At 34.0% G+C, this 142,028-nt stretch overlaps 12 protein-coding genes and 4 long non-coding RNA genes across 22 annotated transcripts; 7 read left to right on the forward strand and 9 right to left on the reverse strand.

The window, feature by feature from the left end:
- Nucleotides 1–4,591: 4,591 nt before the first annotated feature.
- Nucleotides 4,592–9,800, reverse strand: LOC144550611 (uncharacterized). The gene is made up of 18 exons (XM_078298608.1): nt 9,533–9,800; nt 9,273–9,425; nt 8,835–8,900; nt 8,625–8,735; nt 8,437–8,526; nt 8,265–8,354; nt 8,111–8,167; nt 7,735–7,803; nt 6,844–6,921; nt 6,653–6,745; nt 6,459–6,554; nt 6,291–6,377; nt 6,109–6,204; nt 5,551–5,637; nt 5,411–5,437; nt 5,187–5,249; nt 4,995–5,063; nt 4,592–4,867 (listed from the first exon to the last, which is right to left on the reverse strand). Exons 1-18 carry the CDS (start codon nt 9,692–9,694, stop codon nt 4,862–4,864), a joined length of 1,500 nt encoding a protein of 499 aa, XP_078154734.1. The 5' UTR covers nt 9,695–9,800; the 3' UTR covers nt 4,592–4,861.
- A 3,738-nt stretch (nt 9,801–13,538) lies between these two features.
- On the forward strand, nt 13,539–15,107 carry LOC144546641 (transcription factor DIVARICATA-like). The gene is made up of 2 exons (XM_078295179.1): nt 13,539–14,103; nt 14,417–15,107. Exons 1-2 carry the CDS (start codon nt 13,673–13,675, stop codon nt 14,925–14,927), a joined length of 942 nt encoding a protein of 313 aa, XP_078151305.1. The 5' UTR covers nt 13,539–13,672; the 3' UTR covers nt 14,928–15,107.
- Nucleotides 15,108–16,012: 905 nt separating this feature from the next.
- Nucleotides 16,013–48,874, forward strand: LOC144546726 (mitochondrial phosphate carrier protein 1, mitochondrial-like). 2 transcript variants are annotated; one of them, XR_013508868.1, is made up of 7 exons: nt 16,025–16,363; nt 16,830–17,179; nt 17,613–17,656; nt 18,228–18,442; nt 19,277–19,401; nt 19,478–19,607; nt 48,669–48,874. XR_013508868.1 is itself a non-coding variant. In XM_078295276.1 (6 exons), exons 1-6 carry the CDS (start codon nt 16,208–16,210, stop codon nt 19,533–19,535), a joined length of 948 nt encoding a protein of 315 aa, XP_078151402.1. In that variant the 5' UTR covers nt 16,013–16,207; the 3' UTR covers nt 19,536–19,835. The 2 variants fall into 2 exon arrangements, 1 of the variants encoding a protein (XP_078151402.1); XM_078295276.1 differs by lacking the exon at nt 48,669–48,874 and having other exon boundaries at nt 16,013–16,363; nt 19,478–19,835.
- LOC144546650 (subtilisin-like protease SBT1.8) lies at nt 26,363–29,761 on the reverse strand. Its single transcript, XM_078295184.1, has 2 exons — nt 28,101–29,761; nt 26,363–27,350 (listed from the first exon to the last, which is right to left on the reverse strand). Exons 1-2 carry the CDS (start codon nt 29,695–29,697, stop codon nt 26,677–26,679), a joined length of 2,271 nt encoding a protein of 756 aa, XP_078151310.1. The 5' UTR covers nt 29,698–29,761; the 3' UTR covers nt 26,363–26,676.
- On the forward strand, nt 37,894–39,468 carry LOC144550612 (uncharacterized). The gene is made up of 3 exons (XR_013510517.1): nt 37,894–38,221; nt 38,611–38,694; nt 39,173–39,468. It is a non-coding gene; the product is annotated as an uncharacterized LOC144550612 (long non-coding RNA).
- Nucleotides 48,875–49,163: 289 nt separating the features above from the next.
- PMI1 (plastid movement impaired1) lies at nt 49,164–52,289 on the reverse strand. Its single transcript, XM_078295254.1, has one exon. The coding sequence runs from the start codon at nt 51,894–51,896 to the stop codon at nt 49,335–49,337; it is 2,562 nt and encodes an 853-aa protein (XP_078151380.1). The 5' UTR covers nt 51,897–52,289; the 3' UTR covers nt 49,164–49,334.
- Nucleotides 52,290–52,435: 146 nt separating this feature from the next.
- LOC144546740 (ecotropic viral integration site protein) lies at nt 52,436–55,846 on the reverse strand. The gene is made up of 3 exons (XM_078295289.1): nt 55,495–55,846; nt 54,922–55,029; nt 52,436–52,834 (listed from the first exon to the last, which is right to left on the reverse strand). Exons 1-3 carry the CDS (start codon nt 55,555–55,557, stop codon nt 52,628–52,630), a joined length of 378 nt encoding a protein of 125 aa, XP_078151415.1. The 5' UTR covers nt 55,558–55,846; the 3' UTR covers nt 52,436–52,627.
- Nucleotides 55,847–63,020: 7,174 nt separating this feature from the next.
- Nucleotides 63,021–64,794, forward strand: LOC144546716 (uncharacterized). Its single transcript, XM_078295266.1, has one exon. The coding sequence runs from the start codon at nt 63,290–63,292 to the stop codon at nt 64,250–64,252; it is 963 nt and encodes a 320-aa protein (XP_078151392.1). The 5' UTR covers nt 63,021–63,289; the 3' UTR covers nt 64,253–64,794.
- A 5,191-nt stretch (nt 64,795–69,985) lies between these two features.
- Nucleotides 69,986–76,024, reverse strand: MPS1 (multipolar spindle 1). Its single transcript, XM_078295194.1, has 11 exons — nt 75,835–76,024; nt 73,485–73,670; nt 73,335–73,392; nt 73,090–73,242; nt 72,877–72,936; nt 72,484–72,566; nt 72,335–72,392; nt 71,956–72,090; nt 71,555–71,750; nt 70,584–70,654; nt 69,986–70,411 (listed from the first exon to the last, which is right to left on the reverse strand). The coding sequence occupies exons 2-11, from the start codon at nt 73,641–73,643 to the stop codon at nt 70,227–70,229; spliced, it is 1,158 nt and encodes a 385-aa protein (XP_078151320.1). The 5' UTR covers nt 73,644–73,670; nt 75,835–76,024; the 3' UTR covers nt 69,986–70,226.
- Nucleotides 76,025–87,145: 11,121 nt separating this feature from the next.
- On the reverse strand, nt 87,146–90,431 carry QPT (quinolinate phoshoribosyltransferase). Of its 2 annotated transcripts, XM_078295300.1 has the most exons (10): nt 90,276–90,431; nt 90,052–90,200; nt 89,178–89,311; nt 89,024–89,087; nt 88,831–88,913; nt 88,622–88,705; nt 88,359–88,511; nt 87,851–88,027; nt 87,691–87,758; nt 87,146–87,599 (listed from the first exon to the last, which is right to left on the reverse strand). In XM_078295300.1, the coding sequence occupies exons 1-10, from the start codon at nt 90,377–90,379 to the stop codon at nt 87,503–87,505; spliced, it is 1,113 nt and encodes a 370-aa protein (XP_078151426.1). In that variant the 5' UTR covers nt 90,380–90,431; the 3' UTR covers nt 87,146–87,502. The 2 variants fall into 2 exon arrangements, with proteins under 2 accessions (XP_078151426.1, XP_078151433.1); XM_078295307.1 differs by lacking the exon at nt 90,276–90,431 and having other exon boundaries at nt 87,330–87,599; nt 89,178–89,324; nt 90,052–90,199.
- Nucleotides 90,432–93,496: 3,065 nt separating this feature from the next.
- On the forward strand, nt 93,497–98,206 carry LOC144546760 (nudix hydrolase 23, chloroplastic-like). 2 transcript variants are annotated; one of them, XM_078295313.1, is made up of 7 exons: nt 93,497–93,843; nt 94,061–94,192; nt 94,721–94,797; nt 95,723–95,858; nt 97,237–97,377; nt 97,666–97,724; nt 97,924–98,206. In XM_078295313.1, exons 1-7 carry the CDS (start codon nt 93,634–93,636, stop codon nt 97,982–97,984), a joined length of 816 nt encoding a protein of 271 aa, XP_078151439.1. In that variant the 5' UTR covers nt 93,497–93,633; the 3' UTR covers nt 97,985–98,206. The 2 variants fall into 2 exon arrangements, with proteins under 2 accessions (XP_078151439.1, XP_078151443.1); XM_078295317.1 differs by lacking the exon at nt 97,237–97,377.
- A 3,456-nt stretch (nt 98,207–101,662) lies between these two features.
- Nucleotides 101,663–113,558, forward strand: LOC144546771 (separase-like). 2 transcript variants are annotated; one of them, XM_078295322.1, is made up of 27 exons: nt 101,670–102,450; nt 102,841–103,015; nt 103,341–103,448; nt 103,613–103,747; nt 103,837–104,228; nt 104,706–104,820; nt 105,766–105,894; nt 106,076–106,378; nt 106,461–106,583; nt 106,691–106,912; nt 107,120–107,230; nt 107,403–107,549; nt 107,680–108,051; nt 108,141–108,230; nt 108,327–108,530; nt 108,623–108,746; nt 108,928–109,608; nt 109,876–110,119; nt 110,226–110,328; nt 110,421–110,600; nt 110,688–110,731; nt 111,124–111,323; nt 111,414–111,624; nt 111,724–112,117; nt 112,239–112,493; nt 112,618–112,705; nt 112,915–113,558. In XM_078295322.1, exons 1-27 carry the CDS (start codon nt 101,756–101,758, stop codon nt 113,382–113,384), a joined length of 6,315 nt encoding a protein of 2,104 aa, XP_078151448.1. In that variant the 5' UTR covers nt 101,670–101,755; the 3' UTR covers nt 113,385–113,558. The 2 variants fall into 2 exon arrangements, with proteins under 2 accessions (XP_078151453.1, XP_078151448.1); XM_078295327.1 differs by lacking the exons at nt 112,618–112,705; nt 112,915–113,558 and having other exon boundaries at nt 101,663–102,450; nt 111,724–112,133; nt 112,239–112,473.
- A 1,986-nt stretch (nt 113,559–115,544) lies between these two features.
- LOC144546784 (UTP--glucose-1-phosphate uridylyltransferase) lies at nt 115,545–119,954 on the reverse strand. 3 transcript variants are annotated; one of them, XM_078295355.1, is made up of 22 exons: nt 119,762–119,954; nt 119,587–119,634; nt 119,404–119,495; nt 119,043–119,133; nt 118,628–118,688; nt 118,468–118,545; nt 118,332–118,382; nt 118,090–118,163; nt 117,688–117,760; nt 117,543–117,600; nt 117,404–117,450; nt 117,255–117,320; nt 117,106–117,138; nt 116,955–117,007; nt 116,797–116,872; nt 116,656–116,712; nt 116,472–116,555; nt 116,291–116,389; nt 116,081–116,185; nt 115,889–115,954; nt 115,768–115,794; nt 115,545–115,729 (listed from the first exon to the last, which is right to left on the reverse strand). In XM_078295355.1, the coding sequence occupies exons 1-21, from the start codon at nt 119,830–119,832 to the stop codon at nt 115,768–115,770; spliced, it is 1,410 nt and encodes a 469-aa protein (XP_078151481.1). In that variant the 5' UTR covers nt 119,833–119,954; the 3' UTR covers nt 115,545–115,729. The 3 variants fall into 3 exon arrangements, with proteins under 3 accessions (XP_078151481.1, XP_078151465.1, XP_078151475.1); XM_078295339.1 differs by lacking the exon at nt 115,768–115,794 and having other exon boundaries at nt 115,545–115,757; XM_078295349.1 differs by having other exon boundaries at nt 115,545–115,794.
- A 9,622-nt stretch (nt 119,955–129,576) lies between these two features.
- On the reverse strand, nt 129,577–132,303 carry LOC144550614 (uncharacterized). Its single transcript, XR_013510518.1, has 6 exons — nt 131,926–132,303; nt 131,681–131,808; nt 131,474–131,527; nt 130,676–130,867; nt 130,401–130,512; nt 129,577–129,972 (listed from the first exon to the last, which is right to left on the reverse strand). It is a non-coding gene; the product is annotated as an uncharacterized LOC144550614 (long non-coding RNA).
- An 853-nt stretch (nt 132,304–133,156) lies between these two features.
- Nucleotides 133,157–135,748, forward strand: LOC144550616 (uncharacterized). The gene is made up of 3 exons (XR_013510520.1): nt 133,157–133,370; nt 133,968–134,007; nt 135,436–135,748. It is a non-coding gene; the product is annotated as an uncharacterized LOC144550616 (long non-coding RNA).
- LOC144550615 (uncharacterized) lies at nt 134,335–135,990 on the reverse strand. Its single transcript, XR_013510519.1, has 2 exons — nt 135,777–135,990; nt 134,335–134,718 (listed from the first exon to the last, which is right to left on the reverse strand). It is a non-coding gene; the product is annotated as an uncharacterized LOC144550615 (long non-coding RNA).
- Nucleotides 135,991–142,028: the final 6,038 nt, after the last annotated feature.

The following is a 142,028-nucleotide window of genomic DNA, read 5'->3' on the forward strand; positions in this document are numbered from 1 at the left end:
GAGCGCCATAGCTTTTATGATCCGAAATCGCTATCACACGCTATTTAGAACCTTGCACATGACCCTTAGAGGAATCCATTTTTGCCAAATCCTTATAGAACAAAAGAAATGCAATGCATAAGGAATCAATGTGAAAGAAAGTTAAAAATAAAAGATATATTGACCATACAATATAGCATTAGTTAGTCCTGATCGAAAAAGAAAAACAATCAGGTTAGAATAAATTTAGGTTTTCCTACTACATGAAGCATAAGTCTGACCATTATCCTAAAATCTCTTTAGTTATGCACTAAAAAACTAAAAAAGGTGTATAATTTTAGAAGAGTAAGATTAATTGAGGAGGGAGGGAAGGAATGGGAGGTTAATCAAGTCAATATTAAACATCCTGTTTTAATTTTGTTATGTTTTAAATTACAACAATAATTAAATAAAAGCAAAACACGCTTTTGGCTAGAGAGCAGAGGAGGTAGGGGAGAGAAGGGACGGGAAAAAAAATTATAATTTATTTTATTTGATAGTATATTTAAAAGAAGAGCAAGGTTAATCGAGATTAATTATTGTTTTAAAAAAAATGTAGAATATGGAAGTAAAATCAAGACAATTAATAAATCTAAGTCATTTAAACTGATCTTCTTAATGAAAACTTGGTTTTGATATAATACTTTAAAAAATTTGAATTCACTTCACATCAAATCAAACCGTTAAAATATGAAAAAAAAATTGTGTACATTTTAATGCACTATTTTCTTACGAACTCTCTCTCTCTCTATATATATAGATAAAGAGAAAGAGAGTTGGACTACATTGCTTTGGAAAGCAAAGTCTTATCTCAATTTTCAAAGTTGAAACCAGTGTTCTAAATAGCGTGCTATAGCGTTTTTCGACCCTAAACGCTAAGCTATGGCATAATAACGCGCTATTTGAGCTACGGACGCTATAGCGGTAATAGCGGTCAGCTATAGTGCATAGCGTGTAGCCCAAATAGTGCCCGCTATGCAACATTTGCTGTTTTTTTTCAATTTATATGAGCTTTAAATAAAAGCTCAGATTGAATTTTCATCGTAATTTTTTTTTTGTAATTGACGTACTAGGCTTTATATTAAACTATTAAATATTTAATGAGAGATCCATCAAACGAAATCAAAATAAGGAAGCTACAACGTGCTATGCAACATGAGTTGTTTTTTTTTTCTTTTCAATTTATATGGGTTTTTGTCACACCCCGAGACAACCCGCCACGTATTTATACGTAAGACGTGTGCACATCACATACATTATCAATAATATCTCATGCAACTTGTCTTATATCAAACAAAGTCTTTTAACACCACCATTAGATCAAACACATAACATACATTTAACATGAGTTCAAGACAAACATGGTAAACAAACCGATAATTGACATGTCAGTCAATATATCCACTTTCAAAGAGAGAATTAAATTTTAACTAAACAAAAAAAAAATGAAAAGATACTTGAGTCATCTGCTCATTTACTTCATGATCTGCATCCCTTCTATTCGTGCTCCTCATCGGCTTCATCATTTCCTGGAATCCACATAAAAGTGGAACGGGTGAGAGATCGAACAGTCTCTCAGTACGGGATTCAGTTCCAGTCCCGGAGTTTGTCAAATTCACTTATTAACACAAACAAGATATTAAAATTATATCCTCACGTGATATCTTACTAATGCATATTTAAAACACACACACACAAACACACAAGCACACAAGCACACACACACTTCTTTAGTTATCTTTCATGTTTTTAACTGCCTCACCAGGGGGACTCAAACCCCACTAGATCTTGGCTGTGCCACTAGACGGGGACTCGAACCACCGCTAGATCTTCTTTGCCTCACCAGGGGGACTCGAACCACCCCAGCTATTGGCGTCTCACTAGGGGGACTCGAACCACCACTAGTTCAACTGTCTCACTCAACGGGGACTCGAACCACCGCAAGATATTGGCCCGTGATGGGAAGTCCAACCAACGTCACGTTAACGAGGGGTACAGTCGAATACTAGACCCAATGTATACATTCCAACATGCGTTCAACGCATATTGGCCCCTTTCCTTTAACTTATTCATTACATTCCATATTTGTTTCATTAATCACGCTCAAGTCATACTCAACACAACACATCCACTAAGTCTGTTGATCAATCGAATAATCCTATCCTAGTATTCTCTAAACAAAGTCAAAGGGATCGTTCGATTCAACATAAATAATTCCATAAGTAAATAAATTCAAACAAAATGGTAAGTAACAATTTGACAATGTCCAGGAAACCCGTACCTGTTGTCGTGGGGTAGTTCACTCTTGCCTCTACATTACTTCTTACTTCATAATTCAGATCTAGAAAAGGTAACACTGTGTCTAAATTAATATTTATATATGTTTCTATTTGACTGTTGTTAATTAAAGTAGACTCCGTTTAGATTCTTTCTATATATTTATTTAATAAGAAAGTTTATATTTATATAATTAATTCTCGGATTTTTGGTGAAAAATCAATTTAATTGAAATTACTTAATAGTATCAAGCATTAATCGATTAAAAACTTATACCCTCCAACTTTACGTTTGAAACAAACTAATTAATTACGGTGATTCAATATCTGAAAATAATATGTGTTACATGATAACAGATAACAAGGAACAATTGAAACATATTTAAAAGATATCTTTTTCTTGCCGATTCCGAAACAAATAAAATACACAGAGAAACTATGAACATATAAAATATTTTACTATATTTGTTCCTCAAATTGATTTATGAAATTCCATAAGTTTCTAATAATTGAAACCATTCTTAAATTTCACAGTTTATATGATCTAGAGATTTTATAAAATAAATATATAGAAGGAATCTTATTAAATAAATAATTTTCAGAAATTATAAAACTTTCGGAAATCTTTATCAAATAAATTAATATAATCTAGATATTATATCAAATAATAAATATACGAAATCTTATCAAATAGGTAAATATAAGAGACTATTTAATCTACTTACTAAATATTAATTGAAATATAAGATTGGAATACCTTATTTTCTTGATTTAGATTTCCTATGAAAATTACGAAGGAAAGATAAATAAAAATGTAGAAATTTGACCTTTGTTTTTACTCTTCTGTGAAGAAAACGGAGAGAGAGATGATATCCAATTAGAGATTGGGTTTAATTAAACTCAAATATATGGGGTACGATTATGGGATACAAACAGTGAGGGGTTTTGATTTATAATTAATGAGTGGGGGTTATCAAGGGGTGCGTACATGGGAGCGATTCATTTTTCCAAAAATGAAGGGAACATGATTTAAAAACAGAGGGACACAGGATTTAATTTAGAATAATTGCTATTTTACTCATAGTTGTTAAATCAAGTGGTTATATTGGACTTCTTTTGTTTACAATTTCTATGGTCCATTATACGGACAACTAATTTCATGATATAAATCGAGCATATGAGTTTTCTATTCATAATATTTTAATTTGATTAATTTGTTCAAATTAATCTATTTAAATGTACAAAAGAAAAATAAAATAAAATGGAAGAATAAATATATATCAATTGTTAGCATCGTATCTTCACTTAGTATTTTCAATTACGCGGCGTTACATAATTTATGTATCATTTTTTTTATGAGATTTTCAATTAGATCATACGTACCTAAAATTACATAATGTTACAGTTTTAAATAAAGGCTTAGATTGAATATATTAAGATATTTCTTGAAGTAACAAAATGATGCTTACTATACAGTAGTTTGAATATTTTGAATATATTAAGATAGTTAATTATGTCATGATGTCTAGGTTATTTTGAAATTTAAATAGAAAAAAGATATATTATGTCATGATGCTGAATTTATTTTGAATAAAAAAAGATTGATAGTTTATGATATTAGTATTATTATGGATATTTTGAGTCGTAATTTGGACTTTGTATTGGTTCAATATGAATATTATAATTTTTTAATCAATTTGATATTATTCATTGTTCTATGAGACTTAGATAATGTTGATATTTAGTACAAATGTATGATATAATTTTTATGAAAATGAGAAAACACTATGTAGCATAGCTTTCGCTATAGTTTTTTTTGTAAACTTTCCGCTATGACGCGATAAATGCTATTTAGAACCTTGGTTGAAACAATCAATCCGAACCTTGCAACATAATTTTCATATTAAAATGTACTTGGCGCTCAAATTTTACATTTTTTTTACTTTTGACTAACTTTAGAATTTTTGAAAAATAAAACAGAAATATTTCCTAAAAATATAAAATTTAATCTCTAAGAACATTTCAAATTACATCAAATTTAATACATATTCTATATTTTAAAAATTGTCTACTTGCCCCCCAAGGCCATTTTGTTAATTACTTCATATAAATAATTAAATGGAGTTAATATATCTTGCCCATAAACACCCCCTTGCCTTATCCAAAGACAATGAATTAAGTTCCTCGTACCTGAATTTTGTATGATCATATGTTTGTAATAATTAAGGGTAAATTAATGACAGCTAATGCCCTCTTATGTTTGTGCGATCATAGGTCATCTAATTCCTCAAGCCAGATCAATTAAATGTTCATCCTAAATTTAACATCATCTGCTGCAAAGTTGACCTTCAAATGAAACAGAAAATAATAACACAGTAACAAACAAGCAAGCCAGCAAGCAATAATGCCAAGAGACTACATGCATGCACAACCATTTCAACAAATTGAATCACCTGACCACTATATGCACGCAACAACTATGATCCGTACCAAACACACCAAACAATAAGCAAAGTAACTTGCAATTTCAACTCTACTTCTCGATCCATGCATCCACCATCCTTCAATCAGACCTGAGAAAAAAATGAAATAGTCAACAGAGTAACTTGCAACCTCTACAATAAAAAGCTGGCTGGTACTGAGGGTAGTTTTTTTTTATTATTATTATAAATAAAACAAAATAAAATGATAAGAACTTACCAAGTTATAATCTACCGTGTAAACTCGGTCATAAAAAGGATGCTCATGAATAATACGGCGCGCCGTCATCTGTTTGACATGATCAAGAGATAAAGAAAGGATGCTTTTCAGTACCATAATAATAACAACCAACCCCAAAGATGTGAAGACACGCTACACTGTCTACATAAAATGGAGGAATATAGAGAATACCGATCCATTCAGCCTTGGAAGCATATACACAATTGGCCAAGATGGCTCGGGCTCGTCCACACTCTGTCATCACAGGCAGACACAAATTTGCAATGAAGAAGAAAATTTCAAAGAAACAAAATTAATCAAAGTAGAGACATTGTAGAGAAAGCAATCACTTCCAGTTTTTTTTTTTTTTTTTTTTTTTAAAATGATGCTGGTTGATATAAAAAATAAGCATGTACCTCATAAAAAATGCTCTTCATGTACAGCTGCAAATAAGGATAATATAGATATCTAAATTCAAGCAGAAGAGGCCAACACATGAAAACAAACGACAAAGTATTTAATTATATGTGAATGTAAAGGGAAATAAGATACTTACAAGAGTTCCTTCTATCACAAGGTGATCTGCAATATCTGGAAAATAATTCTTTTTCATCACAACAATTATATCCTTGAAACCCTCCTCCTACAAATTGGTATTTTTGTTTTCTTCATCTTTAGCAACCCAAGAATCAAGATCAAAGATACAGTAATAAAATTAAAAACAAACTAACAAATGAATAAACTCAAATAGTTCCATCAATGGCCAAGCTTTCTTCACTAGGGTATCACAATGATGACTAGCTAAAAATTGAACATACTAACAATAAGAGGTCCAAATGCCCTCATAACCACATCGTTATTTATCTTTTAATATTTTTTATAATAAAAGTCCTAAAAGGTAAAATAATTAGATCTGATATATATATATCACCTTCATTTCAGCTCAGTTCTAATGGGAATTAAGATGATTGTAAACATGTACTGATGCAAAAAATTACAACATGTCCATACTCTCGAGTGACATCCATTCAGATGAAAGCGAAATGCCACATTAATGGTTGTTATCCATTTGTATGCATGAAGAAGTGAAAATAATAGTAGCAGAAACAAGTACCGTAGCACTGTCGAATGCTTTGTCCAAGGGGAAGTTCAAGATGCAGGGGAACTTGGTGCAAAACTCAATCAGCATTTTGTCGATTTTAACAGTTTCCTTCAAATCATAATCAGTCAAATATTACAGATAAGCAGCATAAGAGAGTAGAACCCAGAGAGAGAGAAAGAGAGAGAGAGAGAGACCTCTTTTCTGTGCTTCTCATATAGTAATTCTAAGAATGTGTTCCATTGCATATGCTGCTTCATCCACCATTGAGATTTTATACATGCCTGCTTAACAAAATAAAATTTTTGTACTATCGGGCTAAGATAAACAAAAATATACACAGATTAATTGATATCCATCTATACCTCCAAAGAGAGCCGAAGAAGTGCAGTATCCAACTCCTTAAATTTTTCTGTAACAATCTCCTCATCACAAATCAAGTCCTCAACAACACTATCAGGCTGCAAAACATTAGCAGACATACCATATACACACATCACTCTCCGGACAACAGTCACTATAATGAGGGTTCCCATGAATTGACAAGAGCAATACCTACCTTGATTAATTTATCATTCCACCAACACATATACTGTAGATGATAGTCAAAATCCGCCTGCAACTCAATTTGTTTGCGACAATTCACGTACTCCTGCCATGCACAATACATTTTGCATTATTAATAAATAATCAAAGAACTGTACCTAAAAATAAGCAAATACTGTTAAAAATTATGGCACAGGTTAGTACCTCATCTCTCAAACCTGTACTCTCAGACAGATCTTTGAGCACCTTCTTCTCCAGTGGAGAGAAATTAGCTCCCCAATCCTGTAGGGACCAAATGGTAACTTGAGAGAATTAGCATTTAAATTGTGTGTGTGTGTGTATATAGAGAGAGAGAGGAGGGATCCAATTACACCTCTTTTGATGACACCGAATTACATTCTCCATTTACCATTAAATTTTTGTACCCATCTTAATAAATAATAAAAAAATTCAAAAAAAATGTAAATTTTGATAGGCAAGCACATTTTAACATATCCATCATATTGAACGGTTTGGATCGACTGTTTGGACTTTGAAAATATAGGGTGTAATCGGGTGTCACCAAAAAAGGATGTAAGTGTATCCCTCCTCACATATATATATATATATAGAGAGAGAGAGAGAGAGAGAGAGATAGGCTAATGTGTTTTCGGTAGCATATGGGTTGAAATACACACGGTTCAAATATGAAATTTCAAAATCCAAAAAGTCGATCTGAACCGTTCATCTTGTTCTCCATATTAATATGTGCTTGGAGACCAAATTTTACATTTTTCTGAATTTGTTACTATTTATTAAGCCACTTTGAAAATCACTAATCCAACGGTTTTACTGTTTTGTTAAGCCACCGTTGGATCAGTGATTTTCAAAGTGGCTTAATAAATAGTAAAAAAATTCCAAAAAATGTAAAATTTGGTCTTCTAGCACATTTTAATATGGAGATCACATCTAACGGTTTGGATCGATCATTTGGACTTTAAAAATTGGAAAACGACTTGGTTGCACGGGAGGCTAGGAACAATCGATTGTTTATTAGCCTACCTCTATATATATATATCAAAATGGACAGAAATATATGCAAGGAGAGAAAACAACCTCAATAAAATCACGTTGTCCACACTTTGCTTCGATGTCAACAAGTTTAAAAAACTCTTTTTGAAGACTCTGCATTCAACAAAGTACTGGCTTATATAGTATCTTCCATTTCCTTAACAGGATGCACAACAAGAATGAGACACCTTTCGCGAGGATAAAAAAGTGACTTTTTGCGACGGACTACTCTCATTCTTCAGCTTTTTCTTTTTGCGACGGTACTTTTCGCGAGGGAGTACCGTCATAAATTTGTTTTTTCTCTCGTAAAAAGTATCTACATTGTTGTAGTGATGATCCAAATTTGAATTGGCATCTTTATTGCGATTTATATAATTGAAGTACATTTCGTCCTGGATTCCTATATTACAATTGAGAGTACCTTGCGTATCAGCGGATGAAATAATTTCTCCGTGCGCCTTAGAAGTCTTCCATGTATCTGTAAACAATGGTTTTGTATTGAGAGAGCAAAGTCAATTGTTAAGAATTATAAACAAATTTATATATGGAATCTGTATCAAAGAAGAGGTACAAACTTCCACTGCTTGATCAATGTAGGCATCTTCGAGGTAGGAAAAAGGTATGGTTTCAAGGTCAATCTTTTTTCTAACTTGTGGATCACGGTACTGCACAATAAAAATAAAAATAAAAGTTAAAATCCTCTACAGAACAACAAAATAAAATTTTAAAGAAAATGCTCCTACATACCGTGATATAAGGGATATGCTCATAGAGATGTTTCACTGCTTCGTATTTTTTATTCTCTTGGAAAATGGCCCTATCAAAAATCATTTGTTCCTGCATAGAAATTAAACAACACAATTATAGAGAGGGAATGGAGGTGGAGAGAGAAAGGGAGGGAGGGAGGGAGGAGAGAGAGAGAGAGAGAGAGATACCACTATGCAACTAGATAAATAGGGTTCAGGGGGGGCATTTTCATCCACATTAAGATTTTCCAAGATCCCAGGAACATCTTCTTCTAGAGCTGTTAGTGCATATAGAGGTCTCTCCGGCTGTGTTCAAAAGATTCTTACCATCATGACAAAAGTATAATCCGATTAGGGTTAAAAAAGTTAAAAAGGAAAAAGAATCATCATATTCATGACCTGAATGAGGGGGGTGCCACGTTTGCGAAGCCATTGTCTAAATTGGAAATATTTTTTAATATTTTCCTGCATTAGACAAACATAAAATCTAAATGAGAATGGACATTATATACCTGTTCATGCCATGCAGAGCCATAATTAGTCAAAAGAGGCTTATAATTTTTTTTAAAGGAAACTGGAAATTTTACAAAAGAAAAAAAAAAGATATTAAAGTAAATGTAAGAACATGATATATATATGACCTTGAAACCAAATTCTTGTATTTGATCTATAATTCTAGATATGTCGATAATGAATATATTAATTACAATCTCAACTAAAAAAATTGGATATTGAATACAAAAAGACAGCTGCGAATTAAGTATGATTTATATAGTGGCAACCAGAACAAAGTGATTTATATAAAGAAATGAAGAAAGAAATAAATAAATAAACTACCTCTTCTTCCTGATGATCTACCTCCATTGCAGAGCTACTACAGTCACCATCATAGCTCCAAATCGAATCATCAATGAACGGGTTGAATGGGATGGGATCAAGCTCCAGCTTCCTCCTCTTATTATTAGCTTCACCTTCGCCAAAATCATTTTCCTTCATCGATCATCAGCGAGACTCAGACTCATTCTTAGATCAATCCAATCATTAATATTTTAATAAATTACTAAATGGAGATAGGAGATCGATGCAATAAAATTTACAATTTTAAACAAACTATCTTTTACCGAATCCTCAGCACTCGATCCTAACCAGGGCCAGTTGAGGGGGTTGGGGTCTTCTGGACAGTAATCATCAGACTCAGACTCCTCCTTTTCTTTTCTTTTTGAAAGAGCTTCCTCCACGAAACACGAATTCGAATTCATGGCAATCGAGTTTATCCAATTACAGATTTACAGCCTACGAAATGTTCCTGTTAGAGGATCAGACCAGAGGTACGAAGATCTTAGCTAGGGTTTCTTTTTCTTTTTTCCCTTTTTTTTGTGTTATTTCCGAAGATCTAGGGTTTCAGAAATTATTTCATAAATTGTATTCTATTTAGTGGGCTATTATGGAATAAAATCACGAAAGCAGAGTGTATCAATGGAGGAAAATTTCTCCTATCTTTGCCGTGTCATTTCATTTTTCTTTCTTACTATTTACCTTGCATCGCAATTAAACCTAAAAATGGAATAAGATATTAAGATCTATTGATAACTTTTTCCTATTTCTGGTAAGATACAAATATCACAGAAAAAGAAGAAGGAGAAGAAGAGTTGAATCAGCAAATTCTCTGTGCTGTTATGCCAAGTGCCACCCATTGATGATGCATCTCCAATTATGCTTGTAGTGCTATGTATGATGTATCTTCCACAGATACAATCATACATTTGTCCAATTTAATACCAGTCAATATATCATTATGCTTTGTTGAAAGATGGGAACGTATTCGGCATAAAATATTTTGCATCTGTAAAACATTATTTAATAAAGTAGAATGAAATATAGTAGATATATACATGCACAAGTTAGCTAGGCCATACATACAAAGATTTTACAACTAGATTAACAACTCTTTTTAGTAAAATTAGATAGACAACGGGCGGTATCTTCTCCCAATATAGTATTGGCTTTAGTAGAAAATTTTCAGAAATCGATTAAGAGATGTTTAACACTATGTCATTAAAAGATGTTTAATTGAAAATGAATGTAGGCAAGGAATCCAGGACAAATCAAAAGCTTTCCAGCTTTCCATGAGTTTGGAGCATGAGGTACAAAATGATTAGGAGAAACCACAATTGTATTTTTTTTCTTCAAAATTCATTCTTTAAAGAGTTCAATTTTAGGCATTTTAAAAGTAATTTGTGTGTATTCCACAAGAGGATGGTTCAAATGCTTCCATTTTTTGTGTCTCCATTATGCCTTCATTTTTAAAAACTTTAATAACTCAAAATTTAAATAGTCTTAAAATTCAAAATAAAACCATTGGATATGATTTACATCATTTTATCTATGCCCGTATAAAAAATTATGATATCAACTTTGTTTGGTTGTCATCTTGAACTTGTAAAAATGTATACTAATATAGATAATTTTTAGACGTTGATTTTTTAACTTATTGATTTACATAAAAACAAAATCAAAATGTGATAATTTTTATAGGCACATAGAGAAAATAGCATAGATCACATCTAATGGTTTTATTTTAATATTTAAGTTTTAAACTTTGAGTTATTTAAGTTTTTAAAAATAAAAGCATGATGTAAACACAAGAAATAAAGACATTTGAACCCTTCTCATTCTACAAACTACAAGTGTGTGCAAAAAAGAAAGAAAAATATTGCTTAGAAAGTAGACCGACACGCGTAATATCAGGTAGACCAAAGAAGCACGCACTCGTACATCGGGCGTAATTAGCCTGCACATGCGCCGGTTTATACACCTTTCTCCGATGGAAATCGGAATTCAGATTACAAATCAGCGCGAATTAAAACTGCCCGAAATGGTGGATTCGCATCCTCTGAGATACCTCATATTTTGCGTGACTTCTTAAATAATCTCGATCGTTCAAATACGTTCTGCACGAATCTCAAGTAATACTGCCCCTCCGCCACCCCCGAATAGGCACTGGACACGTCGATCACGCAAAATATGAGATATCTCAAAGATACGCACTCCGAAATGGTTAGGTCCACCCGCCCAGTTTTGGCCTAACTAAAATTTAGACTAGGGTTACTTTTTTGCTCCACTGCTCCAATATGCGCCACTTTCTTCGTTGGTTGTCTTGTCTCCATTGGATCTCCAACATATCTGAGGCGTTAATCGAATCAACCAAGCCTTTGCAAACATTGAAGAGAAGTAGTGGAAATGGAATTTGACCATTACCGAGCAGTTCCATGGTTAATTGTATGGCGACTAGCGCCTCCGGCCTCCGCTTAGTAAGGTAATGATGCATTAACGGGGCAAATTTTAGCATCTGTAGTTGTCGTTTTTGTATTTAGCACCATACATCCCATACCAGCATTACCATTATGATCTATAGAAGCGTCAATTTTGCAATATGCAACTGGCGAAGGTGCATTATGCACAGTAGCTAGAGTTTTGTGCAATTTCATCTGTACCAGTCGGATTAGTCACTTTGCTTGTGCCAGTATATGATTTGGGTTCTGAACATTCTGTCAAAAGCAATAGCATGACAGGAGAAGAGATAAACCAAGTCACTTAGGCAAAATGACAGGAGAGAAGATGTTGAGTTCGTTCATTGTTGAATCGATTCTCAAGGTGGGGCTTCGATTTTTAGAGAAAAAATGGGGTCAACTAATAAGGGTTAAAATATATCATAATCATATAGTATTTATTCTGATCCAAATTTGTATTTGTAAAAATATGAAGGCTGATACTAATATCTCCCTCTGAACAAATATGGATACACATTTATGTATCTCTAGACAAATACAAACATAAAAGTGGATTTGATGTGGATTTGTAACCGGATAGGGACAAAAACTCGAATCTCCAGATACTAATTCCTGCAGACAGTTATTGTTTATAACTCATAAACAGAAACTATTCAGTATAAGCATACAGATTCAGATGTTTTTCAATAATATTTCCATCTGAACGAATATTTCTGTCTGAACAAATATGGATACGGATCATATATCTCTAGATAAAGTCAGATCTCCAGATACTGATTCCTGCACACAGTTATTGTTTATAGCTCATAAACAGAAATTGTTCAATATTTGCATACAGATTTGGATGTTCTCTGATAAGGCCCATTAGCCTAATTTGATCCCTACAACAATGTACTATGACCTTATTCAATTAAAATAACTTATAATTTATATTAAAAAATTGATAGTTTAATCATGCATCAGAAGTGATTTACTTGCATTAGTTCTATTGCTGTTTCCTAAATCAACTTTTTAGTAAATATGTACTTTTTTTAATACCAGTCAATATATCATTATGTTTTGTTGGAAGATGGGATCATGTTGTAGAATGTTGATTCAATAGTTGAGTTAGTGGATTCCATTATTAGCATAGAGTCTATATTTAGTACATGTAATAGCATTTTCAGCATAATGCGGGGTCAGTTTATGAAAATATAGATATTGTATTTAGATTAAACTGGATTTTTAGAAAAGTTATGGGTGTTTATTTTAGGAATGATGTAGTGCTTTAAATAGTGTAGAACTCTGCGTAATTGCAAGATAGAAAGGAAATAAAGTGTTGCTTCTATTCAGAAAATTATTCTTCCCTCTTCAATCTTTTGCATACTGGCAGTGCAGTAGTGCAGTATTGCTGAGTTTATCCCAACATGTGTGCTTTCTCAGGAGGACACGAGAGATGGAGGAGGGTTAGAAAAATATTTTCCTTACTTTGTCTAATAGAGAAAAGGAAGAAAGGAGCAGTTTCCTTATTTGCTTAACGGACAAAAAATAACGTCCATCAGCATTAATGAACAAATCTTGATGAGATTAAATCGTACGGTAAATAAATGCTTTGGAAAGGAATTCGGCCCAAAGGCCTTCAAATAACAAGCTCCCAACCGTTATTTGTGTCTACATCTGATGAGATAATACCTTCCGCGTGCTGCAACATATTCCGCATTATTAATTGAAATGCCCCGTGTCATGATCTGAAAGTGTAGTGTGAAAATGTTCATGATGTGTATCTAAATTTTTTTGGATAGATAAGTTCGGTTGGTAGAAATAAGACAATTACTAGTGTATCTAAGTAGGAACTTTTATGTTCTACATAGATTCAGTTAACCTACCAAATCGACAGTTGCAACCTATATATGCTTGTTTGCGCGTAGTCTTGCCACTGCAAAGACAGTCTCTCCTCCGAGAGACAAAATGGATCCTGTGAGGAAGGAAGAGTGGTGCCTTGATGAAATAAAGAAGTTCAATGAGGCTATTCTAGATATGAATCTAGAGGGTCCTAAGTGTATGGAAGAACTCATTCAAAGGTTTCCAGAAAAGCCCATTTACCAAATAAGAGATCAATATATGCACTTCTTTGTGGAAAACCTATGCATTGAAAATGCAGGTTTTGATGCAAAACTTGATAGTTTGTACACCGTGGCTATGGAGAGCGACAATTTTAGCTTGACAGCGGGGAAAGCAAAAGAAGTGGCAGCGATGCCGCCATCAATTCGTGAAGATGTAGGTGGATCTTCAAGGAAAAGAAAGAAGATTGAGGCTGGAGGGGCAATTGGAAAGGAACCGGAAAAGGCTACTAGAAAGAAATCAAATAAAGGGCGGCCTTGGACCATAGAGGAGCATGAGTTTGTATTTTTCCCCCTGATTTAATTCTCTGAAGACTGTTGATTTTTCTAGTTAGAACCTTCTTTATAAGAAAAGAAAATATTTAATGGTGCCTACATCAAGCAAATAGTTGTTACATTATTTTTAATATTAAAAAGGTAAGCAATCATATCAACAACAGCATTTCATAAAAACTGCTGAGATGTAAGCTTTTTTTTCTACAGAAAAGTTTGATTTTCACTTAATTGTTTTTTGTACAACTTTTCACACTTTTAATAACCGTTTAATTCTTAAATTATACCATATAAGTTTCTTATTATTATTGTTTTTAAGGTTATTTCTACATGGATTGCAAAAGTTCGGGCGTGGAAAATGGCGTAAGATATGCTGGGAACTCCTTAAGACGCGAACACCGACTCAAGTGGCTAGTCATGCACAGAAGTACTTCGAAAGGCCTAAAACCGCAAGCAACAGGCGCCGATCGAGCATCCATGATATCCGTCTTGTGACTAAAAGTGTTGATGTAAACAGTAATAATGCAACTCTAAGGAGCAAGTATGAACCTTTTACAAATAGTAAGAATGCAACTCCAGAGGACAACTATGGCCAATTTGTAAACAGTAACAATGCAACTCCAAGCAACTGCTGTTGGCAATTTGGAACCAGTAATAATACAACTCCAAATAGCAACTATGGCCATTTTGCAAATAACACTCTTGCATGGGGTAGTGTTTTTGGTCCAAGCATTTGCACCGAACCTGTCATGCCTTTTGGCAGAGAACTGCAATGCTTTAATCCCCCTTTCCAATATTTTCCAGGTTCAAATTTTGAGTATGGTATTTAGTTGTGCTTGGAAATGAATATCTCTTGGTTGAGTTTATGTATTGCAAGGTTTCTTAGGACGCCTTGTTTATCTATCTATGTTTATATTTTTCTGTGTGTTTCCTTAAATAAGAGCTGTAATAAGATCGATGTGTAACAAAAGGTTACTGGACTGGATAGTAAAATAAATCTGTCTTGGTTTTGATAGTCAAGGTTTATTTAATGATGAATGATGCTATGAAACTGTTATTAGAGTAAAAGGCCCATGGGCCATGGGCCATGGTCCATAGTTTTGATGGACTTGTGCTGTGCCTCTTAGTAGGAAAGGAGATGTCCATTTTCAAACAATAATTGAGAGGGTTTCGCTTAATCTACAACAGTCTACATCTAATTAGTAACCACAGTTCTCAAAATTTGGCCAGGTGGCTCAAACTCTGTAGTACAGTACGTGTCCCAACTACAACCCTTAAATCCTTATTTTACCAAAACACCCTCAATTACATGTTTGATGTTTCTTTCTTTAGACAAAAGAGGAATGCAATTTCGAGCTTTTATAAGCTTGTATTCTTCTGAATAAAAAATAAAAAATAGTACTTTTTGTCTTTTGGAAGATACATATAGATAATAAAATTTGATGAAGCTGTTTAACAATTTAGATACACAGATGGAATATGACAAGTTGAACCTTTTTTTATTTAAAATTTAAAATAGATATTTAAGTCTTTTAAAATTCTAGGACGACAAGTTCAACTTTTGTTCCTAACTATCTTTCTTAATAAAATATATTAAGACAGTTTGGCAGCAGTATATCCGATTCACTTACTTTTACTCTCTCCATTAATTGAACCACTGCCGCTAACAAAATATAAATAAGTTTGTGTAGATATTATATCACTGATCACATGAGAATTTAAGATACAATTTTAAAATACTATAAAAATATTTTGAGCACTTATTAATGTATATATTTTTATCATGAACAGTTAATAATTTTTTGTTTATACAAAATAAAGATTCTCGATAAAAGGGCAAATTAGTAAAATGCCCCGTCGATATGGGTTTAGGGCTTAAGCCAGCGCTTACGTTTCTCTTAATTGACTCTTACAACCCCGCCCCCGCGGGTTAACGTGGTCCAATTTCTAGTCTCAGAAGTCAGAAAGAATCAAAGTAACTAAACCTTACTTGTCACACCCTATTGGCCGTGACCGTGATGCCTTGATCGATCTTTCTTCTCTCGCTCCGCATCTCTTGAGATTCCTTCCCAGAACCTTGGAGAGTTAGAGCGAGAGCGAGAAAGTAGAAATGGCGAGGGAAGAGGTTGCACGGGTGAAACAAAAATCTTATAGGAAGGTGTTTTCACCAGAGTATTATGCGCTGTGCGCCGCTGGTGGTATGTTCAGTGCTGGTACAACGCATCTCGCCATTACCCCTTTAGATGTTCTCAAGGTCAATATGCAGGTAAAGGTTTCAGTTTTTTTTTTTTTTTTAAATAAATTAGTCTTGCTGGTTATGCGAGGATTAGTAGACAACTGATTGACTGAAGATCTGATATTAAACTAAATACTTTTGTAAGCAAATGTATTAGTTTCATTTATTTCATTTATTTGTCACGGCTTTTCCCAATCATGAAATTGAGTACCTGACAAACTGATTAAATTAAGGAAAAAAGGGTGGATTGATCGAGTTCAAGTTATATTGTAACTGGTTTCACCTGATTCATTATTGAATTAGTAATGCAAACACACAAAACATTAAAGAAAATGTTTTCAGTAAAATTATCATATAAACACCTGGTAATTTTGACCTATCCTCCAAATAACAAAGAGGCAACTGATAATTGCTATGTCTATTTAAAAAAATATAATAATTACCATGAATATACATTATACTTATAATGTAACTAGCTTTCTTCTTCATTCTTTAGGTGAACCCCTTAAAATATGCCAGCATATTTTCGGGCCTAAGCACACTTGTAAGAGAGCAAGGGCCAATGTCTCTCTGGCGAGGCTGGGCCGGCAAATTTTTTGGTTACGGGTTCCAAGGCGGGTGCAGATTTGGCTTGTATGAATACTTCAAGAAACAATACTCTGATATCTTAGGTCCACAGAATAAAAGCATAGTATATTTTGTCAGTAGTGCATCGGCCCAGGTATTTGCTGATATTGCACTTTGCCCCTTTGAGTCAGTAAAAGTTCGTGTTCAAACCCAGCCGAAGTTTGCAAAAGGGTTGATTGATGGGTTTCCCCGGGTTTATGCATCAGAAGGCTTATTTGGGTTAGTAACATCATTTTATAATTAATCTTCAGGCTATTTCACTTCAGTTTAGCCCAAATTTGTCCTAATTAGCATGTGTTACCTCCATTGTGGAAAATATCAAACTCAACCCATGAGGGTAAAAAAAAAGAAAAAAAGAAAAGAAAAGTGAAAATTCTGTTAATATCAAGTATGGTTGATACAGAGCAGTTTATTTAATCATTTCTCTTTATCAAACCTTAGCAAATAATAGAAAGTTAGATATCTTATTCAAGTCAACAAGAGCTGATCTTACACCGCAGACAAAAATCAATAAGAACACTTGCAAAATTGAGAAACTCTTATTTATTTATTTTTACCTGTTTCCTTCTTTATATGATATCAGTTGAACTAAAAGTGATATGAATTCTGCCAAAGATTTAATTTATGGTAGCAATTTTTTTTTGTATTACAGATTTTACAGAGGGCTTCTACCTCTTTGGGGTCGTAATCTCCCTTGTAAGGAGTTTCTAACTCTGCTATGGTTATTTTACAATTCTGTTAGAGATAACTAGGTTGTCTGTAAAATTATTTTATCTGCAAATGCTAGACTAAATTATACAATGGTCCTTAAATATTTTGAAATTACCATTTTTGTCCCTGAAGGTATCCATTTGTAAGATGGTTAAAATACTTTCAAAAATGAATTAATTTTTGTACCATTTTTGTTGATGCTATTGGTGATGACTTCAATGGCGCCATTGTATATAAAAAAATTAATCCACAATAGAAAATCAGCATGATACTGATATGTTGATGTGATTTGCATCTACTTTTTGGTTAAATTATAGAACCAGTGTGGTATATATTGATAACTACAGGGATCAAAATGGTAAAAAGAGTAATACTTTAAGAGTCATGCTTGTAATTTACTCACGAATGCTAGGATAAATTTAGTACTATTTGATAGAATTTGGATGCAACTCAAAGCAGACACTAGAAAGAAGAAAGAGCAAAAGGAATAATGAATCCATTTATGTGGTGATTTGTTCAAGATGCATATTGAACACAGTGTATTTTGTGCGTGCAGTTTCGATGCTTATGTTTTCTACTTTCGAGCACTCAGTCGATTTTCTGTATGAGAATGTGATTCAAAAGAGAAAAGAAGACTGTTCGTGTGCCCAACAGCTAGGCGTGACATGTCTTGCCGGTTACATCTCTGGTGCCATTGGGACCATAGTTTCGAATCCAGCTGATAATCTTGTCTCGTCTCTGTACAATAACAAGGCCAAAAATGTCGTAGAGGTGAGTCAAAAGTATCTTTGTTACTGCTACTGTTAGGGGTGTTCATCGGTTCGGTTCGGTTAAAACCAAAATAAAATAGGCAAACCAAAATTTTATTCGGTTTGCAAAAATACAACCAAACCGACCGAAATAAACTTATCAACCAAATTAAAACCGAACCAAACATTTAAATCGGTTTTAAAAAATGATTTCATTAAAGGGACTGGGTTCAGTTTAGAAATTTTTAAAAACGGTTCATGAAAGAGAGGGGGTGGTTCAGTTGGTTTGGTCTAACCGGTTTTAAAAATTTCTAAACTGAACTGAACCAAACAATTAAATTGGTTTTAAAAATAAACTGAACTGATCAATTTAACCGGAAAAACCGAACCGTTTAATACAAACTCTCTCGGTTCGAATTTTGACCAATTAAACCGGACCCGATGTACACCCCTAGCTACTGTAACATAGTATCAGCAGCATAGTTCTTCATATTGTACAGGTGCTGTCTGGTACCATTCATGGTCACTGTCAGTACTAGAAGGTTCTGATTGTTTTATGCTTATCCTGATAAAGATGGATACAAACATCGTTGTGTAAACTAAATTTTTGATTGAAGATTTTGCCCTTGAATCTTATAATTGCAAAAAAAGGTGCATCAACATATCCTGAAAAAAAAAATTAAAAATATAGAAGCAAAATAGAATATTGAGTTGGAAAATTGTTCTGAGTGGAACTTTTGCAAAACTACCAAGATCCTCTTAGGACTCAAAAGAAAAAGTTTTAACTGACAGAAGTTATGGTAAATCTTACATGTATATTAAATTTAAATGGCATGAAATCATTGTTATATTTCAGGCTGTGAAGATGATTGGCTTTCCGGGTTTGTTTACGAGAAGTCTTCCTATCCGAATAACTCTGGTGGGGCCTGTTATTACGATGCAATGGTTTTTCTACGACTCCATTAAATTGCTAACTGGATTGTAAGTATCCCTGTATCTTCTACCAGTGGTACACTAATGAATGTGCAATTGACTTGAGATTAATTTATTGTTTCAGGCCACCTAGTGGGGGCATGCCTATTGATGAGGAAATTGAGTTGAATAGCTCGGTCTGACGCATACTAACTACATTTTGTTGTACACGAAAAGGCAACTTTTTTTTAGCCAGATTATGGTCGCTTTACGTGTAAATTATATTTTAGCATTGTTTTCACCTTCATCAAGGTGACTTCTAAGGTTTTTCCTCTTTTCCGATGGATTATTATGCCATATCTTGGTTTTGTTATGTATAATTTTATTTATTTTTTCTTTTTCTTTTTCTTTTTTTGCTAAATGTCACTTATCTAGTCTTATGATTCTGTAATTTTTATTCTATCAAAGTGATATATTTATCTTTTTGTACAAGTATTGAACTTATCTGTCTGGTGTAGTTTCCTTTGGCACTACTTCTTTCATAAGTGTGCGCACTGTCATAACTTCTTCAACTGGTTCGACTTCGAATTCTTGTGTTTTATGTCTTATCCTCACTTCCACACAACGAGAGCAAGACGAATAATATGAATGTATAAGGTGAATTCCTCAAATTTATGCGTACTGGATTTTTACATAACATTTGACTGTCATATTTAATTAAATGCATGAAAAATACTAAAACATGAATTTCGTTCTTCATGGCAATTAATCAATTGCAAAATCCAAAAAGCTTAAATAATTTATTTTATTTTCTTGTAGAATAGTGCAATTGAATTATATGTTATTATTATTATATACTATTACATTAATATTAGTCTTTTCCTCCCCAATAAAAAATTAAATAATTAGTCATACGCATATCTATGATGAGTGTTGAGAGATTAGAATCTTACACATATAAGTTAAATATTTGAACAAAAGTATTTTTTTGTGCTAGAACAAATCAGTTTAGTGTGCAGATAGTTGATAATATTTCAGAAATATCTAATTGCTCCTCTGATTGTATAACTTGGGGCCCTTATTGAGATTTAAACTCTTAAAAAAATATACCTTGTAATTTTATACAAGTTTTATTGTTAATTAAACAATTTAAAACTTACAATGATCAATATTTAACGATTTTTGATAGAAAAAATACAATTCATTTAAATCTGATATACAACCAATCTATAAGACTCACAATATATATATCTACGACCATTTTTATTTTTCAAACAATTCTTTTAATTTAATTGAAAATGTTATGTTGATTATCGAAATAACCATTTTTTAAATATCATCATGATTGTAAAAATAATCATTTATTAAAATAACCATTTATAAATAAGAAAACATAATCAAATTGCTTTATCAAAACAAAAGCTGAACAACAGAATGTCTAGTCTTGAGACTCATCATTGATCATTCTAGTTTTCTAACTTCTATTTTAATATTCATAAAAAATTCTCATTTGAATTTCAAATCCACAACCTTTCACACAGAAAATGTTATCATTTGTCAATAGGTCAAAGAATGTTTCTTAGTAACGGTGCTTGTTGAAACCGATCAAATTTTAGTGACTTATTATTTTTTTATATAATTCCATATAATTGAAATTTGCACTGTAGTGTCTCACCAATCATCGTTACTGTTTCAAAAGAATTTTTGCCATAAATAAATGTGTTAGTTTTTATGAGAATTGTTGAATGATACTTATATTTCTCTTTTATTACAGAAATTCCGGAATATTTATAAATGCTCGAATACTTGATAATTATAAAAATTGCGACAAATGTGAATTAAAAAGGTCTACATCAATAATTATGTCAAATTGTCGATTGAAGTTAATTTATTGCACCCTTGTGATTTGAGAGATATTACACCAAATATTTTTATCAATTTCTAATTCCTAAGTGGTTCATATATAAAAGGAAACCAAATGTAAAAAATAGCAGAAAAAAAAAACGAGAAATAGGAACGGAAAAAAAATATTGCAGAAAATAATTACGGATAAAAAATAAATATTGTCAAAAATTCATACGGAAATACTGTAATAGCCAGATTTTTTTTTTATCCAATATTAAGCAATTCAGCAATATAATCTCTAACCAAAAAAAATGCATTCAGAACAAATAGAGCACTTAAATTATCTAAGAACTGAGAAATTATAACCTACACGAATTGTGCCATAAGTATTTATCTCATAAGAAAAAATCCTTCATCAAAAAATATAACTAAAAGAAATAAACAAAGTTCCATATTAATTAATACCCAAAATATTTATAGATAGTTACATAAAACAATTACTAGGAGGCCATACAAATACCAAGAATTCTACAAAAAATTATGGAACTCTCGAGCTAGACACCTATCGAGGAGGGCCCAAATGCCTCATTGTTTCATGTCTCAATCGTACTCCAACATCTTTATCTGTAATTTTAAAGTTTAAACAAATGATTTGAACTGTTGAACGTGATATCCACATTAAAATATAATTGGAGACCAAATTTTATATTTTTTTTTGAAAAAAAATTTACGATAAATACAAAAATCATTGTTTTTAGATGGTCCATAATTTCCTGAAAAATAGTGATTTTGTACTGATTTTAAAAAATAGTAAAAAAATTCAAAAAATATAAAATTTGATCTCCAAGAAAAATTTTAACGTGGATATCATGTTGAACGGTTCAGGTTTTTTGTTTCGACTTTAAAATTAAAAATAAAGATGTTGGATACGATTGAAGCATCAATCAACGAGGCATTTGAGCCCTTGATCAAGTTGTAGAATTTCTCAAGCACAAAAGAGCCACAACCGCCCCCCAATCATCCTTTGTCACCTTTCTTTTTTTGCTCTCTATAGACTTACTTACATTTTCTTTTATCACTAATTTTCGTTTTTTCTCTTTCTCATCTTCTTTCTCCTTGTCATAGTTCAACAGCGCTATGCCAATTTCTGTATGACCTTCCTCTCTCATTATGCGAAACCCCCATATCTCGATGGTATCCCCTGCTTTCATCACACCGCAATTCACACGCAAAAATCGGCTCCATTCTCCAATCAAGCGATATGCATTATTGCAATGCAAGAACTTAAATACCATGCAGTACTCTCTGCCATGTCAGTCAAAAGCTCGCATATTTAGCCCCCGACTTCTCACAAACTAATTCACGTTCTACATTTGTTAAAAGTCCCAGCAGGGGAGACGACGCCACCTCTCTGCTTGTCAAGAGAAGACGGCTTTCATTCAGATCTAGATCAGTTCTCTGAAGGATCTTCTGCAGAATCCATGTGGGGAGATCTACGCCTAGAGAGAGCAATGTTGGTAACAAACCGATTTGTGACATCTTCACGTGATTCGAGCTCGTGGTTTTGTTATTGTGTGTTCTCCTCCATTTGGTCGAACGGGGATCAGAGTTGCCACCGCTATTGATGTACTCGAAGTTGCGTTTGGTGGAGAGCTTGGTTGTTGTCGTCGTCGCATTACTCATTGCCATTTTGGTAATAATCAGGTAATTAGAAAAGAAATTAAGTAGGTTTGATTGGAAATTTTGGAAAATATGAAGAAGAAAAGGTAAATGAGAGGCAAGTAAGAAAGATTAAGGAATTATGAGATGTTAAGAGGATGGATAATTGCTTCCTTTATATATGATAAAAGGATAATTGCTAGTGTCAATTTAGGAAAGAAATGCAGTTTAATTTGAGGTATTCTATTTTTTTTATTTTTTTTATTAGAAGTGAAAATAGTTATTTATAGTACCCACTACTTCCTTCCACTAGAAATGGAGTAAAATTCCTTAAATAACAAGGGGCAGAATATGATGTAAAGATAGTACGCAATTTTTAGTATGATTTTCCTGAAATAGTATAGTTAATTTGGGCACATTTTAAATCACACAATTATCATAATTGAACATGGATATCCAACTGACAAATAAAAACCATAATAAAGGCCAAGTCCTTAATTAGTGTTATATTTAGACTTGTGATATCCAACTGATAAATAAAATCAAAGTTCACCAAAAAAATAAAAAAAAATAAAAAATCAAAGTTATAAACATTTACGACATCACTTCGTAAATATATCAAATATTTTATTTTTTGGCATACAGTCTAAATAAGAAAACTTTTTTTTCACAAAATTATTCAAATCAAAATACTAAGATCTCTAAAAAAAAAAACGTGGGGCGCCCCAGTCACGGGCGGTCCGTTTGTGTTTTGGGCCGCCCGTGGGCCTGGCGGTAGGGGCATTTTTAATAAAAAATTCAATGTAGGGTTATTTTTAAAATTAATTTTTTTTAAGGATATTAATAAAAATGGCCGTGCTACTTTCAATTGTTTGCAGGATAAAGAGCACATAGCGTCTTCCCATTCGTCAACTCCTATCAAAAATCTTTGTTTTGAACTGGACATGTGGGGCATTGGATGCTTTTATATTTGTGCTTTGTTTTTTTCTGGATAGAGCTAATGGATGAGGATGTAGCTTACATGGAATTTGATGAAATATATTCTTGTTTTGAAGATGATTTAACAAATTACATAGTGTTATTTCTTGTGTCTATTTGAACAGAACAGTTTGAGCTTCATGCAGCGTATTGCATAAACCCAAAACTGCTCTGTTAAAATCTTTACCCAGATTTGTGCTGGATTTGTAATATCCTTGCATCTGATTTTTAATTATTGGTAATCAACTAATAACAACATGACAAAAAAAAATTACAGGTCGAATATGAGACCACCGAAAGTGCCCAAAAAATTTCAAATTAAAATTTAAGTAAGAAGTTCTAACCAAACAAGAATAATTTTAAATCATATCTTAAGTAATAAATTCCAACCTAACAAGAATAACTTGTCACATCTTAACGGCGCCTTGAAATGAAGTCTATCTGCACCTCAAAATGGCAAATTTTGTGATCATAGTTGGCATGTAATCCTGGTAACTCACAGCCATGTAGGCTTTGAACTTAAGCCCCACCGCAATTTGAGAACCTTAAGCAACATTATTCAACGATTCTTCTCTATTTTTTACTTAAAAGCAACTGGAATTATTCTTTCTACTAGTGCCTACAATTTCCCCACCTCTTTCTCAAAAAGTACTCTCTATATCATAATGCACAAGTGAAACTTTCTACTACTATTTAAAAGAGATCCGTGATTTTAACTTTTGAACTAAAGCAAGAAAGAGGATATCATGGCTGGGTCTACGAACTTGATGCCTATTGTCAGCAAGATCTTTTGTAGCCCATCACGGGTAGTTTTGTTTGTCCCACATCTAATCAATGGTGGTGGGTTTGTGGTCATGGATGGCTATCAAAGAGTGATATTTCGCGTAGAGGGTTGTGGAATTCTCGGTGTAAATGCCGAGCTGATCGTAAGAGATGGTGATGGCACTGGCACAGCAGTACTCTTTATTAGAAAGAAGGTGACAATTTTAAAACACAAAATTTAAACAGAGCATCTACTCAATGAGAACTAGTATATACTGGTACCATTCGATGCCGTACCCAGCATACTAGCCAAAATTTGATTAACAAAATTGTGATTGTCAGTTTACCTATCTTTTTTTCTTCTAAAATAAATCAAAATGTTTCAAAATTTTGTTTTAAAGGGAGGTGTTGTGCAAGCTTTAAGCATTCATAATCGGTGGATTTGAGGTCATTGGATTATGATGTGCTAAGTAAGCCTGTTTTTAGCTCGCGAGAACCCAAATTGCCATGTTCTATGATTAATGCCCCAATTTGCATAATGCTGGAGTCTAAGGGGAGAAAGAATAACTGGGACTTTGAGGTCATTGGATCATTTACTGACCGGGCTTGCACTCTCAAAGACCGAAAAGGGAACGTGCTAGCACAGGTACAATAAAACTTATCTTGGTGCCTTTAAAAACAATGTACTATGATGGTACATTTTCCATTTCTTAGCTTCATTTTTTACTTACATTATTCAAAATTTAGTTTGTCAGTTTTACTTTAATTATATATGAAACAAGAAATTAGTAAGTATGCTGAGCAAATGATTGAGCACTATAAAACTAATTATATCAGAACTGTACATGCCATTTCTGGTACAGTAAACCATGTGAAATCTTGTTGAACTGCATTATTTTATGTTTATAACTAAGTTATATAATCTTGATACTTAGAATTAATTAATAAAAGTTCACTTTCATGATCACTGATATAGTGATAATACATATAAATATCCTTAAAACACTGATAATGCATAGTATAATGAAAGAAAGGCTTAAAACAGACAGAAGCCTCTCAGATTTACCCTTGCCAGTATCATGTTATTTTCTTTCTACCAATGCTAATCTGCTATCACGCACCACATTAGGTTCAGCATTCCAACATACTGGTAAATACTAAAGCCAAGCTGCTTTGGTATCAGCTCAATTTGGTACCAATTGGTACAATCTGGTATCGACTAGTACACTGTACCAGATTGCAAAATCATGCTGGTACCGACTGGAAGCAGTGGGGTCAGACAGTATAGCAACATACTTCTCTACTATTATACAACCACAATTTCAAATGTACCTCTGATTTTTCTTAAATTTGATTGCAATCAAGTACAAGGCTAAAAAACAAATTTGAAAAATACAAGAAGTTTTAATTGACCCAAGCCACATTGCATCCACATTTGACAGTTTTTTTTTTTACTTAAAAAAGATAAAAGAAAACATATTTTTGGCAAATCGATGTACAAAAAGTTCAGAAATGAACAATAGATTCAGGGAGGTGAGGAGAGGGAAATGAACAATAAATTCAGGGAGGAGAGGAGAGGTGATAATTCTATGTTATTAACCTACAATTATTAGTTCAGATAAGAATCAGCATTATCAGAAAAAAGTATCAAGATTGGACAATCAGGTGACTTTTCGTGAAGACATCAAACTATAGCCTTTCTTTTGCCAAAATGCACAAACTCACTTTACTTTCTCAAAAGTACCAAATTACAGAAAATCAATAAAGAAGGAAGCAAATTTGGCCATTTTAAAAAAAGCTATCAAATTAATAGCCACAGCATTAAGAAAAAAAATAAACACACATACAACCCAACAAATCTAAAAACCAGTAGTTGATTTTTAATCAACTCAACATTTTTCATGCTACACACAATTTCCCGACTAACAACAAGATTTAGTACCTCCCACATAAATTCATGCTAGAAACCATAGCCTTCTGAAAACCAAAGATTTTATACTCAAATCATTAAAAAAAACACTCTATTATCAGCTTGTCTACCTATCCACTTGTAGCACTTCACATAGATTTTCTTTGCGAAGCACTTCATCCATAGGACTCTCAATCAAATGTTCGTGAAGTCTTCCATGAATATGCAACAGGGCTCCGCACAATTTGTTGTGAATTAACCCAATTAATCCAACCAAATGCCTCATTTGTAGTATTCACTTTTATTTTTGACACAAATGTGACGCTATATTTTGCCTTCTGACCGGGCTTTTTGAAAACAAGCTTCGTGGGCTTGATAGTGACACCAATAAACTCAGGCCCACTAACTTTCACAACATAAGCCGATCCTGCAGGGCCGACATTGGTGACCTCTCTTGTATACTTCACAACCCTCTTCTTACCAAATACAACAGAAAAGGACGGATAGTTTAGATTACCTGGATCTGATAACTTATTTGCACATGAGACCTCGGACCTTCTTGTAATTACTTGAAGGTGTTGTGCATTATAGCCTAAGGAGCAGAGAAACGCTATGTAGTCGTCAGTGGTGAGGTCGTAAATAAAGCCGGGAGATAGTGCCTTTTGAGGGTCCACATACCCGGAACCATATGCATATGCATTTGCAATTTGACCCCCAGCAGCATCTAATAAGGGTGAATTTGTATTGTCAGAAGTATATGAGGTGGTCATCAGCGCAGATTTTATAGCAGCAGGGCTCCAATCGGGGTGAGCTGCCTTTACAAGAGCGGCAACCCCACTAATATGCGGGCATGACATGGACGTCCCTACAAAATAAGAAATGGACGACAGTGAAACAGAGGTTGAGAAGCATATGCAAACATTTTCTTCTCTATGTTTGGTTTTTTTTATTCTGACTTTTAGGGTTTACCAAAAAGCTTGTGTAAAGCTTTAGCCAGAATTGAGAAATGAAAACCAAGGTTTAGACCATCTAGTAGAGTTGTTTGTATGGATACAATGAAACACTAAAAAAACTTCATTCTTTGTTTTCTACAACTGTTTTTTCATTCACTTTGAGAATCAAGCATGAGAGCCTTTTTGCAATTATATCTAGATTGTCTGCTTTTGCTATCCGTAAACCCTAAAATAAATAAATCTTAATCTTTTGGATGCACCTGTACCACAGCAGTCAAGTCTTCAACATAATGCCTGAAGGGTGGGGCTTGCTGTTTTGTTAATGTTACTATCAAATGCAGAAAAACACTTTGCATGTAAGTCTTTATTGCAACAGGATCTCTATTTGGTTTAGTCCTAAGGGTTACTCATCTTCCATGCTTCAATAATCGCAATAAAGTCCTTAGGTTTCATTTATTTTTCAATTATTCTACTCATATACTGTTCCAAAATAACAAGGTGTGAATTGTTGACTGAATTGCTTAATTGGGTATTTGGAAGCCTAACTGGAGCTTAAAAACGAACAAATTTAAAAAATGCAAATATAATAATCAAACCAGTTGTACTCGTACACAGTCATGATATGTACAGCCACAAAATTCTAACTCAATACAAACACTTACCAGACACGATGTTAAACTGTGTCCTTCGATCATCCTTCACCAGTCCCGTGGGCCCGGTGGCACCAGACCAGCCGGCCAATATATTGACACCTGGCCCGATCAGATCCGGCTTTAGTATCTGTGGAACAACCATATTTGGGCCCCTCGAACTAAACGCAGCAACAACAGGTGATGGTCTGACACCAAGCACAGTACCACCAAAACTGATCACCCCTTTAGCATTTTTAGTTTTTATCACATAATTTCTTATGGCATCTCCACCTTTTCTCCCAACAGCCACTGCCGGCAAAAGGTGGCTATCAGCTACTAACTCCTCACCACTTGCAGCTGTATTAGCCAATATCATCCCGGCTCCACCAGCTGCCTTGACAACGGCACCTTTTTCAACACGTGCATTGACCCCACGGTCACATAGGACAATTTTCCCCTTGACCTGTACCGGGTCAAGCGTACCAACAAGACATAGCTTGCTAGCATTGTTCTTGTTGGATCCGTATATAATTGGTACCAATTTTGAGCCCATGCCAGGTCCACTGTAAAGTGATACGCCAGTGAGACGCTTGCCAGACCCCAGAGTTGTGTAGGCTGGGAAATCACGATCTAGTGTGCCAGCACCAACAGTAGTAATCCATGGTGCTGAATTTGCAACAGAAACAGCAGCAGGTCCACTGTTACCAGCTGAGCAAGATACAAAGACCCCGTGCTCGGCTGCACCAAAGGTGCCCACAGCAATTGTGTCCCGGAAGTATGGTGCAGCCCCACCACCCAGTGAAAGAGATAGTATATCAACTCCGTCAGAGACAGCAGCATCAATTCCTGCAAGAATATCTGAACCTAGACAGCCTGACATCCAACAGACTTTATAAACTGCCACACGAGCCCCAGGCGCCATGCCACGTGCAGTACCAGTAGCATACCCCAAGAGGCTGGCATTGGCTACCGAGAATCCGGCAGCAGTGGAGGCAGTGTGTGTGCCATGTCCATCACGGTCACGGGGCGAAGAGTACTCGCCAGCTGGTCTGGACCCACCAGCAGCATGGAATCCACGTGAAAAGCTGCGTGCACCGATCAATTTGTGATTGCACAGAGAAGGAGGGAAGTCAACACCCGCTTCACATGCACCGCGCCAACGCTTAGGAATTGGTGGCAATGAAGAATCAGAAGAGAAAGAAGGCGACTCAGGCCATACACCAGTGTCCAGTACACCGATAACCACATCAGATGAAGCCACCTCGACTGATTGAAGAGAAATGGAGGTTGGCAGGAGACCGAGAAATGAAGGGGTTCGAGTGGTATGGAGACTTAGCACCGGGTCTGGTACAATTTGGAGTACGGAAGGGTGGTTTTGGAGGAGCGATACATGCTCTTGGTCCAGGCGTACAGCAAAACCCTGTGCCGCGGACTTGTAGGAGTAGAGAAGGGAGTTGGATGAGTCGATGGAGAGAGATTGTAACTCGGCTGTGTACCAGTCGGCCGCAGTCGGGTGTACTGAAGAGCGGTGCGCCGGGTTCATATATACTATGTAGGTCTGGTTGCAGAGAACCGTGGCCGTGAAGGAGAGGAAAAGAAGGAGAAGGGGAAAGACAACCGAGGCCATGGTGAGTGTAACTGTGTTTTGGTCCCGTGAAAGACAAGATTTTATTCTGTTTTGGGAGTAGAGAGAGAACAGTTGTTTTTTTTCCTTCTTCTTTTTCAATAAAGAATGGCTTTATTGCTTTTCCCCAGGCTTTTTCTGCATGCTCAGTGTCCCCCTATGCACTTACGGATAGTGGAAGCATGGAGGGCTTTAACCAAGGGTTTCTCTCCTCTCCATTTATAAACGAAATGGACAAAAGTTTCGGCATTTTCCATGCTGTACTGGACGATGTCTTGAATTTAGAATGCAGTCTACATGAACGTGATTCGGGGAGAGATTTTGAATTTAAACGGGCAGAAAGAGACGAGTCAGAAGTGCAACTTCGGTTGGACCGATGTCCGTATAATTTGTAAACAGACAGGGGTCAATGTAGTTGATTTCCTGCATAAATGCTCGTGTAGACAAATATGTGCGCAATAACAAAACAGAATACTAAGTACAGCAACAAATGAATTATTTGGGTTCGATTCCCGAGTTTTTTAAAAATACTCAAATTTAAAAATATTTTATTATAAATAACTACATTTTTTTCAAAATTTTATTTTTGTCCAAACCGTACAAATTATTTACGGTTTGAATTTTTTTTTTTTTAGCCCAACTTTGCATCTCTGGTTAACATATCAAAACACCTTCAAAATCATGAAAATTTACCGACATGCATTTTTGACTTCATAGAATAAGACTGTGAAGTTTCATACAAAATCTCAAAACATATCGTGAGATATCGGCTCTCAAAAATTGCCCGAACTGCTGAAGGAGTGCTTCTGAGCCCAAATTTGCACCTCTTATTAACATATCAAAACACCTTCAAAAATTAGGAAAATTTACCGACATGCATTTTTGACTTCATAGAATAAGGCTGTAAAGTTTCATACAAAATCTCAAAACAGATCATGAGATATCGGCTCTCAAAAATTACCCGAACTGCTGAAAGAGTGCTTCTGAGCCCAAATTTGCACCTCTGATTAACATATCAAAACACCTTCAGAAATCATAAAAATTTACCGACATGAATTCTTGACTTCATAGAACAAGACTGTGAAGTTTAATACAATATCTCATAACAGATCGTGAGATAATGAAACATAACAAAACTGAAAACTCAAACATAATAAAACATAACATAGCTAAACTGAATTAAAACTCAAACATAATAAAACATAACATAGCTAAACTAAACTAAAACTCAAACATAATAAAATATAACATAGCTAAACTGAACTAAAACTATATAAAAAAAAAACTCTCTATCAATGGTAATCCGAAGGGCTATATCGATTAGGTGCTTGACAAGCAGAGTGGAGGCATGTAGGCAGGACCCTGCAAAGATACCAATTAGTTTCATTATATTTTATTATGTTTTGAGTTGAGCTATGTTATATATTGTAATCGTTCTTGGAAAGTATTTATACAACAAAAAAACACTACACTAAAACAAGAAAATTAAAAACAACAATACGACTTGTTCAATATTGGAATGAAATATAATCAGGGTTGAATGTTGCATACCTTGACTCTACCTGTCAGTAGTGTAACGAAGAGGACGGTGGTTCTATCGCCTACCTTGCATTTCCTGATTTTTTAAGGTGTTTTGATATGTTAACCAGAGGTGCAAAGTTGGGCTCAGAAGCACTCTTTCAGCAGTTCGGGCAATTTTTGAGAGCCGATATCTCACGATCTGTTTTGAGATTTTGTATGAAACTTCACAGTCTTATTCTATGAAGTCAAAAATGCATGTCGGTAAATTTTCATGATTTTTGAAGGTGTTTTGATATGTTAATCAGAGGTGCAAATTTGGGCTCAGAAGCACTCCTTCAGCAGTTCGGGCAATTTTTTAGAGCCGATATCTCATGATCTGTTTTGTGATTTTGTATGAAACTTCATAGTCTTATTCTATGAAGTTAAGAATGCATGTCAGTAAATTTTCATGATTTTTGAAGGTGTTTTGATATGTTAACCAGAGGTGCAAAGTTGGGCTAAAAAAAAATTCAAACCGTAAGGAATATATATGGTTCGAATTTTTAAATAAAAAATAATAATTCAAACCGTAAGAAATATTTACGGTTTGAATTTTTAATTCAAACCGTAAATAATCTGTACGGTTTGGACAAAAATGTGGTTATTTATAATAAAATATTTATAAATTTGGGTATTTTTAAAAAACTTGGGTTCGATTCGATGGGGTGAAAAATTCGTGATTTGGAGATCATTTGAGTATAATTTGGGAATGATTCAGAATTATCTGGACCGGAGATCTCAATTCCACAAGGGAGCAAAAAAAATTCACGAATAATTTGGGAAAAATTCATAAAATTCACAAATAATTTGTTCAAAGTTTGGTCAACCGAATATATAATTCATCGTTCGGTTCACTAACACCAAAAAAAAACAAATTATTTACAAATTATTCATAAATAATTCACAAAATAAATAATTGACAAATCTTATGACTACGACGTAATCAATAAAATCACAGGTTATTCATGTTTTGACATTAATATTGTATATAGAAGATCCATATATGCTTAATACCGTACTATTTTTTGGGTTTAAGTCAGCACTAATTTATTTTGGATTAATTGCTCATACAATCTTTAAAAATGTTTATATTTCCATCACAATCTTAAAATTATTTATTTCTTCATTAAAAATTTAAAACCTTTCGCATTTTCGCTTTTCTTCATTTAATTAAAATATTGATAACTACAATTCACTTAATTTATCATTATCCTTCCTATTTAAGATTAACATTACCATGTTGTCTGATTCCCTAACTACTAATAAAAGTATTAATATAATTTACATTTTATTTCCACCATCCTTTCCGTATTAGTTTTTATTTAATCATGATATAATTTTTTATATTGTAATGTGAGTATATATTAATTAATTCTTACCAACTAGAGTGTTGAGGGTACAATTAATTCTTGGACGTGATTACGAACAAGAACAACCGACCATGATTTTTAAATGTTGATCCATTGGGCTGGGCTAGCTCACGAGAAACTTGCTTTCTTCGAGAGAACTAACTGATCCTGTGATCCTGTCGATTAATAGTTTCCATTTATTTATAATCGATCCTTTACGTTTGTGTATTAAAATAATCGGCTAGGCAGAATAGGTGAAAAGTTTTGTCGTTGTGTCCCTCTTTGGATCGCGCTTCGCGCCGCAATTTTGGGTTTTCGGTGGGAAAATATCTGGGTCTAATTTCATCGGTTTCAAATTTGAATTCAATGAATCTGCTTATCCAATTCGTATCTCTCCTATATTGTGCACCTTAAATTGAACTAGATGACAGAAAGTTATGTGGCCGAGATTTATTAATTGAAATTTAGATTAAATCTAAGTCATTTAAATAAATAACCTGTCTTATTTTGATTAAATACACTTTTTCTCTATGTAAAAGTCTAAATTTAATCAAAATTACACTTGATACGCAAATATTTTCGTTGATCTGAAAAAAAAAATTTCGCTGTCCTCTTCCCAAAGCTGTCCCCTCCCCGTCCCTTTCTTCCCAAAGGAGAAAAAAAATCTAATCGGGGTTCCTGAAGGAGCTGTCTCCTCCCCGTACCCTAAGTCTTCCTAGTGTCTCCTCCCTGCGACCTCTCCGGACGCCCCCAGCCGCCCTCTCCTGCTAACCCTAGGTTTGTAAGCTCTTTGTCTCTTTTTTATGTCAATTTTTTCTCTGTTGCTAATAGGGTTTCCGTAACAAAATACATGTAGTTCGGCTCAATGCCAAAGGGCCCGAGTTCGTCCCCCGTACGTCTGATCGGGTTATGGTGCCGATCCATTATACTGTTCTTGATCCACCTCTAACAATCACCTTCTCTCTCAATTACCAGATCTCGATTCAATAAGTGGTCGATTTGTCTCTCTTTGAAGTTTCTCCGATATTGTGATATGATTCTTTTTTGCTCAAATTTTAGGAAGGAAGCATTAGCAGGTTCTCTCAGCTTATTCTCTATGTAAGTGTTCAACAAATATTTGATTATATCATTTATTTAATCCGGTCTACGCATTTGTTATTTGTAACTCGCTTTAGATCTCGAGCATCTTACTCTGTAGTTAACCACTAAATTTGATCTTTTCTATCCATTAGTTTACGTAATTCTTGAAATTCGATTCTTATTAAGGCTTATTTTAGGTAGAAAAGAAAACCATAGGCAAATTACGCATAGTCATTAAGTGATATTGTTAATCCTAAAGGTGTTTTTTTTTGTTTTTGTTCACATAGTGTACAAACTTGGTTCAGCTAATGCAAGTGGTATTAACTACCTTTTAAAAAAAATAGAACTGTTAAGCTTTTGATTATTTGAAAACCTGACAGGGTAGAAACTTCATCTTTAAATTGTCTTGTCATTTGTGGATAATTCTTATGTTGAATTCATAATGGAAAAATCAATGCAGTGATCTAATTAGGTCTCTAAAATAGAACTGCTGATTTTTTTTTCTCAAAATGAAGTAAATCCATTTTTAGGTTCTTTTTAAGCACATAATTATTTCATTAATAACAGGGTGTAAAGATGATGTAAATCCATTTTTTTTTCTCAAAATGAAGTCAATCCATTTTTAGGTCTCTAATTAGGTCTCTAATTCACTCGTATCGTTTTGTGTCGAAACGAATCAGTATTTTCTCTTTTTCTCGGTTTCTCTCCCAAATAGTGTTTCGGTTGAGAAAAGAAAGTTATACGTAGTTGAAGTATAATCTTGCAGGTTGTTGTGAAATATATTTACGGGATCGATGAATAGTGTTTTCCCGAATTTCGCGGTATTTCAGTTTTGCTCATTGATGAAACTGAGTAACCAAAAATTTGTGTTTATGGGTTTTCGTCTTTTTCTCTGTGAATAGTGTTTTTGCAGAATTCCACGGTTTATAGTATTTCTGACAAAAGAAATAAACCGCTCTCCGGTTAGTCCTGGTGGATAACCGATAGAGGCATCAGACATCTGATGCTCCGAGGAGAATCATTCCCGTGATGTAGCTCTACTCACTCGGTCTGCATTCCAACTGTGATTTGAAAACAATGTATAAATATGTTATATTAATCTATTTAATTGGTAAGTAGATTAAAGTTTTAGAAATCAATCATGGGGTAGATCTGTAAAAAGGATTAAATTGGGTTTTGATGCCAAAGGAATACTGAAGGTGGACCGCCTTGGAAAGTTTCCTGACATACCCCGTTTAATCCTGAGCTTAAGTTGGCCGTAGAAATTTTTGTTCTACGGTCATTCCGCAGCTTAAGCCTAAACGGGTTTTGGTTACCCCAAAACCCAACAAAAACAGTGGAAAATCCGAAGATCCGTTGCAAACTCGCGTTCTTCACCTCTCTTCCTCTTTTCCTCGTCTTGTCTCACCTCCAGGAAAGATTGTCCAGATTCAATGACCAAATCCCCCTTTTTCTCCTGTGGAATATCTCCTTTAATGCCTCAGATCACGCCCCCAGAGGCTTCCTTTTCGGCCTCCTTAAATTATGCTCATTTCAGATTCCAGCTGGATTTTCCGAATTAGCGTCGTACGGTCCGTACGGGATCCGGTACGGACCGTATGCCTGTCCTTTGACTCGGAGACTTTGTGCCTCTGTTGTGGAACCTTTTGTGTGGTTGGGCAGATCTTGTACGGTCCGTACAGAATGTCATACGGACCGTATGAAAAGTAGTCAATGTAAATCAGTCCGTACAGAATGTCATTCGCCCTTTATCCTGCAAAATACCAAACAAAGCATAGCAGTACCACATTTCAAAGTAAAAAGTCCACATTTATAGGCTTTAAAGCACAGGTTTCAGTGTAAATTAGGGTCGTAATTTAGATATAATATGGAGATATCAGATAGGGTGCACAAAATGTTAGGTGCATTTGAACCCTCCTCATATATATATAGGATTTGGCTAATATGCTATGGGTTGCATAGAGGCCTCCCGTGCTACGGTTCAATATTAGAGTTTTCAAAATCCTAACGGTTGATCCGAATCGTTCATCTTGTTCTCCATATTAATATGTGTTTGGAGACCAAATTTTATATTTTTTGGAAATTTTTTACTATTTTTTTAGATTTATTGAATATCACTGTTTTTTATGGTCCAGATTTGTCTGAAAAACAACCATTTTCAATAAATCTAAAAAAATAGTAAAAAATTTCCAAAAGATATAAAATTTGGTCTCCAAACACATATTAATATGGAGAACAAGATGAACGGTTCGGATCGACTGTTAGGATTTTGAAAACTTGAATATTGAACCGTAGCACGGGAGGCCTCTATGCAACCCATAGCACCGTAGCCAAGTCCTATATATATATAGATGGACTTGGGTGAGACACGGAGCACCACGCGTTTGTACTTCACACCATATTTTCATTTTGAAAGTCCAAACAACCGATCCGAACCGTTAGATGTGATCTCCATATTGAAATGTGCTTGGAGACCAAATTTTACATTTTTTTTAATTTTTTTACTATTTATTAAGCCACTTTGAAAATCTGAAAATCCGGGTAAACAGTAAAAAACAATAAAAATTTCTGGACCACCGGATCAACGATTTTCAAAGTGGCTTAATAAATAGTAAAAAAATTTCAAAAAATGTAAAATTTGGTCTCCAAGCACATTTCAATATGGAGATCGTGTTGAGCGGTTCGGATCGGTTGTTTGGATTTTCAAAATGGCTAAAATGTACCATGGAACACCAAACGCGTATACTCCGCATCTCACCCAAGCCCATCTCTCTCTCTCTATATATATAGAGTCCGGCTAAATTGCTGCTGGCAGCAGTTCTGCCCAAGTGGTGCCGGGGCTATATTTAGTCATGTGATGTCCAAACAACAAATCCAAACCGTTAGATGTTTAATCTATATTATAATCTACTTGGAGACCAAATTTTACATTTTTTGGAATTTTTTTACTATTTATTAAGCTGGTTTGAAAACCGCTGTTTTCAATAAATTTCTGCAGCGTTGGAAAAGCGGTTTTCAAACCAGCTTAATAAATAGTAAAAAAATTCCAAAAAATGTAAAATTTGGTCTCCAAGTAGATTATAATATAGATTAAACATCTAATGGTTTGAATTTATTGTTTGGACATCATACAGCTAAATATAGCCCCGGCAGCACTTGGGCAGAACTGCTGCCAGCATCAATTTAGCCGGACTCTCTATATATATATCTCTATTCTATTAGTAAGCACGTTGGGTGTCCAATCCGTCAACGGCTACGATTGAGAGATGAAACTTCGAATTTGATCTCAGCTCTCCAATTACATATTTTGTCTTCTTTTGATTAAATGCATCTGTTTTATGTATAGAAATCTAAATTTAGTTAAAAACATACCCACCACATATGCTGCCACACGATATGTTACAATTAAAATTGAATAAATTCTGAAATTTAGCAATATATTTATCTGTTCCCTTATTTTTTTTGTTTCTATATTTCTCCTCTTCAATTGAGAAGACTCCACCTTTCATTTTCTTATTTATTATTTCCTTACTTCTTCATTTCTATACGGGTCACAATGGAAATCATTTTTTTTATTTCCTTATTTCTCTTTCTTTGTTTCTATACATATTGGTGTGGGCAATTTAGAATATATTTCCGATATAGAATATATCAATGTGTGTGTGTGTGTTCTAAATTGTAAACAAAGAAGAATATAAATTGGAACGTGTGTGTAAATATATATTTTTCTTATAATATGTTTGTGTGTGTATATATCCTATACATACACACGATAACAATTTCTATTTATGTTTTTTGATTGATATTGAATTGTTGTATGATATTTGATATTAGATTCGAATCGAACTATTATTTGATATCATTGGTACTTAAAAATAAAAAATAATCACATCATCAAATTGTTATCAGAGATCACGATTAAAGTTAATTAAAAATACATAATCATATAAATTTTCTATTAACATGTGTTTTAATTTTTAGATAATTATTATTTTCATTGATATATTTGTTTCTTATAATATGTTCCCGTTACAACGCACGGGTATGATACTAGTATATTATAGATTATGGCTAATTTGCTGCTGGCAGCATTTCAGAAAACTGCTGCCAAATCTGTGAGCCGTCGGATAAAACCTGTCCGCTATGATGATCTAAAAATAACGGAGCGATGGAGCAATGGGTCAAGAAAACTTCCGTCAACCTGCCGTCTCTCAAGACTCCCTCAACCTCTCTATTTTGATTTCTCTCTCTTCCTCCTCGACCCGTCGACTAGCCCCTGCGCAAAATTGGAGAAATCCAAGAAATCGCTGGAGCTCCGCCCATCGCCGCTCTATCTCGTTCGAACTCGTGCCCCTCTCAACCGTGAATCTGAACTCGCGCTTTCTTCGTCGCGTCTGTTGCCTCTGTTTTCGCGTCTCACTGTGCGAGCGGAAACCCTAGCCGTCGTTTGCCCTTCCTTCTCGAGCCGCTGGTTCTTGCTCTCATCTCGCTAGGGTTCCCGCTCCGCTTAGCTGTCGCTAGAAAGGTGGCACAAATTCGTGAGTCTATTTCTCTTCGCCCCCTCCCTCTCTCTCTCTCTCTCTCTCACCAGCTTACGGTCTGATAAAAGTTCATGAATCTTTTTTCTAGATACCAGTACTTACTGACAAGTTTTAGAAAGAAAAATGCTTATGTTGCAAAAAAAAATTTATTGAGTCTGATTGCCAGTTGCTAGTTTCATGAATCTCTTGCCAAACCCTAGCCAGATTGATCAATTGCCACTTGAGTTTAATTGATTGTAAGTGCAATTTGACTAGATTACAAAGCAAAATGAATAGAGGCATGATAGTATGATGGAGAGTTATAACAATTCCATCAGGTTTATCAAATTCTCACGTTTTTTTTTTCTTCTTTTATATTTATAATCTCTCTTTTTGTGTGATTCTAGCCATCTCAACCAGAATAACTTCCCGGGTGACATTCCAGATATTTTCAGGGCTGACATGCATCTTAACATGCGTCTAAGACACATGTAAGATGATAAATGTTCCTTTTCAGTATTTTCTTTCCTTGCAAGTGAATTGTTTTAAGTAGCATGCATATGCCTAAATAAAGTCTCATGTAAGGTTCCTTAAAATTGCTTATAATAAAACAAACATATTAAATGAAAACTTCATGGAAGTTAGGATGTTGGTATTTTGAATCAAATTATTTTTTAATTGATATGCATGAAATTTTCAAATTCTTGTGGTATTATAAGCAATGTATATGCCACAGACTTGTTCATGGTGCCTTTTGGACCAGAGGAAAATTTCAGTTTTAATTCTTATTCTGTAAGTTTTTTTAGAGCAGCCAGACTAATATCTGAAACTGACTCTATATCAATTAACTCTAATTATCTTGCTTCTCCTCAACAAACTTAGATATATATCCATCAAAACTTTCTGATTTCTATTTTCGTTGCATTATAATGTTAATTTCTGGTTTATGGTTTGTTTTTCAATGTGTAGGTATTAGGTGCAATTCAGAATCAGATGTCAAGAGAGTTCCAGCAAAGGCATGGATGTAATTGGAGCATTATGTTAGGAAGTTAAGTGAGCCCGAGCAAGGGCACTGATGTAATTAGATCATTATGTTAGGAAGTAAGTGAGTCCCAGCAAGGGCACTGATAGTGAAATCAGGAGTACATGTCCAAAGGTATAATAATTTAAGTTTTTTTGTAACATCAAAATCTGAAAGATTTTTTTTGTAATATGTAACTTATAGCAAATACTAGTCTTTTACTTTAGCTTTTTTATAACATTCACTACTGTCTTCTATTTTTGTAGAAAAATAAGGATGCAAAATTAGCTATTGTCAAGCACAAGTAACAGCTTGTTGCAATAGTGACTAAATTTTTAAGAGTGTGGTGCTTTTGTGATCCTTATTGTAATTGTGACTAAATTTCTGTATCATCATTCAAACAGCTTGTTAGTTGAAATTAATTGAAACAGCTTTTTTTATTGTTGTTTTGTCTGTTTAGCTTCATTTATTTTGGACTATATGTTACTGATGTTTACATTCATTTTTTTACTGGAGATTGTTTTATATAAATATTTGTTTTTATATGTTTGATGTATCGAATCACAGTTTCAAACAAAACACAATCTTACCAGTATTGCGACTTTGTAATATTTCTAAAGCACAATATAAATAGATGTCATTTACTAGATAATCATGCAAATTAATAGACCAAAGTAACACAAGGAGTATGAATTTAAGCAACTAAGTACATACAATTTAGAGCATATGCTTTACAATTACATATTTATTTTTTTCCAACAATGATATGCTAGTATATTTATTTACAAACCTAGTTCACATGGTTACTAAAAAATGAAAGTTACAACCCTCGTTCATGTTTGCCAAAACTGGTACATAAATTCAAAAGATGCTGTCATCTTCACTCTCAAATTTAATATCCTCTTTGTCATCGTGTACTATAGAAACTCATGCTCGATCTTTGCTTGAAATTTCACCGCTGATACTCTACAATTGAAAAATAAGATAAAATTACAATTAACCAATTAACTGTTAAACTGTGATGTGATGTTCAAGGGCATGCTAGAGCCAATAATTATCAAACTGGACAAAACCCACCAAGAGCATCACACCTATTCATAGCTGGACAATACCAGATCTGTACCAATTTATTCAAACATAGCTGGACAATACCAGATATGTACCAATCTATTACCAGTCAACTTAGCTCTACAAATGGTAATTTTGTTTAGTGTTATTACAAATGAACTGAAAGGAGATATACCGACTGGTACAGTAACCTTATTCAATACAACTAATCATAGACAACATAAAGAACTGCAATAAGTAATCAAGGTTAGTACATTTAACCATAATTGTACATCTATTCCACAAATTTATAGCATAAGTTGCTTAAATAGTCAGCAAATAAGCATCAAATAAAATAAAAATTGCAGCAATAGTTTGTCTTAGTGTCATTTGCTCCTACTTTGTCCTTGAATCTTCAAATTTTTCATTGTCTTCTAAACATTTGAATTTGAGATCAGCAGTCCAGGGCATCAATTTTCAATAACAATCGGTAATCGAACTCAATTTTCATCAATAATTCTAAGAATTGGGTAAGATTTTTTTTTCAGTAACTAATAGTTTATGCAATATAAGATTTTTGTTTTCTAAAACTTGTCAGTAAGTGCTGGAATAAAAAAATCAGAAGCAAGCATGATTCCAGAGGAGCCTCCCCACATAGGAGATTTGAGGTTTAAACTTCAAAGCATCCGAGGGGGGGTGGAGAAAGAGAGAGACTCACGAATTACTGATGTTGTCAGGTGCCGCAAGCACGAGATCGACAGGGGTGAGTCGGAAAGATCCTATGGAATTCGTGCCACCTGACCAAACCCTAGCTAACGATAGCTAGGTGGAGCGGGAACCCTAGCGAGAAGAGAGCAGGAACCAACGGCTCGAGCGACAGATAGATTTCTTCTGACTCGTCGACGGAGAGGGAGGTAGTCGAGCGGATCGAGCAGAGAAGGGTGCAGCACCGGTGATTTCTCTGATTTTGCGCAAGGGTAGTCGAGCGGGTCGAGCGTGTATTTGAAATAGAGATGATAGGGAGAGTGTAGAGAGAGGAGGTAGACGGAAGTTATTCTTCACCCATCGCTATGTTATTCTTAGTTCATCAAGCGCGAATCTAAAATCAAATTGGATGATTAAAAGGTCTGGCAGCACTTTGCTGAAATACTGCTGGCAGCAAATTAGCCACACTATATACATATAGGCTGTAGCTAATTTACTGCCGGCAGCAATGCTGCCGGCAGTGCTGTCGGCAGCAATGCTGCCGGCAGTGCTGTCGGTCTTTTTTTATTTTGTGATGTCCAAACAACAAATTCAAACCGTTAGATGTTAATCAGCGGTTTTCAAACCAGCTTAAAAAAATAGTAAAAAAATTCCAAAAAAATGTAAAATTTGGTCTCCAAGTAAATTATAGTATAGATTAAACATCTAACGATTTGAATTTGTTGTTTGGACATCACAAAATAAAAAAACCTGGCAGCACCTCCGGCTAAAATGCTGCCGGCAGCAAATTAGCCGGACCCATACATATATTATAAAAAAAAATGAGTTTATAAAAAAAAAAATTGTATATATGTACATGTGTATATGTATGTATATGTGTACATATGTATGTATATGTGTATATGTGTATATGTATATGTATATGTATATGTATATGTAGAGATGGGCTACGGTGAGTTGTGAAGTAAAGCGACTATTTTACTTCACGCTCATATTTTGTGATTTTAAAGTTCAAAACGTCGATCCGAACCGTTCATCTTGTTCTCCATATTGAAATGTGCTTGGAGACCAAATTTTACATTTTTTGGAATTTTTTTACTATTTATTAAACAATTTTGAAAGTCGCTGATCTGATGGTCCAAAAATTTTTACTATTTTTCACTGTTAAAACAGCAATTTTAAAAAATGCTTAATAAATAGTAAAAAAATTCAAAAAAAATGTAAAATTTGGTCTCCAAGCAAATTTCAATATGGATTAAACATCTAACGATTCGGATCAGTTGTTTGGACTTTCAAAATAAAAATATGGCATGAAGTAGAAACGCGTTTTACTTCGCAACTCACCGTAGCCCATCTCTGTATATGTCTAAATTGCTGCTGGCATTTCAGCAAAGATGCTGCCGAGGCTATATTTAGCCATGTGATGTCCAAACAGCAAATCCAAACTGTTAGATGTTTAATCTATATTATAATCTACTTGGAGACCAAATTTTACATTTTTTGGAATTTTTTTACTATATATTAAGCTGGTTTGAAAACCGCTGATTTCAGTAAATTTCTGCAGCATTGAAATCAGCGGTTTTCAAACCAGCTTAATATATAGTAAAAAAATTCCAAAAAATGTAAAATTTGGTCTCCAAGTAGATTATAATATAGATTAAATATCTAACGGTTTGGATTTGTTGTTTGGACATCACAAAACAAAAAAATGGGCGGCAGCACCGCCGGCAGAAATGCTACCGGCAGCAAATTAGCCACAGCCGTATATGTATATATCTTATACATATATTATAAAAACCAGAAAAAGAGAAGAAGATCAATAAGCTGTCAGAACTTGAAAATTTTTGAATAAATGTCAAGACCTTAATTAGTATTATATTTAGACTTGTGATATCCAACTGACAAATAAAATCAAAGTTCACCAAAAAAATAAAAAAATAAAATCAAAGTTATAAAGAGTTACAATATCACTTTATAAATATATCAGATGTCTTATAAAGAGTTATAATATCACTTCATAAATATATCATATGCTTCCTCTTATATATAATTTTGGAGATGAAAAAAATACAACAAATATTTATTACTACACTTCGCTTATTAAATCAACACTATTTTATCGTCTTCTCAAAGAAAAAGACAAAATGCAATGCAATCATTTTTATTTTGAAAAAACTCAGCACTAATTTTTAATAAACAAATCCCCATGTTCCCCCAAAGATAAAGGAGGAATACAACATAGAATTATCCTCCAACTGGTGGCCCCCTATTACGATTGATGTCATCGGATTCATCCCAAGAACATAGCACGTTGTCACTCACCACAATCATCGAGTTGGTTCCAAAAATGGACCAGTAGTCAGTAGATGCTCTCGCTCTGCAGCACCAGGTCTATTGTCGGCAACCCTGGCACCACTCTGGTGGTTCCGATTAATTTTGCATCGAGACACAGCCCAAATGGTGCCACCCGCTTGACTTTGCTCGGCATGGTTGCAAATGCACCGAGCACCGCTTTGTAGATCAAACTTCCGAGCAATGTGTAAGGATTTACAGTGCTGATTTTTGTACCACCAAAACCTGTTCGGCTGATGCTCAATAAAGATTGATTCAATTTGATGGGCTTCTCATTTATTTTGATGGCCATTTACAGAGGTTCCCGCTGTGCTCCATTAAATTGCTAACGGAACTGTAAGTATACCTGTTTATCTTCTACTAGTGATACCCTAATGAAGAATTTTTTTTATAAATCATAAATAATTAAATCAATTTTACAGAACCAACATGATTTTTTTTTTTTTTTTTTTGAAAAACTATAAGTACCGAACGGACCGTTCGGACTCAACTTTTTTTTTTTTTCAATTTTTCCAATTCTTCACGATTGCTACATAATTTCTGCCACAGAAGATCCCATCAATGATAATTTTTTCTCCAGACCGGACAGACCATTCGGTCTCTATATTTTTTTTTCTCCAGACCGAACCCACCGTTCGGTCTCTATAGTTTTTCTCTATTCTCCACACCCGTGGCTCCCTTCTTCCTTCTCTCTGCGTGCCTCCCTTCCCCATCTCTTCCTTCTTGATTCTTCATTCTTTCTTTCTTCCTTCATCCAAATTTTTTTTTAACTCTCATAATTAGTGTGATTTTTATTATAATCACATAAGTTTGTATATTTTTGAAAGAGAAACAATAAAAACTTCAGATCTACAAATTTCATTAGGTATGTATTTAATTCTTTTATTTTTGATAAATAATCCGCAATTATGAATAAATGATTTATGTAGTAATTGTAGTATAAATAAATAGTTTATGTGTAATTTTTTCCTTTTGTAGTATAAATAGTTTATGTGTATTTTTTTTAGTAGTATAAATAGTTTATGTTGTAATTGTATTATAAAAAAATAGTTTATGTAGTAATTTATTTGCATGTAGTTTTTTTTAGTATGCATGTAGTAATTGTTGAATGATTTATTTATTTGCATGGTTTATGTAGATGTATGGTTTACGTGCATGTAATTTTTTTTAGTGTAGATGCATGTAGTAATTTTTGAATTATTTATTTATGGTTTATGTGCATGTAGTTTTTTTTTAGTGTACATGCATACACTAATTGTTGAATGATTTATTTATTTGCATAGTTTATGTAGATGCATGGTTTATATGCATGTAGTTTTTTTTAGTGTACATGGATGTACTAATTGTTTAATGATTTATTTATTTGCATGGTTTATGTGCATGTAGTTTTTTTTAGTGTACATGCATGTACTAATTGTTGAATGATTTATGCAGTAATTTATTTGCATGTAGTATAAATAAATGGTTTATATGTATTTTTTTTAAGTAGTATAAGTGGTTAATGTAGTAATTTATTTGTATGTAGTTTGCATGTAATATAAATAAATGGTTTATGTAGTAATTGTAGTATATTAGATTTTTGTAGTGTAATTGTAGAATAATGTAAAGTAATAGAATGAATGTTAATATTTGATTGGGTTTGCATGTCATGCATGTCAATATTGAATTGGATTTGCATGTTAATTTTTTTGTATATATTTATTTATATTGTAGTGAAAAATGCAAGTTGAAATGAAAGGTGAAGGATCTTTATTGCATTTGCCTCATGCATAACATCAATCACATGCGGCAACTATAACAGTATTTGTTTAATATCGGTTTGGATTTAAATTTACTTATTAAATTCTTGAATTCAAATTTAATTTTTGATTAAACTTTTTTTTGCATGACAATTATCATTTCAGCCTAATCATTGGTTGCGTACTGGAGCTTGCCAAATGCACATTAACTACCACAAAAGTATGAAAGAAGATTTGAAGAATTTAGGATTGTATTAGATGGTCGAAGTCCATCATTGTCAGATTGACAAAGGGTTGATCACTGCTCTCGTCGAGAGGTGGAGGCCCGTGACGAATAGTTTTCATCTTCCGATGGGGGGAGTGCACAGTGACATTGGAAGATGTTAGTTGTTTGTGGGGCTTATCTGTTACCGGTAAAATATTTTTTGTTGCTAATTTATACTTTTGTTATTAATTGAAATTTTATAATAGTATAATTTTATTTAACATCTATGTTTACAGGGAAGACTATCTCTGGATGTACCGATGATAATTGGTCACAATTGATCCTAGATTGCCTAGGACATGAAGTGTATGATGGTTATGAATGGGATGATAATGATTTTTATTATAAAAAGATGGAGAATTCGGGTCTACCCAATGATAAAATATCAATCTTACAAAAATATGTGCGTCTTGTATGGTTGAGAACAAATTTTGCAAATACGGATTTTGATGGAGTCAGTGACCAGCAGATAATCAATTGGCACACACGAGAATATGCAATGGAGCTGTTCGGGTCTATAATATTTCCCGATGCAAATTCAAGCTCCGTTCGGTTAATGTATTTACAATTTCTGGAGGATTTGGGACCTCGAGGTGATAACTATTACAAATGGGGAAGTGTTGTACTTGCATGCCTGTATCGTGAGTTGTCACGGGTATGCAGATATAAAGGAAGTTCAATTAATGGTCCATTACTACTGCTTCAGATATGGTCTTGGACTCGGTTTCCTATGGGCCTCTATCATGACATTGTGCCCATTTATGGAGTTGCAAAGGCTCTTCTTCGAGATTTTGCAACCGTTTACCACACCACATGACATTCTGATGAGTAGTAATACTCCTGCATTTTATCAAATCCATACCCTCATAAAACCTCCAAGGTTTCATATTACACACAAATTTCTTGAATAATTTTTTGATAATTTGGTCCTTGCACAACTTGTAAACATTTGACGCAATATGTTGAGAACATAATCGATGAACTGCTTCACCCCTTTCCTCACACCACCCTAAATCAGGTCTATCAAACACTGAACGGATTGCAGCATGCTAGTCTGATATAACGCATATCCGACCAGGACCGACAACAATTTCACATACAAGTTGCATAAACCAGCCCCAATTGGATGAACTCTCCTCATCCGCAATCCCGAACACAATTGGCAATAATTGTTGTTCTGCATCATAAGCGCATGCTATGAATAATTTCTCTTTATACCTGCCGGATAGGTGTTCAGCATCTACACTTATAACTGGTCGAAGATATGGCCAGGATTCAATGCACGAACCGAAAGCCCATGCCACACGGGTGAAAATACAGATACCCATTTTTGTAGATGGTTCATGCTCAATTACGTATTTTGTGCCTAGGGTAGACATCTGGATTGCACCGAGCAGAGAAGGTAACAATTTGTAGGCTTTTTCCTAAGAACCAAATAAATCAGCAATAGCCAACTCCCTCCCTCTCCAAATCTTGTTGTATGAAGGATGAACCATTTTGTATTGATTTCTAACTGCAAATCGACATGCTTTAATTGACATCTCCAGGTCCTCCTTTAGACTAGGTTTGATTATATCTGTAATCATCCTGGTAGTCAGCTGGCGACTGTCTACTTTACAAGCAATACTGTAACAATTGTGCTCGTCTGAGTTTGTTGCAATTGTCCAATTTCCCGTCTCAATGGCTTTTGCGTATAACCTCCATGGACACCCCTCTGCTCTACATACAACTACATAGCCAGTACGATTGGTATATTTTTGTTTTAATTCTAAGTTATTATCTAGGGCAAATGCACCCAACTGGGATTTAAGATCGGCTTTGGATTCAAACATATGTCCCACTGAAAATTGACCGTCAATTCTGGGTGGATAACCAAAAAATATTTCATCCTTGTACGACATCGTCATTAAATGCCGAAAAATGATGATGCATCCTCGATTAATAAAGGGAATAGAATTTACCCACTCCTTCATTACATCTTGTATTTTAATTTGCTCCATTTCAGCCATATCATCTTCCCCAACAGCTGAGCCACCAAGGTCAGAGTTTGTGTTTGAGCTAGTATTATTATTCAGCTCGTCAAAACGAGTTACCAAATCATTCACTATCGGTATTTCGGGTGGGTCATCACAATATATGGGTGAATCAGACACCGTTGTGTCTCTGCTACTTCCAGGTACACTACCCGGATATGGGTCATAATTGGTCTGACTAACAACTGGAACTGACTCAACCACTAAATCAAGAAATTTAAAATTCAGTACCGGAGTGGCATATTCAAGCATCATGTGTCATATCGTTTCCTCGTCTACGCTAAATAACTGGTATTTTTCTGCTGAGCCAGGTGGTGCCGTGTTCAAACGAGCCTTGATTGTTAGATCGAACTGGCTAGGGAGCAAATGAATGCTAACATATGTATGTTTTCTTAGCTCATCAAGACTCGTTAAATTAGTAACAGGAAATGTGCAAGTCGGTGCGTCTGAAATTTCGCGTCCATGATAAACGTTTATTATCACTTGAGACATTATCTGAACAAAAAAAAATCACAATCAATCGTCGATATCATTTTCAATTTTACAACCTAAAAATGATCGTAATTGAAAAAATAAACTTACTACAATCTTTAAATGAAAGCTACCAACACAATGCAGAGGCCGATCTGTAAAAACACAATATTTTGATAAAGCTTGGTTTTTAGCTGAAAAATGGTGAAAATGGTGGAGAAGAAGAAATCAATTGTCTGTTGGAGGAAGGAAGTAGATGGATATTTATATTAAAAAAAATTATATAGAGACCGAATCCCTAATTCGGTCTCCAATTAAAATTCTCGAGCCAATAATAACACTTGTTCAATCAAACTAGCAATAATTATTTCTTTAGAAAAATTAAAAAGTTTACTTTATCTTTACTTTGAAATTATTTACAAAAAGTCATAGGAAACAAACAAAAAGCGGTTGCAAAAATGATGAAAACAGAGAAAAAAATATAGAGATCGGACCCAAAAAGCGGTTGTTCCATCAGAGAAAAAATATAGAGACCGAACGGTGGGTCCGGTCTGGAGAAAAAATTATCATTGATGGGATCTTCTGTGGCAGAAATTGTGCAGCAATCGTGAATAATTGAAAAAACTGAAAAAAAAAAAAGTTGAGACCGAACAGAGGAAAAGGCAATTGTGAGACCGAACGGTACTTATGGTTTTTCAAAAAAAAAAAGAAACTAATCATGTTGGTTTCGTAAAATTGATTTAATTATTTATGATTTATAAAAAAAATTCCCTAATGAATGTGCAATTGTGTTGAATAGCTCGGTCTGACGCATACTAACCAACCACATTGCTAAATTATATTTCTTAGCAATGTTTTCACCTTCATCAGGGACAATGTTTTTCCATCTTTTCTGATGGATTGTTATGCAATATCTGGGTTTTGTTATGTATAATTTTATTTATTTTTTCCCTTTTTTGCATACAAAAGTGCTAAATGCTACTTATCTAGTCTTATGATGCTGTAATTTTATTCTATCAAACTGATATATATTTTTTTTGTACAAGTATTGAGCTTGACCTGTCTTGTGTAGTTTGCCTTTGGCAGATAATAATTTCAGTTTTATTTAAAACTTTAACGTGTATACGGCAACCATTCATATGTTTTTTTCATGAATAAGCAGCCAGTTGTACAGCTAACATATCCTTAAGGCAGAAACATTTTGTATTGGCATAAAAAAATATATTCAATTTTAATAGTTATGGATTTAATATAAATTGTACCTGCCTCCAGAATTACAGAAGATGCTCACTTAGAATTTGAGAGAGCACAAAAGTAGTCTAAAATGAAAAAGAGGAAATTATGGTTTCACTAACTTTCTATAGCTTCACTCATGCCGATTACAATATATTTTGAAAAAAAAAAATGGTGCATTTCTAAAGGTACAAGTACATCAAATTTAGAATAAAATGCCAAATTCAGACATCTCAGTTCACTACTAAAATAGAATTAACTACATCTACTTCTCTGGCAATTTGACATCAGGATTTCTCAGTGATTTCAGCCACATGTCAGCCATGATTCTAGAAGAGATGCTCCATAGCAAATCGGCCCCACCTTTTCCTTGCAGTGCACCTTTCGCACTCTTCCTCCCTGCTTTGCCTAACCCATATGCCACCAGCCAGTGCATGGCCGTGAGCCTCTGCCTTTCAGCATCCCAAATGCTTCTCTTTATTCCCGATCGAATTTTAACACCTCCTACATGCAAGCTTGCCACCTTATACCTCGCTTCATCCTCATTTCCATTTCCTTCTACTCTCGATGCTTGAATTACAGCAATTGCTGGCGCACCTACCGTTTCGTATCGCCTCAGTGGATCCCTTAACTGAATTATAACTACCATTGCCACAGAATCGGTTGCAACGGGAGCATCAACCCATTCCTCGGGCGGTATCATGGAATCCAAGATATCTTTTTCTCCTGACTTATTTGGTAGTGCTGACACGTCAAATGGAGCTTGCTCTTCTGCCATATCAGCTTGCACTTTTAATGCTTCAACTGCCATGTTTTCGATCTTTTGAAGTGACACAGCTAAGATCTCATCAATTGTCACCGACTCCTCTTTTGCATTCCATATCCCAGTTAAAATTCTCTGTTTCCTTACTTCGCTGCTTGCCATCCCCATAGTTTTGAGAGCAGCAACAGATCTAGCGGCACTCGAGCTCGCAATTTCTTTACTTCTCCCACTAATTATCACTGATGCCATCCCCTCAAATGCAATTTGCTCAGCTGTTTTCCCCATTAATTCATCCATCGCTGCCATATTGAAAAGTTTAGACCCTAATTCCTCGACTCCTACTGTCGCCAATCGCTGGAAAAACTCAAAGCCATTTGTGAGGTTTTGATCGGTGATAATGAAAGGTTTTGATATCTGCATGGCAAGTTTTGGCATGTCCTTTTTCTCGACCTCTACATCAAATGGGTTCATTGATGCCAGGTAGCCTCCATCCCGGGTTTGAACTACTGGGCCCAGTCCCTTGCCTAGATCAGAGATATAGACAGCATTCTCTTTATCCATCCCTGACCAGTTCGCAGATGTGACTTGAGACGTGTCAAACTCCGTCTCCCCGGCATCCTCGGTTTCAAGCAACTGGAGGAACTCTTTTGTCACTGTCTCTTCATCAGCATCAAGCTGAACTGTCTCATTTTCTTGGGTTACCTTGCCCTCCTCGGGCTCGACTCCAACCGTCATTATTGATTCAAGGGCTTGTATTTGTTGTGCAATGGCCTCAAGTTCGTTTACCCTAGTGAGATGCGCACTGTCATGCACTACTTCTTTCACAACTTCATTTGTTACCGGCACCTCCTCCACTTTTTCGACTGGTTCGACTTCTTCGACTTGTTGTGTTTTATCTGTCTTATCCTCATTTTTACTTACCTCATCTAGAACTTCAACACCCTTATCAACTACTTCAAACTCTGGTAGTTCTAATTCATCTTTTGCTTCCGGCTCATCCTGGCCAGGCCCATCAAGACTAAACTCATCAATCCCTTTTAGATCGACAACAGATAAATCCCTTGTTGGGGTAAAAGAGGGCTCCGATCGAGATACCTTTGGGCTTGAAACGCTAAAAGAGGACTTTGATTGCTTTCTTGCATAAGCAGAGGAAGAAGAAGATGAGGGGATTGATTTGTCAGCCTGGTTGTAAAGCCCCACTCCTCCATCTTCCATTATTTGAAACCCTAGTTTTACCATGAGCTCCCCTCCTTTAGCCTTCCCAATTAGTGGAAATTTCATGTCCCATTGCCTCACACGAGCACCCTCGGAGCTTAATTTTTCCACAGACTCTTTTACTAGTGAGCTAAGGTCTACCAATTTCTTACCAAAATCCAACTCAGGTGCATCAATGGCAAGAATTGATAGAACAAACAGCCGTTCCTCTAGCTTGAGCGGTTTCCCTGTGCCGGCCCCACCAGAACAGTACACATGGCACCGGATGAAAAGTGTTTCTTCAAATTCGACAGAGCCCTGCAAGACCCTTGCTGGCATAGTCTGCACAGCCCCATCCTTTGTTTCCTTCTTGCGCACTGAGACTGCCAAGCGGAGCCCATTCATGGAAGCAGGCAAACCCTGGATTGCCACCACCTCAACTGAGAATAAACAGCCTAGCCGCTGCATCCTTATATGGGACAACGCACGCATAGGTTTCCAATTCCATATGCCTTTCTTCTCACTAGCAGTTGTTTTCTCGATAACTGTCAAAGTTGCTGGCATGCTCTGGATTTTGGAAAGAGAGGGGAGGAGGTTATTATCTTCTTCTTCTTCATGGTGGGATTTGGGGCGAGACCGCCAGGGAGACGACACGGACAAGCGGCGGGACCGGGGCCGGTTCTCTAAGCGAACCGGATCCGGTTTGTCATTGGGTTTGGCCACATCAGCTGCCATGGGGTCTTCTGTGCGCGGGAGAACTAGCGAGGCTGTGCGGCGCGAAGTGTGCGCTTGATACATCGAGTGGCTAAGTGCATCAAGTTCTTGCAGGATTTGATTGTTGCCTGAGCTTGAGCTTCTTCGTCCAGACATTTTTCAGTGTATTTGTCCGCTTGAGAAAGAGAGAGAGAGAGAGCTTGATAGCTGCTATCAAGTTTTATCAGAGGGGACTCTCAGAGACGGGAGGGAGGGAGAGAAGTAATTAATTGTCACTTTCTTTATAGTATTTTTTTTTTAATTTTTCTTCGTTTAATTATTCTCTGTGGAGGAAATTAAGATAAGAGAATTTGCATGAACAAGGAAGTTTATGGTTTAGAGAGCTGTAGGACACAATTTTGGATGGATTTGAGACTATGAATGGAAATTGAAGCTCTCTACTTGGAATTTTACCGGTTTGATTGTGACAGAGGATAAGTAGAGACAAACCAGAGAGCCATTGGTGGTAATGCTTCCGTATTTTCTCTGGCGCAGAACAAGCAGAGAACAAATACAAACAAAAGAAGCAAATAAAAAAGGAAATAAAAATATGTGGACAGCGCAGTTTTTGAGTTGAGAAAATTAGAATTCTCGTAATTTATTCATATTCAGATAAGATGTTAATTGCACACTCAGCAACCAGAGCAATCAGAATATGCACAAACTTGTAATGTTTCAATTTTGAGCCATGAATTTCATGAAGCCCTTGTAAACAGAAAAATTTAAACAACAAACCTGATCATGTAAAAGAAATAAAAAAAAACACAGGACAGTGGCCCTTATTCTCTTTTTATGGGTACTGCAAATTTTCAATACTCTAATTCATAGAAGTTCAAACTAAAAAGATTTTACATTTCCTGATGATTATTCTCACTGCTTGCTCCCGCAAACTCTCGTCTTTCATCAGCATTAGCTGTTATTACTGGCATCCATACATCAGCAGTGCTGCTCAAAATAGATTTTACTTGCGGGTCATCCGCCATAGCCGATGATATCATCTTGTCGACATCATCAAGCTTCGCCGATAGCCTGTCCAGCTCAGCAGCTATTTCCAGCTGTGTGCAATTTCGCAAGAGAGATTAACATGTGAAATAACGTATTGACAGTAGGGTTAAGTATAGGTGAATAACACCAGCATACCTTTTTCAATTTAAGTACCATTTTAATGCCCTTTTGGCCTATATATGTTTTACATATTAACTTTTATCTTACTAAGATACAATTTTGGCTATGAATAAAAAATGCAAACCTAACTACAATAAATACCTCAATATAAAACAAATTAGAAAATGCATTAAAATGCGAGAAAGGGGAGGTAGCACAATTGGCTAGGAAAATGCCCTAGAGTTGTTATACCCAAAGGTCGAGAGTTCGATTCCCCCTCACAAACCTTGGTAGCTACTACTAAGTTTTCAAAAAAAAAAAAAGAATGCATTAAAATGCAAATAAAGGAGATGTTTAGTGATACTTATTGAATAGAGACATTTTGAGTAATCAATTGAGACATTTTGGGAAATATGAGGCGTTTTTGGTAGATAAGACTGTTATCTATGAAATACCCTCTCTTCTATCTCTTTAAGAAATTTGTAACTGAGAAGTTTGGTGCTTGGAGGTCATAGAACAATTCTTCTTACCAACTTCTCTTTCCTTCTACAATTCTTAGAAATAGAATCTAATTAGTTATAGATATCTCAAATTATCCCCAATCCCACCAATTGAATCCAAATTGCACCAAATTCAATTTGAAAGCTCTCAAATCCCCAAAATTTCTTGTCATGCCCAAATCACCAGAGGACACCAGGGTCCTTTTTTTCAACTTATGCATATTGTACCCGTATATGATACCTAGCATTTCTACAAATTTGCAAACAAATCTATATAATTGCAGATTTATTTGTAGTTTCTAACTAATGATGCCCACAATCAATTTTAAAGCTAGCTTAATTTATTACCAACGTTGGTGCATTAAATTATCTTAATCAATTTGCTAGTATAAAGACAATCAGATAATTAATAGCAACTTTTGCAAGATAATAACATGATGCACCACCAACTCTAGTTGCAAGATGTACAGTGAGATCCACATAATTTTAACAATGTCAGTGATGAGGATCAACTGCTCTTTGGTAGAGATACTCTAACAATAATTTCTTCATTATTTAAATATAATAATTATTGCTGAATTTTGCAATTTATATCTCATGATCCCAGTAATGATCGCTACCCAGATCTTTCCTAGTATGGAAGGTATTGACACTCGTAATGATACATGATATGAATAATAACTCACTTTTACCCCCAGATGCTTTGGTACAGTCTGATTAATACTGTCTAAATGTGGTCATCGTAAGGTCACCTACTCACCTGCAGATGATAATTCAACTACAATTTCTAGAGATGAGATAGGCTACGGTGAGTTGGGAAGTAAAATGTGTTTCTACTTCACGCCGTATTTTTATTTTGAAAGCCCAAACGACCGATCCGAACCGTTAGATATTTAATCCATATTGAAATGTGCTTGGAGACCAAATTTTACATTTTTTGGAATTTTTTTACTATTTATTAAGCATTTTTGAAAACTGCTGTTTTGCTGTGAACAGTAAAAAACAGTAAAATTTTGTGAACCCTCAGATCAGCGGCATTCAAAATTGCTTAATAAATAGTAAAAAAATTCCAAAAAATGTAAAATTTGGTCTCCAAGCACATTTCAATATGGAGAACAAGATGAACGGTTCGGATCTACGTTTTGAACTTTAAAATCACAAAATATGAGCGTGAAGTAAAATAGTCGCTTTACTTCGCAACTCACCGTAGCCCAGCTCTTCTAGAGATTATCAAAGTTTCTAATACACTACTCAAAAACTAAATTAACTTTAACTTTGATATTATATGAACTGTTATCTACTTATCTGATACAATAATTAACATTAGCATCAATATAATAATTGGATCTCACGAAAAGACACGACCAGGCAATTGTTCTGAACAATTAATTCCCTTGGAACCCTAATTCACATTCGCCATGCTATCAACTATCATAATAAAAAGAAAAAGATATGATACAATTAATAATGAACTATTTTTCTCTACAAATCCATGGAATGGAAGCAATGACATGACATATTGATTATCTGTTAATTACCTCATTAAGTTGCTTTGCCGGCTTTTCTGGCACCTTGGTAATCTCTAAGCCGAGTGCTTCTATCTTAGCACGTAGTTCTACTTCCTCTTCATTGCTTATTGATTCCACCTACATGTTTTGGATTCTATTTTATCAGATTAATAAGCCTTATATATGCATCAGTATACAACTAATTACCCAACCAGTACTCATTTGTAAAATTGAGAAGCAAAATTTATTCTTATAACAACTGGATTTTGTTTCTTCTGAACATGTAAACTATGCCCATAATTACATATAAACCCCAAAACCTTCCACATTAAAAAAGAATACTAGATCTGTGAAAGGTGCGGTTCATACTATTGCTATCAACTGTCAAATTTGTCTCATATTAAAACCCTTAAATTCCAATTGTGCTAAAATATTCATTATTTCTATATTGAATTTGAAGCAATAATCATTTTGTCTTAATAACTAATCGAAACTCTCCCCCCCCCCCCCCCCCCCCACACACACACACACACACACGTAATATCTAATCGAAATTGCCCCTGCCTTCAAAGGGTTTACTCCGCACTGAACACTGATGCGTACCTGTTGTAAAAGTGTCGATAAGAGCTCAAACAGCGGAGCGTCTGATTTCAATTCGTCTGCCATTATTTGATTTATCCTTCCCTTTTTCTCTCTCTCCTTTATCAATTTACCCCCTTTGTCTCTCTCTCCCTCTCCCTCTCCCTCTGTCGTTTGTTTTCAACAACGCGAGTTAGGCGGAATTACGGTTGACATCCTCTCAATTCTGGTAAGCACTGGAGACGACGGAGTATTAATCAGAGCTGATTCTGCTGGACTGCTGGAGTGCAGGTAGAACATTTGTTTAGGAAAATGGAGAGCATGTAGCCCTGTAATATCAATTAGGCAAAACTTATCCGTGGGTTTTGGTCAGAGAAAAGACTTAATTAGGTAGTAGTTAGTCGGTTTTAAGATAAACTTTTTGTTACGCGTTTCTTCGACCCGATAAGCCTAGCATGGCCCAAACCGTCTAGAGAGCCGTTTAGTCTAACATTTTTATTTTTACTCATTTTCTAAAATATTTTAATAAAAATAATCAGAGTTCAGTCAAAATTTTAAAAATGCTCAAACCGTAAAAAAAATCCACAATCCCGAATTTTAATTATGAAAAAAATTCACGGTCCGGAATTTAAATTCGAAACTGTGGAAAAAATTCACGGTCCAAAATTTAAATTCGGAATTCGTGATTGGCAGTGAGAAGACGGGACCACATGTCGGCTTAATAATGTTGCCGATGCTTTGAGGTTGATGTTATACTAGTTGCACCACTAATTGCTCAAAAAACTGAAAATAATTGCAATTAAAAGTAAATAGATGAGTTTAGATAAATTTGACACGCAGGATGATAACGGAGTTCGGCAAAACAAAGGCCTACGTCTCCCGGGCGTCACAACCTCTTCTAGGTGCGTCTTTTTATACCCAGCGAGAAAGGTTTATAACTTGTGAACCGATGAGCCCTTACAACCAAAGGAAGTCACACGGCCAACTAGAGATGAGAGCCGGCGAGCCCTTACAACCAAGAGAAGTCGCACGGATAACTCAAGAAGAGAACGAAGTCTCTAAATGAATGTTCGCAAGAGAAACACTCAAAAGCTCACTCTAACCTAATATAACTCAAGACTAGTGAAGTGGATTTGAGGTTGTTTAAGGGATATTGAAGTTTTAAGCTCTCACAACAATAGAGGAACTCAAGCCCACAGAAAATAGGTTTTTGCAATGTTAGAGACAACTGGGTTGAGTGGGGAAGAGACCCCATAGCTCCAGAAAGAGCAATTTGACTTAAAACATTACAGACGTTTGTTAAAACGTTATAGTTCAAAATACGAATTAGGTTTTCTTTTTCTGCGAGATTGATCAAAACGTTACCAACGATTGCTCCTTGTAAAAACTTGATCAAAAACATGAATTTCTGAAGTTTGGAAATTTAATTAAAACGTTACCAACGTTTTAAAACGTTGGTAAAATGTTGGTAACTTTTTAAAACGTTACATCAAATATTTTTTATTCCTTTGACTTTGATCAAGTTGTTTCACAGCGTTTTCTCAAGATATAATCGTTATAACGTTTTATAAACGTTACCAACGTTTTTATCTTGTTGAAACAACATCAAAAACACTTTACTAAGTTTAAAATATTACAGATTAAATTATTGATAAATATCTTCATAATTTCTTCAGTTCAAGCAAATTAGTCAAATAAAAGAAATCGTAAAATTTAATAATTGTATATTTTGCAAATTAGTCAAATAAAAGAAAAAATATTATTGCTAGAATAACAGTTGAATGAAATCAAAGTCGGCCCATGAAGCCCAATTCGACTTATTTATTTGATTCAACTGAATTCGCATCTTTGTTGATTGGCTGAGGTAAAAAAGTGGGCCCCGCCTACTTCACATTTGACTAATGAAAGGCAGATAGCACCATGCATGGTTTCATTCATCATTTTTTTCCTTTGAGTCGTCTCCATTTCAAAAATAAACGGATACCTCAATTTCTCATTTATTTAATCTTCAAAATTTAAACGGCCCGGATCTATATATTTGGGTGAACTATGGTTTCTGTCAGAAATTTTAAAACAGAATTAATTTGCTAAATTAAAAAATTTGGTTAATTAAACGACCTTTTAGATTAAGTGAAATTAAAATTTCGAGATATAATCCAACTATGAATTTAATGTGTACTAAGTAAGAATTTTAATCTAAAATATAAATTTTATAAATTAATGATAATTATTCAAGTAGTTCGTGAATTTAAAAATTTGTTACAAGTTCCGTTGAACAATTTAGAAAAGAAATTAAAATTTAATTTGTATGAATAAATAAATAATTGAATTCTAAATAAGAGTATAATTATACGAAGTTATTCATATACATAAATAAATTATGGAATTCAATTATATATTTATTTATTTATATGAATAACTTCATATAATTATACTCTTATTTAGAATTCAATTATTTATTTATTTATACGAATAACTTCGTATAATTATACTTTTATTTAGAATTCAATTATTCATTCATACAAATTAAATTTTAATTTCTTTTCTAAATGGTTCAACGGAACTTGTAACGAATTTTTAAATTCACGAACTACTCGAATAATTACCATTAATTTATAGAATTTATATTTTAGATTCAAATTCTTAACTTAGTACACATTCAATTCATAGTTCGATTATATCTCAAAATTTTAGTTTCACTTTAAAATTAATTAGACAAAAATCTGAAAGATCGTTTAATTAACCAAAAATTTTAATTTAATATTTTAAAATTTCGGGATATAACAGAAATCACAGCTCACCCAAGTATATAGGCCCAGGCCGTTTAAATTTTGAAGATTAAATAAAATGAGAAATGAGGTATCCATTTATGTTTGAAATGGAGATGACTCAAAGGGAAAAAAATGATGAATGAAACCATGCATGGCGCTATGTGCCTTTCATTTAGTCAAATGTCAAGTAGGTGGAGCCCGCCTTTTTACCTCAGCCTATCAACAAAGATGCGAATTGAGTTGAATCAAATAAATAAGTTGAATTGGGCTTCATGGGCCGATTTTGATTTCATTCAACCTCAAAGCATCGACAGTAATATTAAGCTGACATGTGGCCCCGTCTCCTCACTGTCAATCGCGAGTTCCGAATTTAAATTCCGGCACGAGTTCTGAATTTAAATTCTGGACTGTGGAAAAAAATCCACAGTTTGAGTATTTTTAAAATTTTAACTGAATTCTGATTATTTTTATTAAAATATTTTAAAAAATGAGTAAAAATAAAAATGTTGGTCGTTTAATTAGCTAGGGTGTTCATCAGTTTGGTTTGGTCCAAATTGAATTTAAAATAGATAAATCAAAATTTTATTCAATGTTTAAAAATTAAATCAAACCGAATTAAATAAACTAAAGTAAATTTTAATTTGTTTGATAGAACCAAAATAGAGTATTATTCATAAAAATAAACATTTTTTGTTAATTTTTTAAATTTTTCATAAAAAGAAAAGAATTTTTAAATTTTGTTCGGTTGGATTTAACCAGTTTTAAACCAAACTAAGCAATGTAAATTATGTTGTGACTTTGAATTTTTTGAATGTTTTATTTGAACGGGTGATAGGTTTAAAAAATTTGGTCAATTCAATCTAATCGGTTTCAAAATTTCTAAACATAACCAAATCAAACTATTAAACCGATTTTAAAAAAATGAACCAAACCGATCTATTTAATCGAAAAACCGAACCCTGTAAACCGAGTTTCCTAAGTTCGATTTGAAACCAATTGAACTGGATCCGATGAACACCTCTACTTTTAAGTCCAAAGGCCATCAAAAGAAAATTTGAGGTCGATGAATATCATAGCCGTCTGGTGCGTTGAAAAATTCATGAGCACGAATTTTAAATATAATTTTTGATTTAAGTGAGGATATTAAAAAAAAAATCTGCTTATTCCATGTTCTATATATTGTTGGAAGCAGAAAATTTTAGGGCGTTCGGCTGCACCTAAACCTATAGGAATTGAAAGGATTTTGAGGCCGGTAGAAAAAAATTCCACAACACCGTTCGGTTGCATATTTTTACAGAGATGGGATTGAGTTCTATTCCCATTTTTGAACCCAACTCTTCCTTATTTGGTGGGAAAAAAAAATTTTGATCAGATTGCATTTTTTTTTCCCAAATGTTATTGTTCTCTCTCTTCATTAGACAATATTAATCCATGGCAATGATGACTTGATGATATTTATTTTATTCCTTAGATAACATGGTTGCTATGTGAGCTTACAAAAAAAAGTTGTGATATCATCTCTATTTTTTTTAGTTGTAATAAATATTATGTTAAGTCAATAACTTTAATAATTATTTTGAACATTTCTTAATTATATATATATATATATATATATATATATATATATATATATATATATAGAGGTAGGCTAATATACAATCGATTGTTCCTAGTCTCCCGTGCAACCAAGTCGTTTTCTGATTTTTGAAGTCCAAATGATCAATCCAAACCGTTAGATGTGATCTTCATATTAAAATGTGCTAGGAGACCAAATTTTATATTTTTTGGAATTTTTTTACTATTTATTAAGCCACTTTGAAAATCGCTGATCCAACGGTAGCTTAACCAAACAGTAAAATCAGAAGCTACCGTTGGATCAGCGATTTTCAAAGTGGCTTAATAAATAGTAAAAAAATTCCAAAAAATGTAAAATTTGGTCTCCTAGCAAATTTTAATATGGAGATCACATCTAACGGTTTGGATCGATCATTTGGACTTGAAAAATTGAAAAATGACTTGGTTGCACGGGAGGCTAGGAACAATCGATTGTATATTAGCCTACCTCTATATATATATATATATATATATATATATATATATATATTTAAGCAAATTACAAAATTTAGACTTTATTGAATTGTTTATATTTATGAATATAAACAAGTTATTATGAATACAAACTATAACAATTAAATATTTTCACATAATTTAATTTTCTAATTATAAAAGAACATTCTCACTGTAAAAAATATAATGTTTTTTGTTATTATTTTAATATCATTATTAAAAATCATAATTATTTATAAATAAAATCATTATAAAAAATCATAATAAAATATAAACGTCGATCCGTTCTTATTTCTATTTATAAACATTTTTTATTTTAGTTGTATACATTTTAGTAATAATTTTTTAATACATATTTATTTGTTTTCTAATTTTTGTAATTACATATTTTTAAATGTTTGTTTGTTTTCTAATTTTTGTAATTATATATTTTAAATGCTTGTTTGTTGGTTTATAAATGTTTATTTTTTTTAAATATTTTTAAATTTTTATTTTTTGTAAATATTTTTAAATGTTTATTTTTTGTAAATATTTTTAAATGTTTATTTTTTGTAAATATTTTCAATTGTTGTTTTCTTATTTTTTAATTTATTTATAAATATTTTCTTATTTAATTTATACAATTCTAGTAATTTTTTTATTAGAAATAGTTCGTCTTTTTAATATTATAATCTAATCAATTTTATTTAATTTCATTAATATAATTTAAAAAATAAATTATGTTTACCAAATGTTACAATTTACAACCCATTAAAATATTAAACTGACAATATATTATTGGTCTAAATAAATAGATGGTGGCATGACAGTTTTTTTTTCATTATAATTTTATATTTAATTACTACTTAATTGGTTAAAATCAATACAGAAGAGAACTCTATACTATTCAAAAATTAAAATTAAATAGAAAATTATTTATAACTTAACTAAACTAAAACAATTAAATAAACATACATATTTTAAAATAAATAAAGATTTCCCACAATTAATCCCATGATACAAACGAACACTCATATTCTCATATTCCCATAATTAATCCCGTGCATTCCGTACCCGTGGGTTCCCACTTTTTCAAAAGTGAATTCCTATTACCATTCCTATTCTCATTCCGTAATCCCGTGACATCCGAACACGCCCTTATTGAAATAATTTACCATGACTAGAATCTAAAAGTATAGAAAAGACTGAAAATGCATCAGGTTCAAATGACTTTTTTTTTCCTCATCAGAAAGGTGATTTTTATATCAATTGGTGAAAAGTTCTGTCAAAATGGCACAGAAAAAATATTTTCCAATTTTAAAAATGTAATTGGCACTTTATATTTGGATATACTAATTGAGTTTTGAAAAAATAAATAAAATTTGAAAAATATTACCTTTGAAGATAGAAGATCCAAAGTTTGTTTTAAAAAAAAACAATAGAAGGCCTAAAAGTGTTGAACTAATATATGTTGTAATTTTGAATTGTTGAAATTATTTATCTTGCATTATTTTTGGAAATATAAAATTAACAGTCAAAGTTTTCAAAATAGAAATTCTTCCAAACTCAAATTTGAATAAATCAAGCAATGTTGTCTTAAAATTTGAAAGTGATATATTCGGATGCTTTGACTTGCAAGAATAATATTTTTTAGAACTCAAATTAATAAAAACAGAGAAATTATAAATTAAAAAAAAATCAGACGTGCGGAAGATAAGCCGAGCTAGTGAGATAAAAATATAGAGTATAAAAATGAAACTTAAAACTTAAAACTATTTTGAATTACAAACATACTTCTACATTTTTTTTTCCAAAAGAAAATATAAGAAGCCTTTGCCTTATTTTTAGGTAAAGGCAAAATAAACATATGTTGACTTGTCCTTGCAGCAAGAGAAAAAAAAAATGAATATAACTACACAAAATTAATTTTGTTAAAAGGGACGACAATTTGTTATTGTATTCGTAAGAAAAACCATTGTAAAATTTTTGCTGACAAATATTTAATGTGTTCATTTTTTGAAAGTGTTTATACCTTATGTTATTAGAATTAATAATTATAAAGTTTTTTAAAAGAGCAGTTGCGGTTGCGGGCATAATCTTGGTATTTGAGTGGGACTTCATATTCTCTGAGGTAACAGAATATTTATCTTTGAATCGTAACCGTGCAATCAGAATCCGGGCTAATCCGGCCGAGGTGGAACGCTCTGGTTTGCTTTAGCAGTCGTGCGGAAGATGATTGCACGGTCCAGATCCGAAAAGAATTATTATGTTACCTTAGGTAATTCGAATTCATTTGAGTGGTCCCGCAGTGCTTATCTTACCTGACGTGAAGGACGAAAGGAGCGAGCAGCCCGAACCCCAATATAAACGGTGCGTGTACCATCCGGTAACCGGTAACTTTTAGCAAGACATTTTCTCTTTCCCCTATCTCAATCTATTCCCACGTCAAATTATTTACACTGTTTTACGGAACTCCCCAGATGGTACTAGAACTATTCAAAGACCGACGACGTATAAGATCGTAGGTAATAGTATATTATGTCGGTTACTAAAGTATTTGTTTCCTTGACGATGCTTTTTTGAACCGACTCATATCCGACGCCATTGTTCAAATCGTACAGCGCAAGATCAAAACGCAAAGCCCTTTTCATCATCACAACCGTTCATCTACCACAGCAAGATCCGACCACCCGTTCCTTGAACTCATCTATAAATACCCCTCCGACCCCATTTGAGATCTAAATTTTTCCATTCTCTTCAATTTCTCCTCTCTTCATCCTGTCAAACCTCAGCACTTTATTTTGTCTCTTTGTCGTAACGAATTGATAAAATTATAACAAAAATCAAGAAAAAAAAGGGGAAATAAGGCTAACGGATCTCAAATCCTCTTTTACTTCTCTCTACTTTTTGTTGACGACGCCAGTATTTGCTTCGCCTATAAATCTCCCCAATTTGAAACCTTGGTTAGGGTTTCAGTTTTTGCGAATCAATCAGTGGTAACTATGAACGATCCGTCACAGATGATAAACCGGGGTTTTGGCATGTGGCTTCCACCGCCGACGGGGCCACCAGTTGCCGCCCCGCTGGTTTTGGAGGATCCGAACCTGATAAGGTTCCAGCCCATGCGAACACCGTTCACTGACAAGAGAAAGATTAACTGGAAAGGGAAGAAATCTGGATCTGATAAGCCAGGAGGCTTCAAGGCACCAGCATTCCCTGAACTCCCCTATCAGAACCGGGTCAAGTCTCGCCGGTTTTACCCCAAAAAGAAGAATCCTTACTCGCATCCTTATGCCCGGTTTGCCCCGTTTGCCCCACACAATACCTCCTCCTTTATAATCCGTTCAAAGAAATCAGGCGGCATCCCGTCTCTTGTTTCACCATGCCCTGTTACTCCTGCAGTTTTACCGACTCCTAAGTTTTCACCAAGCCGTGAGGTCTTGGTAGACATGGCCAAGGAAGAGTGGGGGGTTGACGGGTATGGTTCCATGAGTGGGTTGATTAGGTTACGGTCCAATCCGGAGAACGAAAATGAAGAAATTGAAGAAGACGGGTCTAGTGGCAGTGATGTAGAAGAGCATGTCGAAGTAGAGAGGCGGTTAGATCATGATCTGAGCAGATTTGAGATGGTCTACCCGGGTGATGGGTTACCGGGTCCAGGTGAGGAGAGAGAGGAGGGACATGTAGCAAGGCTGGAAGAGGAAAATATGTTGCTTAGAGATAAGTTGTATTATATGGAGAGGGAGATGGGAGAGATGAGGCGGCGCCTTCAGGTGCTAGAGGCGTCATATCGGATGGACCAGTTTGGAGATGTGGATCAAAACTTTGGGGATGGAGAGAACAATCAGGAGGAGAATAGTATTAATGGCAATGTTGAGGTTGATGCCATGTCAGAGGAGAATGGCGGAGGGATTGTCTGTTCAGAGAAGAGCGTGGGACATTGCGCAACACCGGAACGGGACTGATATAGTTTGGTTCTTTTGTGGTGGCTATTGACCCGATATCGTTACAAATTATTAGTTTTGCTAGGAGAAGTTTTCTAGTATAACTAATAGTTTAGGATAATAATAACTTGTGTAATTAGTGCTAATTGGTTTTAATTAGGACTGTGTACAGGTTGGTTGTCGTCGGTACGAGATTTACATCTGTTAGAACTTGTATAGAGACCTAACCAGGCACCAATGAGCAAGTTATATTGCATAGGTAGTAGCTCCACAAGGGAATTAAATTGTGTAAATATGTTGAAATCTCATCACATGACTTCAGACTTTAGTTTAATTTTATGTCTAGTTATTTTGTATTTTTTTTTTTCTATGGTATCTTTGGATCAGTTAGGTTAGCTGGATGGGCTGATTGGTAGGAAGAAGTTAGGTTGGTCAGGGACATGAGAAAAAAATATCATTTAGTGTTAGTCAAGTAAAGATCTAATTGGTTAGTAGTAGGCTTGAGCTTTGTGTTGTTTTTGTTTTGTAATCAGTTATTTTACCGTTGTTGAATTGATGATTCTTTGGTACTTTGTGGCAGAGGAAGAAAGAAAGATTGAGCTTGGCCGCTTGGGTCATCGCTTCCAAGGAGAATCAGCTCAAGTAAAGATCAAATTCTTTTTGGAGAAATTTTAAGAAACATTTTTATAGGTGCAATTAATAGATAATAAATTACTAATATATGCATTGAATTTGCTCGTTCACTCGTATAGTTAACAGCACAAAATTTAATGGAAGTTTATAAACGAAAAAATATTGTGTTGTGTGATTCTTACACAATCATCATTGTTTTCTTGATAATGTGATAAAGGACTAGTGAAGTTATTTCTCGTCAATTCTGTCGTAATCAACTTTTATTTAGTATTAATCAATATGACATTTCGACTAACATATAATTATGTTTGTTTTATTAATATATATTTCAATTTACTATTAAGAACATAATTTTCTTATTTTATATAAGAGAGAGGGATCCAATTTCATTATTTTATAGAGGCACATCTTGACACTATATTTAGAAAATTTTTGTGTTTTTAAAATCTAATAAGTCAATCTGATACATTCAACATTATTTTCATATTAAAATGTGTTTAGAGACCAAATTTTATATTTTTTACAGCTCATTGGTTTATTTAACAATTAACTAATTAAAATCAAACAAAATAGTGTGTTATTTTGGAAAATTATTAAATTATTGCCTAAACTTAAAATGAACGGTTGGTATTATAAATTTGACCGACACTCTTCTGTTCTGATTAAGAAAGGGAGGATGGCATGTGATGTGGGCACATCTAGAATCAAGATTCCAAATTCATTCATTCATCTTAGAAAGAATAATCACCATATTTGATATGTAACCAAATAAAATGGTACAATTATTACTTGACATATTTCACATTTCCACTTATATTTTTCTATTGACTTTTATTTGTAATCATTTATTTAAAGCATATTAACAAGTTATTATTGAGCAGTCAGTTTTCAGTTTCATACACTAATACCTGAAAATTGCGACGGTGACTTCATTTGGAATAAAATAAAATAAAATTAGAGAAAGTCATCGTTCCACCTTTCTCCTTCTAAAATGTTGCACTATTTTCAATTAACTCGTTGAATTTTTCTTTGTTTTCTCTAATTGGTCCTCGATTTTTTTTTTTGACTAAAAATAGGTGGTCAAGCCCCCATTTCATTGATTAAAGAAGTATAGCCCTCCTTGAATTATTTGATTTTGTTTCCTTTTTCCGATGTATGTGATATAAAATTAAGAATTTTGTTTTAACAAATTGTATTTATATAAGTCCATTGTGTGGTTAGCATTCTCCAAACAAACAATTGGAAGCCATCTCAAGTTGATATTCTTTTTTTTAAGCAGTGTTGTAAAACACATCCGTTTAGGCCAATTAATTGATTCATTAGTTGTTGGCGATAATCAAATTGTTACATATTTTTCTAATTAATCAAACAATTATGACTGATTATTTCCGATTATTTTCAATTAATCATTTGGTGGTATCCTGTCTGTTTGATAACTGCATACTGTTATTTACAAAAATACTAAGTTATAGAGAAAATATACATTCGAGCTTGATTTGACTCAGGCAATTGAAAGAAGGTATAAATATTCATTAATTTTCATTGATGTTGCTTGATCCAATTAGAACACCACCGTGCAGAGCATTCGAACTACCAACCACTCAATTAAATATTTTTGTTTTGAAAATTACTTAAATTACCGAAGGTATGACGTCGCCGCCATATACATACACACAGAATGATAGCAAAAAGAATCCAATTTTATTCTCTCAAAGAAGGTCGAAAGTTCTTTCTCCTTTTTTCAAGGTAAGAAGGTCTCAAGGTACACCGAATATTTGACTAGTTTAAAAAAAGCACGCTATCTATCTTTAAAGAACTCCTCTGCAGCTTTCATATATTAGAATAATTATAACAAATTCCTCACTCTCATCCCTCCATTTTTCCCGCACTCTCTCTCTTCCTTAACTGCCATATATCCCCCCACTAATTTTCCTAAAAATTTCCTTTTATCCCCCCACTAATTTTCCTAAAAGTTTCTTTTTATCCCCCCACTAATTATAAGAACCCCCCACTCCCATCCCCGCATTAATTATGCATTACTCTAATAATAATTTCCGCGTTAATTATTGCTTTAAAAACAATCTGCGCATTAATTATACTGTTATCTAATAACAATCACTGTTAATAAATGCTTATATGTTAATTGATGTTCAAAAAAGTATTTATCATTATTTCTGAGAAGTATTTACCCTTGTAACATAGAGTATTTATCCATGTAACATAGATTATTTATCATTATGTCTGAAAGTATTTATCATTGATGTTTTACTGTAAGTTGCAATTATGTCTGAGAAGTATTTATCTATGCAATACAAAGTATTTATCCATGTAACATAAAGTATTTATCATTATGCATGAGAGTATTTATCATTGATGTTTTACTGAAAGTTGCAAGTATGCCTGAAAAATATTTATTCATGTAACATAAAGTATTTATCCATATAATGTCAAGTATTTACCCATGTAACATAAAGTATTTATCATTATGTCTCAGAGTATTTATCATTGGGTGAGAGGATTATTTATTTAATGGTCTCCAGTTGTGCGGGGACGATTCAAAAAAAAAAAAAAAATTTGTGCGGGAACAATTAATGGATTGATTTATTCTTTCATAAATAGAGATCATTGCATAGGGTTTAATACCTGATAAATTCAAGTTAAATACTTTGATGCTTCAAGTTAAATACTAACAGTTTTTTAAACGTTCATTAATGATTGAGCGGTCCCCCCATGTTTAATGGTCCCCAGTTGTGCGGGGACGATTCAAAAAAAAAGGAAATTTTGTGCGGGGACAATTAATGGATTGATTTATTCTTTCATAAATAGAGATCATTGCATAGGGTTTAATACCTGACAAATTCAAGGTAAATACTTTAATGCTTCAAGTTAAATATCCGCAGTTTTTTAAACGCTCATTAATGATTGGGCGGTCCCCCCATGTTTTTTTTGGCAGTATCTGCGGGGATTGTTATCACTGTCCCATATATTATTAGAATTAAGTACGGCAAAATTTTATTGGGAAGAAATTTCGTAACAAATCCATCGCAAACCTCATATGTGTATTATTCAAAAGTTTAAATAGCTTTTATCGCGTCGTAGCGGAATGACTAAAAAAACAGCGCTATGTTCATATGGCGCAAAATAACGTGCTATAGTGTCGATAGTGTCATAGCTTTTATGGTCCAAAAACGTTATGGTAGCATTATAGCGCGTTATTTAGAACATTGGTATGATTTATTGATGATTGAGAATGTTGGGTTTATAATTATAAAATATATTCTTTATGATTAAAGAATACAGGTAAAATTGATTGACAGAAACAAAGGATCAGAGAAAATACTAACGACCTTAATATCAATTAGGGATCGTTTTATTGAGTAATTTAACTATATATGGTTGTTGATGTATCATGTTATTTCTATTGATAAATTATAATTTTAACCTAGCAGATTTTTTGAAGTTACGACACGGTAACTTTTCTGTAAAGCTGCAGTTGCTGTACCATAATATACTGATATATTTCAATATTTTATGCCGAGTAGGGGTAAAATGTTTCGTTATTTTTGGTATTTCAATCATACTTCAATTTTTTTTATCTCTATTTTAAAAATTTAAGTAGTTAATTCAAACCATTTAACAGGATCTTCATATCAAAATATACTTGGAGATCAAATTTTATATTTTTGAAAAAAAATACTATTATTTTAGATACAAACACAAATTTATTTTTTTAGAAAATTATGAATCATTCAAAAATATTGATTTTGTACCTATCTAATCTAAAAAAAATATAAAATTAGGTCTTCAAACACACATTTTAATATGATCATAGTGATTATTAGGATCAATTATTTGGACTTTGAAAATGAGGAGAAGTATTTTTGACCTACTCTTGCATGCCACGCAATAAAGTATAAACAGTCAATGAACCTCTCAATTAGGGATCGGTTTATTAAGTAAATATAATTATGATTTTTGATGTATGGAAATTTAATGAAATGTCGAAAATATCAAATAAAATATTTTTCTTTAGAATTTATTAACAATATTATCGGTGTGGAATCCAGATATGCAAAAATCCCCTAAAACATAGTAATCTTTAAACCTGGAAAAAGAAATATATATATATATATATATATAAGCAGTCTGAAACGCAAAATAAAGTATCTTTTTAAGGTTATTATTAGGAGGCAATAACCTAAAACATGGTATTCTCAACCAAGATTAATAACTTTGGATTACTTACAAAAAGCAAATCATGTGCATATTCAAGAAATACTTCTCTTATTACGCTAATTCATGATCTAATGTTATCTGCAAATATCTCAAAACAAAAATATATATATATGGGGTGTCAGTATTGAACAGTTAAAACGAAAATATCAAATGCTTACCGCAAGAAGTTACCAGATGCCAAAATACATATAGGTGGTTTTCTAGACAGCAAGGACGTATACTAAATGCTCATTGGTTTACGAAATTAATATCAATTACAGTTTATGACTACTGATATGTCAGAAACAGTATAATCCCTGTGTAAAAATTATGATTCTGTGTTGTTGTTTGTTCCATCATATAATGACAGTTTTGTATTTGATGTCTTGATTAAGACTTCTTCCTGCTTCAAAGAATTATTCTTATTTGTTGCCTTCCAATTTACTTGGCTGTTTGTTTATATGTAACCTTCATGTATTGAACCCTATGTTATGATAAATAAAATCCATCTAAATTTAAAAAAAAAAAAAAAAAAAAATCTGATTTTGGTTTAATAAGCTCCCTTTTTATTTGAACTGTTGAATTTTGACAAATAATTTTGAATGACAAGATAATTTTATTTGATTGATTTATCAACTGGAACTAATAATTTTATTTTGGATCCATTAAAATTATATAATATAATATGCGATTTGGTTATGAATTCTGACTTATCTATTTATGAAATATACAATAATTAATATTGGTAAATTCGGAGGATATTTAAAATTCAGTAGAAAGTACCAACGAAGTTATAACATTTTGGACATATCAAATGGGCCGTAATTGTTTCCATGAATAAAATTGCATTCAATCTATAAAAAAAATCTGAATAAAATCAGGCTGCTATTTGAAGAGCATACGTAGTTTCACAAAGAAAATTCTCCAATTATCATATTAACAATTAACCATAAAAAAAGGAAAGAAAAATAACAACATAAGTCATGAGGGGTTTCTCTTCCTTTTAACACAACTCAAACATGTATAGAATGGGAAAAAAAACACACTGACTTTAAAAGCAAATAAAATCCACAATTAGATTTAGATCAAAGGTAAAAGAAAACTATCATTAGGTACAATAAGTAGAAAGAAAATAAAAAAGGAAAGATCAAGACAGAAGTTTGGAGAAAACTTGCGGATCAAGCTTGCCCCGGTGAGTAGCCGGTCCCACCTCCTTGGCAAGCAATGCCACGACACGATCCATGTAGAGTATGTAAAGTCCATTCATATTCTCTAGAATTTCTAAATCCTTGCGTGCTTTTAGAATTGATCGCACCCATTCCTCGAATAATTCTGCAAAATGTTTATAGTTTATCACAAGAATTTCAACTAGTTGAGTTTGGTTCAAAATAGCCTAAATTATCATCCAACTGTGAAATTATGGTTCAATATGGATATTTTTTTCTCTCTAAATTTACCAAAAATTAGGCTGTACATAGGGACAGAGGGAGGGAGGAGCACTAACTCTTGTCAAATTGCTCTGAATTAAGCCAGGTCCTGATGTAGTCAGATATCATGAACTCAATTAGTTGAATCCTGTCAGATCAAACAATCAACAGAAGTTAGTTTCTAATAACATTACTAAGACTAGATTGAAGAAACACAGGGATTTAAAATTGTCACAAGTCATCTTATTGCTTTTCGTTTCAACTTCCCATATAACATTGAAGATCAACAAATTTTGATATTATTCCTCGTGCAAATGACATCCAACAGCAGATTATCCCCATTTTGAGTACAATATATATAAAAAAAAAACAAAAAATATTCTAGGGTTCTGAGAGCAACCCAATTAACCTAATTAACATGACTAACCCAACTGACTCCAGAATTCATAGATCCAGATTTTCTTTGGTTAGGTGCTGATTGAATCTTGATTGATGCAAAAAAAATATAAATATACAGATTTTATGAATACCAGGTAATTTTTACTCGATCAGCTTATATTTTGTTATTTTAAGCTATTTAACAAATTGGTTTATTTTATTGTTAGTTTGAGTATGTCACTCTTTTATTTGTATTTATTAATTTTTTAATATTGTTAATTATGTTTGCATATTAACTATTTTCGTCAATGAAAGTATGAAACCAGGGAAACCCACCGAACTTAAAAACCTAAAAGAATCACGGGTGGGCTGGATAGATTTTAAATTTTTGATTGGTTAGTCACATATTGGAACGTTGCAATTAAGCTATTGTGGATCCAAATGAAATCTAAATGAATACCAACCTACTTGACCTGTTTACACCCTCTGAATATTTTCATTTAGCCTCTACAAAATATATATTTATATAAAAAATCAATAATAATAATAATAATAATAATAATTAGGGAATATTGTATGTTACATCCAAAGGAGTAAACAATTTTTCACTTTTCCAGGGAACACATAAAAGTTGCGCCAGAAAAGAAGATCATTAAACACAGAAACTTACAATAGAAACATGGAAGCATCCAGATTCGGGTAATTATCATGAAAAGGGTCAAGTAGAAGCAAATTTTCCGCCACAATTGCGATCTTTTGAGAGAGAGTTAACATTGTTCTTTGACCAATAAATTCTTCTTTCCCAAGCTTTCGTATTATGTGCTGGACACAGAATTGGGGATCCATATCATTGTCTAACCCGGATCCTGAAATTTAAGATTTTATAAACATATATCAAAGTTTCAAAGAAAAGGAACACACTTTATACATTGTGGTTTTGGCATTGTACACCAATTCACCAAGAGGGTTAATCAAGCTTGAATTAGGGAAAAACTGTGGCTTAATTGACATTTTGGGAAAGGCAATACAGTACAGCATGAGATCTCATAAAAAGTACCATATGATCCATACCTGAATCTATCTGGGAATCTCCTTGGGAGGGAGAGGGAGTACACATTCTCTTAATCAAGCGCATTATCAGTCCATTAGTTATCTCTTCAAGAGGCTCTTTCTGTTGTCTTGATACCAGTATGTTCTTCAATGAGGCTTTTATAGAACAAAAAATGTTTGGACAACAATATGTAAAAAATGAATTTGCATATCAACACTTTGTGAATCTAATTTTTAAGGATTGTACTTTGGTCGGTGCATATCAGGGCACAAAACTCACTTACTTGGCACCACGATGCCAAATAATACAGATTTATATTGCTATTACAACTTTTATATAAAATGATGGACATTGATGAAGGGAAAAAGCACAAGCAATGAAATTACCATATTACCTTACCTAATATGAAATCGATAGCTTGGTGTGAGAATGTGGAGAATGATGCATCAACTTCTCCCTAGCAACCAATAATGCATGATAAATAAACTAAAGAGAGAACAAAGATCAGTGTAGAACTTCATTGGTAATTTTGTATATCAAAGCATCACCTTTGCTAAGACATTATCTGACAGCCCCACCAGGAAATCAATTGATGTGCTAAGACGCGCTATTTCATCGTCAGATTCAAATTCTAATCCAGTAATGCAAACATATGTAATTAACAACAGGAGAAAATATATATATATACAAAAGTCAGACGCACACATTGTAAACAAAGTAAAGATCCAAAAGAATCCTGTTAAACCTTGATTGACAAATAAGCATCACTCAATTTGATCTCATCTATGCTAATTAAATACAAAAAAAAAGATGAAAAAAAGAGCAAAAAATAATTATAAGCTGATACTTGAACCCATGAAGCAATTCAGTCTGCTTAGATCAGAAGAAAAGCTGAAAACTATTGTATCAAAATCTGGTTGTTCACCCTTTGTAGTGCTTACCCATGAAACTTCTTCTCTCAATCGGCCTTTCAACCCTTCTCCTCCTCTCTTTCCAGCGAACTGAAATCCAAAATTGGGTAATCAACTCAACAGAAAAAAAAAAAAAAACACCTCAACTTTGAGATAATTCTTTATATAACATAAGTGTTAATTACCTGGTGTCTTAGCAGGCATAAATTTAGGCCGTAATAAAAAATTGAAGAGAGCTGATACCTAATCTAATGAAGCGCCTCCTGAGCACATTGTCTATCCAATGTTCATCTCCAGTAGTTCCATCTGTGACATGTGGGCCAACGTCACCGCAGCCTTCAAAGAAGTGGCAGCGACATGAGGCAATAGGCGGCTCTAACTCACATCCAGATCCATCTAATTAAAAAGATACAAGCAATTAAGCACATTTGATTTGAAGCTTTCAAGTAAGAAAGCAAAAGCAGGGACAAATAAATTGATGGCAAGACCTTGGAGGAGCTTGATCTCCTCTCTGAGGTGCACAATTTCACTCTTCCTATCCTTTGCCTAGGAAAATTAAATTAATGCAAATTATTGATCAGCGCACATAATAGGAAGGGAGAGCGAGCGAGAGAGAGAGAGAGAGAGAGAGCTAGGACCTTTTTCTTCCAGTGTCGGATTTGGTCAGAGGTAGCAGATGGGGAGAGGACGTTGAGAGGTTGATTAAGGTTAAGGTGGCGATTGGATCGTACTAGTGCCATGGCAAGAGCCAGCTTCACCGATGGAGATTCCTTTTTCTTCCATCCTCCATCCTCCATCCTACGAGTGCGTATCCACCCAGGTACCTGAGGTGCAATTTAAAAGAACGAACGGTCCAGATTAATTCTATTCAAATCAAACTTAATTTGGTAGCTGCTGTGACCAGTGTTATAAAATGCGGTTTATGCGGTATGTGGAAGGCCACCTCATACCGCATATACGGTATACGGCCGCATATGCGGATCTTAAAACGAGAATTCATATATAATTTGTATGCAAAACTATAATTTGTGTACATCAGAGGCATATCTAAGATAAGAAAAAAAAAGTATCTAATAAATGATTGATACTACGTATCTGCATAAATATATTAAAGCTATAATTTCTGCCACTATAGGTAGTTATATCATGCACTGATGCACATCAGAAGCATTAAGACAAAATACACAAAGACATCAGAGGAAATTATATATTGTGCATAATCTCACAGCAGAATAGAAACATAAATATCACAGCATAAATGCATAATACAAACATAAATGTCACAGCAGAGCACAAACATACATTGTGCATAATCCATGACAACATGCCAACAACCCAAAAGTGCAAATAAACATATATAAAACACAAGTCAGAACTCAAAAGTACTAGATTACAATTCTACATACTTCTAGCCAGGATAAATTGAGTTTAAGGGCCTAAGCAAATCTGAAGTAATGGAATTTGATGTCGACATTGCATGAGAACCAGAACTGGACATGATCCTATTAAAAATAAATAGGGAAAATTGGTTATTTGCCACTCCAAAACCTTAAAATTTGAAAAATGCCACCCCAAAATTAGAAATCATCTTAATGTCACTCTAAACTTAGTTAATTTTTAAATTTTACACAAATAATAATTAATGACTAAAATACCCTCCCCATACTATTCAGAGTTCAGATAAGTGATTCTATCAGTATCTCAGTAATGGCCTCCCCGTCTCAAAATGAAGAAATCGGGAAAAATAAAATAAGGAGAAGACATCGGAAATTTCAGTGATGGCCTTGGTCTATCACATCCATCTGCATCCATTTTCTCCATATTTACGCCGCTTCTCTTCTCCTTCTCCTCTCAATTCTCCACTGCTATATAAGAAATTTCAGAGTTTGAAAACCATTACATTGAAGCACAGAAGCAATCGGTTTAGAAAGCAGAGATTGCGATTCAATTCAGTGTCGGCGTCTCTACCAGCACTTGATCTGACAGAGGAGAATATTTGTCAGGTCCTAATTGATGCTAGATCTGAGGTTGCCCTGTTTTTGTTTCCTCGCATTGCTTGCTTCATTTTATTATTTTTGTAACTGCACAAAATTTAAAACTTTTTGACTAAATTTCAGTTAGGTCAGATCTTCGATACTTCAATTGGAATGACCAGTACATTTCATTTATATACTCTCAGACCAGTAGATCACAGTTTTGTGATGGGAAGGGTATTTTAGTCATTAATTATTATTTGTGACAAAATTAAAAATTAACTAAGTTTAGAGTGGCATTAGGATGATTTCTAATTTCGGGGTGGCATTTTTCAAATTTTAAGGTTTTGGAGTGGCAAATAACCAAATTTTCCCAAAAAAATAACATTGTGCATATCAGATTACAACAATAAGAGAACTATTATATCTTAACAGTCACTGTGGTTGACATATTCAATGTGCACATAACTATATATGTTTATCTAAGCTCTCACTACTATATATAAATATGACATTTGATGTCATATAATTGTGCAATTTCAAAATCAGTTGTTTGAGACTTAATTGTGCAATTTTGTTCAATGATAATTCCTCCAAGAGAATAACTGTATTTCTGTTGTTATCTACAGCTTATGTAATTTGTCAAATCGCATAGCATAGTTATTTTGTGATATATATTTTCTCCCTTTATAAACAATGTAACAGAGACTTGATATTCTATAAAAAAAAAATGAGACATTCAGACAATACCAGTACCTAAATACCACTATCTCCTTCAATTTAATATTTATTTACATCCAATCTTACCAATTATCTATCACAGTGGCTTGTTACCAATAATCAGAGATATCATATTTATTTCAATCAATGATGAACCATTTGATATCATATTTATTTCAATCAATGAATCATCCAATCTTACCAATTAGCTATAATAGATATCAATTTCACTAATTACCAGAGACAGTGACGACATCAACAAAATTTAGTAACTAATTAGGGTACTGTGCAATACCTGGAGGCTGGAGGAGAGGCGATGGGTGGAGATGCACTGGGAGGAGACGATGGGTGGAGATGCGCTGGGAGGAGGCGATGGGTGGAGAAGCGGAGGAGAGAGGCGATCTGTTTTGGAGAGAGAGGAGGAAAGAGGCGATCGGCGGAGGAGAGAGGAGCCTACGGAGGAGACGGAGATAAGGCAGGAGATCAATTAGGGACTTTTGTTATGCGGAGAGCGGGAGAGATATTTGGAAGCGCAGAGTTTTTCGAGCTGTGCGGAGGTCCGTTCGTTTCGAATCGGACGGACCAGATCAGATCTTGCCCGAATTTAAAAAAAATCAAAATTTGAGGAACTTTTAATCCGGTCCGTCCGATCCGAAACGAAGGGACCAGATTAAAAGCTCCGCACGGAAAAACTCTGCAGAGATATCATTTCGAGATATTTCGGGTAGGTTATGCGGATTGCAGACTGATGTTCTAAATGCGGATTTTATGCGGCCAACTAAATGATATGTGGTAAAAATTATGTGGCCGACTAAATGATATGCAGTAAAAATTATGTGGCTGAATATGTGTAAGCGCAATCGCATATTTGATCAAATATTGATTTTCTATGCGGTTGTCAACCGCATATGCATATACAACCATATTGACCGCATTTTGTTACACTGGCTATGTTTGTAGGTGGTTGTTTTCAAATTTGAGCTATGCTAAAAGAACAGTCATGAGGCCGAAATTTTTAAAAATACCATTTTCGGAAAATTAATAAACCAAAACACCATTTTCAGAATTTTTTATTAAAAACAGCATGGCCGCTTCTGTAGAAAGCGGCCACATACAATCGGGCCGCTTTGGTGGGCAGCGGCCACTGGAAAACATAAATTTTCCTTTTTTTTTTTTTTTTTAAAACAGAAATTTTTTTTTTATTTTTATTTTTTGTATCAAAATATTAGAAATGTTGAATATATTTCTTTGAATATAGATGGAATGCAATATAATTTGATTTATTAGAAAGACTGCAACAAATAACCCGGATCAATATTTTTCAGGCCGGATTTTTCGCGGCTGTAAGAAAAATTAATATATTTCTTTATGTGTTATTGGAAAAAAATAAAAATGTTTAGATTCTGAGTTATTGATCCCGGTTCAAAAGTCACTTCTAGATAATTCAGAAAATATTGTGATCTTTCTAATACATTTAATTTATAAAAAATTATATCTATTTTGAGAATTATTTTTTAAAAACAATCATTAAATAAATTAAAGTTTTTGTTTTTTTCAAAAATAGATACAACTTTTTATAAATTAAATGTACTAGAAGGATCATAAGATTTTCTGGATTACCTAGAAGTGACTTTTGAACCGGGATCAATAACTCAAAATCTAATTATTTTTATTTTTTTCCAATAACACATAAAGAAATATATTAATTTTTCTTACAGCCGCGAAAAATCCGGCCTGAAAAATATTGATCCGGGTTATTTGTTGCAGTCTTTCTAATAAATCAAATTATATTGCATTCCATCTATATTCAAAGATATATATTCAACATTTCTAATATTTTAATACAAAAAATAAAAATAATAAAAAAATTTCTGTTTTCAAAAAAAAAAAAAAAAAAAGAAAAAAAAAGGAAAATTTCTGTTTTGCCACCAAAGCGGCCCGATTGTATGTGGCCGCTTTCTACAGAAGCGGCCATGCTGTTTTTAATAAAAAATTCTGAAAATGGTGTTTTGGTTTATTAATTTTCCGAAAATGGTACTTTTAAAAATATCGGGTCATGAGGTGATACGGATTTCCATCCTATATCCTTCATCAACAAAATCAAGGGGGAATTTTACGTATACCCTTCAAAAACTGAAAAATTACGTATTTCCCTCTTCCAAAATCTATAATAATATATTTACCCTTCTAAACTACAATAACTTAACATATTTACCCAATCCAATTTTAATATAGGCAAATGCTTCTGTGCATACAAGGACCTATTTGTAAAATGAACATATTTTTATTTTCAAAGTTCAAACAGTCGATCCGAACCGTTCAACTTGTTCTCCATATTAATATGTGCTTGGAGACCAAATTTTACATTTTTCTGAATTTTTTTACTATTTATTAAGATGGGTACAAAATTCAATGGTCTGAATTTGATATTTTTTGTACTCATCTTAATAAATAGTAAAAAATTTCAGAAAAATGTAAAATTTGGTCTCCAAGCACATATTAATATGGAGAACAAGTTGAACGGTTCAGATCGACTGTTTGAACTTTGAAAATAAAAATATGTTCATTTTACAAATAGGTCCTTGTCTGCACAGAAGCATCACTCTGTACCGTTATTTCTTCCAGCCTTTTCTTATTTCTCTAGACAACCATTTCTCATTTCTCTTCTAGTCACATTAGTAAATCTAAGATAGTAGTACATGTACCGTTATTGTTTTTCCCTTAAACTTCATATCTCTACTGTTATGTTTAATCAATGCCTAGGGGTGTTCAAATGGTTCGATTTATTTGGTTTTAAATCGAACCGAGAAAGTTTGGTTTAAATGGTTCGGTTTTTCGGTTTAATTGGAACGGTTTGGTTTCATTTATCATATAATTCGGTTTATTTAATTTGGTTCAGTTTATAAAATTTAAAATTCGACTGAACCGAACCAACCGAATTCATGAATAATAAAATCGGTTCTGTAACGCCACGTAGATTGAGAGAATTGAGGTGAGAAACAATACAATTTAAAATTTCAGTTCTAATTAACTTAATTAGTAGGTCAGAAATAAATAAAATTAATTTTCATACCAAAAGAGGCCCAACTCAATTAAAATTCCAGCAGTCCATGTATATTTTGTTTTCAAATAACCAACTCATATAACCACCCCTTCATTTGAAAATTGATCCCACCTCCTGTATACGCCTCCCTCCATTCAAAAATTTAAACTACGCATTCTAATCAAGCCCCTGACTCCCCCTTATAAACAGACCCCTCTATCCTCTCTGCTTCATCTCAATCCGCACCGTCCCTATATAATTTGAGTTTAATTAAACCCTTCTCCAGTTTATCTCAAACCATGCCGTATCTCTCTTAATTCCTTTCATAGTAGCCCAAAAAGACCCTCCCAAGCCGCACCCTTTGAAGTCTTCTATTTGGTTGGGAATTTTCTGCACTTAAAGGTATAAAAGATCTCATTATTTTAGTGCATAAAGTAATTGATTAGAATACGTTATATTGTTATATTTAGTTAGAATAGATTTTTTTACTACTTGTATGAAATCATGAATAATTAGACCTTTAACTATAATCTGAAGTTTATTTATTATCAATAATTTCTGAAACTATAACTTGAATCTGAAAATTTCCTTTTAATATATCAAGTTTGATATTTATTCAAGCACATATTGTTAGTAGATTTTAGTTATAACCAGGATATTAATTTTAGAATTTTATAAATAACTTATGATTATTAGTATTTATTTTAATAAAACCTGATATTTAATATTAAAAATTAGTATTTTCTTTAAGTTACAAAATCTGGAAAATTCCTTATTCAACAGTTAGTTCCTTCTATTATATTAAAATTTAAAAATACAAATCATTAATAAAGTATATCTTTGAGTTTTACAACAAAGTAGACACTTTTTGCGAAGGAAAAAACACATTTATGATGGTCGTCCGTCGCAAAAACAAAAAGCTAAACAATGAGTGTAGTCCGTCGCAAAAAGTCACTTTTTTATCCTCGCAAAAAATGTCTCATTCTTATTGTGGTAGTTTTTGTTTAAATTAACATTCATTTCCTGATCATATAATTTGATACATAAGTTATTATAATAAATTATGAAATTTTATTATATACAAATATTTTGCGATGCTAAAGTTTTGATATCTCCTTATACCTAAAGTTCGAAATAAATATTAATAAAGTAAAAATAACTTGAGATACGTTCTCATTAATTTCATACAAAATTATTTCATGCCAAATCTATGATACACAATATTAAGGGTTGAGATTAATAACATGTGAAATAATAATACTTAGTATTAAGGAATATAATAGTAGAACAAGTAAATATTTCTAATATATTTAAAGATTTAGGAGTCATAAGAGACGATCAGGAACTTACTCAAATATCAGGTGCGGATTTTCTGGACTTTGTAAAATTATTACTTACCGTTTTATGTGCATTTATTTTTATATAGTTGAATTATGCATATTGAATTCGAACGATCGATTGACTTTGTTAGATCGATTGACTTTGTTAGAAAATATTAGGATATGATTATTCGTTTGATCAACGGACTTATAAAATGTGTTGTGTTGAGTTAATATATGTGATTTAAAAGGATAAGTAAAGTGAACAGGGGTCGATATGTTCGCATATCGGGATGTATACATTGGGTCTGGTGTTCGACTGGACCCCTCGTTAACGTGGCGTCGGTTGGACTTCCCGTCACGGGTCAAGACCTAGCGTAGGGTGAACTCCCCCGTCTAGTGAGACAACCTCCCATTGTTGGTTGGACTTCCCAGTGGGTTGGCGGCCTCCCAATGTTGGTTGGACTTCCCATTGGAATGGCAAGATAAATGGACTAACGGAAAACTTGAAAGAAAATATAAGTGTTTATGATCGTATGATTACATGGCATTAGAAACGCATGAGCATTTATTATTTATTTTCTTTTCATGCTTTTGAAGATTAAGTTAATTTTATAAAATCCGGGACTGGAACTGAATCCCGCACTGAGAGAATGTTCAAATCTCTCACCCGTTCCACTGTTATGTGGGTTCCAGGTAATGAGGAAGAGGCGCCAGAACAAGATCGTGAGTAAAAGCAAGTGAAAGGCTCCATGCTTATGATTAAATGCCACTTTTGTTTTATTTGTTTAATTTCCACTCAATTGGTACAATTGAGCATGTATGGTTGTTACCGTATTCCTAACCATGTATGTCGTGACCGCTATAGAACCACTTTGATTATTATTGTATGACTATTGTTTGTATATTTAATGTGGCATTTGTGGATGTTATTAATAATGTATGTGATGTGTATACGCCTTACATATAAATACGTGGCGGGTTATCCCGAGGTGTGACGGGTTCATTTTCACGCGTTTCCCTCTCCCACTTTCTTTCCCTTTTCAAATTTTGTTTTTTAACTTCTCAGCTGGGTCCCACCAAACCCTCACTTCATTTTTCTCTTTCCTACTCCATTTCTCTCTCGCTGTCTCTTTCTTCTTTCCTACTTTTTTTCTTTCTCCATTTTTTTTCTTTCTTCCATGCTATCTTTGTTTTCGGAAATTGATCACTCTTTTTTTCTTTTTGTATTTCTCTTTTCTCTATCACTCTTTAGATCTGTGTTCTCAATTTAATTTGTCCTCTTTTTTCGTTTTCTTCTTGATTATTTCGGTTATTTCTCTCTATTAATCTTATATCCCTTTGATTATTTCTCTATTTTCATCTCTGATTTTGGTTATTTCGGTTTAACCGAATAAACCAAAATTTATTTCAGTTCGATTTTTTCGGTTCATTGATTTAATTTGGTTGGTTTGATTTTAATTTTAAAAACCGAATAAAACTTTGGTTTAGTTATTTCTGTTCGGTTTCGACCGAACAAAACCAATGAACACCCCTATCAATGCCTATGAGTTTCTTTCAAAAAAAAAAGAGGAATGAATCTACTACAAGCAATTGAAGAAAAAAGAGCATACACCGAGTCCTTGTTTTGTGCCAAAATTCATTCCATTTCATCTCAACCAATTTAGAATTGTCCATAACCCAAACCAAATCATCAGCCAAATTAAACATTATCCTCATTTGACATTCAACAAAAGTTAGTTATTACAAATAGTTCAAATAGTACAAGATTACTTATTTAGCAAAGTAACATGTACAAATAGTTCAATTAATAGAGCAACATTGTCATCCCATTGAAAAATACCAACATGTACTTGATATTGGTAATACTGGTATTGTACATAGAAAGCTTGTTTGAGGAAGCTTACTTTATTATAGGTGATTATGTCCCGAGCTCCAATCTAGATCTTGAGGGTTGTTCCTCCTTCAATCCAACCTCCAACCTATGTCTCAAGGCCATCCCCAACTATAGCCGAGAGGTGTTTGAAACGTGCGAGCTATCAAGAGCTTTTAGCGCTAAAGAATGGCGGGAGGAATGAAGAGAGCTTTTGATCGTAGAAGTGAAATGGCAGATACAATTTTGGCGCTTGAAGGCTGGAACGATCAGCAATGAAGAAGGGGAACATACGTTATTATAGATTTTGGAAGGGAAAATACGTAATTTTATATTTTTTCAAAGATATACGTGAAACATTGTTATCCCATTGGAAAATACCAACGTGTACTTGATATTGGTAATACTGGTATAATACATACTCGATTATGGGTGACTATGTCCCGAGCTCCCATCTAAGTCTCGAGAGTTGTTCCTCCTTCGATCCGACCTACCAGCTAGGTCTTAAGGCCATCCCCAACTATGACCGCGAGGTGTTTGGAACGTGCGAGCTATCAAGAGCTTTTAGCGCTAAAGAATGGCGGGAGGAATGAAGAGAGCTTTTGATCGCAGAAGTGAATGGGCAGGTACAATTTTGGAGCTAGAAGACAGGAGCGATCAGCACTGAAGAAGGGGAACATACGTTATAATAGATTGGAAGGGGAAATACATAATTTTACATTTTTTGAAGGGTATAGGTGAAACATTGTCATCCCATTATAAAATACCAACTTGTAATTGATATTGGTAATACTGGTATAGTACATAGAAAGCTTGCTTGTGGAAGCTTACTTGATTATGGGTGATTTTGTACCAAGCTCCTATCTTGGTCTCGTGGGTTGTTCCACATTTGATCTAACCTCCCACCTAGGTTTCAAGGCCATATCCAACTATGGCCGAGAGGTGTTTGGAACGTGGGAGCTATCAAGAGCTTTTAGCGCTAAAGAATGACGAGAGGAATGAAGAGAGCTTTTGATCGTAGAAGTGAAAGGGCAGATATAATTTTGGCGCTAGAAGACAGAAGTGATTAGCATTGAAGAAGGGGAACATACGTTATTATAGATTTTGGAAGGGAAAATATGTAATTTTACATTTTTTGAAGGGTATACGTGAAACATTGTTATCCCATTGGAAAATATCAACGTGTACTTGATATTGGTAATACTGGTATAGTACATACTCGATTATGGGTGACTCTGTCCCGAGTTCCCATCTAGGTCTCGAGAGTTGTTCCTTCTTCGATCCGACCTCCCACCTAGGTCTTAAGGCCATCCCTAACAATGGCCAAGAGGTGTTTGGAACGTGCGAGCTATCAAGAGCTTTTAGCACTAAAGAATGGCGAGAGGAACAAAGAAAGTTTTTGATCGCAAAAGTGAATGGGCAGGTACAATTTTGGCTCTACAAGGCAGGAGCGATCAGCATTGAAGAAGGGGAATAGACGTTATTATAGATTTTCGAAGGGGAAATACATAATTTTATATTTTTTGAAGGGTATACGTGAAACATTGTTATTTCATTGGAAAATACCGTGTACATAGAAAGCTTGCTTGAGAAAGCTTACTCGATTATGGGTGATTTTACCTGTGATCCAACCTAGGTCATTTCATTGGAAAATATCGTGTACATAGAAAGCTTGCTTGAGAAAGCTTACTCGATTGGAAAATACCGAGCTCCCATCTAGGTCTTGAGGGTTGTTCCTCCTTTGATCCAACCTCCCTCCTAGGTCTCAAGGCCATCACTAACTATGGGCGAGAGGTGTTTGGAACGTGGGAGCTATCAAGAGCTTTTAGCGCTTAAGAATGGCGAAAGGAATGAAGAGAACTTTTGATCGTAGAAGTGAAATGACAAGTACAATTTTGGCGCTAGAAGGCAGGAGCGATCAGCACAGAAGAAGGGGAACATATATTATTATAGATTTTGAAAAGGGAAATACGTAATTTTATATTTTTTTGAAAGGTATATGTGAAATATTGTCATCCCAATGGAAAATGCCAACTTGTAATTGATATTGGTAATACTGGTATAGTACATAGAAAGCTTACTTGATTATGGGTGATTTTGTACCAAGCTCCTATCTTGGTCTCGTGGGTTGTTCCACCTTCGATCTAACCTCCCACCTAGGTTTCAAGGCCATATCCAACTATGGCCGAGAGGTGTTTGGAACGTGGGAGCTATCAAGAACTTTTGGCGTTAAAGAATGGCGGGAGGAATGAAGAGAGATTTTGATCGCAGAAGTGAAATGCCAGGTATAATTTTGGCGCTAGAAGGCAGGAGCGATCAACATTGAAGAAGGAACTTGGATTATTATATATTTTGGAAGGGGAAATTGATGAGCATAAAATATATACACTTTTGTCTATGATTTTATATCGATAACTTGACCAATTTCCATGCATTTAGTTTAATTTAGACTAGAATTACACCAAGAATCAAGTTACTGCCCAAGTTTATTTAAATTACAGGAAATGGAGCAAATTATAGATCTTCTCGCAGGCTTTCCGAAAAGTGGTAGAACACTGAAAACAGAGCTACGGATAATGAGTTATATCCATTTGAAGTTTGGTTCACAACCGAGTCAGAGGCTCCATGCGGCCTAGCCAACTAGCACAGCAGAGCAAAAGCAGCAGAAATAGAGGCTCCGTGCGGCCTAAGGTGCGGGCACCCCTGGCCGCGCATATATTCGCGAAAATTCCAACTTTCGACACCCTTTCGTATTTTTACCATATCTGGGCCATACGAACTTCGTTTTAGGCAAATAAAAAACTTGTTGGAAAGAGAACAACGAGATCTACAATTATAGGAAGGTTATAAATCAGAATTTGTAATGTCCAAATCACAGAAACCTTTTTAGAGAGTCATCAGCTGGTATTTACTGCCATATCTCATGAGATCTTGATTGATATACCTTCCATCATTGGTTGTTTCTTCCATAAGTCACAAAATAGCTATAAATGAGGGGGAGGCAGCAAGATAAATGCAACCTTCATATGATTTGAACCCTATGTTATGATTAATAAAATTCATCTAATTGTGCTGGGGCCTGGGTGGAAGTAAATAGAGGGAGAAAAAATTTCACGACATAATATTTTGTCAATAAATTTAAAATAGGGATATATTGTTTGATGTTTTTTTAAAAAGACATTTTATAAAATTGTTCGTTTATGTGTCAGATAAATTATAATTTTAACTTTGCAGATTTTTGCAGTTACGACACGATAACTGTTTATGTAAGCTGCAATCACTAGCACCATGTTTGGTTGTGGGCTACAGGGTGGAATAAGGAGTTTAGGCCTCGTTATTCCACCAAATAAGCATTAATTGAGCCGGGCTAAGATGGCATAAGCCGATCTTCAGGCCGGCCTAAATTAAACCACCTTACATGGTGATTTAATTTTATTCCACCTCGTGACCTAACTTGAATGATTATAATAATATTTTATTTGTATATAGTTAGTATATTATTATTAATAATTGTTATCAGTATATAATTATATAGAGGAGGGTTCAAATGCCTCCATTTTTGGTGCCTCCATCATGCCTCTATTTTTAAAACGTTAATAACTCAAAATTTATATCATAAACTTCAAAATAAAATCGTTAGATGTGATCTATGTTATTTTATCTATGTGCTCAAAAAAATTTATCACATTTTGATTTTCTTTTTATGTGAATCAATAAGTTGAAAAATCAACGTTTAGAAATTATCCACATTAGTATGTTTTTACAAGCTCTTAATGACAACCAAAACGAAATTGAAATGTCATAATTTTTTACACGTGGATAGATAAAATAATGTAGATCATATCTAACGGTTTTATTTTAACTTTTAAGTTTTAAATTTTGAGTTATTAAAGTTTTTAAAAATGGAGGCATGATGGAGGCATTTGAACCCTCTTCAATTATATAATTAATAACTTATATTGTTAATATATTAAATAATTATTATAATAATATTATAATATTTTATAGTTATTATTAATATATTAATATTATATAATTAGCATCTTATTATTAAGAATTATTATTAATATATAATTAATATCCTATGTTGTTAATATATTAAATAATTATTATAATATATTAATATTATATAATTAGTATTTTCTTATTCATAATTATTAGTAATATGTAATTATATAATTAATATGTTATATTGTTAATATATTAAATAATTATTATAATAATATTATAGTTTTTTTATTAATATTATATAATTAGTATCTTATTATAGATTTATAATTATATAATTAATAATTAATATTGTTAATATAGTAAATCATTATTATAATAATATTATACGAGTAGAACTAGGGTGCTCTTAAGCTCACCAAAGTTTTGGTGAGCTTAACTCTAAAACTCATCAAATCGATTTCAAATGACGAATCCGAACCGTTGAAACCCGCCTACCTTACGTGTGATGCATCTACATGTGAAATTTTTAAACATTCGAATTAATTTAGTATAAAGTCAAGCGGTCAAAAACGTTCAAAAAATAAATGCACTAAAATTAATTTATTAACCTTCTAATTTTGACCGCTTGACCTTATACTACATTAATTCGAATGTTTAAAAATTTCACATGTAGATGCATCACACGTAAGGTAGGCGGGTTTCAACGGTTCGGATTCGTCATTTGAAATCGATTTGATAAGTTTTAGAGTTAAGCTCACCAAAGTTTTGGTGAGCTTAAGAACACCCTAGTTCTACACATATTATACTATATTATAGTTGTTATTAATATATTAATATTATATAATTAGTATCTTATTATTAGTATATAATTATATAATTAATTTTTTATATTGTTAATATATTAAATAATTATTTTAATAAGATTTTATAATTAGTATATTTTTATTAATATATAAATAATATTTTATATTATTAATAAATTAAATAAATTCTATAATAATATATAATATATTACCGTTATTATTAATATATTAATATTATATAATTAGTATCTTATTATAAATAATTAACTAATTTAGGCTTTCAAAATTTTAGTCCTCCACCAACTCGAAGCAAACAAGGAATACTTTAAACTATGATTTAACTTTAGGTCTCAATCAAACATGAATAATTTAGACCAGTCTAAGTTGGAATAACCAATTTAGACCTCCTTAGATTTAGGCCACAACCAAACATAGGGTAGAAGTCTAATTAACAACGCTGACCCATAAAAAATGATATATTATATACCACACAACACAATTAATAGTCAATGACCATCACCAAAAAAAAAATAAAAAAATAGTCAATGATTTAAAATAGATAAAAATTGATTTACTCCTCAAACTCTCTCTCTCTCTCTCTCTCTCTCTATTTATTGAAATCTTCTCCTCAACGGTCAATATATGTCAAACAAATCCAACATGTCCATTGATCAGAACATGAATTATTAACCTATTTTGTTCATCTTCTATATGAAGCAGCGTGTACTATACCTGTACACAACTGACCAATTCAGTGCCCTTTCAGCCAAAGGACAAGAAAAAAAGGCCCTAAATCAAACATTTTTTTGTTTGTTTTTGTTTCAAGAACTGATGATTATTCTACATAATTCATTGCTAGCAGACATTACCTTGCGCAATTATTTTGCTTTTCTTTTATGTGATGACAAAAACATTTGAATTTGAAAAATCTGGTATCAAAACATGCAGCCTACTTGCTGAATTGCATCTTCAAGTCAAGCCCGGTTGGTACGCCTTCCGACTTGAAGAGCAAGCTCAGTATCTATTTTGAGCGAGATATCTAGTGCTTTCACAGAGTGTGTCAATGCTCCACTAAAAATTAAAAGAAGAGAGAGGATATCAGTTGAAAGATAGAAATTATTTTGAAATATCATGCAAAAAAGGAATGTATCATGGAAATTACCTTGAAATATAGGTAACTCCAGTTTCTCCAATTTTATGTACAGTCTCTAGCGTGACATTTCCAGATGCCTACAATAGAGCTCTTCTCAGAATCTGGTGCTAAAAAGACAAACAAATAACAGTAGATGTAATAACATTCAATCATTTAGAAAGTAATTTACCTCGGTCTCGAATCTGCCGCTTATAAGTTTAACTGCATCTTTTAGCATCGATACATCAACATCTCCATTTGAAACAGGTACAACCATATTATCTAACATTATTCGGGTTAAAGAAGTCTTATTTTCAGTAGCATATTGCAAAACTTCTTTCACCTCTTCTAAGGTCCTTGTTTCAACCTGGATTAATATATGCAGCCAGTTATCTAAAAGGAAAAAAAACAGGATATGAAATTTTTTATGATTTACAAGGACATTATGACACACAATAGAAAATCATTATTTAATAACCAGAAAAACAAGAAAAATAAGAAAGACAAAATGCTGGTTTCATTTACTGAAAAGGCACCACGGTTATATTCTGAGACATGAGTTACTATACAAATAGCTAATAAATGATTGACGTTATATATATACATATAAAAAGAGATTGCTTGGTGCCAGATTTGATAAGCAATTTCTACTGATGTGAAAGGAGAAGTACACAATATGAATTTCATGGTTCGGATACCTCAACAGGAACAGACAAATTATTTTTCCACAAGAATTCATCTACAGATTTAAGTGCACTGGAAACACCACCAGCTACTGAAATATGGTTATCTTTTATCATCACCATATCAAACAAACCCAGACGGTGGTTCTTTCCCCCACCAATAAGTACCTGTTCGAAAAAAATAATAGTTAGAAAAAAAAAAGTTCAGTGAAATAATTCGCCCTTCTTTATTCTTTTTTTTTTTTCATTTTTTTTGAGAGATAAGAGAATTCACGAACAGCCCACTTATCGATCAAGCGTAGACCTGGAGCGGTTTTTCTGGTCTCTAAAATGCATGCGGGATGTGCTGCCTCTGCCATGGCCTACACAGAAAAATTAATTTTGGTGTGTTACAAGCTTAAAAAGCTAATTCCTCATGCATTATAAAACTGAAACATTATAAAAGGTACTAAAAGTATGCAAAAATAAATCTTATAGCATGGTGTACCTTAGTAAGTGTTGCTATTCCACTCATTCTCTGCATAAAATTGAGAACAACCCTCTCTGCCACAATAATGCTCCTTGCACACCCTTCAAAAACAAAAACTTAATTAGGACTTATAAGCCTATACCAAATGAAATAGCATATTAACTAAGACAAGACTAAAGTGTAACACCAAGAGCAGTTGTGATCATCATACCATATACTTTCCCAAATTGCATGCCTTTGATAATATGGTCTCCGTCCTTCTGAGACCACTCAACCTACGAGATAGTTTGAGATATAATATTCTAACCATTATAATGGAGAAACAAATTAACCAAAAAAATAACAAAAAATGAAGAATAGCGTACCTGCAATGAGGGATCAACTTGATTAAAAATCATCTCAGCTAGGCAAATACCAGCAATAACCCCATTTTCTTTGGCTATGAAGGTTGCTTCGGCATCCATTTCTTTTGGTATGGTAGCCAAACAAGTTATATCCCCTGTTACAGAAAACTAATGCATAACAATATATATATACTACACTTAAAAAGTCCAATTGCAAGACTGTATAATATTTTGGAAGATGACAAATTTGCATTATCACAGTAGCATGGAAGATCCAATTACAACTTTCTGGTAACCCATCATACAACACTATTCGTCAATTTCAATTTAAATTTGAAATTTTAGATAACAAAACCTAATCATTGATCATCTTTTATGTCACAAGTAAGACATGCACAAAGTATGATTATATTTAGAACACATCCATGATTTGGGCTTGTCATTTTCAATTTTGAATTACTGATGCAAAAATATTACCATGGTTTGTTATGTCACAAAATAGAGTTGTGACATATGTTCGTACTAAGAACAAATTTTCAAATAGATCCTGCATTTCCAAATGCATTCGTAACACTGGATTTTCAGATTATTTGATTGGAAAAGTATACCCCACTCAATCATTCTACTTATTTCTTTCAAATCCAATTTATACCAGAAACAAGCTCAGCTGTTTTGAAAGATAATTTTCAAGCTGCTCTCACTAATTATAAACCGATATATCATTCATCAGTTAGTACCAAAAGGTCAAGGCAATCCAGTTAATTTCTTTTACTTCACATGATTTCAGTGGTTTGTACAAAGATAAAAAATCTCGTTAATCTTTTGCAAATTCAGTAATTCATGGGATGCCACTTGGATCACGAAGAACTAACTAATTAAAGAATAGAAAAATCACCTCTATCCCCGGCATCCTCTGAAAGTGCGAGAGCTATAACTGCCTTAAGGTCGTAAGTGGGATGAAACGGAGGTTTGAACGCCGTTAACTCGACCAGCTCACTCGCAATTCCCGTCGCTGACATGGCTTTCGCAACAAATTTACGTGCCCTGAATTTTTGATCATCTCGATGAATGAAAAATTAAGAAATTAGAGCTGTGAGTAAAGAAGAGAACGAGAGTTACCTGAGCGGAAAGGATAGAGAAGAGGATTGAACGAAAGAGAGAGTTTTGGCGCGGCGGAGGAAGAGGAGACGAGGAGAGGAGGCGGAGGTGGGAGCCACTGACATGATAGAGAGAGAGGAGTTAAGCGGGTGTGGGGAAAGGAGGTGGAGTGCGTATTATCTCAGTATTATTTAAGCTTTGAGATTTGTATGGAACGTATTTTGAACGGTTGAGATTTTCCAAAAAGTCACGTAAAATATGAGATATCTCAGAGGATGCGAATTCGAGGTGGCGGCGGCTCCGGATATCGAAGTTGCACATTTTTTTTTTTTTTTTGAAACCTTGACTGTGGCTGTCAATATAATTAGAAGCTGCACAATCTACGATGAAATTAATCTCCAAAGGTAACAGAATATTTTTCTTTTAGATCTGCACCGTTCGATCAAAATCCACACAACTATTAAAGGTGCCCGTGCATTCCACCTCAGACGGATAAGCTCGAATTTTGATCAGACACTCCTGATTTAAACAGAAATATTACGTTGCCTCAGAGGATATAGACTCATTTACAATGGTTGTAGATATTGTACCGCATACAATAATTGTGGCTGGCTCGAGCTAGCACCAAAAGCAGTCCAGGCAAGGAACATAAATTCGTGCAGTTTTGTATTGTGACTAAATACGGCGAAATTTGAATCAGTGCTATAAAAAACGGTTTTAACGGCAGTTGAATTGGTCATTTAATTATTAATGGCGGTCAAACCAATACGAATAATGGATGCATGTTTGCTGATGAAAACAATTAATCGGTCGTTTTACTGTTTAATCATCCCGTTTATTTCGGTTTATTCCAGTAAATATTTATTTTTCACATTGATTTTTTTTGTGATAATGTGTAATAATAAGTTTTATAAATCATGTTTTGTAATTTTATTTGTGCTTGGATATACATCCAATATTTTTTATATAAAAGTCTACAAACCATCGGCAGATTGAGTTTGATAGGGAGTTGACTTAAGTCAAAATTACACATCGCATAACAATATTTCTTTATATAAGCCTTACCTTAATTAAGAAGAACCTCTGGTTTATCATTTGTTATATCCATACCTGTTGACAGTGGCGGAGCCACCTATATTCAGGGGTAGGCAGTCGCCTACTTCTGGATTTTGAAATACGGTATCAAGTTTGTATATAGTTGGTTTGGATTTGAGTTTTGTTTATTCCTGATTGAGTCAAAGTTCTCGATTAGTGAAATTGGCTGAGTCGTTACAATTTTGGTAGTCTTTCATCTATCTATTTTGAAATATTCCGACAAGAAAAAGGTTAATAAGAATGGTATGATAGTGGGACTACAATAAATTTGTAATTTTTTTTGTGAAAGGAATAGACTAAAATGTTTTATAAAGTAATATACTGAAATTTAATGTAATGCATTAAATTATTTTTATTATGTTTAACTATTCAAAATGAGCTGAATTTTAATAGAAGAGTCTTGTGAACTATGTTTCAAAGTAAACTTTCAAAAAAATCGAGTTTCGATCTAATTCGGTGGATTTCTACCGTTTTTCTCGATTTTAATTCATGGTTAATTATCGATTCCGCTTCCAATAAAAATTATTTAATAATATTTTATAATTTAATAATTTAAATAAAATAAAATAATAATAATTAATTTTGCTTACCCTGATGAAAATCCTGACTACGCCACTGCCTGTTGACACGTGTATCAGAGCTCTCTCCACCATGAAATGGATCAATTAGAGCCCTATACTATAATCTGTACCCTTTTCCTTCTTTTGCTTTTTACCTTTTTTGCTATAACCTCTGGTAACATCCATATCAGATTCAGCCATACTAGTGAATACTGCTTCAACCTTGCCACTATCGGATTCGTTGTATATGTTAAACCTTGTTTGATCTCTTACAGTTGAATTAAGTTGTTCCAATAATGTAGATACTACATATTTTTGATACATATTTTTTCTTACTTACTTTGTTGATTAATTCTTCTGTTATTTATATACTACATATTTTTTTACTAATATAATTTTTTCAATTAGTACGACATATTCATTTAATAAACAAGTTGTTATCATAAATTAAATTTAGTGATTTTATGTTGGAATGTTTCATTTCTTTCAAAGAATATGTTATTAATATTTGAAAATGCTTAATTCTTGAATTTATTTTTTAATTAAATAAACGTGTTACTTACACATGAAAATTCTTATGTGTTGAAAAAATGTAAATGTAATGTCATGTTATAATAATGGAACTAAGTTAAATTAAATTTATTTGGTAAGTTTAATGAGTTAAATAAATTATAATATATATACATAAATTTAATAAAAACGTTAAATTGTCTGCATAATTCTGATTAATCAGTCGCATACTGATTAATCACTTAGTAGTACCCCATCCGTCCGATGACCGCATTACAATACTAATTTGAATAACATGACATGTGTTGTGAACTTGTGATTACGGTGCGTAAAAAATAGTTATCATGATTTAGATGTTAATAAAATATCTATTTTTATAATTTTAGAGAGAGTATATGAGTTTTATCAAATTTTAACTGTTACATTTTACAAAAATTGCAAACAAAATTTAGTTATTTAGTTGACTTGAAACTTAATCAATATCTAATTAAATAAATTTACAGTTCATTATTTTATTAGATCGGATGGTTAAGTCTGATTGGCTAAAACATCATGCTCTGCGCAATTTGCTAGTGAAAAACCGGAAAACAGCATAAAGTCAATGACATACCACAAAATGCACGGTCCTAGACCTGAACCTCTTATTTCGTTAGCCACCGTCTGATCTATTTTCAGAGGGTGATGTAGGGGGGTCAGTATTATGTGTGCTTTGAGATTCGTGCATCATATTTAAGCGGTTGAGATTTTCCATAAAGTCACGCAAAGTTTGAGATATCTCAGAGGATACGAATTCAGGATTAGATCGGTTACCTTTACAAAGGAGCGGGAGAAGTTTAATAGGCATCGGACCAAATTTGGTCCAATATCTATTATAGCCGTCAAATATTTTTCAAAATTCGCGTCATCATGTCCGCATGAACTTTGAAGTTATCCTTTACAGATCTTAATAGATCTGACGGCTATGAACTGGCATCGGACCCTCTCGATTCCCTTTGGAAAAGCTTTTCATTTTTCCAAATTCAGGGTCCAATAATCCGATTCCTTATTATATTACTTTTCTCTCCGGTCATAATCACTCTAGCTTCCAATCGGAAAACTAGCGACCCATGTGTCGTCTCCTAAGTCTCAACCTCACGCCTCTCCTTGCTAGTTGCTACCTACCTCCCGTTCCACCAATAAATTGAAACGAACCAAACCAAACCAAAAATTTTGCCATGCTCAGGTCGTCTCTTTCCCTCTATCGCCTCGGTTTCTCCCCTTTGCATCATTTCAGCTTCAGCGGCCGCGGGGTTGTCTCCTTCCCCAGCAAACTTTCCTCCTTCGCCACTGTCTCCAGTTCTCGCCACCACTTGAGAGCTTTTCGGATGTCTTCCACTGGATCGGAGAGGAGCACTGAGTCGGACATAGCAGTACCGCCGCCTCCTGTGAGTTTCGCTTTCTCGTAATATCTTGCGCTTCTATATAAATCAAATTCACGCCACTAGGTTCGATTTATTGATAATAAACCTATTGCATATTCAAATGTGTGGTTATATTCTTCATCTTGGTTTATTTATATTTTAGAAGATCTCTGAATCTATTGATTGTAAGTAATAAATCCAATTTTCTAATATTGACAGTTAAATTTTATATCACTTTCAGATGATTAAATCGAAAATTCACCACTGCCAAGTTTGCGGTAGTCCGACCAAGCACACAATACCAGATGGAGAGGAGAAAATTAGGGCTATTTGCACATCCTGTGGGAGAATCCACTATGAGAACCCAAAAATGGTACGACTCCAACAATTAGAGTTCCTCATCATATATGAATTCAATTTAGAGTGAGGCTATAGTACTTCGCAATGCACATAGGTCTGTGCTATGGGTGAATATCTTTGTCTTGAAAGTTTAAATAGTTGCTCCGAATCGCTCAACATGATTTTCTACTTATCTAAAAATTAATACAAAAATTCTAAAAAAATGTAAAATTCGGTGTCAAAGTACTTTTCACATGAAGATCATATTGAAATTGAACGGATCAGATCGACTGTTTGGACTTCATAATCCAAAATATGGATCCTTGGTACGGATTTATGTGCGCATTGCAAAGTACCATGGCTCACTCTTCAATTCATCTATTTGAAATTGCAAATCTGTTGTATTTCTGTATAATCTCCAACTTCTATAGGTTATTTTTAGTTAATGCAACTTGCTGTTTCATAAGTTTCTTCCATGAAAATTCAATTTCAGTTGAGGACTTGGGGTTTATTTTAAGATAATCCAGCATGCTTCTTTTTTTCTTTTCATTTACAATGGCAGGTGGTAGGTTGTCTGGTGGAGCATGATAACAAGGTTTTGCTGTGTCGGAGAAAGATTGAACCTTCTTATGGCCTTTGGTGATCATCTCTTTTATAAACTCATAAATACTAATTTTCTTCTTCTAATAATGTGGTACTAGATTGAGATAGGCTTTTCTGGACATGACTCCCAACATTCTTATACATTTGCACGAAATACCCAACAATTCTCATATGCAGCACTATATACTTCTATACAGGGAGGGATCACTCGACGAGCGTTTATCTTGACAATCTCAACAATATTTGGCAAATCAATTCAAATAAGATTAAAAAATTAAGAAATAAATCATAGATGTATTGTTGAACATATAGATAGCCTATCAATAAAATTTCATGTAATTTGATTGTTGTTTGGTGATGCACCAAGGAACAGTAATTTCTGTCAGCTCAAATTCATATTACTTGGTGAACAGTAAAACGTGCATCAAATCTAATCAATTTATATGGGTATGTTGTGTTATAATATATAGATCATGCCTGAAATGTTGAATTTCAAATTTTAATATATAAATTGAGCCTTTAATGTTAAATTTTAACTTTAAAACTTAGAGTGAGACTACTGTATTATGCATAGTGCATATCTGTCCATACTAAAGATCCATATCTCCATTTTTCACAGTCCAAACAGTTGATCCAAACCGCTCAGTATGATCTTCATATGAAAATGTAATGTACTTGGATGCCAAATTTTAAGTGTTCAAAGAGTATATGTTCAAGCACAACTTTGAAGTACAATTTAGCATTAGAATTTTTATTCCAGTTGCTGACAAGGGCAGTTAGGAATAACCTGGTTGTTACTTGTTACTGGATGCTAATTCCATGTATTATTTGGATATATCTAGATAAATGTTGGGATCCCCCCCCCCCCCCCAACACACACATGCGCGCGCAAAAAAAAAAAAAGAAGGAAAAACTCGCTAACTTATCCTTTCACAACTTCACTAATGCTTAATTATCACAGGACGCTGCCGGCTGGTTACCTTGAGATTGGTGAGTCAGCCGTAGAAGGGGCAACTAGAGAAACCCTAGAAGAGGCATGTGCACAAGTGGAAATACTTTCACCTTTTGCACACATGGATATCCCTTTGATCGGCCAAGTGAGAAAAGATAAATCTATTTATAAAAGGAATAATGCACAACTTGTCACGAGTAGAACTAAGGCATTCTTAAGCTCTTAACTCCAAAACTTTTCAGATTGGATTCAAACAACGAATCCAAACCGTTGAAAATCGATTACTTCACGAGTGATGCACTTACATGGAAAATTTATGAATTTCAAATTAATTTAGTATAAAATCAGGTGGTAAAAAAAGAAGGTTTACTAGTTAATTTTAATGACCGTTTGACTTTAGACTTAATTAATTCAAAATTTTATAAATTTTGCATGTAAAAACGCATCACTCGTGAAGTAGATCAGTTTTAATGGCTTGGATTTGTCATTTGAAACCAATGAGATAGGTTTTGAAGTTAAGCTCACCAAGGGGCTTGAAGAGCTTAAGAACACCCTAGTTCTACTCACTTGTTACCTTAAGTTTCAGAAATTTCATATTTCCTCAGAATTATATAAGGTTCTCTAATTTCAGAACTTTTCACAAGTACCCTCATTTTCAGAAATGATGACTTTTGTGAGGTTTAGACTTTTAATTTTTGTATTTTTCCCAGCCTATCCCTCATTTTCTATCATTAAAGGTGTTACCTTCTTTCAACCCTATCATAGAAATTAACAATTACAGAGAACTGTTTATTTTAAAGAAACTGTTCATTCCTATGCTAAAGCAAGGCCTTTTGGTTGCACAAGTGCCATAATTTGTCTTTAGCATTACTACTTCAAAGCCCGAAGTTCAAGCAACATATATGAACTGTTGATATATATATATATATGAGTTAGGCTGGGGTGCTATGGATAGCATAGTGGCCTCCCGTGCTACGGCTCAATATTCAAGTTTTCAAAATCCAAACGGTCGATCCGAACCGTTCATCTTATTCTCCATATTAATATCTGCTTGGAGACCAAATTTTATAATTTTCTGATTTTTTTTACTATTTATTAAGCCACTTTGAAAATCGCTAATCCAACGGTTTTACTGTTTTGTGCAGCCACCGTTGGATCAACAATTTTGTAAAATACTTGATAAATAGTAAAAAAATTCAGAAAAATGTAAAATTTGGTCTCCAAGCAGATATTAATATGGAGAATAAGATGAACGGTTCGGATCGACCGTTTGGATTTTGAAAACTCGAATATTGAGCCGTAGCATAGAGGCCACTATGCTATCCATAGCACCCCAGCCTAACTCTATATATATATAGAGAGAGAGTTGGGCTACGCTACTTCGCGAAGTAAAATGAGTGTTTTTACTTCAAGCTTGAAGTGGCATACAAGATATCTTTAGACAAAAGATAATTCATATTTACCTTGTGATTCCGGGGTAACAGTTGTTTTTTGCTTTTTTTTCTGGAAATGAAATGCAGTAGAGTTACATCATTTTCCGTGCAAGGCTAAAAACACCTGACTTCTCGCCAGGAGCTGAGTCGCTGGAGTGTGCTCTGTTTTCTCTAGAGGATATACCATTTGAGTCTTTGGCATTTTCTTCTATAACGGTCACCTTGAAGATGGTCTCTCTCTCTCTCTCTAAGATTCTAACACACTGCACTCACATTACATGCAAATATTTACAGAAGGAAATTAAAATCAATAACTATTAGCTATGTTTACCTCTCATATTAGACAACCACAGACAGCTACATAGTCTTGCCTCTATGATGCCTGTTAAACTGTGTATAATGCTATTCCATATTATCAGCTTTTGTTAGATATAGGGTTATTAGCTCAATTTTGCAAACAAGATACTTGATGAGTATTTTTTTTTTTTCATCTCCTTCTATTTTGTTCATTCCATGCAGTACACAGAGGATGTCAAATCAGGGAAGCTTAAATTTCACTATTGCGCTATAAGGAAGAGGTATTATTTTTCTTTTCCTTTTGGTTTTCTTCTATGCTGATATAAAATGAAACCCTTTAGCATGACTCCAAAGCTCGCTTGAGTGTGATTATCAGTTACAGAAAAATGTTTCATGACATGTTGTTTCTTTCTTTTTGTCAATTTGATTCTAGGTAATATTAACTTTTATTTTATAATTTTTATCACATTTTTTTTTCAGGCCAGGTGCAAGCCCATCAGATCTACAGGGTTTTGATATAGATTCTCATTTACAGATGTAAATTCGTTTGAAATGGATGCCACCCAAATTGGCATTTAGTCCGGATGGTGCTTTTTTTTTTCTTCCATAATTCAACTTTTACTGGTAAAAGTATTAATTGCTGTGGGGCAAAAATTTTTAGTTTGCAGTTGTTTGCATTTGTTTTGTTTACATCTGTATGAACTTTGTGGAGTATGCAATGCAATTAGAGCCCATATCAATCAAATTATTTCAGCATTAAAAATGATTTAGTTTGTATAAGTAGTGTTTTAAGTGCTTAATAATCATGTTTTTCATACATCTAAATATGCATAATGCTCATGTGCTTTATTTCTATTTCTGATGAACTTGTCGTATCCTCATTCCTCTAGTGATAAAGACAACAAAGCAAAAAAAGAGAGTAAATTGTGTCATGAAACTAAATCCATGTAAATAATATTTTGTTTATTGTCTCCATGTGGAGAACAATTGAAATCATTTTGATAAAGCTATGTCTTAATGTCTACATGTGAATAACTATGTTTGCTTATTCCACCTCCAAAAAATAACCAACAAATTTTATACAACATTTTTTTAACTTGGACCGAAAATTGAAACTCTCATAGGTATTCCTAAATTGTTGTTGTACTTTATTTTGTTTTCATACGTTAACTCGCTTGCTTGACATATAAACTATATTTTGTTTTTATTGTTTCATGTGTAAACTATTACTTGCATAACATGCTCTTAAACCACTACCGAATCAAAGCGAGTCTGTTTTATAGTTTATGTTACTAATATGTATAAAATACGAACAACATTGAAGTTATTAAAAAAAAATTACCTCGGCGAATTTCATGTGTATCCTTCAAAAACCTGGAAATTATGCATTTCTCCCAATTACACCATTTTATGAATTTTAGGAAAAGGGATCCAATTACACCATTTTATGGTGATACATCTTGACACCATATTTTTATAAGTTATTTTTGCGATTTTAAAATCCAAACAGACGATCCGAACCGTTTAACACAATCTCCATATTAAAATGTGCCTGGAGACCAAATTTTACATTTTTTGGAAATTTTTAGCATTTATCAAGATGTGTACAAAATTGTTGTTTTCAGGCAATTTTGAACTATTGAAAAACAACAATTTCCAAAAAATTCTAAATTTGGTCTCTAAGTACATTTTAATATGGACATCACGTTGAACGGTTTGGATCGACTATTTGAATTTTAAAATCATAAAAATGACTTATAAAAATATGGTGTCAAGATATGTCACCCGCTATTGAACTCTTGTAACCCTATTACAAAACTTTTGTAACTCTTATCAATCAAATGGAGGCGCATATTAGGTGTACTAGTTGTAATTAGTGCTAGTGTAACAGAGAGCAACTAGTTAGAGACTGAAGGGCAGTTTTGTAATTAGAATATGCAGTTAGTTGCATACTGCTTAGAGATTCTGGTATTGTTTTTATATCTATAGTGCCAGTGTAACAATACTGGTATATATGCCAGGTCAGTGTATCAAACAGTGATGAATGAAAATACAATCATTCAATACAATCTCTTCTATCTCTCTAATCCTATTTGCACAGTACCAGTCTAGTGAGTAGCTGATAATCACTTTTGTAACTTCTGTAACCCTGTTGTGTCTACCCTTTAATCAGACTTTAGGATTTAGAACAAAAATCATACATGAAATAACCTTTTGTTAACTAGGAAGAGGAGATCCAAAACTGGTACCAAATGACAGGTATCAGCTTAAAAAAGAGGATTTATTTGATAGAATGAACAAACGAAGATGCATTTAATAGAGAAATGGATAAGATTAAATATTTTAGAAAGAAAAAAAAATTTCACAACTAATTCTACGGGATAACTCAACACTCATTTAACAAATTTCCATAATCATTTCCGCTAATTAAAAAGTGGGTTCTTGAATATGTCAAATTCCATCCTGTACAGTTCCATGACATCTGAACAGCCCCTTGAGTGAAAATCAGTCTTCAGTTTGAGGAAGACATGCTCTAGTATATATCTATTCTCAAATGTGACAACAGAACATTAGATTATGTTAGTGGTTTTTTTTTTTTTTTTTTTTTTTTTGAGAAGCATGATAGGAGTTATCAGCTTTGTAGATTACGTTAAAAATCAGAGTCAAGTATTTAGTTATTTACACGTGTTCTTCATTTTATAGACTGTATAAAACCTTGTGCAATTTGATTATGTATTACTAATTAATTGATGTGATTGTTTAGAGTTTAAAATTTTACAACCTAATAACTTTTAAAATTTTATCAAGTGTATTACAGGTCTATTTAACATTTATGGTTGTGAAAAGAAGTCAACTACGGCGAGATAGATTTTAATTTTTAAATGAAGAATACGAACCGTTTGTTGTTATGAGTTTTAAAAGTGATGTTAACGATTTCTCGAAAGTAGATGTTCTATTAGAACTTCTCAACCTCAAATCTTGCTTCAATCTCTTGTTGAATCCGGATGATTTATAAAATAATGTCAACATTTACGATTTCGAATGTGAACGCTGCACTCTTCAGAGAGATCATGGCCGATGATTTGGTTTGATAAAACTGCATCACACTAGACATAGATGATTACTATGACTCTCTTTTTTTTTATCTCAAAGGAGTCAGTTCCACAAACAACGAATCCGATCACGCGATTTTTTTATTAATAAAAATATATATATATATCAGAAAAAAAAAAGTTAGGTTTTTATGAAATTTTGATTTGTAGGAAGAATGGGATGGTTTATTCTGTCCGGTTAGTGAATCGCTAATTAATATAACTGGCTCGCTAATGAATTGGTTAAAAAAAAACCATCCTGGACGGGATAATCTCTACCGTCCAGACTTGTATTTTGATATTTCTATATTTTTTGAGTTTTGGTGTGAGCCACTGCCAAATTTTGCACAACTGGTGTTTATTGCATCTTCTAGCCTTAATTATGAGCACAAATTCTCAGGTGTCTATCTTAGTTGCACATACTAGTATACAACCAGACAATGGCTAGTTCAAAAACCATATTTTCATGAAAGATATTTTATATCCTTGATATTGTTGAGTCGATTTATCAATGGAATTCCAATATCGTATGGCTAGGTTGTTTCAGGATGTTCAAATTTTATCTTAGATATACATATGGTATAGTATGAATTTTTTTTTTCAGAAAATTGAAGGAGCCAAACTCCTTATTACATGCACCGTTTGTCTATCTCGATCAATCCAGAAAATCGTCTGGGTTTGGATGACTTAATTTCTTTTCTACTGATTAATTAGCGATTCATTAATTGGACAAAATGATCCCGTTTTTCTTACAAATTGAAATTTCGTAGAAATCCAAACTTTTTCGATATTTTTAATTTTTAATTTTCTATTAATAAAAAAATTTGGTCCGATCTATCACCTGATTCATTTTGTCAATAATATTAATAATTCTTCGTTAGAGGCCACAAAATGCACGAAGTGGAAAGTGGTTAACAATGTATACTTTGCATGTGCAAAAGCAAATATTTATGTATTACAAATTGCTTACAGATGAAGTCCATGCTGTACTTCTCAGTTAGCTGCGAAGTGCGAACTATACATGAAATTCCCCCCAACAAATCGGGGATTAGTCACCTCTCCTCTCTCTCTTCGCATGCTGCGGAAATGGAAATAAATCTGCTGTGATTCTTTGAGAATCACAGCATCCTGTTTTTCCAAATCCATCCTTCTATTTTCTGAGATGTTTAAATTTCAAAATCTGTTGTTTTCTAAGCACAAATTTCAAAACAAATGAATGGATGAATTTGGAAAAGCAGGATCCTGTGAGTGATTCTCAAGGAATCACAGCAGATTTGTTTCCGGCGGAAATGGAGGCCTCCTCTCTTCTTGCGAGCCTCCAGCCAGGCGCCGACCACCGAGGCCTTTACGCACGGTTCACTTCCTACCTCAGTCCGTTTATCGATTCGCATTCCTCCGCCCGACCCCTCGCCAAAAAATTTCTCTCTTTTCTCTGTGAAGCTCTGAATCTCCTCCGCACTCTCCTCCGCGAAAGAGATCTAATTGAGGAGCGAGATAATGAATATCTGGACATCTACGTACTCGTACTCGATTGCTTGGGTTGCCTGTTGCCTGTTTTGGAAGGGAAACCCTACATGTTTCACCTTCAAAGAGCCCAATTTGTGCGGTGCTTGATAAATATTGAGAAGTACGAAAAAGCTGAGGCTGAGGCCCTCCTGCTTCTAGAAGACCTAATATCTGCTCTTTCTCCAGTTGGAAAGGTGTCTGGATCGAAGAAAGGGAAGGGCAAGGGTGCTGAACCACAGATATTGTTCCCGGATCCCGAAATTGTTGGTACTGATGATTCAGAGATAACTACATTGGCACTAGATATAATTATTTCTCTCTGCAAATGTGCAGTTAAATGCAAATCAAAAATACCAGAGCCTTATTTGAGGATTTTGGCTCTTGTTGAGCAAGTGCAGCCTTGGATTCGGTAAAGTAGTCTATCCCTCCAAATTACTGCTCTTTATCATTTCACAAGTAGCAACAGAACATTCTGGTCTACTGTTATCCACTGAGATGATTGAACTGAGCAAACAATAGTTTTCCTTTCTTTTCTATTTTGGTATTTCGTTGAAGGCCAATTAGGTCAATCCTTTTTTACCCTTTGGACCTTGTGTTATTGGTTAGATTTCTTAACTTCATAGATAGTAATTGACTGCCTCTATCTATCAGAAAGTGCAGATGCAACAACCTATGCCAATTTTCTACCTGCTTTGCTATACTGCGCATTATGTGCCTATCCGAAGTCTCACATCTGCATTTCATAAAAATTGTTTCAGCCCCCCATTCCTTTTCTTACTAGAAAATGGATCTCATGTAGGTTATTGGATTGTGAGGCTGCTAAAAGGAAACGTGTAACGTTGCTGAGACCATTGTACAAATGTGCAACTTTTCTCACCAGCGAATGTAGGTCATTTGACCATGAGATTGTCAGTAGTTTTTGCATAACCATGTTAAGGGAGTGTGCAAGGTGCTCTTTTGAGCAGTTGACAATTGTAAGTTTGTAAGATTACTTTTTCCATGGTCATTTCCTTGAAACATTTGCATCCATCATGCTGTTATCATAGCAGGCAGCTTCTCATGATACTAGGAGATACCAGCCCAAGTAGAACCTGTACCTATTTGTAATTTGACTTCAACTTTTCAGGATCTTAGTGTTCTGTTATAGCATTTTGGTGTTCCTGACAACAGCCTGGGCAAATCTGGTCCGGTACCTTTACATCATTGTCAACTGGTACATTTTGCATTGTAACTGTGGCATATTTTGCCCCTGTTTTGGGGAATGGTTTGACAAACTGCATTATTTGATACTGGTTTCAGAGTGCTAATAAAATCTCTTCTGAGATTAACCTAAATTGGGATGATGGTCCTTCAATCTTCCTTGATGTGCTAAGAATAACCCTAGAGCTATCTCTATGTGAATGCAAGGTACACTGTGCTTCTTTCAATTACTTGAAATTCAGTGTAAAAAGAGCATCTTCTGGTAACAGAAAAACTCATGATTTTATATTGAAATTCTGTTAAGGACCTTTTTGCTTCTATCTAGATCATAATCCCCTTCGTTTGTTTTGCTACAACGTCCTTTTTCTCAGGATCAAGCTGTGAAGAGTGTGAAAGAGTTTTTTTATTTTGTATCATCTATATCTGATATTGTGTATGGCACTCAACCAAACTTCTGTAAACTTGCTTCGGACACTCTTACTGATCATGTGCAGAAGTTTGCCAAGGTATCTGCTATTTTCTCAGATTGAAAGCATGGGCGAATGTACATAATATTGCATTTTTTTTAACTGATAAAACTTCTGCTTTTTCTCAGCTTTGCCCTCATGTTGGCTTGATTCTATCTCTCTACGCTGCTGCTTTATTCTTCAAATCTACCATTCCATTCAGCCAAACTGTTGACAACACTCCTATATCTTCTTATGCCACAATCCTCAGCAACCAAAAAGAACTTCAAAGCCTAACAACATCAGTAGAGACACTATCAAGTTATTTTTCTGAGAAGAATGGGGGAAATGGAAATGCTTCAGGCTTGGTTTTGGCATATTTGGATGTGCTAGATCTTTTGTGTCGGGTGCTGCTACCTTGTGTGAAGGCCGGATGGAGTTGCTTCTGTTCTAAGGGAAAAGATTTTCCTAAATCTTCTAATTGGAGCAACATTTTCAAAGTGCTAGAGGAATTCTGCAGTTACACCATTAATGCCTTTAGGTAAGATCAAGGGGTATTGTTTTACTTACCCAAATGTATCTCCACTGTAGTTTTTAGGAGCCAAGTTCTCAGTTTTATACCTTTTTTTTCCTTTCTCATTTTGTTTTTTTTTTTTTTTTGTCTTTTGCCTGTTTTGATCTGTCAGTTTGGCATCTTCTAATTTATATGGCCTTTTCATTCACCTGAGGTTCCACAGAATGGCTATCCCCATAGTGTGGTACCACTTGGTACCGGTAAGATGAGTGTGCAGTTGAATCACATCGAACCTAGGGGGTTGTCATTGCAACCCGGTCAAAGAGTATATCATGGCTGGTACAAGTTGAATGATAATATAGTAGTGTACTTGTATGATTGGGCATTGTTCTACTAATCACTAGAGGTCGCCAACCTACGTTATATTAGATATAACAGTCATCTTTAGAACAATATCTGATTATTTTTAGCTTTGCTAATAATGTTGTCCCTTCTATTTGTCAGGGCTACTACGAAGAATGATGTAGATAACAAAAGAACACAGGATAAACGTAATCGGCTGCTGGAATCATTAGTTTCTGGGTTCAGAATTTGCTTCTTCTCTGCTATACCATATGAGGTGATTATATTCATGATTTCTTATCCCATATTTCATATCTGGTGCAAGTCAGATCAGAGGTCAGCATATAGGGGTGCAAACAGATCAGATATTATCCATCCAGATCCGTATACGAATTTTTGCAGATTCAGATAGTCAGATACGGATAGTTTGCAGATACGGATACGGTTTCGATTTTGGAAGCGGATAATTATCCGTATCCTTAAATTTTAGTTAAACGGATATCCGTTAGTATCGGTAATTTATTTTTCCCACAAACACCACTTGGACTTCTCTCTCTATAGTTAGAAAGCATGTATTGAAAAATGGGAAAGCGTGTATTGAAATTTTCAAATTTAGAAATTTTTCTGAAACTTTCAGGACTCTGAACAGGTTCATTGGTTTCAATTAAACTTTTTTTTACAAGAAAAGATAGATGAAAATTAAATTTCATTTTCAGAACTTATGTCAAATACTCAGTATCTGATACCTAGTTGTCTATATTTGAATTTACGAGTGTTTATATTTGTATGTAAAGTATATATTTTTGAATTTACGAGTGTTTATATTTTGTAATGACATAAAAAATTTAACATTAGAAAAATTATTTTGTCCGAATTATATTCATTAATACGTACTTTTTTTCTAATGACAAAAATATTAGTTGGAAAATATGTTAATTTTGTTACAATGTATAAATTAGATATCCGACTTATATCCGTCTCCTTATTCATATCCGTTAATATCCGATCTGTATTCGTATCCATTTAATATCCGATACATATTCGTATCCGTTTAATATCCGATCCATATCTGAAAAATAAATACAGATACGGATATGGTTTTACTACTATCCGATCCGTTTGCACCCCTATCAGCATGCAGGTCCAGCAACTTTGCCTCAATGCCAATTGTGAAATTGTCTGTTGTAATCTATTGCTAAGGTCTTTCATTTTTCTAATACAGAAGTGTTGCGACTCCATCAGAATAGTACTATCAAGCGAGTGGGTCTCACCTATAGAGCTCAAGTATGTTGTGTCCTCTCTTTATAATACAGTGGAAACATTGTACCAGATTCAAAGCCATGTAAGACAGGTATTAGAATTTTCTCTTTATGTTTTGCTGAGGATCTGAAACTATATTTTTTGTAGTATGATACTTAAAAAGTTAAAACTCATAATGACAAGGTTTAGAGCAGTCTGGGTGCTGTTTCTACAATAATATGTCACTGTTTTTTCACCTTATTTAGCATCATATTGTGTACCTCTTTTTCTAGGCACCAGTAGCAGTGGCATTGAAGCTGTACTCTGAAGCTGTATTGGCAAACTTGAGGCGAATTTGCCATAATTACTCAGTGAAGTTAACTGATATTTCAAATGATAGGCTGAAGAATATCAAGGAAACAATATCAGATGCATGTAAAAGAATCGGGTCAATAATCTTTTATTTCCATGAATTCCATCCTGGCGACATCACCAGTATTGCTGATATCACTGTTTGCGCCTTGTTTGAGATGTCCCTCGTTGATGATTTGCACAGGATCCAAAGCAACTTCTCCTTTGTCAAAGAATGGGTCAAGGTACAGATCTAGCATGCATTTAAAAGACCCATTTCTGTTTTCCTAAACAGTTGTGATTACTAATCTCTCTTGACACTTGTAGGTGTTGTGCAAAGAATTCGATAAAGATAACAAGAAATATGACGCTCCTTTGTTATACAAATTAATCATGAAGAAAACGGACAAACAGTGGTCGAGGGTGTCTCTGGGAAGAATTACAGAGAAGGTTAATGTCATTTTTTTCTTCTTTTAAAATTCAATGCCTTGTTACTTCTCTAAGCCTAAAAGCACTTTCTCATATATACAATAACTACTCCCTTACTACTTCTGTAGGAGCTCCTGGAGTATCAACATTTGGAAAGTCGGTACCCAAATTTATGCAAAATTATGCAAAAAAAGGTCACTGAAGTTCTATTAGAGGATCTATACTGTGAAGAAGATTATTTTCTGGAAAGATCAAGAATTCTTGTTGCAAAAGCAAGAGCTTTACGTGCTAGCGGAGTTGATGGCTTGGGGGACTCTCTGGCTTGCCTCTTGGAAGCCATTTCTTTGCTTGTGAGTTACTCTTGTATCTTTCCCTTATCATTACAACTTTTCTGTTGAACAAAGCTTTTCACTAATTTGATGTGATAAAAAAGATTATAATCATGTCACAGATAGGCTATTAGAGAATGAAGGAACGAAGCCAGTAGGATCCTATTCTTGCTTGTTTCCAGTCTTTTTATAATATTCTGACCATCTGGAATCATTTTTATCCGACAGAGAGATGCAAAATCAGATTCTTGTAGAGATCAAGCTCTGGCATATCATCAACTGGCAACTGCTTATTGTTTGCATGCACAGTATGCCCAGGATGTCAAACTCCACTTTGAGGTAAGATAAGGATTACTCATTTTGGAGCCTTTCTATCAATTATTAGTACTGAAAAGTAATTGCCTGTATTTTATGCTTGTTTTGGTAGGTCATTTAAGCTCGAACACACTTTATGGTCTTGATGTTTTTTTCCAATTGTAGGTCATAATGGACAATTTTTTATTTTCCACAGGTGATATTGGGAGATATTGATTCTGCTCTTGATTTGTGGTTAAGAATAGATATTGAGCATTACACTTGTGGTGATGGTGGTTTCGAACTGGGGGCGACAAACATGGTTCCAATGCTCTGTTCTTCGATGGATCTATTATCTATTAAGGTGGAACATTTTATTCTTATCTTTTTCTTTCATGCAATAGGTTTAGCAGAATTTTTTTTGGTTTAAGCATAATGCAAGTACCATGGGTCACCACATTTCCTTTGTTTTGTTTTTTTCCTACTTTTGTCAGGGTTGCTACAAGCACCACTCTCGCATATGCAAGTTGATGGCAAAGATATTGAAACATGAAAATATACCAGTTGAGAAATTATTTGCCTTGCTATTTAGTGACAGACGGGTGGGACATAGCAATTGTGGCGTTCAAATAGATGTGGAGCTTATTTCCGATGCACTACAGAACTGTGATGCCAGTGCTCATCTTACAAAGTTTTGGGCCAGTTGTTTAGAGGCCCATAACCCAACCCGGAGCATGTTTGCTCAGAACTTGTTGCTCAATTGTCTAGTTTTCCCAGAAGTGAATGAAAAAGGCTTCGAAAAATCATTACAGTGCAAAATTGGAATCAAGGAAATTAAACAAATAGCCTCTTCTCTAATTTCTGATGTAAGTTCAGTGCCATGCTAGATTTGTTCATTAAATTCATATTCCTTCTATATTTGGCTAAACTGATGTTTCTATAATTGAATATGCAGCCTAAACCATCAAACCGCTCGACTTTTATTGCTAGTCACTTGTACTATGATTTATCACAGAGGCTATTGTCGGAAGGCAAACTGTTTGAGGTAATTTTTACATTATCTCCATTGTACCTACTCTTTATGTAATTTTGTTCTTATGAAAAAAGCACTTGAAAAAAGTTAGTTTGACCTTTCCTTCAGGCTCTGTCTTATGCAAAAGAGGCCTTCAATCTGCGCAGAAATCTCTTTTATTGGAAGTTTGTGTATTTTCATAAGAAGCCATGTGATGTACGGGATTTGGTACCAACTGTGATGTGGCCTGATTTTACTAGAGCAGACACCATCATGGATTCCTGTCTCTCCCCTTGGATTGTTCTCAGATGCTATCTTGAAAGCACTTTTCAGGCACGCTATATCGTGTTTCTACTGTTCCTTTTATTATTATTATTTTTTTTTTTTTGTGTATTTGCTTTGTTTCATTTTTTGTTTATGCCCAGATGGGGAGTATCTATGAATCAACTGGCAATGGTGTGGAAGCTGAATCTATGTTTTTGACAGGAAAAGAGGTGTCACATCTTCAAGTGTTGCATTCTTTTGAAATAACTTTTGCATCATCTTTAGGTAAGGATATATATATACATATATGATCACTGTCACCTTTTTTTGATTAGTAATTGGCTCATAGTTGAATTAATTCAGGCGCTAAATTTATTAGTAGTACCACATGCCATTGTGCTAAGGTCAAGTTCAATTGGATCTAAGTTTGATTGCAAAGAAGAAGAATAATTCAGTTCTGTTTCAGGTCAACTATATCGTAAGCAGCAACTATGGGACAAGGCTGACAGGGAACTAAGATGCGCACAAGAGCTTCTTTGGAACAGTAAACCGGCACTTTCTTGTGAAAACTGCAAGATGTTTCTTGAAACCACAGTCAATCTTCAGTTAGGAGATCTATTACATGGCCGTTTCAAAAACAGCCCTCAAAACAGATCTCTACCTACCCTAGAAGACGCTTTATGCACGTACCAATCAGCCCTTGATAAGCTCTATCATCACGAATTAAAATTTTCCAAAAAAGAAGAGCCTGAAACAAACGAGCAACTGAATTCCACATGCAAATTTTGTATGCTTTTGAAACAGCCAGCAAAATCAGTTTTTAATAAGAAAGCTTCTAGAAGCAAAGGCATTTTAAAGGAGCTTAATCCAGACACCAAAAATGTTACGCGAACAACCAGGGCTAGGTCTTGCAAAACATCCACTGCTACTAAAACAAAAGAGGAACAGGCAACTGAATTCAGTAATTTGAAAAAGATGGGAAGGAAACCTAGGTCGAAATGTAATGGTTATGACTCATCTTATAAAATAGTGTGCTGGCCCTGTCTAATGAACGGAGCTCTTGATTCCGGATATCTGACAAATTTGTTACATCTCGGGGTTGAATTTCGGCACAGTAGTTTTCTTCTTTTGTTGCAACTGAAAATCGGTATGTTCTTCTACTGTTATGTGAACTTGTGATATTATTCAGTTGGTATGTTATTCTACTTTTTTGTGAAATTCTGAAATAAAGAGAAATATTATGAAGGGTAGGAACAAACTTGATATGAACCATTCTTTCTAGAATATGCAGTCACAGCAATTTGTTTTCTTAAAGAGGTTGAAAACCTTTTTCTTTTTGGTTAGCTCTAGCAATTTTTTATGTATTATTTTCTTTTATTTGACATATTATTAACATATTTGGTTTCTTAAACAGCAAGAACATTGGGGGCTCAAGGTGCGAAGTCTAATGTGCATGAGATATACAGCCTATACTGGAAGTGCATCTTTCTTTTGTTTTCTGGATCTCCTGGAGCTACTAACTCATCGGAAGTTGACGTGCATCAACTTATGGAATTGATAACAGATGAGCAATCAAAGGCTCTCTCTATCAACCGTGCACTGATTTTGTATAACATGAGCCTCTTTATGTTAAAGAACTGTCTTTCTGATCAACACAGGTTAATTGATCTAGAAATCTGAATTTTTATTTCATTATTTCCTGGTTGTATTGATTATACTTATTGGTGATTTGTTTTGTTACTGGTTCAATTTTGCTATGTACAGGGATCCATGCTGTACCCTTGCAAATTTCCAGATGCGAGATGTACTAACTTGGTTGTTGAGAGCCTTTATATTTTCTCGAGAGTGTCCCTTGCTTCTGCAAAAGGTCCAATTAACTTGCCTTTTTTCATTTATTGCTCCGCCAAATTATAAATCATATATTATGCACTAAATATTTTGAGATTGGTCCTTTTACAGGTGAGCAGGCTCCTTGCATCTACCTTGATAAGTTCAACTGTGGATCACTCTATTCCTTTGCCTTTACATCTCAACAAATCTCTCTCTCTCAACCATTGGGCTTCTTACTTTCATCAAGCCTCTATCAGCACTTCTTTGGACACCCTTTACCAATGTGAAATGAACAAAATTCCTCCAAATGTTAGATTCTCATTGTTTCTTTGCTTTTTAGATTGTTTATTTTCCAAACAGTGCTGTACCAATAACTATCTATTGTCATGCTATCAGGTCATGGCTGGAGCCATGGATGAGGCCTACAGCAAGTTTTTAAGGTACTTCAAAACTTGAAAACTCTGAATGAAACTCGGGCTACTTTCTCATTGCGCTATTTTCGCACAAGTCCTATGATAATAGTCAGTAGCTTCTGTCATTCAATCTAGACATGAACCAACATGAAGTACACCTGACCTGATAAGGACCTAATTAGCATGAATGCCAATAGATGGGAATTATGTATTTATACATGTATGTGCTGCATGGCAGAAGATGAAATTTTTACGAGTACTAATATGTTAATCGTGATACAATAAATCAATAGTCCCTGTAAAAAAAGGGATCTGAAACCGATATGATGAGTAAATAAGATAATGGGATGCTTAGTGAACGAATATATCCTCTTATTTTATTCTGTTTTAATTTTGGACTTCGATCCTCTCCCTTTCAGGTTTCCATTTGAAAATATCAACCAGCTTGAAGACCATGTTGGATACTTCTTTAAAAACCTGCCTGATGTTTCTATCATATGCATCAGTATAATTGACGGTGGTTATCCCTCCTCCTGTCCTGCTTGGGTTATGCTCTCAAAAATCGACTCAACAAATGGACCAATTTCCATGCTTCTACCTGCTGATGAAATTAGAGAAGGTAATCAAGCATTTCACCATTTCTTGTTTTATAGTTTCTTGAAATATGTTGTTTTTTTCTTACTTCACTGTGTTGGCAATCTTTTGACAGGGCAACACAATCTAAAAACTTGCAAACAGATGGGCGACACACAACAAACCAAAGAATGGAAGTGCCCATGGAGCCACACTGTACTTGACCATGTTGCCCCATCTTTTAAGTTGCTCATGAATGAAAATACCCTGTCAGCCCAGGAGACTGTTAAACAAAAATATTGGGAATGGAGAAGAGAGATCAACAATCGTCTAGATTTATTGCTTCGGTTGGATTGTCAATCTTTCTTTGAATTAATGGTTTTGCTCTCAATTTTCATTGACTGTTTTCTCTTTTCTAGAACTTAATTGTATTTTGCTTTTGTCAGAAATATTGATGAATCATGGTTTGGTCCATGGGGCTGCTTGCTGAGAGGATATCCAATAAATGACCAAAATAAAGAATTATTAGTCCCTACCTTAATCAATCATCTAGAGCCACTGATCAACTCAGAGGTGAACCCTAGCTTGGTAAAAGCTATCCTAGGTGGCAGCAACTCATTGGAGGATGCCAAAGTGTGCATCTCCCAGCTGCTCTCATATGGAGGCTCCTTTGGCCAGGGAGGGTATTGTGGGGAAGATAGATTTAGGGCTTTCTCAGTATCTCGTGATTTAGGCTCTGAAATACCCAAGTCGATTGACAGAGTATTAAGAGAGGCATTCTGTGGGCCCATGCTGATTAATAGAGAGCCAGTGATTTTAGTGCTGGATACTGATGTGCAGGTCAGAATTGGACTCAGTAATATAATCTCACCTTCCATTTTTTTTTTTTTTCAGTTAAACTCGATTTTTTTTTTTTTTTGTTCTAACTATAATTTTCAACATTGTAATATATACTATGCAGATGTTGCCGTGGGAGAGTTTACCTACGTTGAGGACGCAGGAGGTTTACCGAATGCCATCAATAGGCAGCATCTTTCTAACCCTGGATAGAAATTACCAGAGGCACAAAGAGGAAGAAAGGGAAAAACTTTTATCCGGTCGTTCGTACTTCCCTGAGGTGGATCCCTTTGATACGTATTACTTACTGAACCCTAGTGGGGATCTCAAGGTCACAGAGGACAACTTGAAGCCGTGGTTAGAAGGACTCAACTTCAAGGTAGTTAAAATATTATTTTATCAGCAACTCTAACTTTCTTTTATAACCCCTTTGTAAACTATTTTTGCTATATTATTTCCATTTGATTTGAAAATATGATACCCTTTTGTCAAATTGTAAACAGGGAAAGACCGGAGTTGCCCAAACGAGTGAAGAGTTGGGTTTGGTCTTAAAGAATCATGACATGTTCTTTTACTTCGGCCATAATAGTGGTTAGTCCATATCGGCCTATTACCCTTAATTATCCTCTTTTATATTTGCAATTATGTAGGAGACTTGCATTTCATGAAATAAAACTATGGAGTAGATCTAGGGTGTTCTTAAGCTCACGAAGCCTTTTGGTGAGCTTAACTCTAGACCTATCGGATTAACTTCAAATGACAAATCCAACTAACGAAGCCTTGTGGAATGCATATCTCAGGGACACAATACATCTCAAGATGTGAGATTGAAAAGCTGGAGATCCATGCGGCAGCTCTCCTGATGGGATGTAGCAGTGGAATGCTCGAATGTCGAGGGAGTTACGCACCGCGAGGCACCCCCCTGTCGTACCTCTTTGCTGGGTCCCCAGCCGTGATTGCAAATTTGTGGGACATCACAGACAGAGACATTGACATATTCAGCAAGGCTGTTGTCGATTCATGGCTTCAAAATGGAGGGGCACGACATGTGAGATGCTTAGCCTGTGCTCTAATTGAGAAACCTTCTAGAAGGAGAGGAAAGAAGACGCAAGTGAGTGGTCGTGGTAACAATAGGTGGTGTAAGGGGTGCGCTACCAGGCGCATAGCATCATGCATCGGCAAGGCCAGGACTGCATGCAAAATGGATATGCTAACTGGTGCAGCTCCAGTATGTTATGGTGTGCCAACTATATTACGGAGGAAGACCTAGTTGGTCATATGATTTGAAATACTGTTTTTGTGGCCGGTTAGAAACCAGGGACTATTTATTTTGACATTGCTCTTGTACTAGTATCTGGCAATTAGCATTGTTATTTTGCTAAATTATATATGTACCTCAGTTCTCAGACTTTTAATGTCATGTTATTTTTTTCTTTGCTTTTCACTTTATTGGACTCTATGCAGTTTGATGGCAGATACTTGATAGTTTATACCACATTCAAAGGCAATTTTATGCTCCTGCATAAATCATCAACTCTTCTTCAATAACTCGAGGGAGTGCTACCTTGAGAGCATGTATTCTAATTTTGAGAGCTAAGTGAATTTTTTTTTCTCGAGATACTAATTTTACTCTTTCACTTTCTCTCTGACTCATTTAATAAATAAACTAATAAAGGAAACTTTAAGTTGCTTTCATCTGTGAGAAAAAAACAAGGAAATTTACAATGTCCCCTAAGGTCTCTATTTACTGTTACAATGTATAGCTCCCCCATTTAATTTTAACTCAAAGAGTACAATTAAATTCTCGCTACAATGTACTGTTAGCAATCATGTAGGCACCTAATTAGTAATAATACAAAGTCACTATCTTCCAGTGGCGGGGTATTTATTCACCTCTCCCTCTGGCCGTCGGCAAAATGCACTCCAGATTTTTATCTCACTACAGAAATTTTCTTGGTTCAAAACAAAAGAGTACATGAGAGTACATACAAAACCTTAGAAATCACTGCTATAGCAGCTGAAATATAAATTCTCAACAAGTAAACAACAACTAATGGAAAAATAATACATAATAAAAGCTAGGAATAGTGCTAAAGTTCAAATGAGGGTTCTGTTAGGAATACTGACAGTTTTCTGGTTTTTGAACTGCTGAGATTGTAAAATCCACCATAAATAATCTACTGGTCCAAAAATTGAGAATATTATATGGAAATGTACATCTAGTCATGATCTATATGCTCACAAAATTTAATGAATTAACTCCAACAGTAGCTAGTTTTACTATATTATTTAGGGTTTGGTCGTTTTATGGCCAATTTGGTATCAGTTTTGAGTATGGTTTTGTGCATTTCTCTGGTACCAGTGTTACAATAGTCATATATCATACATGGGTCTGGTTGCTTTGACAATATAAAAGTCTTATTCAATTAAAATGACATGAATTAGATTAAAAGGGAAACTCATAGGCTCATTTAATTATCTTGTTTTTATTGAAGTCTGACAAGACTTTATATGAAATATGCATAAAGACCCTTCTCTTGTAGGAAATCACATAGGCTCATTTTTTTAGGTTACACCCCATATTTTGGCTTAAAGCTCTCCATTTCTTTCCTTAGAGGCTTGGAGTTAAGGCTTGACATGGACTTGGAAGTTTGCATATTAAATCCTGTTTTTATATTTATTTTGAAAATATGTAGATTATGTACAGCAGAAGGTCAATAAATAAATTTAGGAACTTGTGAAAGTTCTTGAATGCATCATTTCCATATATCTCATATTATTCTCATTTCCATAAATCCTCTATTAGTAGCAAGATTCATTCATACAAGCAAATAGAAGAACTAAAGGCAATGAGAATGCAAAAACAGTAACATTCGATTTTTTTTTTTTTAAATTGGAAGAGTTTCTGGGTACAGGTTGAACAACGATTTCGAATTAAAAAAATTACAGGAGAAAGAAAATCACCGAAGGAAAGATTCTAAATTCCCAAAAATCCTGTCCTTTCATAAGGGTAGGGTAATATGTTCAGATGGATTTTGTCCTTTCCTTATTTTAGTTCTTTAATTGGGGTGAGAAAAAACATGCAAGGACGAAATTGGCATTGATAGATAAAAGTTTCTCTCAGCTCTCAAACGATGCTTTCAGTAATAACACCCCCTAATTACAAAGGTTTCTCTCAGTATAACACCCCCCTTAAAAACTAATACAACTCAAATGTTTTTGTTACTCCCTATATGTTAATCGTAATTTGAGAAGTTGTCATCATCAAATCTGAATTTTATTTTTCCAGATTTCTTTTCACGTAATATCTATTTGATAATTTAAGCATCTGTTTGTAACATAAAATAGAGAATTTGCACCAACTTGCATGAATATAAATTTTGTGCAATTTGTATTTGGTTTGTAAACTTAAGAACACGAAGTCACAAAATTCAAACAAAAAAAGGAAATATACGATAGATACTATAACCAAGTACAGCTGAGTTGCCATCAGTACACAAGCAGCAACAACCACAGGTTTAAAATTATCATCAAAATGCTAAAATGGCAAAATACAAAAGAAAAAGTAATTATCTCATCGACTTCTGTTAAAACAAAATTGGAGCCGGAAACACACTCACAGATCCTCAGGACCGTTGATATCCTAAACACACTCACAGATCCTCAGGGCCGTTGATATCCTAAACATTAACAAATACAAATTTTCATTGATGTAAATTTTGCAACCCACAAAAAAGTGGATGAACTGAAATAAATTTTGACAATTTATCTAACCTTGTTCTCAATAACAGCGCCATCTGGAATCTCCAACTTCGCCTTGGCTGTGACGGTCACCTTGCCCTTTAAAATATTAAACATAATGTTACACCCATAGTAAGAAGATGATTGAGAAATGTAAACTGGGATTCCAAAATTGTAAATATAATTTGAGCTTAAAAGGGGCCTCACTGTAAATTATTAAATTACCTTGAGAACAACACCAGCACCAAACCAGACATCACCAGAAACCTTCAAGCTGTCGAGCTCAATTATGCTGGGGATAGACTTGAACCTGCTGAGAAAGTTACCCACCTTGAAGAAAGCAAAGGAAATTATCAGAAAAATAGGAGAACATTAAAGATATTACACAGTTCTCTACACTAAAAAGAATACAGAATGAATAAATCAGACCCCTACCTTCTTGAACTCGGGACCCAATTCAATTGAGGGGTTTGCAGGATTCTCTCTTGCTGGATTGCGAGTAACAAAGCCATCAACCAATGTGTACAGATCAGACTGCACAAGAACAATTTCATATTATTAGCAAAAGATCAATCTGGTAACATAATATATTCATAATTATTGTGTATAGTTAAACCTGCACGAGCAGCAAATCTGAGGTAGCTTTTACTGGAAGGAAGCGGGAACGGGGCACATTGACACCAATTGCATTGTCAAAGAACTGGTTCAAAGTAAAGAGAGTTAAACATGATAAAGAAAAAAAAAATAAGAAAGAAGTAATAGTATCACTAGAAAATTACAAAACAAGGTCTAAAATGTACCCGAATTGCAGCACCAGCTGCAGTTTCCAATTGAAGGACCTTGATACCCTCAACTTCCTAAAAATTATATTTCTAACTTAATGAGATCAACATTTATAATGAACCAATTTAAAACAACACATGCATTAAAAAGGGAAGTACCTTAGGGTTGGGGATGATTTCCATTTTAAGAGCATCAGCTTCAACAAGCCTCTTAATAGCCTTCAAGTTCACCCACCTATTATATGAATAAGCTACAGTTAGAAATGAGAGGTTAATTTCAATTGACAAGTGGGAAGTAGCAATATAAAGGGCTATACAAGTTGTTGGTGTTGAAAATCTTGAACTTCTCAATCGACTTGAACTCGTTAACCTAATTTAAGAGTTAAATGTCAGTCGGTATTCAACAAGCTAGTTTATATCAAGATAATGAAAAGCAACTTGATAATTATTATCTTGATTTAGACTTACATGTTCATCAGGAACTTGTGCAATCTCCAAAAGCTGCAAAAGATTGCATAAAAGGAAACTTTAGAGGGAACCCCCAATAATTGTAATTTTACTTAAAAATAAGGCTAAAGTTAATTTTGGCAAGAATTTTCAAACGAGAGGAACTGTACCTGAACTCTTCCTTCATATGAGATGAGGGTTCCACCTTTTACATCAGCCAAAGTTTTGGGAGTAACCTAAGGTACAGAAAGACATAACTTATAATTCAATTTCTTAAACCTTCAAGCTAACAAAAAAATATATATATATATTTGTATACCTCCATGCAGTACTCATTCTGGTTGGTAATCAGGTGATGCAGGATTTCTGCAGGATTTAGTAAAAAATACAGCAAACAATTAGCCAAAAGTACTTCATGCCAATTGAAACTGAGCGGATAAAACAGTTAAGAAGCATACTTAGGTCAACTATTGCTCCCAAGTTGTCTGCGTTAGCAACAAAAACATACTCCTTGCCCTGCCAAAGGATCGACTTATAATGTCAAGCTACAGTGTTTGTACATGTATTTAGTAAAAAAAAAAATTGTTGCCCAAGCCACCATACCTGTGAAAGCATCGCATCAAGCTTGCCACTGTTTGACAGTGCTGGGAACACATCACCATGGCCAGGAGGGTACCTAAACATTGAATTAAGTACAGAAAAGTATCAGAAACATATGCACCACCAGTACTTTTCTTTACTTTGGTTTTCCAAGGGACATAAATGGTCTAAAACAAGAAATTTCATAACGAGTTTATATATGTCAAATTACCATCAAAAGTATCTTCTGGTAATCCAATGTAAGAACATTGTATAAATTACTTTTGATTTTGGCAATCAGAAGTCTATGAAAGAAGGGATTCTGAAGCTCCATTTCAAGTCAAATAACTAAAACTACAATTAATCGCCAATACATCTTGTAAATTGCATACTTTGGAAAGAAAAGGAATAAATCATAATACTAACCAGGCATCCTTTCCGGTAACACCCTTTGATGACAATGGAAAAAAGTCCTCAACAACTATACGGGGATACTGGCTCTGTAAAAGGAGAAACAAGCTTTGTTAGAACTATTTTGAAAAGTTTAACATCTCTTAATATGCATTGTACTTATAAAACCACAAGATAGACCACCAAAAAAAAAATTAAAGAAAAAAAAAAGGAAAAGAAAAGATTAAGACAAAAATTTGAGCATATGCAGTACAAACCTGGTTAAATGTGTGGATTTCAATGTTAGAGTTGGTGTATTTCTCCACAATCTAACCAAAAAAAAAAGCAGGAAGTGAGGAACAACAAATCAGCTATAAGGAATTACCATAAAATTGATTATGTCAGTAATTTTACCTTCTGAGTATCATCATGAGTATTGAAAGAGTTCATCAGTAGCAGGGGGACATTGCATCCGTACTTCTTGTTAAGAGACTGCAGAGAATATTTTCAGAATTTAGTTCTGATATAACAAAGAAAAACTAGACATGCAATTAATCAAAACCGTAGAAGTTACCTCAATTTGAATAACAATCAAATCAAGAAATGTGAAGCCATTACGAACTTCAATTACAGATCTGCACAGATAGATATGGATTAAAAAAGTCATCAGGATTCAGAGTTTATATTACAGCTTAAGAGTATTATTTTAGTAAGGGGAAACTACTCTACCTTTGCATGTATTGGAACTTAAGCTTAATGTGTAGCCAATCAGAGGTGCTTTACATAATCAAATTCCTAGCTAATTAAAGTCCTAGTTGAAGCACTGCATCTTTGGTACGTACAGATAGAGCAATAATCCAAAGCAAATTATAGAATCCAAATGAAGATTGCTTCCTTTCAATTTAAAATAGTTTTGTGTAACTATTCAAAATGACTATTGAGTTCCATGGATCAAGATAGCTAGCAACTGAAATTAATGTTTCACTTACTTGGGTCCAGTGCATCCCATAGTGGTCCCAAGGCCTCCATTGAGCTTAAGCACCACAAGTTTGTTCAGAAGCTTCTTTGTGGCCTCGAGATCTACACTCCAAAGATATAAAAAAAAGTAACAGCTAATCAGACAATCATTTTTTTTTTCAGATCAGATCGGTAGAGTCGATCAAAAATCGAAAGCCAGGGCTTAAAAAATAAGCTAAAAAAAAAATGATTGCATAATGAATCATGGTCTAAAACTAGAAGATTTTTTTTTATCAAACACTTTCAGATAAATATGTCTATTCAGACTCAGCTAGAAAAGGAAAAACAATTAATAATCGTAAGATATTATCGAGAGTAATTCTCAAATCGAACCTTCTGGAGCAGGGGCAAGGGTGTCGTACGGCACAACCACTTCATCAGTCGGAGTCTGGATCTTGCTCCATTCAATCTGCTCGGCCTCACCACTGGAGAATAATATGCTCCAATTAAAAAAATGGAGGGAAAAGAAAACGCAGACGAATAGAAATTTAAACAATTCAGAATCGTCGGATCTACCTGAAGTAGCGACTAACGAGATTGATGAATCCGGTCTTCTCATTCTCGCTGATAAACAATAAAGTGAAATAAAAAGATAAATTAAGATCACGACAAATCTGATCCTCGAGTTAAGGCATATAACATGTACAAGAAAGATCTAAATAGAAGGAAGCAGCAAGAAGAAACGGCGAACCTGATCTGATCGAGCTTCGCAACAGCGGGGCGGAGAGCATCGAGCTTTACGTCGGTAGCAACAGCAGCCATGACAGAGTGAGATGAGGTAAAAGATCAGATGAAGAGATCGAGAGGCTTCGAAGGAACGAAATAAGATGAAACGATCGGGAATCAAGAGTGAGCTGATGGTAGGAATCGATGCGCCAGCATTTTATAAGCGAATGGTGAGAAGCTTCCTGTATTTATTACGTGCACCTTCTATGGACTAAATGTATGTACTTTGGAAACATTAGGATGAATTGTGGGTTCCACAAATGATATAATCAAATATGGACTGTGCATGTAATGTGCACCAAGTTCGTAGAAATTAATTTTCGAAGAGATTGACTTGTTGAGGGAGACGGAGAGAGGATCGATTGAAATATTCGCTGGGTTTGGTTCACAAGCAAAAAGCATCTTTAATTGAGTATTACGTCGCTTATCACTGGGAAACAGAGTATTAAGTACGTATCAGTTATTACTCTCTATGTTCCAGGTGCAGTCAGCTATTGCAGGGGGAGGACGTTCGCCGTTTGTTTGAAACAGAATGTACCGAGGATTATACGACCCATAAAGAGATACATGACACGTGTCGTACAGCAAAGATTTTTCCGTTATTTTTTCAAAAAATTTAAATTTTGAAATAATCCTAATATAGGAATTTTAAACTGTCAAATTTTCTTTATTAAGCGGGCAAATATGTGGAGCCAAATTACTTGTGCGCATCACCAAAAATGACTATTTCATATGATTTACACAAAATTTCTAGTTGGGTAGTGGGGAAAGTCAAAGTAAAAACTAAAGATGGAAGCTGGTTCAACAGCTAATAAAAGTTAATTTTTTTAAGAAATAACAAACGAATTTTTGAAAAATAAAAGTACATTCTTTTCTTGTGCCCTACTTATATTTTTCTGACACAGCAGCAAAAAAAATTGTGAAATAAAATAGAACGGGGACTAAAAGATGCTACCATTTCGAAAACTGAGAATGGATGACATTTTTCAGTTTCCAAAAAGCACATCTCATCTCAAGTATAAATCTTTTCAACTATACTGCTAATTTTTAAAATTAAATGTGATTTGGTTAGAGATGAAAACGTACTTTGTTTTTCTTAATTTTGAGACGAAGTAGCATCTATGGCAACTTCACATAGACATATGTCACTGTCAGCCATCATTACAAACAAAATAGTTTATTATTCTTGACAGCGGAGCAAGAGGATTCTGTGTGTTAGAGCCGAAATTTTTTAGTTACCATCATAATAATTCAAAATTAATACATTATCACTTAATGCATCAAAATTTAGATTTTACCAACTATGCAAGTTGGACTGGCGCACTAAATTGGCTAGTGCACAAGTAGAATCCTGCGTATAATTTGTAGTAATTTGCACACTAACTTATTTAGTGCAAAATGATGTTCAGATTGTGTATATAATTTATTATAGTAATTTTTAGTTCAAACTTAGTACAATCTTTTATTTGTTAAACATGTGTGTTTTATTTTCTACAATTTCTCCATCTAATATTAAATACTACAAAACAAAACAAAATAGTACATAAAAAATACTTAGTACAAAAATTTAAAACACAAAAAGAACATAACACTTAAAAAAAAGTTGATGCCTAAGAGCATCTACATCCCTGAAACTCTTGGAGTTTCTAAATAATTGTTAACTAATTTTTAGAAATTTTGTCCCTAAAAGTTTCTAAACCTCCACATCCCTGAAACTAAAATTAGAGTTTTTTAATTGCCACATCAGCAAATAAATTACAGGAGAAAAGAATTTCAGCTAATTATTTGGCTACATCAGAGTTTATAAACGATTTCTTATTAAGAAACTTTGGAGCAAAATTACTAAATAAGAAATCTATCTGCATATCTGAAACTGGTTTATAAATTGTCACATCAGATTAGAAACTCCAAGAGTTTCAGATACTCTAAATTGAACTTTGCGTACCAAATTGGGCCGACACATCCGTCAAATCTGATGTGCCAGCTGGGCTTGCGCGGTGCGGTGGTGGTGTTTTTTTTAATTTTGAAGTAAATAGTGGTAATGTATTCATTCTAATAATTGGTAACTAAAAAAATCTCGGGTGCTAGAGGCAGTGTTATTAAAACCGGACCGGACCGGTCGGTTGGACCGAAAAAAACCGGAACCGGTCACCTATCCGGTTTGGTTCGATTGAAATATCACTTCTGAAGTTGAACCGAAAAAACCGGATTAATTAACCGGTTTTTATTCAAAAACCGTGAACCAATCATAGAAAAAAAAACCCGGTTTTAAGCATGTTTCACTTTTTCACGCATAACGAGGAGAGAGAGAGAGCAAAAGACCCTCTAGTTTAACAGGGGTGTGATCTTTTGTCACCAGTACTAGTAGTCTAGTACTACTTTTTATCTCATATATTTTTTATAAAAGACCCCTTGTATTTTAAATATTATAAATAAGTCAATGAAGCATACACTACAATTATTTATATACATATCTTAAAACAATAATAATTATTATTTTATTAATTATATTTTTATGAAATTTGGTACTGAAAAGTTATACATTCATATATCTTTATAACTTAGTAAACTTATCATACACATTTAAAATAGTGGGATGTTATATTTTTCCAAAAAAAAAAACCTGTCATTTGTTGATAAAAAAAAGTAATTTTATTATATTTTGGGGGATAAAATTTTAATTAATCTATAAATTTATAATTATTATTAAATATGTATGTCTTCACTGTATAAAAAAATATTTATTTGTACAATATATATCATAAATATATAAGTAATTAAAAAGTCAGCAATTGAACCGGTTGAACCACCGGTTGAACCGAAGCTTTAGCGGTTTGATGCCCGGTTCGGTTCTGATAACATTGGCTAGAGATGGTGTTATTTATCATTACGCCATTTATTTATTTATTTATTTTGTATAGATTTGCGAACCTACACGGACATATCGTTACTCTTCTTTATTCTTCCACTTGTCCTTTACCCTTTATTCGAATGATGTACTCTTAATAAATTGATAAATTGTCCGTAATTCAACTTCAATAATTTTGACAATTTGCTCTGCTTGTCAGTTCGGATCTGAAAGGAGAATTTGTGAAAATAATAAAGGTTTTGTCCGTTACAATTCGTCGATCAAATTAGAAACGCTGGATCTTAAAAAGATCGTCCTTAAGAATTTGAATTTCAGTTAAAGAAATTGACAGATCTATTTTGATTTCAGTGCATCACGATCAATAAAACCGGTGCGCTGCGCTGCTTTGCTTGAAGTCAAAATAGATTTGTCAATCTTTTTAACTGAAATATTTAAACACGATCTTTTAAAGCCGAAATTTTTATTAATATCCAAAAAAATTAAAAAAATAAAATTCTACCAACTTTTCAGCGGAATTTTGAAAAATACCCAAACCGGTGAGAAATAGGATGAGGAAGTGTTTCCTATTTGGTTTAAAATTAATTCTCGCTAATTTAACATGGTAGATGTATAATTAGAAGAATAATTTTGTTATAAAACTTTATGAGCGAATAACGGCCTTCCAATTAAATCAATAGTGACCGTCCAAATTCCCCCATCCCTCTCTTTTGACTTTTGACTTTTGAGTGATCTTGACATATGCTGTCAGGATACCTTAACCTCTCTCTCTCAATTAATGTATTGAAAATGACCGGTCAGTTTAGAATCGGACCGGACCGGACCATCCGCGGATTTGAATTGTCTAATTCAAACCGTACAAACTCGTAGACCGAGAAGACCCATGGACTGAGGATTTTGAATCAGACCGAACTGACCCATTTGCATAACACTACTCTCTCAATACGCGTATAAATTTATTTTTTTAGTACTTTTGTACTTTTGTTTATGTTTTTATATATAAATATTTATTGATTACCCAAGGGCCAAGGAACATCCATTTTTTTTTTTTTGTATAAACATCGATTAGTTTCTGATTCTTGTCTTTTTCTTAAATTTTAATGGTTTTTTTGTGAAAACTATGAAGGAAAAAAAAAATTCATGTCATGCTGCTCACGCACACGCATCCACTTGTAAGTTGCGATATCCTAATCCTAGCCACGATTAATTAGACAATTTTGCTTTGAAAATCCCCCGTACAAGAGAAGAGATGCTGCAATCATCAAACCAACCACAGTTTGTTTGTAAACAACCTAACATGGCAACGTGTAGATGCAGATCTATTTTTTATAAAAAGAAATGAACGAGCTGACAATAACATGCTTCGGTCAATGATTTAATTGGATTGTCTTTTAGAAATGAAAAGTTTAATTCTTCGGAAATAGAAATAATTGTTTTTTTTATCAAAAAAATAAGATGGAATCCGCTAGGTGTAGATTTCGGAGACCACCAATAATAAAATACAATTTCAGTTTGTTTACCTTAAACTCCATCATAATCATAATCATAATACGATTTAATTTTCAATTCAATATTTCTTTCTTTTTTTAAGAAATATATTCTAACTAATTAATGAAGACTTTCTTCTAATAATTTCCACCCACGTTTGAGTGTATTTTATCCTACTTTATCATGCGTACTAATCAAATAATTAACATTTAAACAACGCTGTCGTGATCCAAAAGGAAAACAATTAGACGTGAAAACAGCAATACCACTGTACCCATTACACGAGGTATTTGATACCTTTGAAAATTAAATTTATTTGACAACAGATATTTATATCATTTGAATTCCTATTTTTCCGAACCACTTTGATAGATGACATATTAATATTAAATTGTATTGAATTTGATTTGCAATTTATTTGAAGTATAGAGAAAATAAGTTTGTTAATAGTAAAATTTAGTTGTTATACATAAATTGTATCGAATTTAATTTTTTTCTTAACTATATATTTAGTTGTTATGCATGGTTGTTGAATAAGTTTGTTAATAATAAAATTTACCCCTTCAATAAAAGAGAACTCTAATATGCAAAACCCTTTTAAAAATATCACAAAATACACAGGCTTGTATAGTAGAATAACAGAATAACACGCGAACGATAACCAAAAGCGAAGTAGAGGATGTACTAGAATATACTAATAAACTATTCTAGCAAACATGTGGAAAACAACATTGTTAGTAATGCAATCACACCCCTTTTTTTTCTTTTTTTTTAATCATAGTAGTGTTGGATCTTAATCCAAGGTTGAGCATATACATAATATAATTATGAATTGTTTACTATCATATAAGGTTATCACAATTAAGTGATCTAATATGTAATTAAGATATTAGACAATTTATGTATTAAATAGGATGTGTTCTATAAATATGTAAAACAATTTAGGCAAAGATCAAATCATTGATGGACTGATTTTGAGATTTACAATTAAGAAAACTGCTATTTTGACCCTGAGTGCGGACACACTGAGTCCATTGCCAACGCACTCAGTACTTAGCCAATTTTTTGGAAACTTTAGGACAACACAGAAAAAAGTCCGAACCTAGTGCAGACGCACTGGATCCCAGTGCGGACGCACTCAGGACTTAGGTGATTTTTCTGAAGTTCAGTGCAGAAAAGTCTGAGCCTAATGCGAACACACTCAGGACTTAGGCAAAATTTGGGGCTAAAAGAAAAGCAGTTATTTGGACGCGTCTTAACCCAGTGCGGACCAGTGCACCCGCACTCGCGCTGCCAGATGCGTAAAACTATATAAGGATAGGTCCCCAAGACATAACCAACTCAACTTAGAATTCTGAAGAGAGGTTATTTTATACATAATTTTGAGTGTCTTCTTCTTTCTTCCACCATCAAAGAATTGAGATGATAAATCTATTAGAAATTTGGAGATGATTTCTCAAGGGCGAATCTTGTTGCTTTGGAAGACTTAATCCACGATTCAACCAAAAGGGCGAGAAGGAAAACTTGGCATCTAGAGTCTTGTCTCGCGCTCACGGAGACAGTTGTTGCTCCTCCAAAGGCTTTGGTTATTCCATGACAAACGACATTGAATCAGGTATTGTATTATGCACTTAAGATTATGTTTTGAGTCTCTTTGGCATATGACGGTTCTTAGGTTAAGGTGGGGATTGTTTCTTCTTCCCTGAGATGTAAGTGTTTGACCCCTAAATGAGATGTAAGTGTTTGATCTCTAGATAAAACATAATTGTTTGACCTTTATAATTTCCAACAAGTAAGACTTTGGTCAATAGGGAAATTCTACTTTTTATTTTTGAGTAAAGATGTTGTCCCCCTTGAATCTGTCCCTTATCTGTCCCCCTAATAACCTTCTTTTTTTGTTCCCCCACGTGGTCAAAATCCACCCTCTTCAATCTTCTCTTAGAAAGAAAAAAAATATTCAACACAACTCAAAACCCACTCTGTTCTTCTCCTCTACTGCTCGCCACCAGCTACCCACGCTGATGGTTGTGATGGCGGTTGAGATCCGACGAGGGGAGCGTGGTGCACCGTCAAGATCCGGCGAGGAGAGTGTGGTGCACCGTCGAGATTCGACGAGAAGAGCATGGTGCACCGTCGAGATTCGACGAGAAGAGCATGGTGCACCGTCGAGATCCGGCGAGGAGAGAGTGGTGCACCGTCGAGATTCGGCGGGGAGAGCGTGGTGCACCATTTGAGGGGGTCCATGCTAGCCCAGCGAAGGTTGTCACAGTGGAACATATGAATATTTTATTAGTTAGATATGAATATTTTATTTGTTAGATATGCATACTTCATGTTAGATATAAATATTTCTTGGAAGAGGTGGGGTGAGAGAGATGAATCTGACTTTTGAATGTTGAATTGTATAAATTATTTCGAACATGTATGAATACTTCATTTGTTAGATATGAATACTTCGTTTGTTAGATATGCATTCATGTCATTAGATATGAATATTTCTTAGAAGAGGTGTTCAAGAAGAAGAGCCTGATTTTGAATTGTATAAATTATTTCAAACATGTATGAATACTTCATTAGTTAGATATGAATACTTCATTTGTTAAATATGCATTCATGTTGTTAGATATGAATATTTCTTAGACGAGGTGTTCAAGAAGAAGGGTCTAACTTTGAATTGTATAAATTATTTCAAACATGTATGAATACTTCGTAATCGTCAGTATGAATACTTCATTTGTTTAGATATGAATACTTCATTTGTTTAGATATGAATACTTCTTTAGTTAGATATAAATAATATATAGATTCACTGTAGTGGTCCCCAATCTTGGCAAATGTCGCTTTCAGACGGTTGCGGTCCCCAATCCAGGCTGTCACAAGACGTCAACGGTCCCCCTGGTTGTTACTGGTCCCCTCCAGCTTGTGTTTACATATGACAAATGGTTCTGATAATAAGTATGAATATTATACATTCGTAGGTATGAATACTATACGTTTTGACTATTAACTCAGAGTATAAATACCCCCATATCAGATGTTGGAGTCAGTTAGTGGTCCCCTGTCAAAAGTTGTTTGTCTTTTAGTGCGAGAGACGTTTAGGGGATTGATATGGAGGTACTGTTAGTCCATCCCTTTATTTTTTTATATCTCTTTTAAGGAAAATGGATGGCATGACATATACACGTTCAGAAAAGCAATAATTATTTAGAAAACAATAGCGATAATTATATTTATGTTATTTGGTTATCGTCATTACTATTTAAATAATAATAATTATTAATGTTACTGTAATTAATATTATCTTATCATTATTGTCACTATGGTTGTTTTTATTAATAAATATTATTGTACAAATCACAATTTTATTATTTCGATTAATATATCAAACAATTATTCTTATCCCAACAAAATAGTATTATTCTAATGTTATTTCTTAATTTTTCAAATAAGTCCTACTTGAAAAAATTACCATTCATCATGTGTGACAATGCGATAAATATGATCTTTTATCTAACTCGTAAAAGATTGTTATTTTTCAAATTTATGAATATTAAAATGTCTAAACGCCAACCAAACTTTGTAATTATATTCCTGAACCAAAGAATTTGTTAGCTGTCACCATTTCAAGGATTGGCTGTAATTAGTTTGTGCTTTTATCATTTTATAAACTATTGAAATTTTGACGTACATGCACACGTGATCACAATTTGAGTTTGTTAATTGTAATTAATGTTGAGTTAGAAACACGACGCGCAATTTATAAGAAAAGGATCTGTCATGAATCGTGATATGTTGCCAAAAAGTTGGTATGAGATCCATTTAGGATAACAAAAATATTTAAAAAGCAACGAGTAGTTGGCAATCGTGTAATGTGATGCACATTTTTATAATCCTTTCGACATATCAATATCAAGTATCAACGTAAATTAGGGGATTTTATAATAATTTTCTTGCACAGAATTTACCACAAAAAAAAAATTAGATTTAGATTTGGGGATTTTTTTTTTCTTTTTGGACCATTCAAAAAAATTATACTGTACATCTTTAAACAAAGGAAGCTGATAATTGTACTTCAAACAAAGTACCAGTCTGCGTCCCCCAACCTTCTAGAATGTCGGCGACAACGCAATAACATTATCAATTTTTTTTTATTGTATAAAATTTCACTGTATGAAGAGAAAAACGCTTTGTTAAAAAAAATTAACAAAAGCATAGCCAAATGCAGCGAAATAATCGTATAATTTAAACATATAAAGGAAAACGTTTAATCAACTGTATTCAAGTGTTTAACTTTTATTGTAAATGAGTTAAATTTTCATTTTTTAAAACAAAAACGAATCTCCGAATTCGTCCCCGAGCAAAAATTTACAGCTCTAAATTTGAACCAATCCCCAAGCGCGTCCCCGAGCACGAAATTTACAACTCTAAATTTGTACTAATACCCGAGGGCGTCTCCCATCACATTTTTTTTTCATTTGTGCAGAATGTGCCAAGAACAGTACATGTGAACAAGTAAAGCATGTAAACCAATATGTACTACTAAGCAAATAACATAAACAAAGCATTGAAAATTCTCTGATTAATATCAATACCTGTGAATTGTTTCAGGTTCTAAGACATGCCTAACACCAAGACCAATACTTGTGAACAAGTATCAATAAGAAGTCTGCAATTTTGTACAGAAGTTTGCATCAAGAAGAATGTTATCAGGTTTTGACAATTCCATCTCATATATATATATATATATAGAGAGAGAGAGAGAGAGAGAGAGAGATAGGCTAATGTGCTTCCATAAACACTTGGCCCGAAGTGCTGCCACCCCATTTTTTATTTTTCAAAATCCTAACAGTCGATCCGAACCGTTCATCTTGTTGTCCATATTAATATCTGCTTGGAGACCAAATTTTACATTTTTTGGAATTTGTTTGCTATTTATTAAGCCACTTTGAAAATCGCTAATCCAACGGTGAACCCCTGATTTTACTGTTTGGCAAGCCACCGTTGGATCAGCGATTTTCAAAGTGGCTTAATAAATAGCAAAAAAATTCCAAAAAATGTAAAATTTGGTCTCCAAGCAGATATTAATATGGAGAACAAGATGAATGGTTCGGATCGACTTTTTGAATTTTGAAAAATCGAAAATGGGGTGGCAGCACTTCGGACCAAGTGCTTATGGAAGCACATTAGCCTATCTCTATATATATATACTAGTATCGTGCCCGTGCGTTGCAACGGGATAGATTATAAGACAAAAATATTATCATACAAAATGACATATTTTTTGTAAAAAATAGACTAATAAAAAGAATAATTATTCAACAATGAAAAAAAAACAACAACATAGATATATGAAGAAGAGAATAAGAAAATGAAGAAAAAAATCACCAAAAATCAGATAACTTGTTATCAAATATCCTTCTCTACTAATTATAATAAGGATCATAAAAATGGAGAAAGAAAAGAGAGATATCTCTGTATGCATTTATAAGTAATCTATGGGCTCAAAATAGAAATAGAAAATTATACTTCAAATGTTTCTATTAACATCAGACTGTTTTATAATGCCAAAATGAATTGTCATATAAATGTATTGCGGCTCACCAAACAAAACCTCCATGTGGCAACATGCTGGTATCTTACATGCATGTACTATTAAATTTGAAAGGAACGGGTTAGGATGCATGCATGCACGCCAGCTTACTGTCTATTGGCAATCACAGTCCAGTTTACACATCTTGAAGTAATTTTAATGCCCACCACCCTCTCTTGTTATCTAAGCCAGCCAAGTGCACAATGCAGTCTCCATCCGAACATGCTGGTTACTTCATATTTTAAAAAAAAAATTGTCAGGTTAGTTTCAAATCTCAACCAAAGTAACAAGATTTGCTGACTTTTTGCAAATAAAAATAATTAATCAGGCAGTCTGCAGCTGGTTCAATTGGAAAAAAAATTGTGACCAAGGATCTTGATGAAAATCAATCAAACAATAAAAGGAGAGAAGGCATAAAATACTTCTTCTTTGGGATAATTTTTACTATTTTCACATAATCTCCGTATGGATATGTACTTGGAGACCAAATTTTATAGATTTTTAGAATATTTTTTAGATAGGTAGAAATCACCCGATGCTCCTTTCCCATTGCTGGTACAAATTAAGGACATGTTGGTACAAACAAGATGAATGGTTAGGTGCACCTGTGTAGAAGCTTAAATTTTTTATTATGACCAAGCTTCTATTTTTTTATTATACCAGTAATATGTATGTTTGCTGTCATACTGAAACCTGTACTTTTCCTCAGTGTTGCTTGAAGAACCGCACTCATGTCATCTCCTGCCAAGAAATTTATTCCAAACTCCATAACCTGACATCAAAATAAGACATCAAAGCAAACACTTTTGGCATTACTATATTTGATTTCACTGCAGGGTTACTTCTGGCATTTTCTTTTGTTGAAAATTTATTTATTCAAAGTATTAAAAAAAAAGAAAAGCAAATACGGTTATGTCCAATGTAGAAATGTTTACCAGGTGGTCACCATCTGATGAATCACCAAGGACCCCCATGTCAGTGAGCATAGGTGGGCATAGATCCCTTGTAAAGTTTCTTAACAGTTACTTTGCTTTGCATTCATGACAAACCTTGTTAGCTGCAACACGGGCATGCGCTGAACTGCTTTTAGCCGTGCCTTTTCTCACAGACTTCTTTCTGTAGTGTACCTTTTAGTTCATCAATCAAGTTAACAGTTAACACCACCAAGCATATCGATCAGCTGCTTACTACAAAGCCTGACTAAGCTGTAACAGGAACCAAATTCCTTGTAGAGTTGTGTACAGAACCTAAATTCCAGCAAGGAGGGTTTGATTTGTAGCAAAATTATTAGACATAATACGGACACCCAAAACATAATCCGGATAAAAGCCCTATAAGTTAATTGAAACAAATTGTGAATAATTAATCAAACCCTTGCAGCACATGCACAAATTTTATTTAACTTCGGGTTGGACAAACATATAATCTTATAAGTGTGTATGGATTGAATTTAGAGAAGCCTGGTTATCCCTTAGTTAATTTGGATCAAAATTTAAAGCTAAAGTTATGAAATCATTTCTATTTTCAGCCTATGGATAATATATAGTATAAGTGCCCAGATTGACAATAGAGATTTTACCAATAGAGATTGGCAATAGAGATTTGAACGTTAGCAGTATAAGTGCCCAGATTGACAGTAGAGATTTTACCAATTTCTACATCTTATTTTGAAACAATAAGAATAGATAATTTGGCACAGTCAAACTTGAAAATTGGGTGCTGAAATCCACAACCTGAGCGATGATGAAACCATCCTTCACCAGTTTACAAATTACGAATGTTCTGGCCTGAAATCAAGCAAAGATTAAAAAATTAACAAGAGTCAGATCACTGCCATAAATATTTTAGAAAAAGAGAGGGATTTTTTAGAAAATAAATATTTTAGAAAAAAGGAAACTTGTAATGACAATTGTGAAATATGCATGAAATATTGAATTTACCTTTCCATGTGTTGAACGGGACGTAAATGTTATGGAAATGACCGACACGGCATTCAGTGCCGAAATCCTTAGTGTTGCTTGCACAATTCCTCGGTTACCAGTTTCTCCAATCCATATGCATCTTGAGGCTACATTGCAACAAACAGAAAGCCATATATACTGAGTTAAAAGGTAATAAGTTGGTGCTAAGAGTTTTTAATAAAAAAGAAAAGAAAAGAAAACCTAGACATGGAAATAATAGACACCTCAGCGGGCCAGGCATCTGATTCCTTCAAGCTGACATTAGTTTCCAATTGCTTGAACTCCAGGTAGATGCACGCACTTGAGGCATAGAAAAATCTACAAGAGATGCAATTAAAGATTTAATCTAAAAAATCTCTTGTTACTAAAATGCAATTAAAGAATCAACCAGAAAAGGCTATCTTTCTAAAATGCCCAAAATACCTTCCTTTCTAACACGTACATGACTCAGGAAAAGACATTGTTGTCAATTTCTAACAAAAATTAAGAAGTTCTAATGTAAACCAATTTCTTGATATCATTAATATCACCTCGAGCTTGTCAGTGCCACTCATAATATTACTATACATATCACGTACATACTACCATAATGAGAGCCTGCTCCAATTCATCGTGATCTTCAAACCATTTCTAAGCAAATCACTTGCCTAGGGTTTGCTTGAGGAATAGAGGCGGGACGACCTGTAAGACTGGCCCGTCAGTAGCGGATTTGAACTCGCTCGACCGAGTGCGACAAGGAGAGGAAGGGGCAGGTTGTTGGCACAGGGGCTTCTTCCGACAGTTGTGCTATGACAGATCGATTGCGGATCGGTGGATTCCTTGGCGACAAGGATGGGCATCTTATTTCCTTAGGACGAAGGATTTGCGGCGGCGGAAGAAGGAAGGTAGGAGAGAGGAGATCTCTCTCTCTCTCTCGAGAGAGAAGAGGGGTTTAGTTTTTCTTTGGAAGAAGAAGGGATCGATCGGGAAGGGTTCAGTTTTTCTCCAGGGAAAAATTAATTTCATCTGCACGATCTTTGATTCAAATTCAACTGTGTAGAGCAAAAATAAGTGTGGTAATACGTATGGCTATCCATGTAGCGGGTTCAATTAGAACTAAATGTAGACTTCTACATATATAAATGATGTATTCAATTAAAGTTGGCAAATTATTTAACTGGAGGGTTCAAATCTGATGCGATTTTATATAAATCAATCTCGACCGTTGGAGTTTCAGGACAGCCTATTCAATTTAAGATGCATAATATAAAGGAGATATATATGAGTATGACTAATTTGCTGCTGGCAGCATTTCAGCAAACTGCTGCTACATCTAGGAGCCGTCGGATTTGCTTCCAGATTTGTGCATGATGGGGCGATGATTTGAATTGACGGAACAAAAAACAGGCTCCGTTTTGATTTTCCGTTTTCCACCGGCACTTCTCCGTCTCTCGTTTTACTTTTGAAATCCCAACCTTCTCTCTCGTTTGAAGAGAATGAAACCCTCTCTCACCATGTCCGACTCTCTCTCTCCGCTCAATCTCATCTAATAGATTGGAGAAATATCTCTCTCTCTCTCTCCCGTTCGAACTGGCAGCGCGCCTATCTCCTTCTCAGCCTCAGCCTCAGCGCCATCACCGCTACGACTCGCCTCCCCATAGTCGTCCTCCTGTCTGACCGCCTCTCCCTGGTTAGCATTTCTCCCTCTGTCTGTCCCTCTCTCTCTCATTAGATACCCTTGGCTGCTCAGACAGTCTCTGATTTATGTTTAGTTAGGTTAGTTGTCTAATTAATTATGTTATTTTCATTGACCAAAGATGCTAAATGAATAAATGATTTTAATGAATAGTATTAATATTTTATGCAAGTCATGTTATGGAAATGCCTTTGTAGACTTTGCTGATATAAATAATTTAAATGATTAGTATTAATCAATTAGGTTATCTCAGACCTTCGCTGATTTAAATGATTAGAGCACCTCCATTGGTGAAAGGCTTTGCAATTGCAAACAGTGTCATAAGATAATTGCAATTTCAATTCATTTTAATTTCAAACACTCTACATTCATGAAATTAGATAATTTCATTATGATCCCTAGGGAGTAAACATCTGACTGGGGAGTCAATTCTGCAACCAATTAAGTATTTTGTTGTCAATTGCTTAAGCTTTATTTGATAGCGGTACAAAAATATCTTGCAGCATAAATACAAAATCTGATTTTAGAATTATAACTTGGTCAACAAATTAGAATCTGATCACAGTTTCATACATCTCATTTGTTCTGCAGTGATATGAGTCGGAATGGATAGCCCTTGCAGCAAAACAAGGTCTTATGTTAAAAACCTCAGAATTTAATTGAACTTTCAGATCAGCCCTTCTGGCATGAAAAAACTCCCATAATTGAAGATGAAATTGAAAACTGTAATTAGGTGAATTAAAAGCTAAATATAAACATTGAGCTCAAACTAGAGATAAGAAGAACAGAAGTAGAGAAGTGACTGACAGTGCTATACATCCCGAATTTCTGTTGGATCAAGTAACTGGTAATTTATGTCAACACCTTCACACCTCGATTAATTTTAGAGCTTTCGGTGAAAGCACAGGTTTTGATTTCATTTTAGAGCACCTAATTACATTACTCATCAAAATAAGAATTTGGACAAAATAAGAACATCACATTACTCATCAAAATCTAATTTCAAATATCCATAATGCATAAGCAGCAAGTTCACCAATGTTACATTACAAAATATTCCCAAAAATACCCTTTCTTTAACTCTACCCCAAATTACCCTTTCTATAACTACCAAGAGTACAATTTCTATGACTATACCAAAAATACCCTTACAACTATACCACATGCATTATTAATCCAATGTCAAGTTGGACCGTGCTCTTGCCCTCTACACTGCACTTCATCTAGCATCAAATTGTTATCTCCAGGTTGGACGTGCTACAGATTTCTTCTAATACCAAGTCATCCATTAGATTTTTCTCCAAATCATCAATTTCATCTTAACATGATATCATCCATTTGTCTAAAAAAAAAACATAAACAATTCTTTAATTACTGCAAATAGAGCATCTGAAATTGCTATTGCATAAACAAAAACATGGCACTGGTACCGTCTCTCCTCCGCTGTCTGTCTCCTCTCTCCAGTCAATTCAACAATTCAAGATTGTGATTTGCAATTGTGTCAAAGGAGTCCGTCAAGGGAATCTAATAGAAGTAAACCATATATGAATATATTCTGGCACAATATTAAGCCGAATTTGAAATTAGACTTCTTATTTTTCTCATACAACGGATGTATCTTTGATTAACATCCTTGGTTATTTTTCAAATTAGTAGAATTGTGGGCTGCAAGGAATTGAATTAATCTTACTTGGATAATTTCTTCCTGGTACAAAGCTACAAATTCTTACTGGTACAAAGCTGTTGGAAATTGATAAACCTATTAATATTTCAAGCAATTCTAGGCTGATTCAAATTTCATGATGATTCAACACACTATTTCGTCATATTAACTGAAAATCTAAAAATAATTATCCATATACAACGTACAGATATGACCTAAAATAAGTTTATGAACTTTTGCACCTGTAATGCAATTCAATTCTCAATCCAGATTCACAAATGAAGTATGTAGACCATGATATGAATCTTGAATGGACAAACCTAGAGAGAACTGGGAAGCATGTACTTTTAGATATTGTTATGCTTAATTAATGTGACTACACATTTTTCTATATAGGCTGGCAGAGAAACAATCCTTGAGGCCTTGAAGAAAAGTGGAAATTGTTCAGGGTTATGCTGGTAGAACCTTGATTGCTTGTACTTTCAATGTATAGGTTGTTAAATGATTCGTAATTTTCTGATCATGTATAAGTTGGTAACCGATGCACTTGAATTAATAATATAATTAAAATAATAAAAAACAGTATATATAATTGCCCTATCGTATCCTAGATTTTTGTAAATAGCCGTATCGCCGTATCCGTATCGTATCCGATACCCGTATCCATGAAACATAGGGCTCAACTAATCGGAAGCATGAAGACAAAGAGACAGGGAGAGAGAGAGAGAGAGATTTACATTGTTCTCTTCGATTCCTTGCAACGCGGAGGGGAGAGATAAACTGGAGTCGGAGGAGAGACAGCACAGGGAGCGGAGCTAAGGGGAAGAGAAGAGAACGAGAGAGAGGCGGAGCTGAGCGAACTCGAACTGGGCGGAGTCATGGGAGCGACCTTGGCCTAGAGCCAACTTGGCGGACCGAGAAGAGAACCAGAGAGAGGCTGGAGGAGAAGGGAACGAGGCAGAGACGCTGAGAAAAAAGGAAAATCAAAACCCTACGTAACGGAGCCTGTTTTCGTTCCGTCAATTTAAATCAGCGCCTCATCATGCACAAATCGGAAAGCAAATCCAATGGCTCTTAGATGTGGCAGCAGTTTGCTGAAATGCTGCCAGCAGCAAATTAGCCATACTCATATATATATATATATATATATATAGAGTTAGGCTAGATGCTATGGATAGCATAGTGGCCTCCCGTGCTACGGCTCAATATTCAAGTTTTCAAAATCTAAACGGTCGATCCGAACCGTTCATCTTGTTCTCCATATTAATATGTGTTTGGAGACCAAATTTTACATTTTTTGAAAATTTTTTTACTATTTTTTTAGATAGGTAGAAAATCAAATATCTTAATGGTGCAGAATTTTTTAGATCAAGTGATTTTCTACCTAGCTAAAAAAATAGTAAAATTTTTTCAAAAAATGTAAAATTTGGTCTCCAAACACATATTAATATGGAGAGCAAGATGAACGGTTCGGATCGACCGTTTGGATTTTGAAAACTTGAATATTGAGCCATAGCACGGGAGGCCACTATGCTATCCATAGCACCCAGCCTAACTCTCTCTCTCTCTCTCTCTCTCTCTCTCTATATATATATAGAGAGAGGTTGGCTAAGCTTAAATCGTTTGTTCCTGAACTCAGGAACAAACGACTCGGTTCTCCGATTTCTGAAGTTCAAACGGCCGATCCAAATCGTTAGATGTTTAATCTATATTAAAATGTGCTTGGAGACAAAATTTTATATTTTTTGGAATTTTTTTACTATTTATTAAGATAGTTTGAAAGTCGTAGTTTTTTTATGGTGCAGAATTTTAATAAAAACAACGATTTTCAAACCATCTTAATAAATAATAAAAAAATTCCAAAAAATATAAAATTTTGTCTCCAAACACATTTTTGTTGGGTTTTGACTGTTCAAACCCATTGATTAATTATGTTGGGGTTTTGACTGTTCAAACCCATTTATATGCTTAAGGTGCGGAAAGAGTAAAACAAAACTTTTACATCTACCTTAAGCTACGGATTAAACGAATCAAGAAGATCCGTTTAATCCTATTTACAGATCTACTCCATAATTGATTTTCTAAAACATTAAATCTATTTATCAATTAAATAGATTAATATAACATGTTTATACCTTGTTTCCAAATCACAGTTGGAATGCAGACCGAGCGAGTAGAGCCTCACCAGGGAAGGAATCGACTCGGAGTATCACACGTGTGATACCTCTATTAGTTATCCACCAGGACTAACCAGAGAGCGGTTTATTTCTTTTGCCAAAAATACTATAAACCGCGGTATTCTGCAAAAACACTATTCACCGAAAAATTTGTTTCAATCAGATTTGCTAATTAAACCAAATCTGAAATACCGCGAAAATTCGGTAAAACACTTCACCAATCGAAAAACCGCAAATAGAGAAAGAGAGAAATCCAATTAACGAAGTAATCAGATTAACACGTGAATTAGTGAGTTTTCTCTTTCACCTATGCCCCTCTATTTATAGGCATTTGAGGAGGTTCGCAAAAGACCGAAATACCCCCGAAGTTGCCAAAATTACCAAAATGCCATTTTGGCATTCAAATTTGATTTTGCAACTTCATATTGGTTAGATTAGTTTAATGGATTCTAAACCCATTAACCCAAACCCATTATGAATAGTAAATATCCAAATCAAATATGTATAATTGTTATGTACAATTATATTCGTCTACGGTTTTCGTTTGGTAATTTTTATACAACATGTCAAACACGTTTATAAACTAACCAGTGTTTCTGTTTGTCATTCTAAATGACGTACAATTAATTATACCAATTATAACTAATTATAACCATTAGTTTTTGCTTTGTCATTTTTAACATGACAAATATAATTTAATTATAACACGTATAATTAATTATAACCATCTTAATATTGATCATAACCAATTTATAATCAATCACAATAAGATTCTCCGATTAACTCCTATATGGTATGACCCAATAGGATCTGTGTTATGTTGGTAAATAGAATTAAAACTGTTTTAACTTCTATAATCATATGAGGCATCTGGAAGTATACACTATGACCATCCAATTACACAGATGATGCTGTACTGTACAATATCACGATCCAGTAAACAATTTACTTGTGTCAGTTCTTCTGTCTCATAGCTATCAGATCAGTTTCAAGGTAAATGTGTGTCATCCTTGCTAACTGAATCTTTTCTTGATCTTGAACAGATTATCAAATTTAATTACTCTTGTAATTATACCGCATGCAGATAATCTAACTCTACCAAGGGGCCCAGTGATGCTATAGCTCGTATAGAGATACGAGGGACAAATAGTATTCTTGGCAGACTATCACTTCCTCAGCTAAGCTATACATATGGAAATGCTACCGTTATGACTGTTTTTTACGGACAACGTTAGATAACACTCACACATACATATTTCTTAGTGGGAACGATAAATACCTCATACTGTAGAACTTGACACTGAATGAAAACATAAATGACACGAACACAATTCTATTTAATGTTTCATTCGGGGTCTGTCAAATACCATGTTCCTAGAACATGTATCTATGTGATTAAAATGACATCTCGTGTCAGGTGGTTTGTAAAACTTAACCATCTTTTAATCCACATACTAACCTTATTGCGGTAATTAGTGTTCCTGCTAATTACCTTGGTCAGTGACTTTTAAGAGTATATATTATCTATATTATGGAGTTTCACAATTTCAGTCATGAACTCGAAATGATCCATAATTTCAATAATACTCAAGGCAACAAAATGATATATAAATAAACATTCAATTCATGAACAAAGCTTTATGATAATTTATCGTATTATTGACTTCTAGATTATTACAAACTAACAATTTTAATATAGATTAAATATCTAACGATTTGGATCGGCCGTTTGAACTTCAAAAATCAGAAAACCGAGTCGTTTGTTCCTGGGTCCATGAACAAACGATTTGAGCTTAGCCATTCTCTCTCTCTCTCTCTATATATATATATATATATATATATATATATATATAGAGTTAGGCTGGGGTGCTATGGATAGCATAGTGGCCTCTATGCTACGGCTCAATATTCGAGTTTTCAAAATCCAAACGGTCGATCCGAACCGTTCATCTTATTCTCCATATTAATATCTGCTTGGAGACCAAATTTTACATTTTTCTGAATTTTTTTACTTTAAGCCACTTTGAAAATCGCTAATCCAACGGTTTTACTGTTTTGTGCAGCCACCGTTGGATCAACAATTTTGTAAAATACTTAATAAATAGTAAAAAAATTCAGAAAAATGTAAAATTTGGTCTCCAAGCAGATATTAATATGGAGAATAAGATGAACGGTTCGGATCGACCGTTTGGATTTTGAAAACTCGAATATTGAGCCGTAGCATAGAGGCCACTATGCTATCCATAGCACCCCAGCCTAACTCTCTCTCTCTCTCTCTCTCTATATATATATATATATATATATAGGAATATGCTAGCATGCTATGCATAGCATAGAGCCCCTCCGTGCAACGGCTTGGATTTCGAGTTTTCAAAATCTTAACGGTCGATCCGAACCGTTCATCTTGTTCTCCATATTAATATGTGTTTGGAGATCAAATTTTACATTTTTTGGAATTTTTTTATTATTTCTTTAGATTTATTGAAAATCGCTGTTTTCAGCAAATCTGAACCATAAAAAAACAGCGATTTTCAATAAATCTAAAGAAATAGTAAAAAAATTCCAAAAAATGTAAAATTTGATCTCCAAACACATATTAATATGGAGAACAAGATGAACGGTTCGGATCGACCGTTAGGATTTTGAAAACTCAAAATCCGAGCCGTTGCACGGAGGGGCTCTATGCTATGCATAACATGCTAGCATCTTCCTATATATATATATAGAGTTAGGCTGGGGTGCTATGGATAGCATAGTGGCCTCCCGTGCTACGGCTCAATATTCGAGTTTTCAAAATCCAAACGGTCGATCCGAACCGTTCATCTTATTCTCCATATTAATATCTGCTTGGAGACCAAATTTTATAATTTTCTGAATTTTTTTACTATTTATTAAGTATTTTACAAAAAAGAAATATTGAGCCGTAGCATAGAGGCCTCTATGCTATCCATAGCACCCCAGCCTAACTCTATATATATATATATATATATATATATATAGAGAGAGAGAGAGAGAGAGAGAGAGAGAGAGATGGGCTATGGTGCATTGCAATGCATGAACCCCCTTATGCATTGCACTATAATCATGGATTTAAAGTCCAAATGACCGATCCGAACCGTTAGATGTTTAATCCATATTGAAATGTGCTTGGAGACCAAATTTTACATTTTTTGGAATTTTTTTATTATTTATTAAGCATTTTTGAAAATTGCTGTTTTGCTGTGAACAGTAAAAAACAGTAAAATTTTCTGAACCATCAGATCAGCGACTTTCAAAATTGCTTAATAAATAGTAAAAAAATTCCAAAAAATGTAAAATTTGGTCCCCAAGTACATATTAATATGAAGAACAAGATGAACGGTTCGGATTGGTCGTTTGGACTTTAAATCCATGATTTATAGTGCAATGCATAAAAGGGTTCATGCATTGCAATGCACCATAGCCCATCTCTCTCTCTCTCTCTCTCTCTCTATATATATATATATTTCTAGAAATATGAACAAAAAAGAAAGAAAATTGGAATACAAAGGAAAAAGGAAATAATATACCTCCAAATAATGGATTCAATATAAGAAATGTCGAAGGCACGAAGATGATGGAGTCAGTTCTGTAAGCCAAAAAGAAATGCAGACTTGTATATCCCTGTGCGCTTCCTACAATTTAATTGAACAAGACATCAGGCTCCTGCAGTTTCATCATCATAAGTTATTATCGACCAACAAATATATTTCTGATTTTAAGAGTGCATTAAAATTTTAAGAATTATACTAAGCAAAGAGGATATAAGTCGAACAAACACATGAAATTTGAATCTGGACACTGCAAAAGAACATAAATAGAGTTTAAATATGTACCAGCTTTATACATTCATGAAGCTATTGGGAAGAACGAACCTGATGACAACCTTTCATTTGCCCTTCAAATAGCAGCTTTATAAATCCAAGATCGCAACGGTAACATCTGCACTCAGTAATAGAGGTAGGAAGGCTATTGTCTAGTAGCGAATGTGTCAGGAACAATACCTGTGAACAAGTAAAGCATGTAAACCAATATGTACTGACAAGCAAACAACATAAACAAAGCATTGAAAATTTGTGCATATAAACATATGTTTACAAACATATTTTAAAATATATAAACTTGTGTTTACAAACACATTTTAAAGCTTATTCTTCAAACACATTTTAAAGCATATAAACTTGTGTTTACAAACATTGAAAAATCTTCGTTTAATAGATTAATTATTCAAAATGAAGACTATTTTTTTAGTTATTAAATATCAAAAGCTGTTAATTTGCATAATTAAAATTAGAACAAATCCCCCACCGCGTCCCCGAGCTAACTGGGTTTAAATTGTACTTTAAAGTACGTTTAAGTATTTATAACTAGTTTAACTAGTTAAAGTACTTAAGTAGTTAATTAATGATTACAGGACTGTTAACAAGCTGGGGGACTAGCTCAGGGATTAGTGATTACAACTCCTCCTAACAGACTGTCCATGAAATTAAAACGTAGGACAAAACAGTGCAAATCTAACATTTAAAACAATCAACGTAAAACATCGATGCGTTAAAACAATGATTCGTTAATTAATGGCAAATTAACAAATTTCCGTTATTAGCGGACGGTTAAATCCAATTAAACCAGTTCGGGAACAAGCTCGAGTTTGATGGCTCGGGGTACCAGAACATTTCTCTTAAACAAATTTGTAAAAAGTTTCAAAAGATATAAAATTTGATCTCTCTCTAATAACAATGGGCATTTAAGTCCTCCTAATTATATATCGGCAATTAAAAGTGATCAGTACGATTA

The sequence above is a fragment of the Carex rostrata genome, chromosome 2 (genome assembly GCF_964058835.1).
Source record: "Carex rostrata chromosome 2, lpCarRost1.2, whole genome shotgun sequence".
NCBI classification, from domain to species: domain Eukaryota; kingdom Viridiplantae; phylum Streptophyta; class Magnoliopsida; order Poales; family Cyperaceae; genus Carex; species Carex rostrata.

Bases quoted from the DNA above. Each gene is read 5' to 3' on its own strand.
- LOC144546726 (XM_078295276.1), top strand. From the start codon at position 16,208: ATGGCGAGGGAAGAGGTTGCACGGGTGAAACAAAAATCTTATAGGAAG. The intron at 17,657-18,227 runs GTAAGGAGTTTC...TTGTGCGTGCAG, and splicing joins TTGGGGTCGTAATCTCCCTT to TTTCGATGCTTATGTTTTCT. The intron at 19,402-19,477 runs GTAAGTATCCCT...TTATTGTTTCAG, and splicing joins ATTAAATTGCTAACTGGATT to GCCACCTAGTGGGGGCATGC.
- LOC144546650 (XM_078295184.1), bottom strand. From the start codon at position 29,697: ATGGCCTCGGTTGTCTTTCCCCTTCTCCTTCTTTTCCTCTCCTTCACG. The intron at 27,351-28,100 runs GTAAGTGTTTGT...CTTATTTTGTAG, and splicing joins ACAGTTTAACATCGTGTCTG to GGACGTCCATGTCATGCCCG.
- MPS1 (XM_078295194.1), bottom strand. From the start codon at position 73,643: ATGGAGGATGGAGGATGGAAGAAAAAGGAATCTCCATCGGTGAAGCTG. The intron at 73,393-73,484 runs GTCCTAGCTCTC...TAATTTTCCTAG, and splicing joins TCCGACACTGGAAGAAAAAG to GCAAAGGATAGGAAGAGTGA. The intron at 72,937-73,089 runs GTATCAGCTCTC...TTTGGATTTCAG, and splicing joins GAGGCGCTTCATTAGATTAG to TTCGCTGGAAAGAGAGGAGG.
- LOC144546716 (XM_078295266.1), top strand. From the start codon at position 63,290: ATGAACGATCCGTCACAGATGATAAACCGGGGTTTTGGCATGTGGCTT.
- LOC144546771 (XM_078295322.1), top strand. From the start codon at position 101,756: ATGAATTTGGAAAAGCAGGATCCTGTGAGTGATTCTCAAGGAATCACA. The intron at 107,550-107,679 runs GTGGAACATTTT...TACTTTTGTCAG, and splicing joins TGGATCTATTATCTATTAAG to GGTTGCTACAAGCACCACTC. The intron at 108,531-108,622 runs GCACGCTATATC...GTTTATGCCCAG, and splicing joins ATCTTGAAAGCACTTTTCAG to ATGGGGAGTATCTATGAATC.
- PMI1 (XM_078295254.1), bottom strand. From the start codon at position 51,896: ATGTCTGGACGAAGAAGCTCAAGCTCAGGCAACAATCAAATCCTGCAA.
- LOC144546740 (XM_078295289.1), bottom strand. From the start codon at position 55,557: ATGGCAGACGAATTGAAATCAGACGCTCCGCTGTTTGAGCTCTTATCG. The intron at 55,030-55,494 runs GTACGCATCAGT...CAAAACATGTAG, and splicing joins TATCGACACTTTTACAACAG to GTGGAATCAATAAGCAATGA. The intron at 52,835-54,921 runs GTAATTAACAGA...AATTGCACACAG, and splicing joins CGGCAAAGCAACTTAATGAG to CTGGAAATAGCTGCTGAGCT.
- QPT (XM_078295300.1), bottom strand. From the start codon at position 90,379: ATGTCAGTGGCTCCCACCTCCGCCTCCTCTCCTCGTCTCCTCTTCCTC. The intron at 88,512-88,621 runs GTTCGTGAATTC...TTTTTCGAACAG, and splicing joins GCTTGATCGATAAGTGGGCT to GTACTTATTGGTGGGGGAAA. The intron at 88,028-88,358 runs GTATCCGAACCA...ATATTAATCCAG, and splicing joins ATTTGTCTGTTCCTGTTGAG to GTTGAAACAAGGACCTTAGA.
- LOC144550611 (XM_078298608.1), bottom strand. From the start codon at position 9,694: ATGAATTCGAATTCGTGTTTCGTGGAGGAAGCTCTTTCAAAAAGAAAA. The intron at 6,205-6,290 runs GTCTCTCTCTCT...TATGATTTGAAG, and splicing joins ATGAGAAGCACAGAAAAGAG to GAAACTGTTAAAATCGACAA. The intron at 5,438-5,550 runs GTAAGTATCTTA...CCTTATTTGCAG, and splicing joins TTGTGATAGAAGGAACTCTT to CTGTACATGAAGAGCATTTT.
- LOC144546641 (XM_078295179.1), top strand. From the start codon at position 13,673: ATGGATCCTGTGAGGAAGGAAGAGTGGTGCCTTGATGAAATAAAGAAG. The intron at 14,104-14,416 runs GTTTGTATTTTT...ATTGTTTTTAAG, and splicing joins TGGACCATAGAGGAGCATGA to GTTATTTCTACATGGATTGC.
- LOC144546784 (XM_078295339.1), bottom strand. From the start codon at position 119,832: ATGGCTGCTGTTGCTACCGACGTAAAGCTCGATGCTCTCCGCCCCGCT. The intron at 119,134-119,403 runs GTTCGATTTGAG...TTTGGAGTGTAG, and splicing joins CCTTGCCCCTGCTCCAGAAG to ATCTCGAGGCCACAAAGAAG. The intron at 117,139-117,254 runs GTACAGTTCCTC...AATCTTTTGCAG, and splicing joins CATATGAAGGAAGAGTTCAG to CTTTTGGAGATTGCACAAGT.
- LOC144546760 (XM_078295313.1), top strand. From the start codon at position 93,634: ATGCTCAGGTCGTCTCTTTCCCTCTATCGCCTCGGTTTCTCCCCTTTG. The intron at 94,193-94,720 runs GTACGACTCCAA...TTACAATGGCAG, and splicing joins ACTATGAGAACCCAAAAATG to GTGGTAGGTTGTCTGGTGGA. The intron at 95,859-97,236 runs GTGAGAAAAGAT...GAAATGCAGTAG, and splicing joins ATATCCCTTTGATCGGCCAA to AGTTACATCATTTTCCGTGC.